This window comes from Lipophrys pholis (assembly GCF_963383615.2).
Source record: "Lipophrys pholis genome assembly, chromosome: 22".
NCBI lineage: Eukaryota > Metazoa > Chordata > Actinopteri > Blenniiformes > Blenniidae > Lipophrys > Lipophrys pholis.
In genome coordinates, this window is record NC_137644.1 from 3466913 (window position 1) to 3610494 (window position 143582).

At 43.2% G+C, this 143582-nt stretch overlaps 8 protein-coding genes and 1 long non-coding RNA gene across 14 annotated transcripts in view; 6 read left to right on the top strand and 3 right to left on the bottom strand.

Annotated features, from left to right (window-relative positions):
- LOC308127396 overlaps positions 1-912 on the bottom strand; it is a 3913-nt gene extending 3001 nt beyond the window's left edge. Inside the window, exon 1 of the long non-coding RNA XR_013936504.1 lies at positions 1-912. This exon is cut by the window's left edge and continues 1687 nt beyond it. This is a non-coding gene — a long non-coding RNA (uncharacterized lncRNA).
- Positions 913-33697: 32785 nt separating this feature from the next.
- ttll12 (tubulin tyrosine ligase-like family, member 12) lies at positions 33698-54243 on the bottom strand. Its single transcript, XM_080491603.1, has 14 exons — positions 53647-54243; positions 50523-50683; positions 49940-50138; positions 48552-48711; positions 47919-48052; positions 47704-47780; positions 44959-45075; positions 42816-43010; positions 42574-42685; positions 36864-37015; positions 35330-35411; positions 35174-35242; positions 34906-35044; positions 33698-34043 (listed from the first exon to the last, which is right to left on the bottom strand). The coding sequence occupies exons 1-14, from the start codon at positions 53785-53787 to the stop codon at positions 33892-33894; spliced, it is 1890 nt and encodes a 629-aa protein (XP_080347729.1). The 5' UTR covers positions 53788-54243; the 3' UTR covers positions 33698-33891.
- A 1822-nt stretch (positions 54244-56065) lies between these two features.
- Positions 56066-76168, top strand: rint1 (RAD50 interactor 1). The gene is made up of 15 exons (XM_080491826.1): positions 56066-56282; positions 60077-60202; positions 61310-61425; positions 63035-63208; positions 63308-63448; positions 64589-64775; positions 65834-65944; positions 66196-66421; positions 69001-69138; positions 69431-69525; positions 69828-69932; positions 71113-71333; positions 73138-73318; positions 73797-73915; positions 75460-76168. Exons 1-15 carry the CDS (start codon positions 56103-56105, stop codon positions 75671-75673), a joined length of 2334 nt encoding a protein of 777 aa, XP_080347952.1. The 5' UTR covers positions 56066-56102; the 3' UTR covers positions 75674-76168.
- Positions 76169-84652: 8484 nt separating this feature from the next.
- On the top strand, positions 84653-90951 carry prl2 (prolactin 2; the record flags this gene model as incomplete). Its single annotated transcript, XM_080491566.1, has 6 exons — positions 84653-84676; positions 85879-86008; positions 88290-88477; positions 88980-89087; positions 90019-90198; positions 90757-90951. 6 exons carry the CDS (start codon positions 84653-84655, stop codon positions 90949-90951), a joined length of 825 nt encoding a protein of 274 aa, XP_080347692.1.
- Positions 90952-93266: 2315 nt separating this feature from the next.
- hspa14 (heat shock protein 14) lies at positions 93267-105665 on the bottom strand. The gene is made up of 14 exons (XM_080491748.1): positions 105512-105665; positions 105073-105153; positions 103075-103157; positions 100593-100641; positions 100021-100126; positions 99138-99228; positions 97773-97877; positions 96064-96225; positions 94880-95035; positions 94571-94673; positions 94242-94457; positions 93971-94135; positions 93481-93548; positions 93267-93412 (listed from the first exon to the last, which is right to left on the bottom strand). The coding sequence occupies exons 1-14, from the start codon at positions 105566-105568 to the stop codon at positions 93325-93327; spliced, it is 1530 nt and encodes a 509-aa protein (XP_080347874.1). The 5' UTR covers positions 105569-105665; the 3' UTR covers positions 93267-93324.
- Positions 105666-109782: 4117 nt separating this feature from the next.
- Positions 109783-113979, top strand: b2m (beta-2-microglobulin). The gene is made up of 6 exons (XM_080491778.1): positions 109783-109852; positions 110326-110572; positions 111437-111602; positions 112956-113228; positions 113446-113479; positions 113582-113979. Exons 3-5 carry the CDS (start codon positions 111539-111541, stop codon positions 113457-113459), a joined length of 351 nt encoding a protein of 116 aa, XP_080347904.1. The 5' UTR covers positions 109783-109852; positions 110326-110572; positions 111437-111538; the 3' UTR covers positions 113460-113479; positions 113582-113979.
- Positions 113980-115860: 1881 nt separating this feature from the next.
- On the top strand, positions 115861-120476 carry LOC308127033 (beta-2-microglobulin-like). 5 transcript variants are annotated; one of them, XR_013936477.1, is made up of 5 exons: positions 115861-116710; positions 117863-118135; positions 118593-118628; positions 118751-119181; positions 120349-120476. XR_013936477.1 is itself a non-coding variant. In XM_080491779.1 (4 exons), the coding sequence occupies exons 1-3, from the start codon at positions 116641-116643 to the stop codon at positions 118604-118606; spliced, it is 357 nt and encodes a 118-aa protein (XP_080347905.1). In that variant the 5' UTR covers positions 116458-116640; the 3' UTR covers positions 118607-118628; positions 118751-120476. The 5 variants fall into 5 exon arrangements, 1 of the variants encoding a protein (XP_080347905.1); XR_013936478.1 differs by having other exon boundaries at positions 116480-116710; positions 118751-119242; positions 120304-120476; XR_013936479.1 differs by having other exon boundaries at positions 116487-116710; positions 118751-119361; positions 120194-120476.
- A 3512-nt stretch (positions 120477-123988) lies between these two features.
- tmbim4 (transmembrane BAX inhibitor motif containing 4) lies at positions 123989-135002 on the top strand. The gene is made up of 8 exons (XM_080492399.1): positions 123989-124229; positions 127703-127825; positions 129688-129796; positions 130819-130924; positions 131016-131049; positions 131119-131236; positions 132700-132745; positions 133011-135002. The coding sequence occupies exons 2-8, from the start codon at positions 127735-127737 to the stop codon at positions 133215-133217; spliced, it is 711 nt and encodes a 236-aa protein (XP_080348525.1). The 5' UTR covers positions 123989-124229; positions 127703-127734; the 3' UTR covers positions 133218-135002.
- Positions 135003-136475: 1473 nt separating this feature from the next.
- lemd3 (LEM domain containing 3) overlaps positions 136476-143582 on the top strand; it is an 18887-nt gene continuing 11780 nt past the window's right edge. The window contains exons 1-3 of one of the 2 annotated variants that reach the window (XM_080492293.1): positions 136476-137776; positions 141118-141158; positions 141492-141561. In XM_080492293.1, coding sequence (XP_080348419.1) covers positions 136495-137776; positions 141118-141158; positions 141492-141561 — 1393 coding nt within the window. In that variant the 5' untranslated portion in view covers positions 136476-136494. The remainder of the gene's footprint in view (positions 137777-141117; positions 141159-141491; positions 141562-143582) is intronic. The other variant, XM_080492294.1, reaches the window with a different exon arrangement.

Here is a 143582-nt window from a genome sequence, read left to right on the forward strand (position 1 = left end):
CCTCCTCCACTTTTGATGTACGTGAAAACGTGTTCTCTTGTCTTCATGCTCAGAAGGTAAAAGAGCTGGCAGGTTCTTCCAAGCCTGCTGTGACACCGTCAAATAATTCCGTCCTTGAATAGGCATGTAATCACAGCTGTCTTCCGTTTCACAGCTATCAGACTCACAGCTGGGATTTCTGCTGCTGTGCAGAATATCAATTTCCAAATCAAGCATGCCCTCTGGTGGTGGAATGCAATAACCGTTACCAGGCTGTTCAGTCTGCACTTGTGTGCTTGAGCTCTTAGTAGTGTCCAACACTGCCAGGGGAGACGCCGCACCTGGAACTGGGTTTGGAATTCCAATTTGTTCTCCATGATTGGCATCACCTGGCGCAACCTGGTCATGCTCTGTAATGTCATCCACTTTTAAGGGTATCACAAGCCAATCATCCACTTCATCATCGCTCTCGTCTTCCTTTTTCAAAACAATGGAAGGACTCTGTGATCCATATGTCTGCACTCGAATCAGTCTCTCACCATCACATTTAGGACAAAGCACATGTTCAAAACCAGTCACAGTTTCAATATAATATGGACAACAGCAATTCTGTGGAGGCTCTGGAATCAGTTTGTCATATGATATTGATTCCATCTGTTCATGTGACTTAATTTTAGATAGAGAGCCTTCTGATTGATGTATAGCTGTTTCCACAACTGTATTTGCAGTCTGCAGATTTTCATCATCACTGATATTTTCAAAGAATACAGCAAATTGTGACTCCTTGTGCCTCCCGTGTTGCTGCACTGGACCTTCAGCATCTGAAACATCGTCATATTGTGGAACTTTTAGAACACTCACAGAGAAAATTTTTTTACCCAAGGAGGGGGCTCCATGGTTGTTTGTTACAGTCTCTCCAACACTATGCGAACTTGAATGAGAAAGCAGCTGCTCTTCTCGGTTATCATCCCTCAGTGGTACATTCTCATGCATTGATGAACTTTGTTTAATATTCGAGTGCACCTCTTTGCTTGTAGTCTTGTAACTTTGCATACCTTTTGCGTTTTTCTGCTTGTTTGCATCCATGCCTTGCTGTCTGGGCAGTTGTGGATAAATTGACAAATTTGTTACATTTTGAACACTGCCAATGTCCTCTGGTTTTAGGCTGGTATTCCCTTGGTCTTTTGCTGCTGTGTGTTTGGTGATAGAGGAAACCTCACACACTGGCTCTCTACCAGGCAATTTATTCTCAATACTTGTCCAAGAAGTCCGGTCTTCCTGTGTCAAAGAGCTGCATAGCGATGACCTAGGTGAAAGCACTTGAATGACCGTAGGACTCTCTTCTTCATGCCTTGTGCAGGTAGCAGCCACTTCTAACATTATTTGGGGATATTCGGTGGATGCAAAGACATGAATGTTGTCTCTATCACCATCCCAATCCTGCTGCAGTAGAACTTCAGAAACATTGTCCATCTCTGCATTGGTGACCACACCATCCAAACTTACTACCAGTTCTTTCAGTGCATATAGAGAATGGGTAGCAGGATTCATATTTACAATGTTTGTCACATGTTTCTTATTGACTTTCTCTGAACTTAATGTTTGAACATCACAATCTTCTGCGCAAACAAATTTCCTGCCATCACTTGCTTGTTCAGGCAAATCTACACCTGCAGTGATGCATTTGTCAAAGGCTTCATTGTGAACGAGTTCTACCGAAGTGGTGGTTGTACCTTCTGAATGTTCATGACTGATATCTCCAGAGATTGCAGCAACTTGTGACTCCTTGTGCTCTCGGTGTTGCTGCACTGGCTCTTCGGTCTCTGAAACATCTTCATATTGTTGAAATTTAACAACATTCAAAGATACATTTTCTTTATCCCAAGAGGTGTCTCCTTGGTTCTTTGTTACAGTCTCTAGTCCTACAGTGATGCACTTGTCAACGACTTCATTAGGACCAACTTTAACAGAAGAGGTCTCCATACCTTTAGAATGTTTGAATGCAGGTATGTTGTCATTCTTGTCAGAAGTAGAAGTGAACTTTGGATTTGCATGTGTGCCTTTCAACCTATCCACTTCACATGCTTGTCCAGCCACTATGGGGCTCTGTTTTGTAGGAGAACAGCTGAAGTCATGCATTGTTACATCTTTCTTGTCAGAGGAAAAAGTAGTTGAATGACGAGGAATGCCGGTGAAATTTGGCCAGTTGTGGTCTGGCTTGTGACGTCGTGCCCTAAATAATGCAACCCTCTCATTGATAAGTTCCAGTATTTCAGCATTTGTGCGGTACATAGGTATATTTGAAGATAATCTGTCCACATCCGCTGCCGAATAATTGTATGCGGATGGATCAGTGCTGAGTGAAGAATGGAGAACATTTGGCTGAAAGTGGCCAGAATGAGTGGTTGCAGGATCTTGTGCCATTGTTCTAGTCTGCCCACATCTTGATGGAACCATGACAGTTGTCCCTTTCTGACTCATTTGTCCTTTTACAGAAGGATTTTTGCTTTGGAGTCCAATGGTATCCGCTTTCTTCGCTGAAGAAGTTGAGGGGCTAGCCAAGTCTTTAAAAGCAAGTTCATTACCTTCCAATAATCCCATTAGTAACGGGCTGGTTTGACAAATCCGTTGAAATAAAGGACTCTTCATTCTATGAAATGATGGCATAGAATCAGCTTTTCTTTTCACTTGAGAGTGATCATTCTGCAAAGTACATGAGCCATCCTTAGGTTTTGGGCGTTGGCATTTATTGCTTGACGTCATGATCTCCTGGAGGTGGTTGTGTTGTCTTGGGAAAATTTGCTGTAATTGTACATATCCTGGCTGGGATTGAACTGGACAATGAGCTCCTCTCATCTCAGGATGCTGAATGATTATCTCTGCCCTCAGAGGGTCTGAAATCACCGACAACGTGGCGTAGAAGAACATTCCCTTCCTTGGCTCTGGAGATGTCTCGGTTCCATTGCATGAAGCGCAGTCTTTCAAATGACGACTTCTGCCAAACACATCCATTCACTGAGAAACAAAAGAAAAGACAAATGTCACATTTTAAACATGCCAACATCTCAAAATTAATAATTTTCACTTCATTTGCAACCTATCCCAGACTCCGCTTCTGTTTTTACTAAATCATTTAAGCTTTAGTGTTGTGGTCGTAAAACCATGTTTAGACATTGGAAAGCAAGTTGTGGCAATTCCGTGTTCTGGGCAATCCAAGTCTACAACTGTAACTCTGTAAAACAAAAATGTTCCCCAATCAATATAGGTCCAATTTTGATCTTATATATATATCATATAATCAAATATTACTATTGACTGAAGCAGGGCAAAGGTAATGTCCACCCACTAAGTAAAATAAGAATGTCTTGAGAGTGCAGGCTGTTGGTGAGAACATATTTTAGCAATCATTGTGGTCAGTGAAAGAGTTAAAATCAAAAAGAGGGACATGAGAAAACTCAGTAGGCTGAGCTACAGAGTCTGGTTGCCCATCTTTTATCTGAGATGGCAGTCACAGTCTGTTGTTGTGGCTTAAAATCATACTTTTGAGCTTTTGTTTTGAAAGCCAGCTCACCCCTACACCAAGCTAAACACTTAATATCCATTTTGAAGTCAACATTTAAATTTTTGATAAACAAGGACTTTTATTTTGAAGGCATTTGGGACTTTTATTTGGAAGGCATTTGGGACTTTTATTTGGAAAGTCAGGACATGTAGGTCAAGTGGTCACTGACTGACATGGTATTGCGTAATTCTTGGTGTGAATGATGCAAAAGTGATGGACACAGCTGCAGTTAGTGATGTCATAGTGGGGGAGAGATTTTATCAACTTTTTTGGAAACAACTCCTCAGAATCCAGAGTTATCGGGCAAATATTTTAAAAAAATGATCATTTCTTGAGAGGAAAATGTATTGTCTTTCAGTCTGTGTGGGTTTGGAAGCAGTCAGATGTACCCTTTAGACACTAGAAGGTTCAGTTTGACACAGACGCACAATTTTAACATTGTTTTTCTTTCTCGTTGAAAAGCTCATGTTTTATGGAATTTTCCCCACATGTGTTACATCGTCTTGTTCGGCAGGTTCTTGTCGCACTTCTGATCTGCTCGCTTTATTGATCAGAGTCATGGTTTAACCAGTCGCAACTTGTTCGAGGTGTTCTATCAGGGGAGATTTAAGAATTTTTTTCTTTTTCCCCATGTATTTGAATGAGAGGAGGCAGGCGGCGGGTTTCGGCGTTCGGAGCTTTGAAGGCTAATAAAATCGAAATCTCTCTATGACATTCCTACAGGCCATGGTGGCCATGTAACCTACATAGACGGGTCTGGGCCAGATCCGTGATCAGTCCGGCACTGCTGGCTGACTGGCATGGCAAGCTGTATGTCAACCGGATGTGGGCCAGGTCTGACAATGATTGCATCGTTTATATGATGGCATGCCGCATGTTGATGTTGAGGAACGGATACAGGGGATGCAGCAGCAACCACATGTGACTACGATTCCTAAAAACACAGCTATTGCAGTAAGGATAGAGCGAGCAAGGGAACGCCATTTCCTGAACCACTTGTCCATAAGGTCATCGAACCATGGATCTACTCCGGAATGTTCCTTCATTTCCGCAGAAAGTGAACGCGAGTGAGACTGCCATCGGGCGCAGTATTATTGGGGATAAAGGTACAACATTGTTCCTCAAACATAGCACACACACCACCTTTTTCAGCCAACATGTCCACTGCCACACGATTTTGGAACGCCATGAGGGAGGTAGCAGACAGTTGTTCATGGACTGCCATTCCCAGATCCCTGGTGTAGTTGGCCAAACGTTGAACATTGTAATGAATGTAATTAATTCGTTCTGTGTTTTGTAAGGGAACTACGAAGGCACCAGAGAACCCAGCTGCAACTTCATCTGCTAGTTTGTATTCAGGTGGAATGTTTCTGGGTTGTCCTATTGCATCAAAATAGACTGGGGAGGTGCCAGTGAATGACATGACCTCTCTTTTGTGTCGTTTCAGTTCTGTTGGAAAGAGGGCCTTCAAAGATGACATAGTGGCATCCTTTAATGGAACAACCTGTACTGGAGCAAGAAGTGAGATCAAGGTGCATCTACCAGACCACTTTGTGGGTAACCATCCATACAGTTGGCGGCCGCCACAGTACCACCCCACATCTGCCCTGGAAACGGTCAATTGTGGAGCGGGATTAATATCTGACACATTAACAAGTGTGTGACATTGGGTTAATGGAATCTTTCCAATTTTAGTCTTTTTCCGCATTGTGGTTATTTTGATGATAGCAAGTAACATTTGGAGAATAGACGTGAATCGAAAAGAGGAGGAATAGCGTTCGAGGGCGTTACGGGAATTATCTTATCTAATGTGGCGCACGGCGATTCAGGAACAGTTTTGGAGCATATCGAGCAGGCAGTTCATTTTCAGCCGGGGTGGAGGAGTGATGGCGAGTGACTGCCAATCACCAAGGCTGGTAAGAATGTCATTGATGTTAACCGGGATCATTTTGAGAAGGGGGGCGGGGTCTGGCGCAAACAATACAATTAGAGTGAGCTCGCCCCGCAGCCTGTTGTGCCGTGAGCAGCCGATTATTGCCTGTGGCTGTTATTTCCCGCTCTGTTCGCACGGTTATGGGTATTGTAGGATTACTAATAACAGCTGTTATAGTTCCCCTCATCCTGCTATGGGATGACGTTCTACTCACATTCATTGAATTATCAATGGACATTTTTGAGGTGTCCATTACGAGCTCTGTGGATATGCTTTTTGTGAACTGGTACTTGGGGGGCTGTGTAGGCTTGGTTGACTGTTTACAAATTTGCAGGGTCATGGAGTTATAGGGTGAAGCATACTGGACGAGTTTCAGAAGGACGCAACGTTTGTACATTTCCCCAACATCCACAATGTTTGAGGACATTTGAACTGGAACATCGCCTGTTCTGGTTCTGCTAGAGAGTGTGTGATGCCACAGTATGTCCAGCTGATGTGAGAAGTTCCACTGGACAGACAGCACCAAGCGCCCCTGCGAGGCCTTGGTCAGTTTCACATGTTTCCTTAGCTGGGACTACGCCTGATAAAATATGCTCGAGGATTCGGGGCCAGTGGGAGCCCAGGCTGTGGTGATCGCGACAGTCCCATCCCATCCAGTGGAATACACAGCACTGAGGTAATAATCTGTAGCTTGAGTCTCGAAATATTGTTGGGGGTTGAGTACTACAGTGGTGTCATTCTAGGGAATTGGGATGCAGAACAGGCGATGTTCCAGTTCAAATGTCATCAAACATTGTGGATGTTGGGGAAATGTACAAACGTTGCGTCCTTCTGAAATTCGTCCAGTATGCTTCACCCTATAACTCCATGACCCTGCAAATTTGTAAACAGCCAACCAAGCCTACACAGCCTCCCAAGTACCAGTTCACAAAAAGCATATCCACAGAGCTCGTAATGGACGCCTCAAAAATGTCCATTGATAATTCAATGAATGTGAGTAGAACGTCGTCCCATAGCAGGATGAGGGGAACTATAACAGCTGTTATTAGTAATCCTACAATACCCATAACCGTGCGAACAGAGCACCATGGTTTATTTTTCTTTGCTATGTCCACCAACACTGCCCCTTCGTCTCCGCGGGACCACAGGGCCCTTAAACCAGTAGTGCCACCCAACCTGTGGTTTCCACCCCCTGGCCCAGTGTATGCAGGCTTCATCCTGATCTGGATAATAGGGTTTACTAGTAAATATGGTCAACTGTGCCAGTTTAATTTCACACCACCAGATCCATGCATGTACTACTTCCGCCACGAGATCTACCACTACAGAATCTATTCCTACCCTCAAATAAAATGGATGTATGAATACTTTGCTTGTAACCGAGTTGACTTCAGTCACGTATTCTGCTACACTCCCCAAGGAGTATGATTCTTCTAAACTGTATGAGTCTGTTTGTGTTACTTGTGCCACCCAGCGGTCCTCTACCACAGCAGTCATGATAGTTTTTTGTCGAGCCAGCCACAGAGCTGCAGTCCTATAGTCTAGTGTGAACACAAAACCTGAGGGTATAGTGTTAGCGCGGAAGCGAGGCATGTAATAACAACAGAATTCGTGTGACTGTCTTTTGTTGGTGGCTTGGCATGCCACGTGACGGGGAGGAGCACTTCTTCTCTCTCCCTTGGGTTGGGGGGGAGGTCTTTCACCTTTTCCCTCTTTCCTCTGAGTTGGGTGGGCCAGGGTAGACTACCTGACGGCCAGGGGTGACTCAGAGATTATTCTGCCCTGGGGTTGAGAGTACCCCTTTTTAGGTGTCACGCACAGGTGCGCAAGAAGACAGGTGGAACCATGTGTCTCCTTTTCCAGCCAGACGTAAGGCATGGGACGTTCTTTCCAGGACACGGAATGGTCCTGTCCACCGTGGTTCCGTCCACTTTCTCTTGATCGCCTTCAACCAGACCTGCGCTGTATGATGGACGTCTGCCTGGTCTTCTGGCTGCATCTGCCGGTCTCCGATCTGCCTAGCGAACCTGGAGTGCATACACTGTACAAGTTTATAGTATTGTCGATGGGCGATTTTAACTGTAGGTTGTAGGTGTGGTGGGATGCTTGCAGGTCCTGGGAACGGCCTTCCTGTTTGCAACTCGAAAGGAGTGAACCCTGTATGTGAGTTGATGGCCATCCTGACAGTCATTAGTGCGACGGGAACGGCGTCCGTCCACACCAGGTTTGAGTCGTTACACATTTTGGCGATTTTTTCTTTTATTGTACGGTTCATCCTTTCCACTTTCCCATGGGACTGTGAGTGATACACCGTTCCGAACCTATGTTTCAATCCTAGTAGCTTTTCAACCTCCTGCAAGTCTCTGTTTTTGAAATGCGTGCCATTGTTGGACCTGATAGCCCTTGGGAAACCATGATGTGGGATGTAGTGGTTTACCAATGCCTTGATTACTGACCGGGAGTCCTCTTTTCTGCAGGGATAAGCCTCCGGCCATCCGGTGTATGCATCCACCAGGACGAGCAGGTACCTATATCCCCCAGCCCTGACTCCCATGTCAGTAAAGTCCATTTCCACATCCTGTCCTGGGAGCAGAGGAAATCTCTGCTTTCCCTGACCCACCTTGATGGTGGTTCTGGTGTTGAACTGTTGACAGGTTTCACATTGTCCCACTTGCTCTTCCACCATCCCATTCAGGTAGGGATGCCACCAGTTTTGCAACAACCTCTGGACCTCACCCTGGCCAACATGGCACGGCCCATGTGCTTCACTTATGAGTTCTTTCAATAACCTAGCAGTTGGGACTGGACGTCCGTCTGGCCCTTGCCACATACCTTGGTCCTTCACTGCACCTGCTTCTATCTGTCTTCTCTTCTGGGGACGCTAGTTCCTGTTCTGTCTCTATCATACATCTTTCCAACACTTCCACTCCCTTCTCACCTTCCTGGTTCACCATCATCATCTCACATTTGTTTCCTCCTGCTTCCTTCGCTGCCCTGTCTGCTGCCTCGTTGCCTTCAGCCACTGAGGTGTGGGTTTTGTCATGGCCTTTACATTTTAGCACTGCTACCTGTCGTGGAGCATGGAGTGCCTCCATTAATTCTCTAACTTTGTCTGCATGTTTGATGTCTTTCCCTGCTGTTGTTTTAAACCCAGCTCTTAACCATTCAGTTAGATGCACATGAATGGTGTTGTGCACGTACGCCAAGTCGGTGTATATGTTTACTGTCTTGCCCTGTGCCCTCACCACAGCGTGCAGTTCTGCTATCTGGGCAGATGGTTTGTCTTCGTCTGGTATTGTAGCGGCCTCTTCTACTACAAATGTGTCTCGAGTTGCTTCCCAATCATATAACCTTACCACTGCGTTTGATGCTATGAGTCCTTTATCAGGATGTCTATAACAGCACCCGTCAGTAAACAATGTCAGGTCTGGGTCAGTCAGTGATGTGTCTGAAAGTTCCTGTCTGAACTTGGTTTCGATCTCTGCTCGGTCCTCACATCGATGGGGTTCAGCTGTTCTCATATCTTCTGCCATGTTTATCCCATCATGTGTGTATGTTATATGTGGTTGGAGTAGAACTTTTTCTACTCTTGTTTGTCTTTGCACAGTCATGGTGAAGGCTGTGCTTGATATGTAGGTTACCAGGTCGTGGGGCGTTAGAATGGTGAGTGGGTGTTTCAGTACTATGTGTGCAGTTTTTTGAATCAGTTTAGTTGGTCCTGATGCATCTTTTGCACAAGGTGCTGCTCGTTTTTCTGTTTGAGCCAATAGTACTGAAAAATACATTAGCACTCTTCTACCATCTCCCCTTTTCTGGAAAAGTACAGCTGAAATGGACTGCTTTTTCAGAAACATCCATAAAAAATGGTTCCAGATTATAAAGCTCCGCCATGTCTGCAGCCTGAGAGAGCAACTGCTTTAAAAGAATAAATGCCTGAGAAGCAGCTGGAGTCCAATCTAGCGGGGCATTTAAGTTTCTCATGCCTTCCTCTTTTACCATGTCTCGCAAGGGGGCAGTGTATTCAGCAAAGTCTGGCACAAAATTACGACTGTAATTGGCCAGGCCCAGGAATGACAACATATCCTCAGCAGTGTGAGGAAGAGGGTGATGGAGAATGGTGTCTCTGTGCGCAGAGAACAAACCCGTGCCCCTGTTGGAGATAAGATGGCCGAGAAAGGAGACCTGGGCACGTGTACACTGTAATTTCTGTTGTGACACTTTGAACCCTGAAGAGTGTAGATGTAGAAGTGTAGAGCGTTTGAATGATAAGCAGAGCTCAGCAGTGGGGGCACCAACACAACGGAGTCCGGGACTGGGAGAGTGGAAAGAATGTCTTTTAAGGCTGCATTGAAAAGTCCTGGCGAAAGAACAAAACCTTGGGGAAGTCTGGAGTAAGTGTACTGCTGTCCCTGAAAAGTAAATGCAAAAATGGGTTGCAACTGCTCCTGCAGTGGAACTGCCAACTGCAGAAAAAGGCATTGGCTAGATCAATACAGGTGAAGTAATGATGGTGCGGGCCCAGTAATTCCAAAGGAGAAAGGGGGTTTGGCACCGGAACTGAGGCGGTAGAGACGAGTTTGTTTATACCTCGTAGGTCATGTACATGCAGAACTTTCCTGCCTTTCTTTTCCACTGGAAGGATGGGAGTATTCCAGGGGGAGTGGGAGATGGGATGCAACACGCCGGTGACCACCAGACCTTCGATGGTCTCCGCGATTCCGGCCTGGCCTGCTGGGGAGGTGGGATACTGGCGAATGCGCAGGGGTGATGCGGTAACAATAGAAAATGAAATTGGCGGTGTGTAGACCAGAGATTAATAGGGAGGGAGTCAAGCATAGGTTTAGCCAGGTCATGACAAAACCAGTGACAATCCATCAGCAGTACAACGGATGAGTGGTTTTGTGAGCAACAACAAGTCTCTTCCCAGTAAGGACACTGGGCAATGTGGAGCAAAAACAAACTGGTGCAGATGAACTTGTCCAGCAATGGTGACAGAGAGAGGTTCAGTGAATGGCAAGGTGGTTGGTTGTCCCGAGAAACCAGTGAGAGCGATGGATTTGGAAGACAGTTTCACTCCAGGAGGAAGAGTGGAGAGAGAGGAGTAGCGCACTCCTGTGTCTACCATGAGTTCAGTCTTTGTGCCGTTCACTAGTATTGGGAGGATGGGGTCGGTGAACATGTCCTCCTCCCGGCCTCTCGGGCCCGGTCAGTACAGGCGGTAATTTCCCCAGCTCGGGCCGGGAGCTTGGCCTGGCTTTGGCGCTTGGTGCGGAGGAGGCTGCTGTGGGGGTCGAGGGGTCGGCTGGGCAGGTGGTGCGGCCTGAGGATACCCTTGTGGGGGTCCCCACTGAGCTTGTGGATTCTTGCGGTAGCCTCGTGAAAAATTGCCAACTTGTCCGCAAGTGTAGCAGGCATTGTTTGGTTGCGGCATGGGGCGGGGTCCGAAACGACCTCCCCCTCCCCTCTGACCTGTGTTAAAACGGCCTCTGCCCCTGTTGGGGAGGCGTTGATTGGGCATTGGCATCTGCGGAACCACGTATACAGCTGGTGGAGGAGGTACAGGCGGAGCTGCAGTGACCGGAGCCTGAACCTGGGTATGTTTTTTACCAGTGTTTAATCTACTCTGGGCTTCTTGCAGCTGTAATTTGAGGAGGTGGACCTCACGACTTTTGTCAGCTTCCCGTTCTTTTTTCTGTTGTGCTTGGTACACCTGCATGTGACTGGACAGGTGGGAGTCCCATCGAGACTGAATAGCATCTGCTAAATCAGGATTAGTTTTCATAGCATTTTTAACTGTGTCTGGGAGGTTTGCTAATATGACAAGACTAGACCTTCTTAGTTGATGTTGAATTATCTCCCATCCCAGACCCAGTCCTCCATCCACCCTCCCATGAAGAGGTTCCTCTGAGGAATCTTCAGTGGACTGTAATTCAACTGTGGTGCGTCCTTTCCTGCCTCCGTCTGTATTTCTTTCCCAATCACAGTCCAGTGTACCGCTTTTATTGAGAAGAGTAGGCAGTTGTAGTTGTGGTTCAGGGGGCCCTGTAAGGCCTGTCCCTGAATAAGGAGGTGGCGCAGTAGGTAATTGAGGGTACAATGAGGGGATCTGGCCACCAGATGGCATACTCAGAAAAGGGTTGGTCGAGTTGTTGCAGTCTGAGTGATCCTTTTCCTGTTTGTCAGCAGTACCGCCCTCCTGTTCGTCAGTCGTACCGCCCCCGAGTCTGGTCTCCTGTCGCTTCCCGTTTTCTCATTCTGTTCACATGAGCCAAGGAGGCAGCTTGTCCAACCACGCGAACACACCATCTCCAATTTTTATACTGTTCGATGTATTTGTCTCGGTCTCGTCTGCGTCAGGTCAGTGCCAAACAAATCGTGTTTTTCTTTATCTCGCGGAAGGAGATTGTTTTTTAGCATTTCTCCCCAGTGTTTTTGAAGTTTCTTCTTTTCTGATTCCTGTTTATCTTTCGTGGGTTGACCAGCTATGGCCACATTTACTGCTTTTAAAAATTGTTGTCCAACAGTCTGGTCTTGCGGACCTTTTAATTGTAAATCAAACCATTCTGTCTCTCTGTCAAACTCCCCATCCATTTTGTCTCAATGTTGTAGTTCCAAATTCTAATTTCTAAATATTGTATTCAAGCTGACTCCGTTACTGTCCGCCCTCCTGGACAGATTCTCCACACGTACTATTCCGTAAAGGAATGTCTCAAGGATGAATATGGTCTCAGAGGGACAAGCTTCTACGTATGACCTAACGTCACACGCGGTCCCTCACTGATTCCAAAGGAAGGCAAAGATATAGAACAATGCAATAATTATAGACCAATCTCAATCCTAAATGTCGACTATAAAAATTTATACCTCAATACTCTGCAGAAGATTCGAGACCTTCATGTCAGAAATCATTGATGAGGACCAAACTGGGTTTATTAAAGGGCGTCAAACACAAGACAATATCAGGAGAACACTACACATCATAGATCAAATACAAAAAATCGGGACGAAAGCTACAATAATAAGTTTCGATGCAGAAAAAGCTTTAGACAGTGTCAGTTGGGAATGTCTATACTTCGTACTAAAAGAATTTGGCTTAAATGAAAAATCAATCCAGAATATTAAAACTATCTATCGAGAACCAAAAGCAAGGATTAAGGTAAATGGACAAATATCAAAAAGGATAACATTAGAACGAGGCACCAGACAAGGCTGTTGCTTGAATCCCACACTCTTTGCCCTTTATATTGAACCTTTAGCACAGGCAGTTCGTCAAAACACCAACCTGGAAGGACTAGAGACTAAAAACAAAGAGCATGTGATTGGCCTCTTCGCGAATGATGTGGTGGTGTTCTTGCAAAACCCAGACAAAGGGTTTCCCCTGCTGATGAAATTTCTCAATACCTATGGTCACTATTCAGGATATAAAGTTAACATTGCAAAAACTCAGGTTCTCACATTCAACTACTTTCCATTGCAAAACATTCGGGACACATATAGCCTAAATTGGAACTGTAAAACCATGAAATATCTTGGGAGTCACAATAACAAAATCACTAGACAAATTATACGAAGCCAATTACAACATTATTGACCTAAACATTCAAAAAGACCTACAGAGATGGTCGACTTATCCCCTGGATCTTAGCTCCAGGATTAAGGTGGTCAAGATGAATATTTTACCAAGGTTGCTGTACTTCTTTCAATCCTTACTAATATCAATAACTCAAAACAAATTTACTTCCTGGGACAAGAGCTTATCACGGTTTATTTGGAATGGCAAAAAAAACCCAGAACTAGATACAAAACTCTTCAACTTGCAAGGAGTAGGGGTGGAATGTCTTTGCCAGGTTTGCAGGAATATTTTTATGCGGCACAGCTGAGGCCTGTGGTATGTTGGTGCATGTCCGAGTATGAAGCAAGGTGGAAAGATATCGACATTGATGTCGCAGGCATACAAATTTTGTTGGGTATGAAATAATAAACCGAAATCATAAAGAAGACAATAGATCCAATAACAAAATTTACATTGGAAATTTGGGAAAAGGTAGTGAGGAGATATGGATTGCAAGGAGAGAGAAAAATATTGAGTTGGGTGGCCTATGATCCAAAGTTTTTACCAGGTTTGGATGACTCAAGGTTTAAACAATGGACCGAAAAGGGCATTACCGCTCTCTGCACAATCTGTAAACAGGGGTAGTGTATGAGCTTTCAAGAAATTAAACAGAAATTTGGATTACGACAAGATTTTTTCAGATATCTACAAATTCAGGATTATATTAGGAAAGAGACTACAATCGATTCTAAAACAGAACTTGATGGGATTATTCAAATTATAGAAGATACATATAATCAGGGTAAATCTGGCGGTATCTCAGCTTTTTATAAAGCATTTGAAGAGAATAGAGAAAGCTCAACACTTTACCTTAAAAATAAACGGGAATCAGAGCTAAAGATTGACATTTCAGATGACGATTGGGACAAAATGTGCATGACTCAATGTTGTACCACCAGCTCACCAATATGGAGGGAGTTTACTTGGAAGAATCTCACTAGATTCTTTATAACACCCCAAATTAAGAGTAGACAATTAAAAACCCAACAACCATGCTGGAGACTCTGTGGTGATCAAGAGGGACATCATTCACATGTTTTTTGGTGCTGTTCTAAAATAAGACCGTTTTGGAATATTGTAAATACAACTGTTAACATATTGGCCTACGACATACCAAACAGCTGTGTTGTCATGTTACCCACGTAAACTTGATGAAGCCATGCAGAAGGAAGACCGAGATCTGGTGAAGGTTTTGCTTATTGCCAGTAAAAAGGCTATCACTAGGAACTGGCACAGAGTGGAGGCGCCGAGCGTGGAACAATGGTTCGAGATCATCAGGGGTATCTATTCAATGGAACAGATGACCCATCACTTAAGACTCAAGAGACACATATTTGAGAGGAACTGGAAGAAATGGAACGCCGACAAAGAACGTGACACCAACAACTAAATGGACTAATCAAACGGACCGAGAGAGAAACAGACTGGAGATGGCCCACTGTATTTTTGTTCATTATTGTTTGTGATTGTTTAAAAATTAAAAGAAAAAGAAAGTTTAAAAAAAAAAAAAAAGAAAAAAAGAACTACCGAGTGCAGCAAAAATTACTAATCCATTTGGTCCTGATCCCCAAGGGAACAATTCTGCAGAGGAAGACTTCTCAGCGGGGAAACCACGGTAAAAGCCTTCTGTCAATTTGAATTTGAGCTATAATATAGACGACACATTTAATCTGAAACATTTCTGGACTGCTCTGTTTTTTGTGAACAAGATGAACTGCCTAATAAAATAGAATTCTTTATTCCAAATCCCAGAAAAAATAATTTATTCCACTGAAAATAAAAACACTCTCCTTGCAAAATCCCTTTAAAATCTAATGCTGATCTAATTAGAGGGTGCACCATCTTCCTGAGCCAGACAATGGATCCCCCGGTCTGCGCCAGAGAGACCGTGGATCCCCTCGGCCTATGCCAGAGAGACCGTGGATCCCCCCGGCATACGCCAGAGAGACCGTGGAGACCGTGGATCCCCCGGCATACGCCAGAGAGACCGTGGATCCCCCGGCCTGCGCCAGAGAGAGCTAATAAGGAGACCACAAACCAGTCTTCATACAGGTGAGTGTTTTATTATATTAATGGGTTGTGATCTGCTGTTGATCGAAAACATATTTACTGGACCTTTTTCAGTTTGCCTTTAAGGCAAAATGCAGAGTATAGGATGCACGTCTCACACTTTTAGACACTGTCAAACAACTGGACTCTGCAAAAACCTCACACCAAATTTTTATTTGTACTGAAAATGATTCCAAACTCAACATAATCAATTTTAATGAAACATTCTGGAGTAAAATACAATGAAAAGCCCCCAAAAAACTTATAAATCTTCTAGAACCTCCTTGCTTGGTGGGACCAGATTGGAGCTTCTTGCGATCGGTTTTGCCCCCCGGGCCTTATGTTCCCTGCTTTCGTGTTCGAGTACCCGTGACGTCGAAACCGTCATCCACCCTGTGCGCTAGGGTCTGCAGACTGCGCATGCACCAGAACCAAGTGGACGCTTGTGTGAGGAGATCCTTCGTCTCCCCGTCTGAACAATCACAATTTAAAAGCAAATAAAGATCAAGAGGCTCAGAACTCCTGAAGTGAAACATAAACAACTTGAGGAAAGGTGGAGAACGCCGAGCAGCAGAAGTGGAGATATTTTCGGGATCGTTACGTTACGGAACGTGCGCAGAAGTGAATCCAGAGTGTATTATGGATGCAATTGTGGAATTTGCCTGGAAGCCTGGAATTTGCCAGGAAACCTGTCCATTGTCCACGTTCGGCAGGTTGTATGCTCATTAAGGTGTGTTAATAGTTAAATATGTGTCCGCCCAGTACAGGGTGTCCGCTCTTCCCCGATGCGTTCCTCACAGGTTCTACTGTATATGAGAAAAACTGTACTGTTTACAGTGAGTTAGTCGTAACCTATGTGACGATGTGTTGCGACTGCATAAGATAAGATTACAGGTTACAGAACCACCGTTTACATTAGCATGACTGCGTGACTGTGTTCTTTCTTTGAGCACGAATGTGTGGGGACTGGGTTTGAAAAACTCAAAAATATAAAATAATGGATATTTTATGTATATATGCCAGGTATTTCACAAATGCAGAAAACCTGGGACATGCAAAAAAAAAAAAGCGGCATTGAAGGCAGCGGTGTGTAAAGTAGAAGAAGAGCTGAAGACCACACCTCCATCTGACGAAACTGCGTCTGAGCCAGTGAACAAGACTCCATGGATGGAGGGTGCAAGCAGCAGGTCCTTCTGAGCAGATCACCCCAAGGGTAATCTGTGAAATGGAGATCTACTTATGTGAGACTTCTATTGAACGTAAGAATCCTTTACATTACTAGAAAGACTAGAAAGCTCGACTCCCCACCAGGGCAGCAACAGCAGCTGAGTACCTCTGCGCTCCCTGCACGAGCGTCGAGAGCGAGAGGCTCTTTAATCACAGTGTCAGTTATCACTGAGGAGCAGAGAAGCAGGCCGACAGCAGAGCGTGTCGAAATGCTTATCTTCTTAAAAATAAATCTCCACATTGTGCTCGAATTACAGAAAGTGGAGATGGAGGAGGTCAGCAGTTCAATTAACTGGACAATATTGTGGTGCTGTTTTTGTCCCCACCCTCAGTTGTTCCCACATATACTGACAGTAAAAAATAACTGAAGTGAACTCAAATTGTTTGCACTTTAAAAGTAAAATGAGTTTTTATTGGATTTATTTAGGTTATTTTTCAGGGTCTTCCAATTTATTTTATTCCATTGTGGAATACTGTAGATATTATGTTGAAGGTTAAAATTTATGTAGCCAATTGGTTAATAATAAATGAGTCCGTTTTATTCATACCAAGACCAGAGACGCTCAAGGACGAGAGAACGCTGAAGTCGTCCCGACCGAAAACAAATCTTATCTACATTCAGATTCCCTCAGACGTCCAGAGGCGAAGGCTGGATTGTTTTTCTATTTCTCCTGGATGTGATTGTTAAAACGGAGGCTCTGTTCTTCCCTGATGTCTCCTCACACCCGCCCCACTGGGAACTTGTCTCTGACCAGGACTATCAAGGCCGTCTCACAACATCAGACGCAGGACTGACACTGCAGAGATAAGCAAACAGTACTGCTTCACCGCCTCCGATTGACTGTTAATGTGTAATTAAATTAAATGTGTAAATGAACTCTGATAGGCTAAATGCCTAAATGTTTCAGTACTATGTCACTATCTGCACGGAAAGAAGTGTAAATGGTAAAAATTTGTCAAATATACCTCAAGTTTATTCAAAAAACAATTACAGAAACATATTACAATGGATTTAATGGTCGAATTCATACATTACCCAAGCTTAAAAATTTCCATTAAACTTTGGGCAAGTAAAAAGTTGTCAAAATCCTTAATGTCAAGCCCTGGAAACACTGAATAATGAATATATTGTAGTGAACAGGCATTACAGGCAGCGGGGGACTACATTCTGAGCTGTTTTTCTAGTTTTTTGCCACAAGGGAAGAAAACTCTAAGATGATGTACCTGCAACACAAAATGGAACATTGAAAAAAAAATCAAATGTTATTTCTATGATCATGATTTTAATATAACATGAAACTGTTTTTGTTTAACAAAATATATTTCACTGGGTGCAGGACTAGTGCAACCCGTGGCTCACTAGTCCGCTCTACTAGTGGAAAAAAAAAATTAAGATCACACACACACACACACACACACACACACACACACACACACACACACACACACACACACACACACACACACACACACACACACACACACACACACACACACACACACACACACACACACACACACACACACACACACACACACACACACACACACACACACACACACACACACACAATTATAGTGTTGTCAAAAATAACACGTTTAGTTAATTGAGTTAAATCTATTAATACGTTAAAAATATTTAACTTAACGTTGTTCTGTTTGCTTCCGTTTTTTTTTTTTTTTAACTCCTTTACCGGAGCAGCTGCATGTGCAGCGTTTCTGGGCGCAGCACTGTGACTACAGAGCAGCACAATACAGTGTGTGTGTGTGTGTGTGTGTGTGTGTGTGTGTGTGTGTGTGTGTGTGTATCATAGTATATTATTACCACTTTGTTAATGTAATAAGTAGGGATGTCCCTAGATATCTGATCGGGGCCGATATTGGTGATTTGTGAGTGGTCGGGAATCGGCAAATCCAGCCGATCCAGCTGAACTAAAAAAAAAACAAAAACAAAAAAAAAACCTTTTCCCGTCAGCTGCCGTAAAGCGAGCCCCGTTAGCGACCTGCCGTAAACTGAGGTTATCAGCCTGAAGCCATTGAGTGGATGAAATGTCAGCAGTCTGGAGGGATTTTAAGGTTGATAACCAAACCAGTCCAGCGGCCAGTTGTACTATTTGCTTCACCAGAGTCCCGAGAGGTGGAGCACCAGAGCTTCACCACAGTCCCGAGAGGTGGAGCACCAGAGCTTCACCACAGTCCCGAGAGGTGGAGCACCAGAGCTTCACCACAGTCCCGAGAGGTGGAGCTCCAGAGCTTCGTTTAACACAACTCATTTGATAAGACATCTAAAAAGTAAACATGCGACGGAGTATGCTCAACAAAGACGATCATCCGTGGAAAGAAGATGACGTAATCGCCCCCCCCACCGCGGTCCACAACGTCACCTACTAACCACAACAATCAGGGACTACAAGCTCCGGTCGAGCTGCAGAAGCAGGTGGAGCGGGGCCATAGACCTATAAAACTAGAGTTATATATAGTGGTTTATGTGTTTATGTTCAGGAGTCTACTTCTAAATTTCTATGTGGTCTGTCTTCTTCTACGTTTTTGTTGTTTGGTGAGTCACAGCGCCCCTAAAGGCCTGGCATGTGTACTACATGCCCTGAAGCCTCGTGTTGAGCCGTGTGGATGGAAGTTTTTTGGGAGAAGGTGTTGAATAATTATTCAGATATCTCTGTGTGAACACAAACATATTATGCGTGCCAACTGAGTTAAAACAATGTATTAAACTCCTAAATGTTTTTTTAAAAATTGGAATGCAGCTTTGGGCAATTCTAACTGTGTCCACTGTAAACACTAAACGTCGCCCCACATAGACCAGGCAGACCCAAAAAAGGAGACACCAGTTGCTTCGTCACCCAAAAAGGAGACACCAGTAGCTTCGTCAAAAGGACGAAGTGACGATGGGAGGGGCATCCCAAACATGCCCTAATAAGACACGGTTATGTCCGCACAAATTATGATTTTACAAAACAGAAAAGAGGGCCGCACCTAATAAGGGAAGGTGGACCTTCTTCACTGTATATAAGGAGGGAGTCTAAAAGACTCAACTTGTGTTCGATCCTGCCTAGCAATCGTGTCTGTCCATTGTGTCTGCCTGGATCTGATCTGAGCACCGGGTTTTAACAATAAAACTCTACTTTGCATCCAGCTCCACTCTCTCAGTCTCTTTTGTACCATTAGGATAGCTGAGTATCAGTATAGCTATAACAAGTAGTGTTAAATGTTCGTATGGTCTTCCGACGACGCATCTGGCCCAGGACAACTTCCTACAACAAGACCACGATAAAGGCCAGGGAGAACAAAGATAGTTTTTTCATCATTTGGATGTACCCTCAGTTTACAACAACAACTAAAGAAAAAGCCGCACCGAAGCAGCAAACTTTAGGCTTTAAAATAAAGGATTTTAAAATAAAGGATAAGTACCCACAGGGGAGCGATATTGTGAAAAAAATAAGCCAGAAGGTTACGCTAGTTTGAAGGGAGACTGAGATATTCTGAATAAGTTTTTGAGAGAACTATGTTCAGAGTACTTTTGTCAAACAGGTTTTACCACTTTGAAGTGGAATTAAGTGTTTATAATTCACATTGAAATGTAAATGTTTTGTGACAATTCAGGTCAAACCTCTCATAAACCTCTCTTAAAGGTCAACCTTTAAGGTAAACTGAAATTTAATACACAAAAGTTAGATTGGAGCCTAAGAGCTTTTATGTTTAAGATTTTCTTTTTTTTTTTTTTTATTGTATTTGCATTTATTTAGGACTTATTTTCAACCCAACCAGCCAAAGACACTTTGAAGTGGAATTGGGTTCTTCTGATTGGTTTGACTGAATACTGTTTATGTTGTAGTTTTTTATAGTTTATATGTTAGTCAAACTGATTCACTGGGTTTCATTTTTTTTTAAAAATTGATTTGCCACAAAATCAGGTGAAGCTGTTTAAGTTAACATAAATAAGAGATACAAGACTGCAGATTGTATTTGGGTTTTTGTTGTTATGACTGAATAAAGTTTAAATAAGTTTGTAAGTCATTCTGAGAAGAATTTTGATTCAATAAGTGAGTTTTACAATAATTTCTAGCTAAACAAAGCTTCTGCCAATAGTGCTTTTAGCTTCAGACATCTTAGTTACTCCAAAAATAGACTATTGAGTATATTTGCAATAGCAATGTACGTATCGGAATCGGCCGATACTCAATTCTGAAAAATCGGATCTGTGGCAAAAAAGTATGATAAGTAGTAATAAGTTTACAACTTTGTTTCTAGAAATATTCAAATTCTCAAAGTGGTGGACCTGTACTCTAACAAAACCCAGACTTATGTTAGATGTTTAATTAACCAATTTATGTTTTTATTATTTTGCTAATCTTGGAGAGAAACAGTTTCACGCAAAGCTAAAAGGACATTATTAAAAAATAGTCTTTGGATTTAAATATAGTCTGTGTTGAGTCGACATTAATTTCGTGGTTTTCCCTCAATAAATATCCATTACAAGCTTCAGGCTTCAGTAGAAAAACAATTACAGAAAATTGTGCAATTAATTTGTTAATTTTTTTAACCGATTGACAGCACTAATTTATTATGATTAGAAAATGTGGATTGTTACGATAACGAGTCACTGTCTGGTGTTTAGGGTTTCACTGGTGCCCGTGTTAAGTAGTGAATTCTGCCACCAGCTGTTTGTAGCAGCCGATGTTAAAATAAGAAAAACAAACTTTAAGGTGCCTATGACACCATATCGCATGTTAATTTAATAATTTTTCCCTTAAAAAAATAACAGTCAAAGGTGTATTTGCTTTCATTGGACGCCCCCTGGAATTTTCACTTTTTCGAATTTTGTACTGTTGACAAGCTACCGGAGAGGAATGCGGAAGTGACGTAGCAGGAGGGACGCTTTCTCTCAGTCCGCAGGGAAACGCTCCATTTTCATATTGTGTTGGTGCATTTTTTTTTTTTTCCCCAGGGGATTTTCAAGTTCGGCATCTTCTCTTCCCAGATCAACACGATACAACCAAATTTGTCGAAAACATACCGAGATAACGTTGGGGTAATCCGCCACATGGCAGAAGACATGGTGCCACATGGCAGAATGAAAAGTCTTGATTCAGAAAACTAATCAACTCACCTGACCCCAAACACAACCTGCCTGGTCACAAACATTTTGAGGAGAAAGCCCTACCTGCGTTGTATATTCAAGTGAGAAAAGAAAAAAAAACTTAAACTTCATGATTGTGCCGATTCAAAAAATACTGTTTTGGCAAGATTCACACTCTGAATACCCCCTTATTGGACCGCAAGTTAAATATTATCATATATTAATGTAGTATGAAAAGAATGTTTTAATGCAGACATAGAATCATAATAGTGTGATTGCATGCATCAAAAGAGTTGATTTGAGGCCAAGGCAAAATATCATGATATACAGTAGAACCTGCAAGGAGCGGACCCTGTAAAAGTGGACACTCTGTACTGGGCGGAGACGTCACTGTGCACGGACACATATTTAACTGTTAACATGCCGTAATGAGAGGACAACCTGCTGAACACGGACAAGTTTTCCTGGCAAATTTAAAGCTGAGCGGACACTAAGACGGCAAAAATACTTGGGCTGGAGCCGATCATTAGAATATTCAGGCCGTGGGTGCTACACGATTGCATCCATACTCCACTCTGGGTTCACTTCCTTAACGTTCCATCACGCAACGATCCTGAAAATATTTCCCCTTCTGCTGCCCGGCGGGGTTCATCTTTCCTCAAGTAGTTTATGTTTCACTTCAGGAGTTCTGAGCCTCTGGATCTTTATTTGCTTTTAAATTGTGATTGTTCAGACGGGGAGACGGAGGATCTCCTCACACAAGCGTCCAGTAGCTCTGGAGCATGAGCAGTCTGCGCGCACAGATCACGCATTCGACCACAGAGGGTCAGAGCGGACCCTGGCGCACAGGGTGGATGACGATTTTGATGTCACGCGTACTCTGCACACACGAATGTTTCACTTTCCCTTAACAGCAGAGAACATAAGGCCCGTGGGCCAAAGCCAACCGCAAGGGGCTCCAATCTGGTCCCACCAAGCCGGGAGGTTATAAAGGATTTATACAAGTTTTTTTTTTTACATTTCATTGTATTTTGCACCAGAAGGTTTCATTAAAATTTACTTTAGGTTGAAATTATAATCAATTTCAGTACTAACTGTTTGATCTTGCAAAAATATAGACAATTTCGTTACATACAATGTGACCACAACGAAGAAAAACTTTGAAGTGTGAATTTAAAGGTTATTGTAGTAATATTTTACAGGTCTGGTTCACTCAAGATGACTGTATGTGGTGCCCGAAGTACATTAAATCATATTTAATTATTTTATATACGTCATATACATATATGGTATACATTTTTGCTTTGGTTCCATAATGTGCTGTTAAATAACCATAACATATTTGGTGTTTGGTTCCTTAAATATCAACTGGTCTTACAATTTGATTTTTTTTTTTTTTATGCGATTCATCGAAAGAATAATCGACCAATTAATCGATAAATCAAAAATAATCATTAGTTGCAGCCCGAGTTGACCAGCAAAGTGGTATAGATCGTGATAGTCAAACTGGGGGGGGGGGGGGGGGGGGGGGGGGAGGGGGACACTTGCCAAATCACATTTCACAACATTAAACATACCAGGAAGGAACAGATATGGGTCATCTATAGATCGTTTGCAACTGACGTCACATTTCCCATGATACTCTCCGATTCGCTTGGGTCCATCTTTTATGCATACAGCTGCATAGCAACATACTGGCAGATTCATGAGATTTTCCCCAAATTTATCGAGGATTAAATATTCCTGATAAAGCTCGGTATCGCGATAAGATGGAGGAATGCGGTGGGGTTGACCCCTACAGCAATTTGATCAGATTTGAGGACGATGTAGGCATGTGGCCGAGTGTAAACTATATTACACATCGTGAAATACTTGGTACTCACTAAAAGTTTTGTAACAGGGAGCCAGATGAAGACGTACAAAAGCCTGTCCTCGTACAACTTTTTTGTGTCAGGATGGGTGAGGAATATTGTAATGAAAGACTCACAACGGAAAATAATAATGGCCAGCGTAAATAAATGACTTTATTTCCTTCGTAATTTTCTTAAAACAGTTGAGCCAGACAGAGTATGATAAGGATAAAGACATGATGCCTGTACAGAAACTTGTGATGAAATTGTCATCAAAACCCATAAGTCAGGTGTTGAATAATTATCTATATTATCTCTGGGACTGTATTAAGAAAACCTGTGTAAGCAAACATACTATGCATGCGAGTTATACCAAAGCAATGTATTAAACTCTTAAATGTTTTTTAAAAATTGGAATGCAACCCTGGGCGATTATAACTGTGTCCGCTGTAGAAGCTGGAAGAAGCCCAAAATAGACCAAAGAGAGGACACCATTAGGATCGCCTAAGAAATTAAATAATGATAGGAGGGGCTTTCCAAACATGCCCTAATGAGACACGGTTATTTCCGCACAAGTGTTGTAATGGTAAAAAGAATAATGGGCAGCACCTGTGAAGGAAGGAGGACCCTCAGCAGTGTATATAATAAAATGAGCTCGGAGTACTTATGCGTCTGATCGTTTGTGTCTGTCTGGGGATCGATCTGAGCACCGGGTTTTAGCAATAAAACTCTACTTTGCATCCAGCTCCTCTCTCCCAGTCTGTAAGCTAGCTGAGTACCAGTATAGTTAGTACAATTACTAATATATGTTCGTGTAGTCTTCCGACGTCTTCCAACAAGACCACGACACAGGGTAGTAATGGACAAAAAAAAAAAAAAGTCTCCTTCACAAAATGCTCTTCACATACTCGTGTGTATTTGTAGCTTGTAGGTTTTATGTCCGATCTGTACAGATTTGCGAGTCTTTGACGTTTGCGAGTTAATTCTTCGACTTCTGGCCCTTCACGCCGTTTAACAGAAGGTAAACTAAAAAACCAGACATTATTGCGAGCAGAATTGTTAGGACAACTCCGCACATAACTCCCATTTTTGCACCTTCAATGGTTACCGCCGTGTTGTGGTCATAAAAAATGGCGGACACTAGCGAATCAGAGAGGATCATGGGAAAATTGTGACGTCAGTGCAAACGGTCCATCTGTCACACAGTTGTCCAGTAAATAGCCTTTAAAGTCTGCCGTCCATCAGTTTACAAGGAGAAACGTTAAAGTGTTAATAGAAGTCGTAGCATTATTGACAATTAAACCATGACGAGGTAAATGATGCAGCAAAGCGGGAAAACCAAGTTAAGGTCTTCTCGTGCTCTCCGCAAAGCTCGTCTGCAAACGGTCCGCACGTGATTGTTCCAATCTACACTCTAGTTTCACTTCCGTAACGTAACGATCCCGAAAATGCCGGGCGTTCTCCACCTTTCCTAAAGTAGTTTATGTTTCACTTCGGGAGTTCTGAGCCTCTGGCTCTTTATTTGCTTTTAAATTGTGGTTGTTCAGACGGGGAGACGGAGGATCACAACAACAACACAAGCAAGTTGTAGGCTCCGACGCATGCGCAGTTGGCGCGCGGTCACAAAGTTTGGGCTGCGCGCGTTCGACCGCACAGGGGTCGGTGCGCAACAGAGACGCACGGCAGCGGTGACGATTTTGACGACACTGCGCACACGCGCCTCGCGGAGAGTATAGAATGCCCCTTACTCACCGAAATTCCGCATTTCCGCGTCGTGAGTTTCCAAAGTATCACCGGGAATTAGTCCAGTGGACGTCGTCCTCGGGAGAATGAGAGCCCGTCCGGAGGTCCTCCTCCGCTGGTCCGTCGACACTCTCTCCCTCTCCCTCTCAGACCAGTTTGCAGCTTTCCACCGCGAGCGAACTGGTTGCTGCGCGGAAGCAACAGCAGACTTTATGCCTTCTAACGTGCCCTCTGATTGGCTGGATCGTCTTTAAAGTTCTTCTTTAAAGCTTATCTCTGATTGGAGACAATAACAGGAACACAAATCTACTATACCATTGATCAGTAACCAGGACTTGCCGGTTGTTGTTGCTTAATTTAATTGATTACTACTACTACTACTACTACAAGTACTAGTACTACTACCATAGGTGCAGTGGTGTAAAGGAACGATGTAAAAATAGTTCGTTACACTACTTAAGTAGTTTTTTGGGGAGTATCTATACTTTACTTGAGTTTTTATATTTATTGCGACTTTCACTTTTACTTCGCTACATTAAGAATAAAAAGGAAAATATATCCTCAGAATCACAATCAGCAAATACTTTATGAGCAGAGATAAAACCCTCAGTGTTTGTGTATTTTTGCAGTAATTTACTTGCCCTCTCTTCCTCTCTCTTCCTCTCTCTCTCTCTCTCTCTTTCCCTCCAGTCCAGTCCAGGCTCCACCACGGAGTGTTTAAAACTCCTTTTTTTCTTCAAAAAAACAAAAAAACAAAAAACAAACCGCAATCCCACAGAGGAATTCACGCCCCGTTACAACGTGGACACACGTGCTTATAGACAAGTGCGGCCTATACTGTAAATGTACAAATACATTTTTTCTTTGTAAATATGGTGGGTGCAGTTTATGTTCATTTTTAAAAGATAGTTTCCACTGTACTGCCTGTGGCCCATATTGAGAAAAATATATATTTCTGGCTATTTTGTCTCTTTGTACTTTTTTTTTTTTTTTAAATATGTTTATTGATTTTTAATAATACAATACAATCAACAATCTGGTTACATCAACCTGTACCAGAGGACATGAGCAAAACAACACGAGACGCACATTCATACATCCATCCACACACACACTTGGTGAAGTTTGCACACGAAAATATATAAAAAAATTTTAATAGACCGTTGTACAGTACAACATAATGGTTTGGATACAGAAATATTAATGAGGAAGAACAAGAAACATCAACAAAAACAACAAAAAAAAATCAAATAAAAAAAATAACTAATTAGTTATGATGGTCATGTAAGGTTCCCATAACCTCTCAAAGTCTCTTTGTTTTCCTTTTGCAATATAAGTTAGTCTTTTGTTGAATAATTATTCATGTATCTCGAGAAGCACTAACACATATTATGTATGAAAACTATACCAGAGCAATGTACTGAACTCATAAAGGTTTTTTAAAAATTGGAATGCAAACATGGGCGATTATAACCGTGTCCGCTAAAAGGTGCTAGACGAAGCCCAAAATAGACCAGACAGGGCCAGACGGAAAACACCCTTAGTGTCAACAAGAGAATGAATTTATGACGGGAGGGGTCCCAAAACATGCCCGAGTGAAATACGGTTATTTCCGCACCAATGCTGAAATGGCAAAAAGAGATATGGGCGGCACCTGATGTGCAAGGGGGGACCCCCCCTTCGATGAAAATGGGAAGTACATGTTTGGAAGGAGGACCCTCTGCAGTGTATATAAAGACTAAGCCCAAGCAAGTTATTTTTGTGTTCGATCGTGCCTAGCGAAGTGTCTGATCGTTGGCATCTGTCTGGGGACTGATCTGACCACCGGGTTTTAGCAATAAAACTCTATTTTTGCATCCTGCTCCGCTCTCCCTGTCTGTTTTGTACGAGTAGACTAGCTGAGTACCAGTATAGTTACAACCATTAGTGTTACTATGTTCGATTGGTCTTCCACCCACGCATCTGGCCCAGGACAGCGTTCCACCAAGAAGACCACGACACTTTCTAGTCCAATGCATTCTGAGAGTTCTTTGATCCATTGTTGTGTAGAAGGAACCTCCATCCTCTTCCAGTTTAACGCTATAGCTCTCCTGGCGTGTAGCAGCCCAAAATCCAGTAGTTTCTTTTGCTTCCTTGTTCTTGAAAAGTTTTCTGAGTATATGCCCAATATACAAAGTTTGGCAGAAAGGGGAATCTTCACTTCAAAAATTTCTGATAAGCATTTAAGCACATCCTTCCAAAATTGTAATATATCTTTACACTCCCACATACAATGTATTAGTGTCCCTTTGTGATCACGACATTTGGTGCATGTGTCTGGATTATTGCTGGATATGTGATGAAGTATTTCAGGTGTTATATATGTCCTTGTCAGCCACTTGTATTGAAGTAACTTTAGTCGTGTATTATTTGTTTCTTTTTGAGCTCGCAAACAAGCTTCATTCCAATCTGCTTCATCTATATGTTCATGTATGTCATTTCTCCAAGCATTTAGTTTATCTATCGCAGAATCCGGTGAATTCGACCTGAATAGATTATAATATTTTGACATCAAACCTTTTTGTTCCCGCTTTTTGAGAGAGATTTCTTCTACTAGTGATAAACTAGGAATGTGTATCATGTCTTCATACGTTGATGAAAGAAAACGTTTTAGTTGTAGGTATTTGAAGAAATGCTTTGTAGGGATTTGGAATTTATGGCACAGTTCACTAAATGTAAGTAATATCCCATCTTCATATAAATCTTTTACTGTTTGGACACCCCTTTCTTTCCATAGTTTAAATCCTCCATCCTGTTTTCCAGGTGTGAAGTGTTCATTATTACACAGGGGAGTGAATTGGGATAAAGATAAAGGATTACCAATTTGTTTATGTGCACTGTGCCACACTTGTCTCTTTGTACTTTTACTTTTGACACTTAAGTATGTTTCATATGACCGACTTTAAGACTTTTACTCAAGTGATTATTTTACGGGTGACTTTTACTTTGACTTAAGTAGATTTCAAGCAAAGTATTTGTACTTTAACTCAAGTCCTTTATTTAACTCCTAACTTTGTCAGTGTTCCTGAGTATCATCAACACTGGACAAAATAGTTTGTCATCTTATTCCAGTGCAGCACAGAAGTAAAGTCTGAAACTCCAGCAAGACTTGTTAATCAGGAACTTACTCTTAGTACTAAAATAAAAAAAGTAACATACCAGAGTACTTTTAATTACTTTTGGATTACTTCACCAGCAAACATAAAAAACAAAGCCAAGAAAGAATAGAACGTGTCGTCTGCTCAGTGTGTTGACAAATCTTATACACAGAATACACAAATTGCTGTGTACAAGATTTCTCTCTCTCTCTCATTGGTTTTAATGTCGTTTTTTTTTTCCTGGCTAAATATGAATGTTTGAGAGGTTTGAGAGGCTGAATCTGGCAGCGTAAATCACTGATTGATAACAAGTGAACAACCTGTAGATGTTTCTTCAGGTTAGACGTTAAGCAGCACTTTCACGGCTGGGAGGCATAATTTGCATTGTGCAGAGAGGTGAAGAGCCTTCCCCCACTTCAAAACGAAATGATGTCGGAGTTTCCAGACAGAAAATGCGTTTCTTTCCCCGGGAGCAGCCATGATGAGAGAGAGCAGCTGCCGGCAGTATCCATGGCAACGCCTCGTTTCAGGTGTGGGTTTGTTGTTGCGGTCTGCCTGAAAGCGTCCCGGTGCCACTGGACGGCGCATGTGTCCGCTGCATTTCTAGTTTATGCAATCTGATTTTCTTTTGTAATCCCGCTAAGTAATCCCAGCTTTTATCTAATATACCCGTAACGAGATTACACTTTTTTTTTTATGTACTGTAACGGACTACAGTTAAAAAAAAAAAAATGGATCCTATATATTGTTAAGATATTAATTCTTAAAATAACTGCTCTGCTTAAAAACTGTGAAATATACTAACTTGCTATGAGGAGATTTGCTAAGCGCATGACTAACAATCTGCTGAGGTCGGCTCTAATGATAAACACCTTTAGATGCAGTGATCATGGTTGCAGGATGCTGCCTGTAAAACCTGCTTATCTCAGTGTTTGTAGGAGACATAGCGTATGAAACAGGAACTTGAGTGGGGAGATCGAACCCTAGACTACAATCTGAGGATGTAGTAGGAGATGAAGCAATGGAAGGTGGAGCGACTGAGGAAGCTTACGCCGATGCGTCCTCGTAAATTTGCATTTCCGCACTTCCGAGGACGCCCTGCAAGTAGTTACTCACGACGTAGGCGAGTACACACTGGAGCTCTAAGAATTGGAAAAAGGCAGGAGGTTTGGAGAAGCCCCTCCCCTCTAACTCGTGTAATCCTCCTGATTGGCTGTTCGCCATCCAATGAGCGTACAGAGTACTGAGATTGACCTGCAGGCTGAAACAAGCTTGACTGCCCACCACAACATTGGCTCTTGCGCGAGTTCTAGAATTATAAACATAAATTTGTAGACCAATAAATGTAGAGTACCTAAATTAACTGTAAATATGACATTTCAACACATTTAAATGACATTTAAAAAAACATTTCAATACATACACAACAAAAGGAGCAAAATGATTTCAACCAGGGCTACGTATATATATATTTTTTATTTCTTTCCTCCTCTATGGTCACTCCAGGGTGATACACCACTCATGGTACACCCTATCCTTCTTTTGTTGACCTGGCATCATGAACGCAGCGCTGCATGTGAACGGCATAGTGAGAGTAAACCACTGTTAGAAAGTTAGCTGAGGTCCGGAGGTGTGTTAACTTTAACATCAAGATAACACCCGGTTATCTTTTGAACAAGACAACAGTGCTGTTAAGGTTAACGGTCGGTTAAAAGTATTTAATGGTTGGTTAAACGATAACCAAGTTCTGAACAACCGGGCCCTGGTGTCTTGTCCATTTTGGATAAGTTTAGCTCATTTTCGGGATACAAGTTAAATCTCGATAAAAGTGAATGTTTTCCCGTCAATGCAGCTCGTTCACTACGCCAACAAGTTGACTTATAATAATTTATTTATAACAGGAGCATTTATAAAGTGCTTTTTTCAAGGTGTCTCAGGCCACGAATTAGAGTGTATCCGCAAAACTTTCTTCCCTTTTGGGGGGTCCGTTTACACGACACCAGTTTGCGGATGCACAGTATCCGCAAAGTTTTTAATCCGGCTCCCAAGGTGGAAAGATTCTTTCATGACGCAAATCCCTCCTGCAGAGCCTGATGGAGGCTACAGAGCCTGTTACTGCTCATCTCTCCCCCTCCTGGTCATTCAGTTGTAAACAAACATGGCGGCCGCGTAGCGGTACGACCCGTAGCGGTACGACCCGTAGCGGTACGACCCGTAGTGGTACGACCCGTAGCGGTACGACCCGTAGCGGTACGACCCGTAGCGGTACGACCCGTAGCGGTACGACCCGCGGTCCCTATTCTAGTTTTATCCTCCAGATCAGTAGTTTAATAGTTGAGACTCTCCCTGATATCATCCGATGTGTCATCAGTCCATACGGATGTCAGGTTCTCTCCATTTTCTTCACCTTTATAGTGTTTTTGTTCTCTGCACACGTCTGTGTAGTTTCATAATAAAATCAAGCAACAGCGCCCTCCAGTGGCCCGGCAGACTAACTACATCGTTGTCTCTGTGTCCGCTGCTGCAGTGTAAACGCACTCCTTTTATTTAGCGGATTAGGTTTTTGTCACGTGAAACATTGTCGTGTAAACGGGGCCTCAAAGTGCATACAGAAACCATTATTCATTCACGCCAGTCACATCGGGGTGGTAAGCCACATTGCAGCCACATTTGCCCTGGGGCATGCTGACAGAAGCGTGGCTGCCATTTCGCCCCTATGGCCCCTCCGACCACCACCAACATTCATACGAGGCAATGTGGGTAAAGTGCCTTGCCCAAGGACACAACGACATGTGACTGGTACTTTTTCTGCTACTTTTACTCCATCCAAAGCCCAAGTAAAATCTGATTTTCAGAAATGGAATAGTCTGCTTCTCTCCTTGACTGGAAGGATTAATGTTATTAAAATGAACATCCTACCTATCCTCTCTATCTGTTCCAATCAATTCCTTTATTTTTACCTAAACATTTCTTTGACGTTTTAGATCAAATGTTTGGTTCTTTTATTCGGGGTGCAGGGTCTCCGAGGGTCCGGAGATCATTAATGCAAAGATGCAAGTTTAGTGGTGGACTTGCCCTACCACACTTTGAATTTCATTATTGGGCAACACACATTCATGAAATATGTTGTTGAATTGACTCGTCCTCATTTAATTTGGTGCAAACTGGATCTTCTCTGCCTGCTCTTATATACTCCTCTCTTCCAGCTAAAGTCTCAAAATACGTTAAAAGCCCTGTTGTGCTCAGTACCTTAAAAATTTGGTTTCAGTTCAGGAAATATTTCACATTTCTAGTTGCATCTCCTCTGGGTCCATTGTGTAGTAATCACCTGATTTTCGCCTCACAAACGGATTCCACTTTATCAACATGGCGTAACAAAGGTATACATTGTTTCCTTGATATGTATTCACATAGTACTTTCAAAAGTTTTGCCAATTTGTCATCACTATATGATTTGCCCGCAAAACATCTGTTTAGGTACTTCCAAGTCAGACATTTATTTATTTCTAAATCTTTTCCTGCTTCTCCGGCTGTACCCCCTCGTCAGTTATGAGAAGATTTGTTCACATTTAAAGCACAAGCAGAGGGGTTATCGCAGTAATGTATAACTGCATACTCAATCTCAGGGATCACTAAAAGTAAAAAAGGAGGGCTGCATGGGAGGAGATTGGTCTTCAAATTGATGTAAAATTGGTGGGATGGGGTGGTGAGTAGGTCAGGCACGGTCTCATCTAGTGCTCGGCTGGCACTTATCCAGTTTAAGGTGACACACAGGGTTCATTTTCCAAATTAAAGTTGTCTTTTTAGTCCTATGTTTTTCTTTTGCCCACGCCTGCATAACTATTGCTCCAGTTATTTTCATACAATGTCCACCGTAACGGGGAGTGATTTACAACCCTGCCCATTTATTGCCATCTTTGGTCCTGTAAAGCCAACACAACTAAATTTGGCCCAAAGAGAAATTATAAATTTGACTTCTTTAATTCCAAACGCCGCCCCCTCCTTCAGTGGAAATCCGCTAACCCTCCCTCCGTATCACGGTGGGTTTAATTATTGTTTGTTTGTTGTTCGTTTTTTTTTTTTTGTGTTTAAAAAGAAAAAAGTAAAGAAACTGGAAAACTGTAATGCATTGTCAATTGATATATTTTCCAATCAATATATTTAGCAAAAAAAAAGAAGAAAATTAAAGCAATTGCCCTCGTGGATAAATAGCCATAATTAAAATATGTTCCGCTATTCATTTCAAAATATAATTTTTTATATTGTTTATTACATATGATGGGCATTGAAGAGAACATTGATTGATTGATTGATTGATTGATTGATTGATTGGTTGGTTGATTGGTTGGTTGGTCACTTACTGGATTGGGGCAAAAGGGGCCTCAAGCAAAATTCTTCCACAAAAGAGGGGTCGCCATGGTAACCTGCTGAAAATCTGATGGTTCCCGAAGAAACAGGAAGTGACGTATAATTCTGCTCTACATGCTGCAATGGGACTACTTTACATGCTTGATTAAAGACCTGCCCTGATCAATCCAATACGCCAATATTCATTCAAAGACATAGCGCCACCTGCTGGCAACAGGAAAGATCATGCTTTACGCTTTTATGTGCTATTTTTAGCCACTTGACCGTATTAACCAGAAATCCGGTGATGTTTGTCTCAAGATATTGATGATGACTCATGGTGAAGCTCGTGAATTCACCGTCAAACGATCTTTTCTCCCCGGTCTCAAAAGATATTAAAAATAAATAAATCAGTCCACACATCACTATGGACACGACTCAACGCGATGCCTAAGGGGATGTAGTACATACTATGCCAGGCCTTTAGGGATACTCGGACTCTCCAAATACACCACAAAATGCAGAACATAGAAATAATGAAGTTGGCTCCTGCTCATAGACCTATATAACTCAAGAGTTATATAGGTCTATGCTCCTCCTGCTCCTCCTGCTCCTGCTAGTATCAGTAGCTTCTGGATTAGTCCACAACTGTTGTGGTTATTAGGCGACATTGCAGACATAAATCGTCTTTAAAACAGGATCTCGATCAGATTCATTTTTCTATTGAATAATTGTATTATTGAATTAATAAGACAAAATATTTCATACTCAGTTAATGTGGCACAGTTAACTATTAGTTATATTTAGTCTGGACTTGATCTTTGTGCCTGTAATAATAGAGAGGGAGAAAATTACTGTGTTGGGGGGCAGTATAAGACAGGGTGTGTTTATTCATTTGTATGTGTGATAAAATTAATTTGGCTTACAAATTGTACAGATTTTCATTTTATGCTGTTTTTGTGTTTGTTTGTAAGCCCACATGGGTATGGTGTGGCTCTTTGTAGGATCACAATAATTTTTGTGGCTCTTGGTCTCTGACTGGTTGGCACACCCCCGCTTTAGTCTCGCAGTACATAAAAAGAACCAACCAAACAAGCAACCATTAGATCCTCTTGCTTCATGTCTCTCCTTCATAAAAACAATCAGAAGCATGAGGAGCAACAATGATTTGTCCAACGTTTTTATTGCTTTCCATTTGTACAAAAAACGTTTCCATTTGATCAGCTGTGGGAAGTGTTTTTAATTATTTCTTTTGTTTTGGTAAACAAAAAAAAAAAGAATTGAAATGAGTTGGTCAAAAATGACAGGCTTCCCAGACAGCAGGTGGAGCCACATGAATCAGGTGAGTATGGTTTCCTTATGCAATCTGTGTGACGGGGCAGTCCTCGGGCTGGTCCAGGAACAGGGTCTGGAACATGTGGTTGTAGAAAGAGGGGTGGTAGAGGCAGGCCCGGGTACAGTCCGGGCAGAAGTTCAACTCCAAGATCTGGGGCTGCATGATGCGCTCCCCTGAAGGATCAGATGGGAAACAGGACGGTGAGGGCCATCGCACATGGACACTTGTGGATGTTGGCGTGGGCTTAGTCTGTGGTTTCTTAAACATGCTCCAAACATTGTAGGGAAACTCGCAAAATGGTGAAGATTGGAAATATTTTGGGAGTCAAGAATTTGATCAATGGTAATATCAAAGGTCACAAATCTCTCAAAGGGAGAGGCTGCCAGTGGGGAATCCAATATGGCGGCGTCACAGGCGCCATTATCAGTGCACCCATATGATAAAACTATTAATGGTTATGAGAGAGATTTAAAATCAAATATATAACATACTGAAATGAATCATTTAGATGTTTGTCATTAAAGTTCAATGTTTATGTTTGTTCGTACCACATATATAGAGAACTGAAATATTCTTCTCTCCTTTTCATCCATCCATCCATCCATTTTCTTCCGCTTATCCGTTTCCGGGTGGTGGGGGTGTCAGTCTGAGCACCGTCACCCAGATCACATTGCACCCATTAAGAACCTTCCTGCAGGTGGAGAGCCCACAGGAAGGTGGCGCCCGGCGTGGGGCATGAACCCTCTAACTTGAGATTGAGAGTCTCATGCTCTACCTACTGAGCTCGCCGGGGAAATTCAGTGTGTCCTGTTAATATACCAGCTTCCTCTTGAGGGTGTAACATCAAATAACACCTGTTGTTATAGATTAGATTAGAGTAACTCTACATCGTAAATAGTAGTCCTGGTAATCACCTGGTATTCTTTAGCCAGTTAAACCTTTTGATACCATAACATGGCAAACAGGAGAAGTCACCGCAGAAGCTCAAATAATTCCACAACTTTGACAAATTAAGCACTGAGAGTGTCGGCCTACCATTCTGCCCTGTGCTCCACTTCAGCATGAGATCTACAGCGTAGATGGCCCGGGATGAAGGGTACGCACAAATCCCATATGGCGCTGGTCGAGAGGAGGCAGCATGGAAGAGTTCCTTGAATGCTTTAAACAAGTCAGCCTGGAAAAGAAAAACACGAAGAAGAGGCTTCGATTGGTTTTTCCAGTAAGGGCTTTAGAGAGTACAGAAATACTGAATCCACGTGTGGAAGAGCGTGGAGAAGAGTTACAGAGTAGTATTCACACTCACCTCCACTTCTTTCCATGGGTACTGTGGGTACTGCTTCTCAAACATGGGTATAAACTCGTCATAGTGCACCTGAAGATAGTGGGACCACAGGAACCAACGAGTTCAAGTCAAATGACATTAAAGAGAAAAACTCCTCAAACAGTAAAGTAAAGTTACCTGTTTGAGTTCCACTCCGTCTGCGTAGTTCATAACTGTGAAGTGCTTCTGGTAGTCATCAAAGTGGTCCAAGGAGAAAGGTCTGGGTACAGGAAACAAAAGATCAGAACTACAAAACAACCGAAACCGTTTGGAGTAACACGTTTAAGTGGTTTTCTGACGCATCCAGCTGAGTGCTTGAACCCAAACCATGACATTATTATGCGTTTCCCTTTCTCCGCTTAAACATAAAGCTTCTATGCGAAGCACGATTATGTATGGAATGGTACTTGCATAGAAGATTGTTGTAAAACTCTGGGAGTCAGATACTAAACCTCAATTTAAGAACTGGTTGCGTGAGCTTGTTTAGCATATTGCAAGTGGAAAACACCCGATATGCCACGATGGACAATCTTAGTAAATTTTCGGATATTTGGGAGCCATTTCTGGTTCACCTTGATAACTACACAAAACTTAACCCAACAAGGGACCTCATGACTGCCATCCACCTTTACCATCACTGTTTAATACTTCTGCTGAGATTTCTGTGTCAGTGATGCAGCGCGATGCAATTTTATTTGCTTGTTTTTCTTGTAATATTTGCTTTTTCTACGTTTTTTTTATTGTATAACTTGCACAACATTCCCATAAAAAAATTATTTTAAACAAATGGAAGTTTTACGTATTATGTTGTTCAAAACACACACTTATTTGTTATAAGTGTAATGAGACAAAGGAAGATTAGAACTTTGGTCCAAATCCATTGCCCACTTTATAAAAATGCTTACAAATGTACTAATTAATGTATTTTTAAATAAAAGTATCATACTTGACAAAAAAAAAAAAAAAAAAAAACCCTACAAACAAGACCCTGGTGTAAGGGAAATAATGCGTACGTGCAGATTTGACCTGGTTAGTCAAACACATGACAAAACGTTCCAGAAGTGTCTAAAGGCGCTTTTCAAACATTCCGTTTTGCTTTTGACATGTATATTATTATTATATTAGGATCGATAACTAGTTCTCCCGTCCTTGATTCTTTTGTGAACGACTGTACAAGCTTGCAAGCGTCTATGAGGCTTATCCCTTAACTCCAAATGCTTCTGTCTGATCTTAAACAGCTGATCACATAACTGACCGGATAGTACAGTGTTATATTCATATTTGAGTTTAAGAATGTTTTACAGACTATTTTTGTTCCATGTGGACAATGTGGGGGGTCTGCGTGACGTCATCATCTCATAATAAACTTGTTCTATCTTGAAAACCTCAGAATCACTTCATTAATTTGGTGGCAGTACAATGTTTAAAGCACTTTTGTTAAATGCCAGTACTCCGTATATGTCAATGTTTTATTGAAATCTTACAGTACGTGTGGCAGTGCCATGTTTATAAAAGCACTATTGCTGAATGTCAGTACATGACAATTGTATTAAATTTCTGTTTGTACTGCAGTGAAACTTGTGACAGTCACCCGTGTACAGGATTGGTGCATCCCTGGTTTATTTATGCCAACTTTAAAATGTTAGAAAATAACTAAATATTCATGTATTACCTGTTAGCAAATCGCAGCCAGAAGACATTGTAGGCGTAGAGACGCAGTGGTTGCACGGAGCGAAGCATCAACATGTAGCGAATATCAAACTTCACCAGTCCAACCTCCTCCCGCTTAAACAGTACCGGATCCTCAAGGTACTTACACACGACCTGGAAAATAAAATCACCGCCAGTAATTCTGAAAAGACTTAAAGGGGTTGTATTACCCAGCTTTCATATGGGTCTTGTTGGTCCCAAAATGTTGTATTCAAAGTTTATTGTCCCAAATCCAGCTTCTCCTTGATTTTCATCCATTTGAATATTGGATCATAGGAGCTGCATTCAGTGTCTGTGTGAGCTGGACTGGCTCCGCCCACACATGCCCATCTTGGGAAAATGAGGAAGTACTTCCTCTCGTGGTGCCATGTGCCAGAGCAGAGCTGCCTAATTGTGGGAGGAGTCAAAGGGAGGGCCTTTAGGATTGGGACTGGCTAAACTCCTAATGACACTATAGAGGGTTTGATTTCCGATTGGCTCGTTGGAGCAACACACTTTTTAATAAACGATTGAGGAGTGAGAGTGATTTTCTTCATTCCTGGAGCATCATTTCCAGGTTTGCTTTTCCCCACTCAGCGCCAAGCTCACTGAGGAAGAGCCTCTGGTTGTCAGCAGCTCCATAGTCCGAAACATGAACATAAGAGACCCCAGGGACCAGAGTTTAGTGTATCCCAGGGACCAGAGCGGTCCCTGGAACCACTGGATAAGCTGCTGGAACAAAGTAAACGTAATGACATTTTATTATGCCAATTGGAAGTAACAAAAAAAAAAAGTTATATGTAAATGAGCTAACAAGGTAATGTTTACTATATGACCTAAAGTGCTGTGTGAACTAGCCAACATGTGCAATGTGAACTAGCTAACATGTGCTGTGTGAACTAGCCAACATGTGCTATGTGAACTAGCCAACATGTGCTATGTGAACTAGCCAACATGTGCTATGTGAACTAGCCAACATGTGCTATGTGAACTAGCCAACATGTGCTATGTGAACTAGCTAACATGTGCTGTGTGAACTAGCCAACATGTGCTATGTGAACTAGCCAACATGTGCTATGTGAACTAGCCAACATGTGCTATGTGAACTAGCTAACATGTGCTGTGTGAACTAGCCAACATGTGCTATGTGAACTAGCTAACATGTGCTGTGTGAACTAGCTAACATGTGCTATGTGAACTAGCTAACATGTGCTGTGTGAACTAGCCAACATGTGCTATGTGAACTAGCTAACATGTGCTACGTGAACTAGCTAACATGTGCTATGTGAACTAGCTAACATTTGCTATGTGAACTAGCTAACATGTGCTATGTGAACTAGCTAACATGTGCTATGTGAACTAGCCAACATGTGCTATGTGAACTAGCTAACATGTGCTATGTGAATGAGCCAACATGTGCTATGTGAACTAGCTAACATGTGCTATGTGAACTAGCTAACATGTGCTATGTGAACTAGCCAACATGTGCTATGTGAACTAGCTAACATGTGCTATGTGAATGAGCCAACATGCTCACGAGTTTCATGCGAGCTTCAGATATTGATAGAATATCCATTTTGAAGGTTTTATCAAACAAGGACTTTTATTTTGAAGCAGTGGGAGGTTTTTATAGTGAAAGCCAGGACATGCAGGTGACCCGGTCAAAGTGTTCTCCCAAGCTTCACTGGTTGTTTAGTTTACTCAGGGTCACATGAGTGTGTGACCCTGAGTAAACTAAACAACCAGATTGCACAAAGTGGCATATGCAAACAACAACGGGAGGGTTTATACGGCCGATGAGCTATTTACAGATTGTGGGCTTGTTGAGAGTGACGATCAATGAGCCATTGTTACATATCAGTAACAGTCCTCCTCAGTTTCTTATTGATTTCCTCTGAAAGGCATGTTAAACATTAAAATAAGATAATAAGGATGATGTGTGTTTTCAACATACATTTTTGAAAAATAAATTTTGTAGTTTGAATTCTATAAAAGTGGGTCGCAACCTAATGACCATGGGAAAATGTGGGTCCAGGGTGAGACCAGTAGAGAACCCCTGAGTTAGGCCATTCAGAACTAAGGGAGGCTAATTGTACCACTGGCAGAGAGGACAAACAAGAAGTAGTCCCAAAACTAGGACAGAAAAACATAAGAAATTTCAACAAACTCCTTCAAGATAACACCAGGTGGAAAAACTCTTGATTGGGGACTCCATGACCAGGGTCCTGTACTACGATTCTGGATTTTATCTTATCGAGATAACTTCAAGGATTAACCCTGGGTGTTCCATACTGCAATGCCTGTTCACTTCTTACCGGGATAATTCACCCCGGTAACTTACTCTGAATGTCTATCCTGCTCTGAAGCAGGTTATGTTCTGGATAAGATCACAGTGAGCGTAACAGCTCCGCCTCCTGACCAATCAGATCGCCTGGAAAATGGCCTGCCCATTCTTAAATGATGGTGACTGGTGCGCAGGGTCAGCGCTGAGCTCAGCGGACAGGAGATGAGAAGGAGTATTTAGAAAAATGATCTTGACATAAACCATATCCTGGCCACCGAGCTTTTGTTCTTGTTCTTGACTTGTTCCCAAGTCTGTTTAGCTCAACGAGTGTTGACCTGAAATAATGAGGTGAACAATAATGGTCACGGCTGACAGAACTGCAGAAACATGAAATTATGCCGTCGCGGTGATGAATTAATATTCCAACTAAAAACAACTCGATGGAAAATAGAAACTAAAATGAGGACACTGAAGAAGTTCTGACCGACATGTTTCTGCTGTGAAAAAGTAAAACTGAGTGATGACAGTACAGTGCCGTCCATGTATATTGTTTGATGAATTCATTTTGTATAATCTCACAAAGTCACACATTAACAAGCCGGTCTGGCTTTGGACGTGGCACCAGTGTTGCTTTTAGTCTGGTGGATGCGTTTTTATCGTTTATATTCTCAGAGGATAATAAAAACTCTGCCCCGTTCATGTGAATGTGCACTGATCCTGAAGGGGAAACAGAGATATCCTGGATGTTTATCATGGGCAGTAGTACGGGCCCCAAGCAAGTCAGAATGGGGAGAACAGTGCAGGAGCTGACAGTGGTGTGACCCACGGGTTTGTCTTCACACCCCAGGAATATCAACATTGTCGTTCACGCTGGCTCCTTTGACACAATGCGGAGCCAGACTGGTTCTGAGGCCTTAAAGAAGGACTTTTCCCTCCTAGTGGAGAAAAGGAAGGACTCCCAAGTCACCAAATGTTTTCATTTCAGACCCCCTTCCAACCCTGGGAAAAGACGTTAAACCTTTCTCTAGCTGTTCAGCCCTGAATATGTGGCTGACTTCAAACCGGATGGGGTTCACCTAAATAATACTGGATCCAGACTTCTCTCTGCCAATATATGTCACGGATTTGAGATAAGTCGCCCAAACAGGAACATGATGATAGGCACCAAGGACAACTGTGCAAACAGAGAGACGGCTTCCTCCTCTCCCCCTTCCTGTAATCCTTTACTCCAGATTACCCAGGGAATGAGAAGGCAACGTGTAACAACTTCCACACACAACAAGGCACACATTGCCAACTTGGTTATTTCTCAAGATCTAAATATTTCTGAGGTTGTGCTGAAGGATATTGCCGTTGCCGTTAGTGACCTTGTAGATCACTTCAGCTTCAAAGTTAGAAACATCATGGATGCCATAGTTCCAGTCAGAGCTAAAGTTGTCTGAGGATAAACACCCCATGAAGGAATGGTACTTTGGTCAAAGCAAAAGAAAGAACGAGTGCAGACAGGCAGAGCGCCGGTGGAGAAAATCTAAGCTCCATGTTCATTATGACATCTATAAAGAAACACTTCGAATATAAAACTCAGAACTAAAAGTGGCCAGGCAGTCCTTTTTCTCTGAGATTATCACCAACCACAGGAATAATGCACACATTGTCTTTGGTTTTGCGGACAGACTGCCGAATCCCTTCCTAACTGCCATCTGCAGCAGCATTCAACAATTTGGATCCTATTTCATCCAAGAAATTCCACAGATAAGAATGACAGTCTGTAACATCTGAGCCACCATACGAAGATATTCTGTCTCATCTGGAACGTTTTCACCTCCTTAGACGAACGGACATTGTTCAGCACCTCAAGCCAACAACACGCAGCCTCGACAAGATGTTCCTAACTGTTCATCTCCAGATGTACTACAGAGTCAGCAGCTCTCTTTATAAAGGCATTTTCCCCAAAACTCTAAAGGCAGCAGTTATCAAAACCTCTCCAAAAAAAAAAAAAAAAAAAAGTAATCTGGATCCATCAGTAACTAATTATTACCGGTCAGATCCAACTTGTCTTTCTTCGGTAAGGTTATTGAAAAAGCGGTTTTTACACAACTTAATGCTTTCTGGCACCAAAAAAATCACTTCCATGTTTTTCATTCTGGATTTAGGTCAAACCAAAGCATCAAAAGTGCTTATTAAAGTAGTGAAGGACATGTACGTGAGCGGCGGCACATCAAGAGTCTCAGTTTTAGTGTTCGTGCTGCTTTCCATACAGTGGACCACATTATACTGCTGGACAGACTAGAAAACCACCTGCACTGCATTGAATTACTTTAAATAATACTTGCAAGCGGTGGTGGTGATAAATGTCTTAGGAGGGGCGCTTCATTATTATTTGATTTCAGCCAATGGTAACTTAATTTAAATACAGTGCGTTTATAAACCACATTAGAACAATCTTGCCTTTTTTTTTTTTTTTTAGATGAAAATGATTGTACTTTTGAACAGCAAGTGAATTGAGTGCATTTATTAAGATGACTCTTATTAACATACTGGTAAACAAATACAAGCAGATGCTTAATTAGTCCATTTTAGAAAATGTATTTTGGTTCTGGTTGACTTGAAAGGATAGTTTTTCCTAAACTCAAGACTAAGGTATGACAAGTTTATATTCAAACAACACATCAGTCCATCTTTCAAAGCATTTTAGAACGCTTTGAAAGAAACCTCAAAAAAGAATTGCAAAATAAACTGCTTTTTTAAACTCTTAGATTTTCAGTCATTAATAAATATGAGGAGATCTTAACATTTATAAACATTAACAAACCTGGACATATATGCAAATTTCTCAACACATTTCTATTTTTGGAAGAAAGAGGAATGTTTTGTTGTTGTTTTTTAATTATAAAATACGTGAATAAACTGTAATACTATCAAAATTTGTTTATGCCAACAAACTAACAATAACTAATATTTTGTCAGTCTCCGTCTTCATGTCTGACTTTTTATTTAGTTTTTATTAAGTCTTTGACTGTGAAAATGTTTCGGTGACTAATATCTTTCGTCGTAGTTTTAGCCAACGAAATTAACACCGCCCTGAACACATCCATATGCTAATGTCCATTCACAGTCATAGCGCCACCTATTGGTAAGAGGAAGTTTAAAGAATTCTATTTTCACAACCATGGCCTCAAACCTTGTGGGATCATCCTGAGGTTCTTTAATTTCTAATCTCCATACAGTGACGTTTTGTCATTCCATGTCAGTTATCATTCTGTATAGCTCCTCTTTGTGTACCTCCCTGCAGGATCTCTGGAGAACTCAGTTCAAGTAAATTCCTTATCCGAGACACTTGAGAAAGTTTAAACAAAGTCTTTGACTAACTGGTTTCAAACTGTTTCTTTGAATGTATGTGTGTTGGCACCTTGGGTGAACTCTCCCTCTGTCTGATTATGTAGTCCAGGTTGTTGGTAATGTGTGTGTCCAGGCCACGAGCCAGGTTCCAGGGCTTACAGATCCAATGGTTATCTTCTCCCCTGAAAGAATAAAAGACCTCCTTCGTGACCTTTCTAATGAAAGTCCTGAGACAGAACACAAGACCGTTTCACCATTACGATCGACTGCGTCGATAAATGAAATTCAGTAAGAACACAACTCCGTTCCAACCTCTGCTGCCTCGTCTGGTAGTGCTTGACGAACTGAGGCAGCTCTGAATGCAGGTTGAAGGTCTCAGGTAGCCAATCAGGAGCCGGGCCCCCCTTCACCCGGCGGGCCACGGCAGCAAGGCAGTCCTTCACAGTGACGACGCTCTCGCAGGGGAATTGGTTGATCATGACGTGAGGTCGTTCCACGCTCAGTTTGCTGCCGGACAGAGAGACAGTTCTCAGCCTTTCTGAAACGGTGGGAGTAGTTTAGTTTCCCATAAACGTGTAAAAGTCAGCAGTAGTGCCAAACAGCGGTTTGTTAAATGTGCTCAGAAATAATTAGAATGTGATGTTTAAGATACAGGAGAGGAGCTGTGGTGTTTAAAAGAAACAAATGATAAAGAATACAAAGAAAAATCCATTTCTTTACAGTGAGGTGACCGCTGTGCCGAGTGGCCCTATGGAACCTAAACGGGCTGTTATAGCCTGTTTAGGTTCCATAGGGTGGCTCCTGGACCTCACAGGGAGCTACAGGCAGGGTGTGTCAGCAGGCAGCTGATCATAACCACATGTTTTCCTGCCGTGTGCCGATAAAGATGTACAAGTTGATCGGTAAAGAAACGGGAGAGAGGAAGCGGAGTGCCAATTTCCAACACTATCCGTAGACACAATAACGACCAGGACATGACGTGGGGAAGACCTGAAAAAAAAGCTTTAAGTTAAACAACTTTTAAAAAGCTGTAAAGGTCCTGGAACAGGTACGACGGCGGTCGAACGCACAGCGTCATCCTGTATAAGTTGGTAGGAGGTGCAACAGCAGCCTGCAAAGGGGCTTTCCACTTTGCGTGTGTGTGTGTGTGTGTGTGTGTGTGTGTGTGTGTGTGTGTGTGTGTGTGTGTGTGTGTGTGTGTGTGTGTGTGTGTCTCCTGCAGAGGGCAATAGCAGAAATGCTGGAAACACAGTTATCATGCCAGGAAGTGGTACAGTTGCTTGTTTTTGTAATGAAACCACACAGACATGAGGACAATATGCTAGAATACGGACGGGGAGTCATGGCTCTCCGGAGGCTGGTATGTTTGTGAGTCGCGTATGAACCTCAGTAAAAAGTATAAAGGAAGGTCTTCTCAATAAGACGCGTTCAAATTATGATGTTTCTGAAGCAACGCTCACCTCTTCCTTGGTTTTGCAATAGTCATTTATACAGTATATGAAGAAACTGCTGCTCTACAGAGTCACTAACACCGAGCACTGGATAGGAAACTGTCATATTTGAAAAAAGGGAGTTTGAGGAAGAATCTGAGTCATCATCACTCTGAGAATTTGTCTTCCTTCTCCTTTTACTTCCTGTTGTTGCCGAGTTCATGAATCTGTGTCAGAGGTTAGAAGATCAAATAAACAACCTAGTTTTATATTTATTTTTTACATGGTTTAACTCAAATGCACCAGGTACCTGATCTCTCAGCAGAAAAGCTCTGCAGGTAAATAAATACATGTATCTAGTGCTTTTTGCACCACGTGAGCAGTCCCTAGAGCACGTTACACTGCTCATCACGTTCACACACCAACGGCGGTAGCTGCTGTGCAAGGTGCTCCATCCCTCCATTGGGTGCAATTTGGGGTTCAGTGTCTTGCTTAAGTACAATTTGACATGTTTACCGGGGGGAGATGGGGAATAAAACCTGCAAACTTCAGAGACTCCTGCAGGGAGTCCTGCAGGGAGTCCTGCAGGGACTCCAGCAGAGACTCCAGCAGAGACTCCAGCAGGAAGTCCAGCAGAGACCCCAGCAGAGACTCCAGCAGAGACTCCAGCAGGAAGTCCAGCAGAGACCCCAGCAGAGACTCCAGCAGAGACTCCAGCAGAGACTCCAGCAGGAAGTCCAGCAGAGACCCCAGCAGAGACTCCAGCAGAGACTCCAGCAGAGACTCCAGCAGAGACTCCAGCAGGAAGTCCAGCAGAGACACCAGCAGAGACTCCAGCAGAGACTCCAGCAGAGACTCCAGCAGGAAGTCCAGCAGAGACCCCAGCAGAGACACCAGCAGAGACTCCAGCAGAGACTCCAGCAGAGACTCCAGCAGGAAGTCCAGCAGAGACCCCAGCGGAGACTCCAGCGGAGACCCCAGCAGAGACTCCAGCAGGAAGTCCAGCAGAGACTCCACGTTCTTACTTGTAGTCCTTAATGTGCTGGAATGCCCAGATGATGTCTGCCTCCTCCTCGTCCTCAGTCAGCTGGAATCGAGGGTGTGTCAGGTTATCTCGGACCTGAGACATCACCGAGTGGACCCTGGAGACCCGGAGAGACGTGAGGATGGATCCTGCACAAGTTCATTATCACGCAAACGTTTGCACGAGGTGAGATACTCGTTTTAGAGATGGCAGTTAAAAGCTCGTCTTCAAATCAACAGTTTAAATGTCGCATCTCGTTTTTCCTTCAACTCCACAAGTTTATTTTTGCACTTTTTAACTCATCGATCAAATTGTACAAGTGCTTGTAGTTTACGAAACTGTAAAAATCAATCAGAAATTCAACCTTTCAACACTTAACAACCTTCTGTTTCCTTAATATTCAGAATTCTGCATCACTGACGAAGGATTCTGCTTCAGTGTTTTAAAATAACATAAAAGTGTGTTTTACGTAGTAATCATGCTTATTTCTGGACAAATACGTTTCAATATCAAGACGACAAAATGATCCAAACAAACCAGTTTGTCAGTTGTTTAGTTTTAAATTTTATTTACTCTTTTTGCCATTCTATATCTAGCTAAGTTAAGGTTAGTTAAGAGTCTATATTATTCTATATTGTTTGTACTAAATTTTGCTAGGAGTCTAAGAGTTATATTATTTTATATTTTGTGTACTATTCTTTGTACTTTTTGTGCCACTTCTATATTTAGTTAAGTTAAGGTGAATTACCTTTTTTTCCTGTAACTCATCTTTGTTATCCTCTGTGTGCTGCTTCTCTTCTATTAAGCTGCTGGAACTCAAATTTCCCTGACAGAGTAATCCCGAGGGATTAATAAAGCAAAGTCTAAAGTCTAAAGTCTAAAAGTCTAAAGTGGACCAAGTCTTTTTTCTAAATGGAAACCTTTGTTAAAGGTGTGAAAATGCTCTTGTACACAAAAGGCCTATTTCTGTCAAATCTTGACCACAGATTTGTCTAAATCTGCATTTGAAAGCACTTCTGCTTTGCAGAGATAATCCCTTCCCCTCACAGGCGGCATATCAAGATGCTGATTAGACAAACCGAGCGGATTCTGTGGGACCAGACAGGACCGACTGAGCCACGGGTATCAGCTTTATGCGTAGTCATGTGATTGTGTGTGTTGCTCATATTGATCATTGAGTTAATAATGTGGCCTGTTGGTCGACTCCCCATCAAAGTGGTTGGTTGTTGGCAGAACTCGAACATGCCGTCATATATGTTGCTCCAGAGCATTCCAAACATGCTCAATGAATGACATGTAAGTACATGCAAGTACTGGGATGTTTTCAACTACAGGGAAGTGTTTACACGCCATGCCATGGCATCACTGTGCATTCAAAATGCCATCAATAAAATGTTTGTTGTCCATAAAGTACACCTGAACACTCCGCTCTCCACTCATTCTGGGCCGGCGTGGTTCCACCTGCTCTGCGGTTTGTGATGTTCTGCCAAACTCTCTGCAGGCAACAGCTCCAGTGGACGTTCCAGCCGTCGGCATGCCAGTTGCACCAGTGGCATCACGCTGTGTGATAAAACTGCACATTTTAGAGCGTCCTTCCTTTTATTGTGGTCAGCCCGTGAAATAATCCTGCTGTCTGATCAGCATTTTGATGTGACACCTGTGAGGCGGATGGATTACCTCGGCAAAGGAGACGCGTTCACTTACGGCACATTCACACTGCTGGGAAATGCGACCCAATTCAGACTTTTTTCGTCACAAGTGACCCATACCTCGCCTGTTTTGTGGCCGTGTGAAAGCTCCGATTCCGATTGTTCCACACCAGACCCAGGCCTCCATCCTATGTGGTACCAATCTGGATATTTTTTTATATGCGACTGCCTCATCATTGACGTGTGAATGACGTCATGGATATGGCGGTATCCCCCCAATTGGGAAGTCAAGTTCTTTTACTATTTAACTTTGTTTATTTCGTGCATTTGTGTGCTTACGGCGTATTTTTAAGACACACATAATAGTTTTTAGCAGTTTTAACTTGATTTCTACGCAGGCTGCGATTTGGGCTGGTTTTTATTGCGGTTGTGTGGGTTTTTACGTTGTTTGGGCTGGAAACAGTGAGTCAAATCTGGCAACCCTGATGCTGACCGGTGTGTCATCCATATTTACTTCTGTCGACAGTGTCTTCTGCGCTCCGGGGCCCGAAAACGTCGGGGCTGATGGAGGTTGCCTTTAAAATGTATTGTGAGTGATCATGCAAAAGAAATGTCGGATACCAGCTAAAAATAGGAATTGAGCATCAAGAATGCAGAGTGAACGGAGCCTTACACAGATTTAAACACATGTGTGAACAGTATTTGAATGAAATGGGCTGTTTGTGTACATAGAAAGAGTCTTAGATCTTTGAGTTCAGCTCACGAAAACGGTTAAAATATTGGTGTGCACATACTGCCACCTACAGGTTCACCCTGGTAATGCAGGTTCAGCATTTTCACATGAAGCGTTGTAAAATTGGATTGAAACAATATTTCAGCTATATTTCGCCATGCTGTTTCCATTTATGTGTAATTTTGCAGTAAATCTGACTTTTCTTTTCTTCTTCTGTGAAATGTTTCTGTTTTTTGCCCCCTGGTAACACAAAACTAGAAGAATGATCCCTGAGAGGAAGGAGTGGGAGTCAAAGATGGTCTGATCTGGAGTCAGAGACCCAGTTTCAGGGTGTTTCAGCTCTTCAGCTCTCTGGGACACTTACTTGAGGACTTTGTCCTGGGGGACAGAGCTGGAGGGAATTTCCACAGGAAGGAGCTCCCTGTTGGTTTGTAGAATATCCTGAAAAATGAAAACGGCACACTTTGAATCGAGGCTGGATTAAATTAAAACATTCATAAACTTTGTTTGATTTGCTGTATATTAAAGCTTCTTTTTCATGAAGAAGAAAATGATTCCTGGGGGTTTTCCAGTCTTCACCTCATAGTATGAGTCGGGGGGCTCGGCTGTAGTGCTGCTGACCCCTTCCAGGTTGTCAGGTTTCCATGGTAACAAGCGGCACCTCCTCACCAGCGGTTTGGTCTCTCCGTAAGTGTAATCCCGGGTCACTTCATCTGTGGAAACAACACTACCTCTTAACTTAAAACTACCTGGGAATTTAATATGAACGAAATTTACCAAGGAAATGCACATTAATATGCAAATTCTTCTTTTCTTTCATATTTAAAAAAACCCATGTTGAATTTACAGAGCATTAATGCACAGAGGAAATATAATTCATATATGCTGTTGATATTCACAGGATTACGTTTCTTTTTTCTGCAGCTTTAATACATTCCCACTCGGGCAGCTGTGGCTACATACGTAGTTTACCACCATTGAGTACGGAGTGAATGAATAATGCAATGTAAAGTGCTTTGAGTCTCAAAGAAATAAAGTGCTCTATAAAACCCAGGCATTATTATATTATTATTACCAACTTTGAAGTTAATTCAGCTTTAAAGCAGTGAGCTGAGTTGCACCGATTAGCGCAATATCCATAATACAGATCCAATAATGATCTCTGTTGAACTAGAGAGTTGTGTACGATCAGTGGTGTCGCCTCGCTCTCACCTCCTCCCTGCAGGTCCTGCAGTGGCCACAGCACGCTGTAGGCACACTGAGACTGCATGGAAAAGAACGGCGCCATGGCGCAGCTGGGCTGGTCACTGTGCTGGATCCGAGAGCCGAACTCATCCATGATGTACCACACCGGGACCCTCTCCTCCGCTGACTGATGGGGGGGGGGGTCTACATCAACTTTATTTGTATAAAACCATGAGTCATTAAGAATCAGCGACTGAAAATGAAGGTTTTCAAGCAATTTCTACCCATTTTAGCCTGGAAGACCTGGAATAACATATTTAATGAAAATCATTTTACAGTTTGATATTTGCTGATCAGTCAGATTACGAAGGTTTAAATTAAGTCGCTGTCTTTCTTTGTCGAGTCCACACTTCTTCACATTATGAAGTTAATGTTTCACTTTCACAATCCAACATGTTTATCTTCAAGGATGAATGCAGATTTTCATAGGAATTCTGGTGAGTTGTCAGCACTAGTCTAAATGATAATAGTTCATTCCTATCTCAAGAACAAGTGATGATCGGGTCAATATTTTACAGTTACTGTACATAATATTCAATTAATGTAATGGAAATCATATTGGTAATCAATAAGATTAATATATTCATGTTTATTTTCTCGTTTCAAAATATACATTAATTAATTTCTTTGTTCAATTCTAGAGCATAAATGAACAATTGAGCTGTAAAGCTCCTTGATTCGTTCGCTTCAAATTCAGTTTATTTTTATATATTATCTATGTTGCACTCAAACCTAATGAGCCACACACAATATTTCTGAGTAAGAATGAAATGAAACAGGCATTCTCATTGGTCGAAATGGTCCATCCTCAGCCAATCACTGATCTATGTCTTGATTGTAGCGGAACTTTTGGTTTCGATGCGATTAGACGTTGATTTAACTTTAACCTTAATGAGAGTAATGAAATGTAGGTAACCCCCCCCCCCCCCACACACACCCAAACAAAAACAATGTTCAATAAATATCGATGTTTCACTAAAAATGACTAATTAGAATTTCATATTCAAATCGACATCCTGGAACCAGACGACGATTTATGACGAACACTGACGAGCTTATTAGTTAATGAGTTTCAGAAGCAGCACGACTTCTTTACTTTGCGGTGCCATTTTCCCTTGATTTTTGAGCTTTAGCGAGTCGTTTGTAATTATGTCACTTAATTTTGTGAAGCCTCAGTCCAGTCTATTGCGTTTGCTCCGGGTTGCCGTGGAAACGCAGTGTCGCTGCCTAGGTAAGGTCGTGTATTGTCCGGGTTGCCGTGGAAACGCAGCGTCGCTGTCTTGGTAAGGTCGTGTATTGTCTGGGTTACAGTGGCAATGCGGTGACGTCGGGACTCCCGGCGTCTCCCCTCGTACCCCTTGGGAGAGTTGATATGTCTGGTTGTACTTCCACAGGCACTCCATCACCACCTCCACCGTGTCTGGGTCTGGGGCTTCCCCGTGGAAATCTACCCCCACCAGGGCGGCCATGCGGGGCAGCAGGCCGGGGATCTGCCCCAGCTGCTGCCGGGCATGCTCTGCTCGGTAGGTCCAAGCATGGTCCACCAGGAAGACGCTGCAGGGAGACGGAGATGCTCAGAGCGGAATGAAAAAGCTGCATCCACAGACATTAGAGTTGAATGATGGAATAACTAAACAAAGTCTTTGTTCATAAACATCTAGACACACTTTAATAATCTAATGGGAATGATACACCTCAAATTATTTTTAAAAAAATTGATAAAAATGGGCATGTTAGCTATTAGTTAATCCTCTCTGTGGGGGTTTTATCATTTAAGGCCGTTTTCTACGTTACATTTTATTAAAGCATCCGGATCTGGACCTCCTTCTTAGAATCTGTTTTTCTTTAACTGCTTGAAACGGCTAAAACCAACATATATAAGCTTGAGGAAGGTACAACCTGTTTCTCATGACATCCATCCATCCATGACGCCCTCACCTGGTGGAGTCTGAGGTCTGCAGTCCACTGTCCCGGGTCACAACCACTTTACATCTGAAAGCTGCTCCAGAATGACCCTTTTCTTCTTCTTCTTCTTCCTTCTTCTCCTCCTCTTCCTCTTGGAACTGCATAATCCCGAAAACCTCACCAGCATCATAAATCTACAACACATCAGATGCAAAAGCTTTTCAGAATAGAATAGAAAATACTCCATTGATCCCCGATGTAAATTCTTTACGATGTCCTTCCAACACAACAGAATATAATAAATAGAATAAGAAGCTAAAATATCAAATAAATCAGAATAAATATTAAAGGTGCAGGATGGACCTGAGCTTGGATCAGACCTTCAAAATTGGTCCTGCTTGTCGAGGGCTTCAGTGCTCCTCACCCAGTCCATTTTATTGTCAATATGTATAAAAGATATTTGTACTCCATAATGTTCACTCTGGGCCTCTAGATTGAAACCGGGGACACGAGTACCCAGTTCCTCCTCAGGTCCACCACCAGCTCCTTGGTCTTCGTCACATTGACTTGCAAATAGATGTGCTGACACCAAAAGACAGAGTTGTCCACAGTCGTTCTGTACTCAGTCCCGTCACCCTGCTGACACATGCAACTGCTGCAGAGTCGTCAGAATACTTCTGGAGGAGGTCCCAGTCCAGGAGCTGAAGTCCGTGGTGTCGAGCAGAGATTCCCAACCTTTTGTCGATGGACCCAAATCTGAACTAATGTGATGCTGGGTGACCCCACCACATCCTGTGCAATTACAAGAAAAGGTTTAAGGTATGATATGGAGGACGGGCAGGATGGCTGCCGGGGTGCAGACACACAGTGTGGCTGGTCCTGTGGGTTTCCTGAAAAAGTCCTCCAAAGAGCACAAATAGACCACGGATTGTGCCATCAACACTTTGCTCTCTATGGATAACTCTCTATCTTCTGCCGAGTTCAACATGTCCAAGAAAAAGGGACACTCAAACCCTGTACCCAGCCAGATGGAGTCAGCACATGCTGTTCTCAAGAGTCCTGGACTATGATCCAGCCAGGCCACCCTCAGGTCAACAGGAACAGGCTGTCACAGGTAGACCTCATGTCCCTCCCCCGCATGTCTTCAGTCGTTTGCTGATACTTCTCTTGGCCGGTGTGGTTGAACTAAATCCTGGGCCTCAATCTGTAACTGGATAAGCCACACAGCGAGCTGCATCACCTCCAGTGCTAACTGGGCCTCCACCGCTGCTCGTGGGGCGAACACCACTACCAGCTGGGGTTGCCAACTCCCTGAAAAAAATTAAAAAAGAAGGGCCACCTCACTGGCAGAGCCGGCCGGCGCGTTTGCGTTCACCGTTCCTGGTGTGGTGACATTTTTTTAGCTCTTTTTTTTTTCTGTGGATGAAACACTTTTTTTACTATCTGACTTGAACCTGAATTTTACTAGATGCATATTATTTGTGATATGAACACATTGAAAACAAGTTATTTAGCAATTTCTTTTTAATGCAAAATACCAACATTAACAGAATAAAATCAGTATTTTTCTTAAATAGAAACCTTTCTTCTTGCTCTTATGGAGTAAAGGCCTCTTCATCCTCCATAGGAACAAGACGAAAGTTGGGCAGTGCAGGTCCTGCCGAACAAAATGACGTCATTTCCTTCTTCCAGCTCCCTCTGGCCGAAGAAATTAGTTTAGGCTGTTCCAACCGTGCTGGCCGAACTATGTAGGAGCCTCACTGCCGAGACTTCTGCACTGCCGTGTGCTGCACATGCGTGTTCCAGTTCGCTCATGACTATCAGTCATATTTAGCTTGTAACATCGCTACTGTACGAGCGCCGCAGCTCGTTAAAATGTCGGAGGGCAGGCTTTTACATGATGCACCTGAACGCATCACGAACAGCTGTCAGCTCCTGCAGTTAAAACCGGACCAACATGGCGCTCGGACAAAATCTCTCTTTTATTACTGAAACAGTTCAAAAAGGGAGTATGCATACTGCATACTCCCTTTTTGAACCCATAAGAACAAGAAGAAAGTTTGGCAGTGACTCTGATAAGAAGCTGCCGAACTCGTAGGCCACGCCCCCTCGTAGCAGGCCACGCCCCCTCACAGCAGCCACACGTCTGTGACGCAGTGTTTAAACTTTTCAACCGCACAGTTTATTTCTGTCCTCCAGAGCTTTCAGAAACACATTTCTCTGAACTGTTTCAGTAATAAAAGAGTTTGTGTCTGAGCGCCATGTTGGTCTGGTTTTAACTCCAGGAGCTGACAGCTGTTCGTGATGCGTTCAGGTGCATCACGTACGTCTGCCCTCCGACATTTTAATGAGCTGCAGCGCTCGTACAGTAGCGATGTTACAAGCTAAATATGATTAAAAATATGACTGATAGTCATGAGCGAACTGGAACACGCAGGCGCAGCACATGGCAGTGCAGAATTTCGGCAGTACGGCTCCTACATAGTTCAGCAGGGCGGTTGGCACAGCCCAAACTAATTTCTTCGGCCAGAGGGAGCTGGACGAAGGAAATTAGGTCATTTTGTTGGGCCGGACCTGCACTGCAGAACTTTCGTCTTGTTCTTATGGAGTACGAAGAGGCCTTAAGAATCTGTGTCTAGGTCTATTATACTATCTATTGTTTTACTTAAGGTTTTAGTAAGAGGCTTAACATTAAGAAGTATAATTATATAATGTTAAAACTCGTAATTTTTGCATTTTAATCATCTGATATTCAAAAGTGATTAACTTTTGTCATATTATTCATCTTGTTTTTTTTCATGTCAGAAAGTTGTTATTGGAAGAACCAGTTCAACTTCCAGACAACCTCAGTAAATCCATTTTTAACCACAATCAAATAGATTTTCACCAATATAAACATATTAAAACGTGCACCTGTGTGTTCTACTGAGTTTATCTTTGTTCTACTGAGTTTCTAGTGAGTGTACAGTCCTGTGATGACACAATCATGACTCTTTAAGTCTCAAATCATTTTATTGTGGAGAAAGAGGGAGAGGCAGTTTATCTGAGTGGTTTGCGATGTAGTTCATTTTTAACATTTCTGCTTTAACTATTCACGGAGCTGTCAAGTTTCCAAACACCGGGACGCTGCGAGGCGGTGCGCCGGCAGAAGGCTCACCTCTCGGCTGATCTTGTGATGGAGGCTCCGCCAGTAGGTCGGAGGCAGTCCGGTGGACTGGAGAGCCTCGGCGTGGACAGAAACGAACACCCGGTACGTCTCCTCCTCCTCCTCCCCGGTCAGGACCGGGTCTGTTGACATGACTGCAGATACAGACAAAACTCACGTGCGAAACACGGAAGTCAAGATGTGACGCTGGTCAGCGGTGCATTGTGGGTAAACAAGATCAGCCCCGCCCACTTTTAATGTTCCTCCGTCACATCTTTAGTTTGTCTCTCGTCGTCCGCTAAAATAAAAAATGGCTTCTGTTAAACGGCAGTTCGCTGTTTGTTTCTTACGGAAGAGTTTTAGGGCCACTGAAGAAAAAAAAAATTCGGAGACTAAAAAAAAAAAAAAAAACCTTTGTGGCTCCAGAAAAAGTCTGTCCATCCACACGCCAGCGCGTGACTGCTTCCTCAAAGTGCATCAGGCGGTTTAATGAAGTGATGAAAAGAAGCTTCAGGACAGAATGTAGCTCATAAACACGGTCAGTTATCATCAGTATCAGGACCAGAAGAGACGGAGCAGCTGCTGCCTGGTTCTGTAGAGGAAGTTTGTAGAGTACGAAGGACAAAGACACGGATCCCGGCTGCTTATTTAAATGTTCTTATTAATCAAGGAAATCCTGTGTAAAATCACATGTTCATCAGCAGTAAGCAACACTATACAGTCAGAATTACGTGATTTAATGTGAATTCACATCTACGGGCAAATGATGAGATGGATAGAAGGTCTCTCCGTGGAAAAAAAAATCTCGAATTTGATTTTCGACTTTTTCTGAGGCCATGAAGGGTTTTTTAGTTTTTTTTAGAATCCGAATTTTTTTTTCCTAAGTGGCCCTAAAACTCTCCCGTAGTTTCTCGTCTATAAAGCTACTATAAAATATAACAAACAACGCTACTGCAAGTATTTTAAAGTGGGAACAAACGAAAACTGACTGAGATGATCAGACTGCATCAAATTTGCCTCATCCTTTCTTAACGTTGAGGAAGTGGACTGTGGTCGAAGAAAAAATAATTCAGAAGCTAAAAAAAAACAAAAAACCTTCATGGGCTTCAGAAAAAGTCGAAAAGCAAAGTCGAGATATTTTTTTTTTGTCTGTCCATCCCTCATCATTTGCCCGTCGATGTGAATTCACATTAAATCACTTAATTGTGACTATATAGGGTTGCTTACTGCTTAAGGACGTGATTTTACACAGGATTTCCTTGATTAATAAGAACACATTTAAATAAGCAGCCCGGCGCAGCAGCGACTATATATAAAAAATTGTTATTTATTTATTTATTTATTTTAGTTGTATGTAGAAACTGCTGTTTCCTGTATTCTTACCGGATTGCCTGTTGTGATCGGCTGTGGAATGACGGGGATGCAGAGAAATCTTGGTCCAAAACGAAAGCCAGACCTTTTCACACCACTGATGTGCTGCTGATGCCTGAGGAAATGCTCTGGCTCCAACTCCATCGTTCAAAGCGCATTCACCTTCCTGTGTCAGGCCTCCTGCACAAGTGTATAAATGCTGGGGGGCTTCATCCTCACTACATGCCACCCATGCAGGCACCAACATCTACCAGAAGCGTGTGTCGTTTTCTCTTGACTTGAAGCCTTTTATTTCAAGCACATTCTTCCTCAGGTGTCACATGAGTTTCAGGCATGCCGTCTTTTGCTTTCCTCAACATTTGTGCAGCTTTGTAGAAGAAGAATAAGCTGCAAATGTAGTTCAGAAGTTGTTCAAGAGGATTTTACAGCAAAAAGGAACAAGTTCCTTAATAAATAAAACAGACATTGGTTGTGAATAATCTAATGTATTTAATTCTAGTGCTTGGGACAACATGGAAGTTATGTTATTTAGTTTTAATTTTGAGGAAAAGCCTTATTATCTAAATTGTTGGTGCTGCTACATGAGTTAATATTCTGTATATTTTGAAATATTGACCAATGTATGACAGCTAATTTCTTCGCTTGTAAATAAAACATGCAAACCAAGAAGACAAATGATCACCATTTAATTCAAATTCTATGAAATAAACCAAAATGAATTCCAGAAATGCTTTCAAAGATGGATAGATGTGTTGGGTGAGGTTATACCTGAGGTTGGCTTTAGTTTTCCCTGAACTCAGGCTGTCAGCCTCCCCTGTCATTCCAAGTAGAATGGCGAGTACTTGTTGTAATGTGGTTTATAAACACACTGTATTAAACTTAAGCTAATTCTCAGAATAATGACCGAAAGTGAAGAATGATGAAGAGTCCTACTTTAGAAACTGACCACCAGCAGCTACTGGTGTGACGGGGAAACTATGGACTGGTGGAAATAACGTAGAAAGGTAGAGCCAGCAGGTGGCGGTAGTGGGTAGATGGTTGCAAACTGCCGTTGAACCGCGAAGAAGTAGAATCAGCAGACGAAGAAGAAAGGAAAGATGGCGCTGCCTGCAGCAGTTTTGCCAGAACAAGCGAAGCCTAACCAAAGTTTGGAAAGACCTTTAGAGGATGTAGCGGATTTTCTTGAGAAAGAGGTGGGCAGCGACCTTCACTTCTTGAAGAATGTTGGCGACCTGCTGGAGAAGCTGAAAGAAGAGACTGATGTACTTCAGGAGCAGGTGATGGCTGGGATTTATGTTCGCTGCAGCGCGTCATTGCGCATGAAACCCCCTCTCTCTCTCTCTCTCACACAGACACACTCGTCCGAGACATGCATGTAGAAATCACAGACATATTTGTGGAATTCTATACATATATTTAGGCTTTGACTCCCGTTGTCAGTAACTGACGTGTCACCGCGGCCGCCATCTTGGATGAGGATCCTCTACTCCAGGAGGTCTTTCCACAATTAAAATAATCAGAACTCACTGATTTCATCTCGCTTGGTACATTACAAACATCAGGCATGTAGCTATGGGAGATTCTGAAAGATTTTGTATAATACAAACGTAGTCTTTCATACTAAAACATTTTTTTTTTTTTAAAGATAATCTCAGTATTTTAGCTACACAGATCGCAAGTGTATTAACAGACAGTTGTCACTGAGGTGCTATACTCAGTATAAAGCTGATGAAGACCCTCTGGGTGTTTGTTGACAATTGTTCGTGTCACTTGAAAGATCTCGGTTTCGTTAACTGTTGAGTTCTGTTGGTAAAGGTCGATAGTGAAATGAGTTGAATCATAATCTTCAACCACGCTGTTGAAGCACAAGATACTTTGCCCAATGCAGTATTTTGGAGGTCAGCGAGCATTGTGGTGCAGTATTAATTTTGACAACAAATTCTGATTTAGTGTTAGTCTTTTGAGTAACACACCACCTAGTTTTAGTCTTAGTTTAGTCATCTGAGACCTCTTTAGTCTTATTCTAGTTTAGTCGACTAAATAACAGAAGAGTTTTAGTTGAATATATCCACAGTGGACTTGGTTGATTAAATGTTCCTCCAGAATATCCAGTCATTGGAAATCAGTCTGTTATAGAATGATATTCAAGTTTCAATTTGCAACACAGATTAAGGCCCTGTTTACACGACAACGTTTCACGTGACAACACCTAATCCGATAAAAAACAGGAGTGTGTTTCCACTGCAGCAGCGGACACAGAGACAACGATGTAGTTAGTCTGCCGGGCCACTGGAGGGCGTTGTTGCTTGATTTTGTAATGAAACTACACAGACGTGTGTGCAGAGAACAAAACACTATAAACGTGAAGAAAATGGAGAGAACCTGACATCCGTATGGACTGATGACACATCGGATGATATCAGGGAGAGTCTCAACTATTAAACTACTGATCTGGAAGATAAAACTAGAATATGGACCGCGGGTCGTACCACTACGGGTCGTACCACTACGGGTCGTACCACTACGGGTCGTACCACTACGGGTCGTACCACTACGGGTCGTACCACTACGGGTCGTACCACTACGGGTCGTACCACTACGGGTCGTACCACTACGGGTCGTACCACTACGGGTCGTACCACTACGGGTCGTACCACTACGGGTCGTACCACTACGGGTCGTACCACTACGGGTCGTACCACTACGGGTCGTACCACTACGGGTCGTACCACTACGGGTCGTACCACTACGGGGCCGCCATGTTTGTTTACAACTGAATGAGCAGGACAGAGGGGGAGAGATGTGCAGTAACAGGCTCTGTCGCCTCCATCAGTCTCTGCAGGAGTGATTAGAGACCGTGAAAGAACGAATTCGAGTTTATCCGCAAAACTTCCTTCAGTTTTGGGGGGTCCGTTTACACGACACCAGTTTGCGGATGTACTGTATCCGCAAAGTTTTTAATCCGGCTCTCAAGGTGGAAAGATTCTTTCACTGTTGCTCTTCCCTCCTGCAGAGACTGTCGGAGGCTACAGAGTCTGTTACTGCTCATGCACATCTCTCCCCCTCCTTTCCCTTCCTTCTGCTCATCCAGTCGTAAACAAACATGGCGGACCCGTAGTGGTATTACTCGCGGCCTGTATTCTAGTTTCATCCTCTATAGCAGTAGTTTAATAGTTGAGACTCTCCCCTGATCATCAGTCTATACGGTTATCGGGTTCTCTCCATTTTCTTCACGTTTGTAGCATATTGTTCTCTGCACACGTCTGTGTGGTTTCATTACAGAATCAAGCAACAGCGCCCTCCAGTGGCCCGGCAGACTAACTACATTGTTGTCTCTGTGTCCGCTGCTGCAGTGGAAACGCACTCCTTTTATTTATCGGATTAGGTGTCGTCACGTGAAACGTTGTCGTGTAAACGGAGCCTTAGATTTAACTTGTATTACAAAACACGTATTATATTCTTGATGTCAAAAACACGAGCAAGGCATTTTCACTAAAGATGTGAAAACAAGCATCCCGATCCTCCGGAAAACACACAAACACACTGTCTAGTCATATACTACATCTACTATAATAAAACACATTTGATTCATTTTGAGCACGCCGACTATTTCTACTCATTAGTTAAGAGAGTCAATCTTCTAATTAATACAGTTTAGAGGTAGTTTCTTTCAGCTTCTTTTTTTTATTCCAAATTTAGCAGAAACACTGGTTTATTTGATAAAATAACTTCAGCGTGTACGTTTACCTTCACGTGTTTCTGGGTGGGAAGTCTGTTGGTGTTGCTTCAGGTTTCTGCTCCACACAGTTTACAGATCGTCGTCTGGTCCTTGTTTTTATCACATGTGACGTGTGACCAGATGTCATTTCTGTATTTTGTGACCTGCTGCTGCTGCTGCAGGCCAGTGCACTCAGACCGGCTGCACAGCAACACACGCTCTTCTAGCGCTGAAGGAGCGAACGTGAAGTGAAACTGAAAAGTGAACAGGAATCGAGCAGAACTGTGTAACTAAGACTGCAACTTTACACAACTCAATGTGATTTAAACGATTTAACTGATCTGGAAACGTCCTGCAAAATGTGTAAAGTTTTGAAAAAGTCTCTGCTGCTATCAGAGATCAACCTCCCCTCTAGGATTCACTATGATTGGCCGTCTTCACAACTTGTCCTGCAATGAGAGCAGCTCTGATTGGATCTCTTGTCCATTTGTCCTGTCCTAACGTGTTCGTCTTGTTTTTATAGGTTGACTAAAGTGTCACTTATATTTCATCACAGTCTTCGTTTTCATATCTGCTTTGAGATCTGTATAAGGCCTCGTTCACACTGCAGGGAAATGCGAACCAGTTCAGGTGTTTTTTTGCTCAGTGACACATGTCCGACCTGTCCGTGGCCGTGTGAAAACTCTAATTCAGATATTCTTCACAGCAGAACCAGGCCTCGTTCATATGTGGTACCAATTCGGATGTTTGTTTTTTACATGCGACTGCTTCGTTACTCACGTGTGAATATATACAAAGACTTAGACAAAATAAATACTAACCTTTAAATTACACTTTAAAGTTTTGCTCGGTTGTGGTGCACAGTGTACGCGATTAAACTGTAATTTTGCAAGATCACACAATTACTACTGGAAATGACTACAATCTTAACATAGTCATTTTTAATGAAACATTCCATGACCATACCATTTGTCCGCCCCTACCGGGTCCCCTCGTCCGAGGTTCGGCTGTACAGTGTACACATTTTTTAGACGGCTAGTCTTTTTTGAATGTTGACCGTCCAAATGACGGCTGGAGGCTCGCTGCCTTAAACTGTGCACTGAAATGGAGCTGCCGCTGCTAAAACTGGCTTTAGCAGCCACAATACTGTCCTTGCGTCTCGCGGTTACCCGACCCAGTGAGTGTAGGACTCTGCTGTGAAGGTAAAGACTCGCTGCGCTGCGACTACTGAATGAATGTGGAGGAAACACTGGGTCTCTGGAGGGTATGTACAGGTGGTGTTATGGAGTGTCCACAGTGGTGGTGTCAGCGTGTGCTGCTATGTATATCATGAATGCTTGCTCTCTCTTTCAGGTTGTGAATGCTTCCAGTTCTGTGCCTCCCAAAGTCTCCGAAGCTCTTTCAGTGGCACATGAAGCCAAATGTTCCCTGGACGACCTGCTGCAGAAGGAGCAACTTCTTTCCAACACTGTGGATCAGGTGGAGGCTCTTCTAAGAGAGTAACGTTAAATCACTACAGGAGAGTTACAATAGATTAGAGTACCACTTTATTTACTGAGAAAACAGCCATATCCACAACAAACACACACTAATCAATAGTTCTTCACGGCCCCTTAACATTCCAATCTCACTTCAATAATATCACTCGCTCAGCTTTCTTCCACCTGCGAAACCTCCACCTCCTCCGTCCCTCCCTCACACCCAACAGGACCTCCACCCTGGTTCATGCCCTCGTCACCTCCCACCTGGACTGTTGTAACTCCCTTTTCTACGGGCTTCTTCAAAAAAACCTCCATAAACTCCAATTCATCAAAACGTTCAGCTGCCCGGCTCATCACTCAAACCCCTCCACCCACCACTTCCCCACCACACCCCCCTCTACTCCTCACCTTCCCACCTTCAAATCGGCACTTAGAAAACATCTATTTGGCTTAACACACACACTGTTGTTTTGCCCTATTTATACTGTTTCTGATTTGTTCCGCTCTGTATTGGTTTGTATGTTTTAAACATTTGTGAAGTAATCTTGGATGTTATGAAAGGCACCTATAAATAAAATACATTATTATTAATAACAATATAAAGTTAAATATTTAAATGATAGATTCAGGAAACACGTGAACAGATTACCCCCGGACTTCCTTCAAAGGGCCAAATCTATATCACTCCTTGTGACAAACGCACAAGGCTTCAGCCACGACTTTTCAGCAGTTCAGTCCGTTTTTTTTAAAATCTTGGACACTTAAAGCCAGTATACTAAACTCTGTGATTCGTGTCAAAGTATATAGTATACCTCCTAACACAGAAGACAGACCAGTTATTCTCTTCAAAGCACAAACATGCTTCCCAACTTTCAGTAAGCGTCCTTGCCACTGCAGCAATCGGTCTTTTTGTACCTTTTTGGGAAAATGTGCAGAATATTTTAAATACTCGTTGAGAAACAAGTTTGCATTAGTGATGTCGCAATCCTGCGATTTACCTGAATTCTAGAAGGTGTACAGGATATACTTCTATTTCAGAACAGTTGTCGTTCTCCAGCCCAGAGAGTTCTAAATAATGATCTTGGTTAATCGTTTTCCTGTCCAGCACTTAACAGAGGTCCAGCCTTGGATGGATAATCTTGGTGAGACACACGACCAACTCGACACCATAGAGCGACACATGAAGTACCTCCGCTGTCTTCAACATATGGAAGAACTCAGGTAATGTAAATGGAGTATTGGAGTGCCGATAGTTTCCAAAGACAAAGGGGGGAGTGGCATGTTCAAGACGCAAGAGGCCAAATTCATTTGGGGTAAAATCGGTAAACAAAGCTCCTTTTGGTCATAAGTGTTGCAGAACTCTGTGTTGGAGTCTGTTGATTACTCACATGTAGAGTACACAACATGAACACACTGTACAGGTGTGTCTCAATGAATCCAAAAATAAACAGACGTTTGATTTATTTCAATGATACAATTCAAAAATGTAAACTTACACCATCCTGTGTGGAATAGATTATGTCAACATTTAATTGTTTCAAATCTTGATGATTATTGCTTTACAGCTAAATATCTTATTGCTCACCTAAATCCATAGTCTCAGAAAACGACTTTACTTTGAAGTGTTCAAGGTTCTAAACTCACGGTGTCACACTCAAACCAGCTCATTTCCTCCAAACCCCTGCAGAGTGTTTGAGTTTTGGAAACCTGCATGTGCAGTTGGATGTCCCAGCATTGAAAACCTGACAAAGATGAAATAACTTTGTATGTATAGATTCTTTTTAAACGTTTTTTACCAGGCTGACATGTTTCAGCTGCGACTGCAGCCTTCCTCAGTCGCAGGTTTTCTGCACTATGTCAGTAAAAGCTGTTTTCATTGCAAATGCTTTTGCTGATGTTGCCATTATTATTATTATTATTATTATTATTATTATTATAGTCAAGGTGGTTGTAGTAATAATTGAACCCTGGGATTTTCAAAGCTTTGTGTTGAGGGTCACACAAAAAAAAGTAAAACCAAAAACGTGTCAATGCAGCAAGTCGACTGCAATTCTTAACTGGATTCAATCTGATCCGTCCCCTCGCCTCCTCTCTATGTGTCGTTTTCCCTGACTACCCACAATGCTCTGCGGTCAGCATGGGGAAACGTCATTGATGACGACAGATGAGCAATGGCTTGGTTGACCTTAACTCTACACGCTCAGAGCAGGGTGCCTTGAGGAGCAGCAGGGTGCAGGGTGCCTTGAGGAGGAGCAGCAGGGTGCCTTGAGGAGGAGCAGCAGGGTGCCTTGAGGAGGAGCAGCAGGGTGCCTTGAGGAGCAGCAGCAGGGTGCCTTGAGGAGCAGCAGCAGGGTGCCTTGAGGAGCAGCAGGTGCCTTGAGGAGCAGCAGGGTGCCTTGAGGAGGAGCAGGGTGCCTTGAGGAGCAGCAGGGTGCCTTGAGGAGCATCAGCAGGGTGCCTTGAGGAGCAGCAGGGTGCCTTGAGGAGCAGCAGGGTGCCTTGAGGAGCATCAGCAGGGTGCCTTGAGGAGCAGCAGGGTGCCTTGAGGAGCAGCAGGGTCAAAGATCACGCTCATGGTTAGCGGTGGTCATCCAACCTGCAGGCGTCCATTTCAAATCCGCTCTTCCAATCCCTCGGCCGCCACTACCCCTAAAATATGCAAATGTGATGCAAATCAAAAATCACTTTTGCAAACTGATCTTATTTCATCAGGCGTCATTGAGGCTTCAATACACCGTCTAATTTCCAAGCTTGATTGGGGAAAATACTTTTTACTACGAGGTTTATTATGACTCTTGCTGTAGTATTTTTCCATGTATTTTGTGTGCAGCGCTGCAGTCCAACAGTGTCTGATGACCAGCAGCGTGTCTGAGGCCATCAGGGCTGTAGATGCTTTGGCAGCACTGGAATGTGGCCTGAACCCGTCTGCATGTTCTCACCTCAAAGACTTCCTTCGCAAAACACTTCGCTTCTGGCACAAGATCATCAAGGACCGACTGTCCAGGTACGTTCCTATCCTCTCTCTTCATCGTGCACAGCTGAGGAGTTCATTTCGACATGCTGTGTTTACAACCTCTTCTTTCCTTGGGGGGTTTTCTCACAGTGATTTCGAGAACATTTTGACTCAACTTCACTGGCCTATCCTGTCCCCTCCTACTCAGTCCCTGACACCGACGGTCAACTGTCAGGAGATCAGCAGCCAGCTGGAGCTGATCGTCACTCAGCTGCTCGCCCTGCAGGCCTCGTATCCTTCCGTTCAGTGGGGCACATTGTTTAATACCCCTCATACCAAGGACATAACACCTGACAAAGAACAGAGCACCCTCATTATATATTGGAGGATTGTACAAGTCCATTTTGAATAACCCGAACCCTTTTCCCCACAGCCTCAAGCCAATTGTAAAAAATGACCCTACATTCAAAGATACAGTTAAGTTGTCCTCCACAGAATTCCTCCAGCCAGATTATTTTGCCACCACATGAATGCATTATTTAATATTCCGCCCTCATAGTGGCCAAGCTGTTTGATTTACTGCTGTATCACTGACGTCTCAGCTGCCACATTTATTCTGATTATACAATATATACACATTTGAAACACTGGTCACAATAATTGTACAATTTTATTGAGCTTTCTTTGTATTTTTCACAATTTTCAATGTCATCACGTTAAAATTCACAGCCCTGGTACAGAGTTTCTGACTTTATCTTTATTATTATTATTATTATTATGGATGGTTATGACACATGATCAGTATGTCAGTATCCTGCAGTCGTTTGTACAAATATATTTTTGTCATTGCTCCATTTTGTATGGCTTCTGTTTTGTTCATGCAAAGTGTTGAGGTTTGATAAGAGGCGTTGCTTTATCAGTGGCTCAACGTATCCGGTGCAGCTTGCCATAAGAGAAATCACTGGTCATGTTCAGAGACACTGCAACCGACTCGACCTTTTTGAAATGTCTTTTCTTGTTTAGGTTTTTTTTTTTTTGTATGCGTGCTTATTTTCAGTTTTTAACGTTCTACACGTTTCCTGCCTTTGAGAGATTTTGGTTGTCGACACATCACCTCAGACACAAGATCATGACTTAAAATATGATGCTTATACAAAAATGACCATTTTTAATTAGGACAAATAAGCTCATGCATTAGGTAAGGATGGCGACAGTTCTAATGAATACAACTTTGATTTATGTAAGTTTCAGTGTCATTGTCTTTAACAATTATATTAAGTTGCAGATTGAAATGAGATTATGAAGCAGTTATCTTATTAGAGCTATAGTTGTTTTTAATTTAGAATATTTTGTTGTCCTCTTGAATGATGTCATCCTGCAGAATTGTGTCAAAGAATTGCATTTGAAAGTGTCCTTAACTGTCTCGGTCAGTGATGACATCATTTGCCAGGCTTTTGCCTCCTCCCAGGGGCAACCGTCCGGTCAGCCTGTGTCTTCTGCCCCCCCACCACCACACTCCCTGCCCCTCTGTCTACCCATCCAGATCATGCTGCTGCCACTCAGCAAGAGGTTCAAGTTCCACTTCTCTGGGAACCGACAAACCAACTCCCTCGGCAAGGTTTGTCACAGCCACTCCAAAGACGCAAACAGAATACGTTTCGGTTATATTATCAATCATCATAGAGTGACAATAATGTTCACTGCAAATGTTTTGCTCCCAAGGAGGGAAAGTTTTTGACTCATTTAAATAGGTTTTTGTTGTGCATATTAATATATATATTTGTTTTTAACAATAGTGTGTGTTTGTGTGTGTGTGTGTGTAGCTCGAGAAGAGCTCACTTACAATTTTCTTTCTTGGTCACATGAACTGTACAAGTGTCTTCAAAGGGCCTTTTAGAACTGTATGAATGGAACTGCTCCCTAATATGAAGTTAAATAACTGCGTTTAGAACCTTTTGATTATTGCATATTGTACATCCATTTAGGTAAACATGTGTAAGTCAGTTTCTCGTAGCCTGGTTGGACTTTGGAAGTGACCCGATAGTGGACTATGGGGATGTGCCTTAGGCGGCGTGGCTCGGTTGGTTCCAATCGGAAGGTTGCAGGTTCGATTTCCGTCTCCACCTGTTCACGCGCAGAAGTGTCCTTGGGCAAGACACTGAACCCCCGGTGGGGTTACGGCGCCTTGCATTGCCACAGCCTCCATTGGTGTGTGAGTGGGTGAATGTGATTAACAATGTAAAGTGATTTGTGACGGCTCACCAAGCACGATATAAGTGAAGTCCGTTTACCTGGTGAATTATTTATGTTGACCAAAATGAGTATTTTGATTGTGACTAGTCTAAAAAGTAGTCAAGTCCTTTAAACATTGTCTCTGAAATATATAGTGTATATTCTTGTTTTTTTTTGACACTTCCCTTGTATTCAGAATCAACATTTTCCAGTAACTTCCTAAAGCCTTTTGATTTAGTTGTACTTGTACAATGACTGGAAACTATTCTATTCTAAGCTTTGAGAAGGGAAGGTTTAAAGTGAGACCAATAGAATCTGATATATCGGCACCAAGTGTCCAACAAACTTAAGCAAAGTCGAGACTCACGTGGCATTTAAAGTCACTGGCTGTTGACGACTGTTGACAATAAACATCCATCTTTTCCTGGACGTGTGCCCTTTCAGCCGGAGTGGTACCTCACACAGGCTCTGCTGTGGATGGGCAACAGCTCAGCCTTCATGGAGGAAAAGATTCAGCCTATTTTGGACCGATATGGCACCGCCATCAATGCCAGGGTATGTTCTGTGTTAACTGTATTTCAGATGGGTTTTGTTATTTTATCCAGATCCAACTTCTTTTTATCTGACTCTTCCTTGTGGAGGGTTGGGACAAACCTGAATATCATACACACATTTTTAGTGGAGGACTTTAATGTGAAAAATACATTAATATGACATAATGTCAGTCGTACAAGTTTAACTTAAAATCTGCTTCAAAAAGGACCAAACTGATTCATGAGTTAACCTTCAACATTGTGTGCGTGCAGGTGGAGTTATGTCGAGGTCTGTTGTCTCTAGTCCAGGATAAAGTTGCCTTCGACGCCTCCCGGCTGCTATATGACGACGTCCTCTTCTGTCACCTGGTGGAAGAGGTGCTGCAGTTTGAGAAGGAGCTGCGAAGTAGCTACTCGTACCCGAAGGTGTTTCCGGGTCTGCTTCACCTGCTGCTCGAGGAAGCAATCCTGCAGAAGTGGCTGACCGTGGAAAAGAAGAGTAAGTTGCACAGTTTCAGGATCTCAAGCTGCACGTCTGTCTTTACTTTGGTTAAATGTTTCCCCATCAAACCGCTTGGGTGGAGGTCTTCCATGATCCCAGAGGAATAACGATTTGGCATACCTCTGGTTCTGTTAACACAGCAGTTACTGTGATAAGTAGTTTTTTAAATAGTACTATAGCTATGCATCCACTCACCAGCCATGTTATAGGCTTTTTTACTGTTTTAGTTTAAAATGTGGAGTACCAATATTTAATAACGAGGTTTAGATTTCCAACAAAATATAGTGAATTCTACTCAGCTGTCATTTGGTTTTAACACCAAGTACTTATGTGAAATTTGACCAACATATCTAGTCTATTGTCTTTTTTTTAGCACTTAAAATGTACTCGTGATATGAATTGTCACTTTTTAATCTATATTTCTTTAATGTGACCATTAATCTTCTTTTAGATGGAGGAAATGTTGATGGCATGCCGATTTATGGCCTTTAAAGCAAACGGCTTTCATAAATCTCTCCAGGACTTTAGATTTGTTTGCTCAACGGGAAAAGCTCAGTTCATGAAGAAAATACTGAATTTTACCATAAGAAGCAATTATGAGTCCTGCTCACACACAGCTGTGCTCAAAACGGTTGTAAGAGTCCGATATGTAACAACGACCCACATTTTTTATTTTTTTTAAAAATGTAATAAAACCCCAAATTGAATAAGTGGCCAATAATTTAACAAAAGTGTGAAATGTAATAAAATAAATGTAATAAATCCCAAAATGTAATAACTGGTCAATAATGTAACAAGATGCTCAAAATATAGAAACTTGTAAGAACTTATTACATCTTTGGTCCAATATTAGGCAAATTATCGTTCCCCTCATAGTATAATAACTTTATTACAACATAGCGAGTCGAGGATTTATGGATTAAAGGTCAGAATGCTTCAATGTACATTGTACTTTCATACACAAATATCCCCGTTCCACATAAAACCTTGAGGAGAACTTTGACTTTTACATAATCTTGACAGTTTTGGTGACCTCTGACCTTTGATCAGTTTCAGCTCATTCACTGGACTTGAGCTGCTTCAGTTTTAACGACACTGACAGAAGAATGAGTTCTAAAAGTTTGGACCATTAGTTTATATTCTGTCAATATACAGTCTATGGTATTCACGTATGATTGCCGTTCAGTCATTTACTGTATGTTCTCTGAAAGTTCTGAAAGTGAAAATAACACACAAAACATTAAGACTCAAACAATGATAGTAGTGGAAATTTTATGTATTAATTTGAACTTAATCTGAAGGCATTATTTTATACTGAAAATTTAATTCCAGTACTTAAAGAACAGACGTTACAAATTGATAAAAGGGGAGAACATGGGATGTTGAGACCTCAGTACTGTGACATTATAAAGCCAGTCAATTAAATATGGATTAAATTGGTAATTGTTTAAATGTAGAGTTCATTGTGCAATAAAAGCAATCATACAAAATTGACGGTCCAAGCCCAAGCAGAGTTGGGCGTGACCCGAGGAACACAGGGGATTATTATTGTTTTACATTTTTCTTCTGCTGCGCAAACTGCTGCTTAAACGTGCTGAAAACCTTTGTGAACATTTCCGCACAAGTTGAGAGGTGGCGAACCATTTAGAATTTTATGGTCATTGCGCATGTGTCTGGTAAAATAGCATCTAACACGGGCAACACATTTAATACGTTACATCGATGTCCAACAAATTTGGCAGACGCATGGAAGTGAGGTGTATCTCTGATCTACATGCAGCAAACGGCCTGAAACTTCTCGTGTGTCATCATAGTGCTGCCCTGAGCGCATTCATATGTACATTCACAGTCATAGCGCCACCTATTGGTAAGAGGAAGTTTAAGGTTTTAGTTTACTGACCTCAATATTTGAAGCATTTGGGCAAATTTATTTATAGAGAAACTGTCATTCCAAAGAATTCCTCATAATTCGGGAAAGAAAAACAACTGAAATAAAAATCATGTGCAGGGTTCATTCCAAAAGCAAGAAAACAAAAAGTGTTTGTCCACATATCTCATTCTATTGACTGCAACTTCAACTTTACAATTAAAAACTGTTCATGAACATGTGATTTTTGTCAACCCTTCAGAGACTCATCACAGAGGAGCTAACAAGCCACACATGGTTGCGAGAAATGCGGTCCAATGCAGATTGTTTTGCTCCCAAGTGATCCATATCCGACTTATTTGTGGCTGCGTGAAAACTCTGATTCCAATCGCTTCACACCAGACCAAGGCCTCATTCATGTGTGTTCCCAATTCAGATATATTTCCACATGCGACTGCTTTTGTAGAGGTTTGACGTGTGACTGAAGCCACAGATAAGCGCCGTAGGAAGTGTTAAAAGATGTGCTCTTTTTTTTCCCTCATTCTCCTTCTTTCCCTCGTCCTTTTGTCGGTTATTACATTATTAAATATAAGTAAGTTTGTAAAGGGTGGAGGAGCGAATGGTCATCCCCTCAATGACATACTTGGATCTGCAGTTTGAGCAACTTGAATGAAAAACAGTGCATGTGTTTGTTTTTACTGTCACGCAGTGGCCGTGGAGAAGATGGATGCCATGCTTTCAGCAGAAGGAGCTTGGAGCTCTCAATACAAAGATATTAATGACATGGACGAGCTGAAGGCTCCAGACTGTGCGGAGACGTTCATGACTCTGCTGCAGGTCATCACTGGTGAGACTTCTTTCATTGCAGTGTTTCCTCTACATTCATTTAATCTGTGAATTCCCTGCCGTCTGCATTTGCTGGTGGTAATTTTGCCCATATGGTGTCCACTCTGTTGGTCACTTTATTTGGCCAAAATGCAAATCATCCCTCCGTAATTAAAGGTAAACGTCCTATGGAATGGTCTCCTTTGAGCCAGTTGTGGTTAGAATGTGTACAGGGTGCCTCTGAGACACACCTAAATGTCATCACAAGATGTTTTTAATAATCTAAAATGTTTTTGCATCGTTTTGTGACTCAGATCGGTATCGAGCCTTGCCCTGTCCCTCTGCCCAGCTGAAGTTTCTGGGGCTGCAGACAGAGCTCGTGGATGATTTCCGTATACGACTCACTCAGGTACGACCGACAATCAGATTTTAATTGAAAATGTCAAATGTTGAAAATCACATTGGTTTTTTTTCTGGAAAGCATTTTTGTGATCTTTCTTTTGTAGTCGTTCTCCTGGTAGCTCGTACAGCTGTGTTACGTCAGATTTAACACACTCAACTTAAGAAAAAATGCACAAATGACTCTGGTAAACATGAAACATTATTCTTGTTTGTTCACAAAAAACGTGACCAATGGTGACTTTTTCCAGTGGTGACCACAGGTTTCTTTGTTCTCAAAGAAGTTTCATTATTTGTTCTTTTTATTTCTAGGTGATGAAGGAAGAGTCTCGCTGCCCGCTTGGTGTTCGTTATTGTGCCATCCTCAATGCTGTCAACTACATTTCAACCATCTTGGCAGACTGGGGAGACAATGTGGTGTGTGTTTAAAAGAATTATTTTGTCTTGCACACACACACACACACACACACACACACACACACACACACACACACACACACACACACACACACACACACACACAGAATAAATTGCATATTAAACATTGAGCCCCTTGCATGACTGCTGCCATGCAAGGTGCTCAGGAATTCCCAGGTGTCTTTCAGTAGCCAATCAGAGCCCAGACCTGAATCCCACCTTGGGGGATTTGCCCCTGACAACCTGCTGAGGTTATTATATTCTTGAACTGCTCAGCCCCTTGTAGTTCTTTGAACAGTGACGGTGTAGCAGAGCTGGTTAGTGTCCCCCTCCTGAACAGCGCTGAGTGAAGGTATTACTGCTGAAGGACGTCACTGTTTGGTAGCTGCGGTCAATTGAGACCTGGGATCCCAACACAGACTGTAGAAGGCCTGTAGCAGCAAATATAACAATGATGATAATAATAGTAATGATAATAATACATTTTATTTGTAATGCACTTTACATTTCAGCAATCAAGTACTACAGAGGGGAAAATTGTTAAAAGTAAAAAAAAAAAAAAGGATCAGGGTCATCAGGTAAACATCAGTCCCAGCAGCAGTCACGATCACCCCAAATCGATTGCCAGTGTCTGAATATTATTGCAGGTTGTCATTGGTCACCAGACCTTGGCAACGCCCACTCTTGAACCGATGTCACGGTGTCAACTAGGACCATCGATTTTTTATTTTTTTTATTTTTTGCCAAGACCAAAGGTCTCGCCAGGATTCTCCCACGATTACCATCTTTTGTCTGTGACGTACTAAAATTGCATGGCGTGAAGGAGCCTCAATACTGTGGCCAATAAACTTCCAGTCATGTTGTGGTGGTGCAGTGCTTCGCGCTCTCACCTCACAGCGAGAAGGTCCTGGTTCAAATACCAGCAGGAGCCTTTGTTTTCCCCGTGTGTGCGTGGGTTTCCTCTTGGTACTCTGGTTTCCTCCCACAGTCCTAAAACATGCACCGCGGGTCCCTGAGCAAGATTCTGGGCCCAGATCAGCTCACTCCAAGCGCCACTCTGTGACTGGTCATGTAGAAATTGCCTCAAGGAGATTAAAACAATATGATAAATCAGTACATTTGGTCCTTTGAAATATAATAAAGCCAATAATGTGATATTTCTCCTTTGTCGTCATTTCAGTTTTTCCTGCAGCTGCAGCAGGCGGCCATTTCCCTGGGTGAGGATGCCGTGCTGAGAGGTCTGGGCATGATGGAGCTGGGCCGCCTGGCGTCTCTGGAGGGTTCTCTCTTTGATGGCCTCTTGGCGTTACTGGACCGCCTGAAAGGAGACATGTTGGGACGACTTCTGGAATGGACCATGAGAGAAATCACAGAAAAAGCCAAACCTTACTGTCAAGACAGGTGACGCTTCTAACCTGTGTTCATTCTTTTGTTTTTAAGATTGTTTGCCAACAATGTACGAGTCATAGTTGTTCTATCAGATTGATTGTGTGAGAAAGCTCCTGCAAACTGCAATTTCAACCATCGCCATCATACGGCGTGCGACATAAACTAAACCACAACATGAAGTTTGCTGTGTGCGTTCTGTACGACGACGTGAGCTGGAGCGACATAACGCGTCCTAAACATTAATATGAACGGAGCCTCGCCGTTCTGGCATTGATGTGTTTGGAGAGAAATCCAGTACAGAAAGTCCAGTTTAGAAAATAGTTTGATCTTGGAGAAGTCCTCCATAGTGTAAAAAGTGGCAATAGTAAACAGGTTTCTTCCTCTGCCGCTGTAGCACGAGAGTCTGTGGGTGGCCCCTCCCCCCCCTGACGTCGAAGAACTGCCAGCCTCACTTGCTGCCTCTTAACTGGCGATGGACGATCACTGAGAACTCCATAAAACACATAATATACATCAGCTAAACTCTGGAAACTGAAGGGGCAGATATTAGATTTGATTTTGAAATATTTGATTGGAGAGAGTTGGTTGGACGCTCTCATTGAGGGAGCATGCCGGCAGGTTTGTGTAGGGGTGTGTAATCAGAGTGAGGCGGAGTCAATCCATGCCTCCCCACTGCAGGAGAGCTGCAAATTCAGCCAATAATAATTTTTTAATTATCTCCCATACTTTGTAAGCCGCGTCTGCATCTTGATGAAAAGTGGTACAAAACAGACCAAATTCATATTGATATCTCAACCGGACGTTTTCCCCGGCGAGCTCAGCTGGTAGAGCATGAGACTCTCAGTCTCAAGGTAGAGGGTTCATGTCCCACGCCGGGCGCCACCTTCCTGTGGGCTCTCCACCTGCAGGAAGGTTCTTAATGGGTGTAATGTGATCTGGGTGACGGTGCTCAGACTGACACCACCACCACCTGGAAACGGATAAGAGGGAGGAGATGGATGGATGGACGTATGGATGGATGGATGGATGGTTCTCAACCTGTAGAGTTTAGTCATGTGGGAACATCTGGGATCACGCAAATGAAAGTGTTTTTAAATGGTATTTCTTTAGCCCTCTCCGTTCTGTTGAAATAGTAGTATGCTGAGCTGGTAAATGTCTCATTACCAAAGTCTCCAGCTTGTTTACTAGATTTTAGTGTCATGAAATAAAACTAATTGGGACAAAAGCAGTAACTTCAGGTTTGTCTGTGTGAAATTGGAAAAAAATAAGTGTAATTTAATGGAATTCGTTCCCTAACGTGGAGGAAGTCAGTCAGCTGAGGGATTTTCTAAAGTATCTCAGGAGATGTCAGATTAATTTATCAGAGTTCGAAGGAACACAACCAACAGAAGAGGCCCATTCATGTCGCCTTCAGGAACCCCGAATTTGATTTGTGCGACTTTAGAGTAAATTCTACCAGTTGACAAAATTAACAACAAAAAACCTTTTGTTCCTTCCAAATATGGAAAGCCAGTACTGCTCTCTGAACTATGTCGTACCTTTAGAGAGGACGCTTGTGCTCCACCACACACCAAAGTGGACAAACTTTCTCATCATGGAAAGAAGCCAGAATATGTCCCCATAAATCTTCACTGGACTGAATTGAGACATCCATGGGAGGGATGTTCCACAGTCTTGGTACAGCAAATGTCAAATTGGTCCTCGGAAGGAAACTGGCCGATCGAGGGCATCATGAACAGAGCAAATATTCTAATCTGAAGAATGTCCTCACACACAGTGCATCAGTATGATTTTCCTTTTTCCGTTGCTTCTTCAGGTGGCTGTCCCTGCCATCCCAGCATGACCAGTCCACCATGTCCCTCTCCAGTTCAGCATGTCCTATGATGCTGTGTCTGCGAGACAGATTGTTGAATCTTCATCAGGTCCTCAGCTTTTCTCTGTTCCAACTGGCTTGGCAGGGCCTGGCGGAGCGACTCGACAACTTAATCTACCAAGAAGTAAGAGAGGGACGTCTGAAAAGTAACTTGACAGAGACAGGTTCCACCATTTTGGTTTGCAGATGGAGACATAAAAGAAAATGTTCTAATCCAGTGAGCAAAAGTCCTGCGACTTTTCTTTAAACTCGACCAGACACCTCAGCCAGCATGTGGGATGAACCTTGATTATTATTTATTCCCCGTCTGCATGGCAGAAAAAAACTTTTTGCTTATTTTGCAGCTCTTCAAAATCTTCTCTTTAAAATCTATGTAAATAAATAGAAATGTTCTAAGGTTCACTGAGAAACAAAGGGTAGGTTTATATTTACTCCTGGTCAGGCTTGTTTGAGCTGCTTACATGAGCACATTGTGCATTTTTTCATTCATTTGGATTTTCAAGATTCTTCTGTTAATTTAGAGTGAAGCAGAAATAATCCACAAACGAGCTTCTAAGCGTTGAATGAAGGTAACTGACCTCTGAAATCTGCCCGTGTTCCAGGTGATCCTGTCTAATCATTTCAGTGAAGGCGGAGCCGCTCAGCTGCAGTTCGACATGTCGAGAAACCTCTTTCCTTTGTTTGGACATTACTGCAAAAGACCTGAGAACTTCTTCAAACAGTAAGTGTGTGTGTGTGTGTGTGTGTGTGTGTGTGTGTGTGTGTGTGTGTGTGTGTGTGTGTGTGTGTGTGTCTGTGTGTGTGTCTGTGTGTGTCTGTCTGTCTGTCTGTCTGTCTGTCTGTCTGTCTGTCTGTCCCGTGATGGCACTGCCCTCTAGTGGATGCATTGACTAACAACCACACCAACGTGGCAGCATTTTCCATGTGTGACGGACGCTTTAAAGAGCTTGTGACACCAAAACATTTTTTGACAAAAAGCAATACAAAATAAAAGTATTTTCATTATAAAACGTTTTTTTTGTCGTACTGCCGTCATCCGCAAGTAAAATAACTACGAAGAACCAGTGAAATTAAGTCGTGATTCTCGATCTCCGCCCATCGAGCTTTCTCAACCTCCTCCGTCTTGCTGTGACGTAGGAGGCTCCAGCAGCAAGGCTCAACACAGAAAAGTGAAGAAACAGAAGTATTTTCAGACATTTCACACTGTTCAGTGGTAGTTGAAGACTTTTTTTAAAGAAGAAGAGTGTGAGAGAGTGTTAATAGGAGTGTTGGGGGTCAGACGGAACAGATTTTGGGGGAATGTTGACGATCAACCCAGCAACTACGGCAGAGATTCAGACAATCTGAAGACGAGACGCCAACAACAATCTGAAGACGAACGTGACTGAGTTCATATCAGTTGCCGTGGGAGACGATAGAATAAAGACTGTAGATCTGATGTGATGATACATGTTCCACTCACCACATCCTGAAGCCACAGGGAGTCCACAGCCACATGGTCCCAGTTTATATATAAATAAATGAATAAAATGTCCCTGTTCAAATCCAGGCAGGAGCCTTTCTTGTGTATGTTCTATCCTCCAGTACTCCGGTTTATTTCTACGGTGTAAACAACCTACACCGTGACTCCCTGAGCTACACCCTTGGCCTCCGTCACCTCCCCCGAGCGCCGCGCCGTGTGGCTGCTGCCCACGGTCTCTTTGGTGAAGAAATTTCCCTTCGGAGGACTAATGAGGGACGATTAATAAATTAACTCTGCCGTCAATCTGTCCCGTGTAATGGTCTGCTCCAACGAGCCGACAGCGTAGACGTATGCTAGTAGATCCTTCACTACATGTGGAGAGCCTGGAGTCTACACTAGATCGTTCACTATATAGTGCAGATTAGAGGCTCTCCACTCTATATTCTATATGTCATAGTGAAGCAGAATTCACCAAGCATTGGATTGTTCTCCCACTAATAGGGAGCGTGAGCTGGAATTAGATCGTGGTGAGACAGGATAGTTTGACCCTACTGATGATGTATTGCTGTAATGGTGACGCTGTTCTGCCACGGTGATACTACAGGCTGGACTTTCAACGCCGCAAAATTTGAAAAAAGGGTAAATGTGTAAACGTTGAAGGCAGTTATGCCTTTCACTGTTATTTCTGACAGCGGAAATAATTAAGTCAACATGAAATATGGTGTCGTAAGCTCTTTAATACTTGTGATGTCGAGGTTGGATGATGATTTTCTGATGATGATGATGATGTTCTGTCACTGCAGTGTGAAGGAGGCGTGCATCATCCTGTGTCTGAACGTGGGCTCTGCCATTCTGCTGAGGAACCTCCTGAAAGACTCCACAAAGGAGACCAGTGATTGGACGGGTGCAGACGATCCTCCACCCGAATCTGCTCTCAACGAGTTGGGAGTTTATTGCTTGGCAGCATGTGATGTGTTGATTCTCCTCAACCTCAGAGCCTCGTGGCCCGGACAATAACGTCCCCCGTCGTCCTGTACTAGATTGTACTTTACATCTCTTTGACTCTTCTCTCAATGCTTTTCACCGGTATAATGTAGACGTGACATCACATGGTATTCACAGGACTGGTTGTGTACAGGCCAGAGGATCACCCTGTAGAAAATGTACATACAAGATGTTTTTCACCACTTATCACAATTACTCTGTCAAGTATGACGATGTCGTACTACTTCTATGGAAAAGTATTAACTTGAGAATATCTACATTACACTAATGTTTTTGAAAAAGTGCGAATAAAATCTTTTATCTGTACGTCTGCTGTCGGGTTGTCGGTATAAGAATAATTGTTTAATTAAAACACAAAGATCCTCTCGTCTAGAGAACGTGGAATATATGTAGGTGTTTTGCAGTTCCAGCAAACTCTTGATCATCATGAATGATTCAGTAACTCAGAATAAATACCAAGATTACTCTGATACTTTCAATAAAGCTTCACATCTTAAGATATCCTGTAAAACTGCTTTATGATCATTAAGTACCAGATTTGACCTCATTTGAATTCCAGAAAATTACTGTTGCTTTAATGGTTTTGGTGAAGTTGTCCATCAGTATATTTGAAGGAAAACATTGACATTTCATGTAACTTTTGTATAAGGCAGCTTTAACTCTTTGTGCACCCAAGGAACTTCTAATATTTAGAGTATTTATTCTTGCACGCTGTTTCTTAGGGGTTGTTTTTTTTTTCCAGAGAACTACAATCACACATATGAACCAAAAGCAGTTATTAGTGAAGATAATGGACTGAATGAGTCACACATTTCCCATCAAACAGAATCCCTAAACCTAAAAATCTATTAAGATAATAGTAATAAAAATCAATACAACAATCATACACTGCTCAAAAAACAAAGGGAACACCTGAGCAACACAATGTAACTCAGTATATCACACTCATGTGAACTCAACCTGTCCAGGCAGGAAGAAACACTAATTGTGAATCAATGTCACCTGTTGTGCAAATGAAACAAACACGTGGAAATGAGAGGCGATTAGTAAGACATCTCCTATAAAGGAGGTTCTGCAGGTGGTGACCACAAACCGTTACGCTGTTCTCGTCGGTTCTGACTGATGTTTTGGTCACTTTAGAATGTTGTCAGTGTTCTCAGTCCTGGAGGCAGCAGGAGGCGAGTCGACAACCAACACTAGTTGCTCAGGTTGAGCAGCTCATCCAAGATGGTACATCAATGTGAGCTGTGGCAAGAAGGTCTGCTGTGTCTCCCAGCGCAGTGTCCAGAGCATGGAGGACATACCAGGAGACAGGCCAGGACACGTGGACGGGGGCGTAGGAGGGCAACAACAGGACTGCTACCTCCTCCTTTGAGCAAGAAGGAACAGGAGGAGCCCTGCAAGAGTCCTACAAGAAGACCTCCAGCAGGTCACTAATGTGATGTTTCTGCTCAAACTGTCAGGGGCAGCATGGCTTGGTTGGTAGAGCCGGCGTGTCCCAATTGGAAGGTTGCAGGTTTGATTCCCATCTCTGCCTCCCTACATTCCGAAGTATCCTTGGGCAAGACACAACCCCAAACTGCCTGGGCGACTGCAGTGTGAGAGTGAGTGGTTGGTGGTGGTCGGAGGGTGCAGTTTGACAGCCTCACCTCCATCAGTCTGCCCCAGGGCAGCTGAGGCTCCATGTGTAGTCTACCACCATGGAGTGAATGAATTATGCACAGTAAAGCATCTTTGAGTCTCCTGAAAAGCATTAAGTAAAACCCATGCATTATTATTATCATCATCCAGGGTCTGCTGGGTGCAACACTGAGTCTAAGATCCTTCTCACCGAGCCGATCATCCTCTCCTATACACCCCCACGATGGGGTTAAACATCCATTTTACTCCGGCCTGGTCCAGGTATCCTACTATTGCTTCCTGGTCCAATTTGCCAAGAGCTTCTTTTAATTCTCGCTCTGCTCCCACAGCTTGGTGACGAGACGGCTCCAAACAGATGCCTCACCAGTGGCACTGGTTCTTGTGTCTTGTAGGAAGCCCCGATCCCCCTCCAGCACACACTACTGGCTGCTGTCTGAACTTCAGGAGGACACCCAGTAATGTGCTTGTGAGATTGGGACCTTGCAGTGACTCTGTGTTCGGGGACACACCTTTTGAATGTGGCGCCACAGTTGGACACGACACGTAATGTTTCTTTCATTTCAGAAATCCCTCCCCCCTTGCTTACTGCATGTCGATTCACTGAAATAGTTGCAGCTTCTCGCTCACCGTTACCATCCAGCAGGCCATTGGCCACCCAGCCAAGCACCGTTCTGACAGCATATGGGCCAATTTACGTGGCTGGTGATGACTTCCCACTGCTCCAGCAGCCTGGGTGCATTGGTACCAATCAGCAGGTCGACCTTGGCGTGTGAACCTTTGACAAATTTTGTGTTCATCGTCACCCGCTTTTAAGCCCTTCATGTCTATATTGTCCCCAGGGGTGACTGGTCATTAGGGGCAGGTGGGGCTGAGCCCCCCCTGGTGTCATCAGAAAGGACTGCATGCAAAGTATGCTATTAATTCTTTAAGATTATCTACAATATTTTCTTGTCTGTGAATAAAACTTCTAAATAAACCTCCTATATAGCACATAATGACTGTGTGAGGACTGTCCTCCCTGGTTAATGGACTCCTCTTGTGGTTTCAGGTTGTTTCCTCTTGATCTACACTGATGCTGCATTAGTGTAGCTCGCCCCTCTCTCACCATGCAGTGTGTGTTACATTAGTGTGGCTCGCCCCTCTCTCACCATGCAGTGTGTGTTACATTAGTGTGGCTTGCCCCTCTCTCACCATGCAGTGTGTATTACATTAGTGTGGCTCGCCCCTCTCTCACCATGCAGTGTGTGTTACATTAGTGTGGCTCGCCCATCTCTCACCATGCAGTGTGTATTACATTAGTGTCGCTCGCCCATCTCTCACCATGCAGTGTGTGTTACATTAGTGTGGCTCGCCCCTCTCTCACCATGCAGTGTGTGTTACATTAGTGTGGCTCGCCCCTCTCTCACCATGCAGTGTGTATTACATTAGTGTAACTCGCCCCTCTCTCACCATGCAGTGTGTATTGCATTAGTGTGGCTCGCCCCTCTCTCACCATGCAGTGTGTATTGCATTAGTGTGGCTCGCCCCTCTCTCACCATGCAGTGTGTGTTACATTAGTGTAGCTCGCCCCTCTCTCACCATGCAGTGTGTGTTACATTAGTGTGGCTCGCCCCTCTCTCACCATGCAGTGTGTGTTACATTAGTGTGGCTCGCCCCTCTCTCACCATGCAGTGTGTGTTACATTAGTGTGGCTCGCCCCTCTCTCACCATGCAGTGTGTGTTACATTAGTGTGGCTCGCCCCTCTCTCACCATGCAGTGTGTGTTACATTAGTGTAACTCGCCCCTCTCTCACCATGCAGTGTGTGTTACATTAGTGTAGCTCGCCCCTCTCTCACCATGCAGTGTGTATTGCATTAGTGTGGCTCGCCCCTCTCTCACCATGCAGTGTGTATTACATTAGTGTAGCTCGCCCCTCTCTCACCATGCAGTGTGTATTACATTAGTGTAGCTCGCCCCTCTCTCACCATGCAGTGTGTATTGCATGCAGTAAAGTGTAAGTGTTCATGCTCAGACTGTGGCTCCGTTCATTCAGTTCATGTGATTTTGATGCCTGGTGGGGCTTGAAGCCTGAAGCTCCATTAACAACGTAATTTAGAAGCTCAGAGCTGATTGGCCGGTGCTGATTGAGGCGGAGCTTCACAGAATCTTAGCGAGTCGAACAAACACCAGCTTGTTAGCAGCAAAAGCGAACAGACAGTTAAGAATCAAAAGTAATTAGGCCGATTACTTACTAGTACGAGTTTGAATCTCTTACATTAGCAGAGAAACTTAAGGAAACTCATGTGACGCCATGACCAAAATGTTTTAAGAATCTCTTAAATTAGTAGTTTTACCGGTGGTCGAATGGTTGAGCTGCCGTCTGTGGATCAGCCAGACCTCATTTGAATCCTTTCATTGACTTTTGTTGTTTTTTTTTCATCTGCTTTCTCCAAGGCTCCACATTTTCACGGGATCAACGCCTATATTGTTATAGTGTGGCTAAAAGGTCGCGCACCCTCTTTACTTTGGAATTCAGTGGTGTCACGAGACCTGAAGTAAAATCTTACCCCACCAAGTGTTTACATCTAGAAACGATACTGATTGTCCCTAATATCTGACACCAGTGGTTCGATCGCCATTTCAAATAACAATGGAGACAATGGACAGCTGTGTCTAGTCCCTCGAGTTAGTTAGAAATAGTCAGAGCAAGTACCACTAGTTATGACTGCTGCTTTTGGACATGTGTAAACCATTTTAACCCATTCAAGAAAATCATTGCCCGTATTAAATTTATGCAACACAGAGAACAAAAAGCTCCACTGAACGCTGTCAAAAGCCTTCGCCGCATCCAGTGAGAGAAGCAGAGAAGGCTCCTGATGGTTGTTGAGACAGTTTATTACATTTAGGACTCTTCTTATGTTATCAGCGGCGTAGCGTCCTTTTATCGAACCAGATTGATCAGGATTTAGGTTTAGCATCGGGGGCCAGCTGAACCAAGTGGACCCAGCGATATAGTCCAGGGCATTGTCGATGCGGGGGAGGGGATATGAGTCTTTTTTTGTGACGCTATCAAGGCGTCGCTAGTCCACGCAGAACCGGCAATCACCGTTTTTTTGTTTTTGACCAGCCCAGCATGCGCTGCCCACGGGCTGCCAGACGGCTCAATCACTCCCACAGCCGCCACGTCATTGATCATGTCTGCTGTCCTTCAGGGTTTCATCCGCGTTGCAGCGTTAGAGTCTCGGCTCCCAGTGTGACGGTAGCTTGTGCAGCGTGGATGCATGCTCCCCGGCGTGACATGAGGTCTAGGCCAATGATGCACGGCTCACTAATGTCAGTGAGCCAGAACTCGTGCGTCACCCCCTGACGGCCAGCCCGGACTCGCAGCAGCTTCCTCGCCCCCAGGCCCGCCTTTTCCCCCCTGTCACAGTCACAAGCTGTGTCTCGGTGAGAGTCCACGTGGCGGCAAGTGGGTCAGTGGTACCCGGTAATATTCCTGGCTGCACCAGAGAAATGGTGGACCCTGTGTCCTTGAGAGGCTGGCAGACACAGTCCAATACCATATTCTGCTCCTATACCAACAACATGTCTGTTAGATCCAATCCTGATTAAACTGTTTAAAGACATTTTCCCCCCGATTAGTAATCAATACTGGATAAGATCAACTTATCTTCAGTGTCAGGTTATGTACCACGAGTTAAGGTTGCTGTTGTTCAACCTCTTGTGAAAGCCTTCCATTGATCCAGGTGTTCTTAGGGAGGCAGGGCGGGCTGCAGGTTTTAGGGCTGGTTGCCTGTTCCTGCCTGGTGGGGGTGCCTGTTGTGGCATCGGGATCCCCCTTTCTGCCCTCCTGCTCTGTGGGGCGGGGTGAGGTGACTCCTGCTGTGGCATTCCGGTGCTGCCTTGCTCACCTCTCGTTGTCATCCATCACAATCATTTCAATGGTGTTCGTAGTGAGAAAAACCATTAAGCCTTAACTACAGACACAACAGGTCTGACGTAGCTCTCTTTTATTTAATTTGATTTATTCCCCCCAAAAATTGTGTTGATATTTATTGCTTAACTATAATATAACTTCAATGTGATGTTTGTTCACTGTTCTCTTTAATTCTGTGTTTTTTGAAACTATATTAGTTTGTTTACTTGGTGTACTGTCTGACGTGTTCCTTTATACACGAGGCCTTACGTGCCTTTCTTTGCCCTTTTTTCTGACTCATGAGTAAATGGACATTACAGCGATTCTCCCGGAGCAGAGAACCACGTCATCACGGTACAGCCAATTGGAGAGCTGCTAAAAGTTAAATGCCAGCTCGCCTGTTTGTTACAAATCAGGTCGGAGATGAGGTCAAAAAACGAGGAGCTACACATTACAATCATTTTCTTTCCTCCACTCGCTGCAATTCTTTAAAGATCACACAACCCTCTCTGGGGTTCTATCAGCAAATAGTTTAGCAGGAGGTCTTCTCAGTTCTCGGTTATGTCAGTACAAATTGTTTCTTTGTTATACTAAAGTTTAATACAACAAAGAAACTGTATTTATCAGTCATAACTACCCTTGTCACTGATTGCTGTGAATGATGTTTTTGTTCTTGCTCTTGACTTGTTGGCAAATATCTAATTCATACTTTCAATAAACAGATAAAAATTTACTTTATCAGTCTGCTGTCGTCTCCACCAAAATGTCTCCTTCCCTCTCCGACACTCCGTCACAACCATGGGGGCTGTTTTGGTGTCCAGCGGTGAGCCCTGGTGCTGCCTGGTGATGTGCTACTGATCGCTTAGTGAGATCGCTTAATAGTGATTCCACTACCGTGACCACCAAATAATATCATCTTCCTGACCTCCACCTCCTTAAATGACTGTTTCTCTCTCCATAAAATTCCTTTTCTTCGTCTTTTCTGCCAGGATTTTGCATCAAATGCCGGCAATCAGCCGGCTGATTGAGTCTCAAAAATATGGACGAGGCCCTTTGCATTGACGATTTGTGGTAAAAAGTGGGCGTGTTGAGGGCGGGATATGAACGGTCAACCTTCCAGGTGGACTGTGATCTATAAAAGGCGTGTGCCCAAATTTGTTGGCATTTTCAGCTTTTGGGCGCACGTACATTTTTAGTTGGAATCCTACGCAAGGTTTTATAAATGAGGCCCCTGGCGATGACAGGAGAAGGAAAGGGCGAAAACCAAAACAGAGGAAACTGCGCCCCCGTGTGGCAGCCGAGGTACAGAGCATGACACTTCAGGTGCCTTTTGGCAAACTCCAGCCAGGCTGCCATGAGACTTTTACTGAGGAGCGGCTTCTGTCTGGCCACTCGACCATCCAAGCCTGATTGGTGGATTTGCTGTAGAGATGGTCGCCCCTTCTGGAAGGTTCTCCTCTCTCCATATAGGAACTCCGGAGCTCTGGCAGAGTGACCATGGGGTTCTTGGTCACCTCCCTGACTGAGTGCCTTCTCCCCCGATCACCCAGTTTAGATGGTGGCCAGCTCTAGGAAAAGCCCTGCTGGTTCTGAACTTCTTCCACTTGATGACGATTGAGGCTGCTGTACTCATTGGGACCTGCAAAGCAGCAGAAATGTTTTGGGAACCGTCCCCAGATTTGTGTCTCAAGACAATCCCGTCTCTGAGGTCTGCAGACGATGTCTTCGACTTCATGCTTGGTTTGTGCTCTGACATGACGATCAACTGTGGGACCAAATATAGATGGTGTCTGTCTTTCCAATCAATTTAATTGAGCACAGGTGGACTCCAGTTAAGTTTCAGAAACATCTCAAGGATGATCTGTGGAAACAGGAAGTACCTGAGCTCAATTCTGTGCTTCATAGTAAAGGCTGCGAATACTTATGTACAAGGGATTTCTTAGTTTTTTTATTTGTAATAAATTTGCAAAAATCTAAATAAAAGCAAAAAAAGTAACTTTTTTCACATTGTCATTAGGGTTCGAGCGCTGACATAGGACCCTACTGAAACCGTAGGGATTATTATTATCATTATTATTTTCAGCCCAAACTGACGCGTTTTTGAAGCCCTTAGCATTCGTAACCTTTTGTGAAACAGTTGTCAGGCCGGGTAAAAACTTAGATAATTTGTGGGAGTTATACATGTGACTTAAGAATTGGCTCAAAGGCGCCACCTACCAAAGGTAGCCCTAGAATCCTGTTTCATCAAAAGTTATGAAAATAGGCACACATGTGTAACAGGCTAAGACAAACAAAAAATGTACCGAAAACTAAACAGGAAGTGGGATATTTGGAGGAAAATGACAGATTTTGGTCAATTTTTCCCAAACTTTTCGACATTTTCTTGAGGGAGATTGCCCCAGGGGGAAACTCCAATCTTCTTCAACTTGGGCTCCTTTGATTAAAAAAAGGGTTTGAAGAGCAAAATTGATCAGAATCTCAGGTAAAAGTTTTCGGACATGGCCGTGACCACGCCACGAAGTTTGATGTTTCACCATGAAACAGGAAGTGCAGTGTAAATCGGCTGAAATCGGTCTGATCGGCATGTAATTTTGCATGTTGCATCAGAATCTAGCCGTGATCACAAACCATACGAAGATAACGACCATCTGCAATAGCACCACCTGCTGGACACAGGAAGTGCGTGTAACTACCTTGTAATGTTTGAGAGTGACCTAGTCCAAGATAATAATTCCAATTTATCTAAAAATTGGTGTGGTGATAGAAAAGAGATTGATGAGCAGAAGTTATCAAAATCCCTTGGGAAAGTATTTGGGCAACCACATCACAAAATTTAATGTTCGCCACGTGCAGTATAAACAGCTTGAATGCGGTCAGTTTGGCCTCAAAGTTGAAATGGCAATGGTCAAGAACACCATGAAACAGGAAGTGCATTATAAATAGACTGACCGTGATCAGATTGACCTTAAACTTGATAGGTTGCATCAGAGTCCGACCCTCATCACAGCCATACAACAATTAACACCATCAGCCATGACGCCACCTGCTGGAAACAGGAAGTGGAGTGTAAATAACCTGAACATGCTCCGACCGGCCTCAAATTTCACAAGTTGCATCACAGTCCAGTCCTCATCACATGAATCTCAGTCATAATTCCACTTGAGGACATGGACGTGCCCACGCCACAAACCTTAATGTTCGCCATCAAACAGGAAATATACTGTAAATAACCTCAACATTATCCACTCTTGTTCAAACTTTGCACGTTGCATGAGGGTCCCGATCTGATCAGAGTCATATTACCATCGGGCATAGCACCACTTGCTGGTAACAGGAAGTGAGGTGTACATGCTCCGTGATAAAAATGTGGAAAAAGTGAAGCTCTGTGAATACGTTCCAGGTGTCATTAAGCAAGACATTGATCCCCAATTTGTTCCCAGTGGATGGACTGAGCATGGCTGCCACCTGCATCGAGTGTGTGAGTGTGTGACTGACTGAATATGACTAACATTGTAAATCACTAAAGCCCCGTTTCCACAGTGCCCCTTGGTACCGGTGCTGGTCAGGTGGGGGTTGACTATCCGTAACCAGACCCGTATCAGTGCCACGTTTCCATTACACGAGGAACGGTTTGAAATGTAGGCGGGGTTATGAACGGTTGTGTAATCATGCAGGATGTGACGCCATAACGGGAGGACATTTTCAAAAAGGTTTCCTGATTGCTGCAGAAGAACTGATTGGAAATGGCTGCTTGCTGGGAGAACAGTGGTCGTCACGGACCAATGAGCAGACGGCAGTGTTGAAGCTCCTCCCCCTCATATCCGGCACATTGTGCCTGGTACCCCAAGTGGAGGGGTAGCGAGAAATGGTTACCAATGGTACCGGTTGTTAACGGTTCTGAGTCAGTGGAAACGCACGACAACCAGTTCCGACCTGACCCGTACCGGCACCAAGGGGCACTGTGGAAACGAGGCTTTTGAGTACTGCTGAATCAGTGAAAAAGTACGGTTTTGTTCCGCTGTAAGTTTTGTACACCACACACCCTGTGAAGAATGACCGGGATTCGGACCATGGTCTCCCACACTTTCCTGATCCAAGTTTTACCCTCTGGTAGACTGTCTTTGCTCCACAGTTTACACATTTGACATCCCTGCTTCAGATATACAGGATTTTATGGAAGAAAAGCGCAATAATTGTATAATATATTAGTTTAATATTTGATCTGTAAGATTTGTCCGGTCAAGCCCCCAGCTTTATAAAAGATTTGCTGACTTCTGTAGTTGATAACTCCTTTTCTAAAATCTCCAAATCTTCTGTAGTTTCAATCAAAAATGGAAGTTTAAGTGACAGAAATCATAGCTGGAGTTTGGAGGAAATGCTCGATGACCTCCCCATCAAAGCACGATGTCGTGACAGATTGCGAAACGTCTCGATATTAGGAGTGTAAAGTTTGCATTTTATATGACAGTGTCTGATAGGTGCAACTGAAACGCGCAAATCCGTCCTGTTTGTATGCATTTAGAAGTACAGGCCTTCAAAACGAAAGCAAAGTGCAGAAGTTGATTCTCTCAAAACCAGATTTTTACACTCTCAGAGCGCATGCTCCAGGTTTGTACCGTTTACAGTTTGAAAAACAACACAGCCCATGACTCATCTGCCCCAGCCATCGACCTCCAGTAGGACTGGCAGCAAGCAAACGGGCAACGTCACTGTCGAGACAGCTTCAGAGGAGCCGTGCCTGGAGGGATCAGACTTCCAAGAAGTTCACGATACACAAGAGTGCAATCCAGGAACTCATTAGAACAATCAGGTCAGTGAACGTTAGGTCACTGTGAGAATGTCTTTTGCATATTATTGATGATTCAAGTGTGTGACTAGTAATCTATCCTTTTGAATAGGATAGATGACACCATGCATAATGCAGAGCTCCAAGCATTATGACTTTTGAATGAATTAGCCCTACCATTGATTGTTTTGTGGGTCTTCAAATGGAAAACCAGCCCAAATTGGCTCAGTATTATTTATTTCAGCTAATATTCACCTTGAGATCGTCTTGAATCGTGTCAGTCTTCGTGGATAAAAATGTTTAGCAGTATTTTTAATGTGAAAGACCAAATTCTGTAAAGGTGCTGTTGCCTGTGGGGATGTTTGAACGGTCACCCTGTCACTCTGCAGGTCAGTTTGAATATGACAGCAGGAGACCGTCTGCCCAACAACACTATCCCTCTGTGTGTATGAGAGCGTGCAGCGGCGTCACGTGGCTTCATTCATTCTGTTCGTCTGCAGCATGTATGTGTCATCACACCAAAACTAGGTAGTTTATCTTAATGGTCAGAGGGAGTCTTGTTTTAGACACAACTCACTGGAGGTGTACATTTAATTTCACCTCATTAAAACTTTGTTGTGGAGAAAAGATTTGACAGTGTCGATATTAATGTCTGGAATTTGTTGAAAAGCCAGTGACAGAAGTTATCCTGATGTCTTTTGGTTTGGTCCCTGCAAGCTTTGTATTCATCATTCATGGTACTTTTATAGATCTGAGCTCCAACAGATTTAGTTCCAAGCCTTTATGACAGTTGTTCTCCAACTTTTCAGTGTGCGTCAATATGCTGACCTCTCCAACCTGAACACAGTCTGATGATGTGAGGACAGTTCTGAGGAGACGTCTTCCTTCCTGAGTGTGTATGGATGATTGTAACTGGTCAAATCAGAAGCTGTAAAACAGAAACCTCTCAACAAACTGCAGCTCCTCTTTATCTCTCAGAAATACATCCGTTTGGGGGAAACATTTCGACGCGATATCTGAAATCGTAAGCGTTGATATTCCTACATGCCCACATGTAGCAGTATTTGGTAGAACAGCAGAAGGAATTTTGACCAAAAAAAATCAAAGAACTGTTATAGCTTTCATCTCACTGATTGCATCCAGGAAGATCCTCTTTCTCTGGGAGGCGCCTATCCCTCTTTTTAAATTGAAGAAAATAAAAAATTTTCATTGAGAGGGTCTTCCAAAGAATTTCATTCAACTTGGAGAACCACTGATCGATTCTGTCGATGCTGTTCTTCATCGTGCTGCCACTCTTCTGCTTGTCTGCTAAACGGCTGCACTGAGATTCCCTTTGCCAACCAGTTGAACTGTCTCTTTGCTCCCCATCTCGTCTTTGAGCCCTCAAGAAGATTTTAAGGCCTATTGTTCACTTGACTGTATGGGTACATGGCCACGTCGGTCTGCTGTGTACGTGTGCGCATTGTCGCACAGGTGTTACGTAGGTGGATGGATATGTGGAAGTACAACTCATTGATGTTGGAATGTACATATCAAGAAATCTATCTTGTTTATATTTTTGTATTTTATGTGCAAATCTGCAGCTCCTGGCTTTGTTTTTCTTCGGAATGCTTTTTTCTTTTCTTTTTTCAGTTTTATTTTGTTCTATGATCAAACAGAACTTGTAGATATTAGGGGTTGGGAGAACATGGTGCACTATCTGACTGTACTCTTCTATTGTACCTTTTGTTTTCACCCGACAATAAGAAACAGAAAAATGAAGAATTAGTGGTAATACAAGTCCTCCACAAGTGTTTTAACACAAGTCCTTTAATATAAGGGTCAGCGTCTCTCTCTCTCTCTCTCTCTCTCTCTCTCTCTCTCTCTCTCTCTCTCTCTCTCTCTCTCTCTCTCTCTCTCTCTCTCTCTCTCTCTCTCTCCTTCTGTTGGTAATGAGCTGTCAGACAGAGACCCTCATATGAAGCTTCCCAGGACGTGGAAACACAGTTTGACTCTGAGCTCTGAAGCAGGAGCTTCTCTCTCTCTCTTTCTTGCGCTCTCTCTCTCTCTCTCTCTCTCTCTTTTGCTCTCTTCAGCAGCATGTCTGGAAAAATCAGATCAGGCAGGTATTTCATGATTGGAGCTCTGCGATATGCATTGTGTGGACTTCCACCTTCACTCTGCGATGTCTTTACAGTCTTACATTATTTATTTCTTGATATTTAATCTTGTATGAGGCATAAGTAGATTTTCTAAGATTTAATTCATCTTTTTTTGTCTTTTGAATTTGTCTGTTTCACGTATTTCTTTTCTGTGCCTTTCTCAGTCTGTGCTGTGTGGGTGCTGTCGGTGTGTGTGTGGTTGTGCTGCAGGTGCACGGCGGTCCGTGCGGCACCTATTTGCACCGATGCTCAGGCCCGGTGTCACGTCCTGCCCCTGGCCAACCTCTTTGACCGGGTCATCCAGCACTCAGCTCGGATGCACGGCATCTCAAACGACCTTCACTCACAGTTTGTAAGTCAATACTTTTCTCACAGTTTAAATCGAGGGGCTTTTTTCAAGTGAAGTTGTTTTGTGCACACTATACACCCTAAACATGGCGTACAGACGACACAGACGACACAGACGACACAGACGACACAGACGACACAGACGACACGGCTGTATCACTCAGTTTGTTGCACTTTTTGTTCGTTTTCATTCCTGCTCCTTTTCTCCTTCTTTCATTGATATCTCTGGTTGTTGTTAGGGTCTTTGTTGTACATCGTATGAGGTTTTTCCTGCTGTTCATCGGTGAACAGAGTAAAGTGAAATCTTAGCAACAGCTCAGCGATGAATAAAAGTCCATTTATCTTTAAACGTTACATTCTGATCTGTTGGACTGACTCAGTTTTCGCTTTATGCACTTAAAAGTCACCGGAAGTCTTTTTACTACCGTTCTCATTATACTGTAGTCATCGCTGACATTAACGTGACCCCTGACCCCCGACATTTCATTCATGTTTTGTTTTGTCAGGAGCTTTATTTCTGGCCTCCCAGAAACCAGGTTGGCCGGGTCAGCCGCAACTGTCACACCTCTACAATCCTCACCCCGAATGGCAAGGAAAATGCCCAGAGAATGGCGGTAAATGTATTTCTATAAACGTGGTTCTTGTCATCGGCATCAGCTGTCTACATGTGTACATCGACCGTAGATTTGTTTCTTTCTTTCTTTCCCCTTTTAGATGATGATAACTTTCACATTCTTTCTCATTTCTTTCAAACTCACATTTGAGTTCATCAAAAGCTGTGGTTACATGTGCCACATGAACTCAGATTGAATTGAAATCATGTTAGGTAAACGACATAATCTGAGTAGATTGATCTCTATCCAGTTTGATAGTCCAGTTATGCAGTTATGCAGCGTCACCGTGGAACAATTCACGATGCTGTTTAGAGAAAAATCTGCCTGTCAAAGCTGAACTGGAGGATTCAGAAGAAACAATGCTTCCACACAGAGAACTCCTCTTGTCCTGATCAGACTCTGAACAAGGAGGGAGATTCTTTCTGTTTCATCTTCAAATGAAACACAACCAGCTAACAAATAATCTTCAATACTTCCTGCTAAAGCTGGATGTGTCCCAAAGCATCATGGGATGGATTCACTGACCGAATAGCTGCATCATCAAGCTGATGACTTTCTTTTAAGTTTTCATGTAAACGGGATAATCTGATCTCTCCAACTGAAACTTGTCAATCAGATTAAACTGCTTAAATAAACTATTCTATTCTATGGAAACACAGCTCCAGAATACACAAGGAAAAGGGAAATACAATGTGTGTGACTTCTTGAACTGAATTGTCATAAACAACCTCCTGGGAATGGAAGTGGTTTTTTTCTAGGTTGCATAGGAAAAACGAGCTTGTTTCTAAAACTGAAAACGAGCTTGAGCGTAAACATCTTTACTAGGGTCTCAACATGTGCTCCAAAAGTTAAATGCTCATCAATTCAAATACCTAAATGCTTGTCGTGTGCCGAGTTGAGCTTGTGTTGTCTGTCCTGTTGTGCTTTGCAGCGGGAGGAGCTCACCGAGGTGATTCTGAAGCTTCTGCAGGCATGGAGAGATCCTCTGCTGCATTTCCACCAAAGAATGGCCCACCACCACGAATTCAACCAGTTCAGCTTCAATAAGTCTCTTGAAATGAGCAACATGGTCCACGAGCTTCGCAAAGGAGTGCAGAAAGTGGTGGAGAAGGTACCGTTTGTGTTGTCTAATCAGCGTCACATCTCACACAGCACAAGTAGAGGAGTACTCACTTTAGGCACGATACTTTTTGGGGTGAAGGTTGTTTTAGGGATCCGAAGATGTTCATGCGTTTCATAAAAGTTGGGACAGGAGTCGCCTTTTTATTGCCGCAGCTGCTTCACAACATTCGGCAGTTATGAAATAGATACTTGTGCAGCAATGCAGAAAGATTAGAGAAAGGCCTTTTCCCCCACAGTATACTTGAATAATTGCAGCTTGTCTTAATATTTCAATAAATCTTACCGGTGACATCGTCATGAATGCAGAATGTGGTTTGGCACAAGCCTTCCCTGGAAAAAGACACAACCGTCTTTAAAGAAGAGGAATTAGTAAATGTGGATAATCTGTTTTTATTATTCTAAATAAATGAAAGAACAAACACAATAAATATGGACACAAAGTGTGAAAATAAATGTCAGGTTTCTCCTGGGTGTGTGTGTGTGTGTGTGTGTCGTTGCTGGTGTGTTTGACTGTCGGAGGCTGATGTCTTTGTCCTCTCTGCTGCAGATGCAGATGCTGGGAATGATGAGTAACTCCATTAGCGGCTTAGTATCTCCTGAGGCTTTGCTGCCGTCTGACAGCGCTGAATGGCGCCTCATGAAAGACTATGACCTCCTCTACTGCTTTCGCCGAGATTCTAATAAGGTCCAGAACTACCTGAAGATCCTGAAGTGTCGCATTGTTCCACAGCATGGATGCTGAAGGCCGGCCGGCAGCGGCCATTGTGTGCCACCTTCAGAGACACCGTCATTGGAATGGAAATGCTTTTGGTTAAAAGACGACATGGATTTACTTGTAGTCTTGTTTTGTTTTTGTTTTTTGTAAATTCTACCTGCAAAGTATGGGATGTAAAGTCATTCATCTTCAGTCCTGTCAAGGCTGAAGGAGCTCCTGGAACAAAAAAAAAGACACTGCCTATCCTGCAATTCAGCCTTGACATAAGTGATGATGGACAGGATGGAATAAGTGTGACCGTGTTATGAAAGACATGAAATGAATACATATCATACTGGAATATAGTAATAATCTATAAATATTTGAAAAAAATATATATATTGTATGTTCTTTGTTCTTTCTCCCGACAACCACAGTGAAAAGATGAAGCTGCAGTCATGTGTCTCATGTCTGAAGAGCTGCTGGAGTTGAGGAAGGTCAAAATACCTCAATGAAATAGCATTGGGGTCACTTCAAAATCAGCATTAAACCAAAGGTACCAAACCTATGGTCCACAGGCCAGAACAAGCCCACCACACGGTTGAACCCGACTTGGAGGAGCAAAATTTAATTTCTATTTTCTCTCTAAAAATCTACAGTAAATCTGTCACTGGACAAACAACTCCAACACACCACTGCTGGAAACGAAACAAAAGATAATATAAAGAACTATAGCTCCAATACCTCTCTTGTGTTAATACAGTAAATCCATTAAAAGCCATACTTGTGCAAAAACAATGTCACAATTAACACAACCCTCACAGCACGGTGGGAATCAAATGAATGAGAGCAAGTAACAAAAAACGGCCGCGTAGAAGAACTCTCAGAGACGCCATTCACCCAGACCTCGCTAATATAGTGATAGTTTAGGCCTCGGACTCACTAACCGGAATGGTAATGGAGAACCATCAAGGTGCTGTTACAAGGAGTCGCCGCCAACATGAGTGGGTGAAGAAGTGGCCCGGACACGGTCCAGGCTACGGTTGAGAAGCTGGGCTCTCATATGAGCAAATGAAGGCCGAATGTCAGTCCTGGACGATGGCGGCCAAAGCAGACCAGAGGACAAAGGACAAAGGACAAAGGACCATATCTGCAGGACGCCAGACAGCGCAATGATGTTCGTAAATGTTAGATTAATTTTATCTATCTAACTTCTCTAGATTCTTCATGTTCCACAACTGTGGCTGACTATGGAAACAACAGATCTGAGAGTTACGAATTAACAGAATTATTTATTAAACAAAGACCTTCTCACCACATGGTCAACTGCACAGGTCACGGCCGTGCCCCCCCCCCCCCAGCTGAATGATGGAAAGAGAGAGATTCAACCGAAACATTTACTTTTGAATCAGAGAGGCGGCTCTGTGAACCGCCTCCTGTGTTACACTCTGCACCAATCACAATGGACTCTGTTCTCTCAGGCGGGCTCCAGTTTGCAGTCACTTCCTTGTTTACACATCAACAGGCTGTTGTTCTGGAGTATCAGTGAAACCAACATGGTACAAAATGGAGGTAAAAACACATGGTCGAATGCAAAGCGTTTGTCTCTGTAAGTGACGGGAAAATGGCAGACTGCATAGAAGAATTCAAGTTAAAATAATCTGACATAAAGTTAGAGTGGAAGAGAGAGATATGAACAATTTTATAAACCGGGTTTTTTCACTGGAAATACAGGTGAGACAGGATTTGGGAATTGAATGTGACCGCAGATCCGGCGCCAGATCCCGGCAGGGATCGTCACATTCTGGTGCGGTTCCTGATGTTCAGAGCCCCGGTGGAGGTTCTCCGAGTGGCGAAAGGGAAAGGCAGAGTGGAATAGCAAGGCAAGCAGATTTCACTCTTCCCAGGACGTCATCCAGAGCCGCGACAAGTTCTATGGGGTGACGAAACAGCTGCAGGAGAAGCGGCCGCATTACACAATGTTATGTCCTGCTACGCTGGTCGCCGAGAACATCTGACGCACCTTTACTACGGAGGCAGCAGGAGATTTCCTCTGAGCCGGGCGCTAAATCCTGATCCAGCAGACCGCTGTTGATGTAACACAGAGGACACACTACTCTGAGGATTTGGACTCCTACAATCAGATTCTTCTCCATGACCTTTAATCTTAAAACAACTGATCCAATATTAAATCCTGATAGAACACACCCTTCTCAGTTGATGACTGCCTGAAGTCTGGACAGACCATTTACCTACTGATGGACGGATATATCTAGGACACCAGTACCCTTCAATGTTCACTGAGCTGAAGAACTCTGGATATTGTTCAGTCGGGTTTGACACGAAAGTAAAATAAACCAAACAAAGTTTGAATGCGCTTTATTGTGTGAAAAAGAAAACTTCTGTCCAGCACTGTGTGCTTCAGGAGGCTGCAGCTGCTGTTGCTATGGTGACGACCTCTGACCTCCCCGTGATCTGCTCCACGCAGGAGACATGAACGGAGCCGTCCCTGAAAGACACAGAAAGGTTGGTACGGGGGCCTTCGTCTGAAGCGAGCGACGGCGAAGAGACGCCCACCTTTTCATGGTCACCACGGTGTCAATGAGGTGCTTCTCCTCCGTGGGCTGCAGCTCCTTAAACACCATCTGATCACACGCAAACACAATCTGCTTTCAGTTCTTTTGCATACAGGCTGGTCTACAAAAGCAACATCAGCAGTTCAAATCAAAACGCTGAGGTTGGCTTGTGTTTGTTTCAGAAACTCCACAAAAGCATCTCCGTGCTCTGGATATTTGGGCCCAATTAATGACGACCGTCAGCCAGGCCAACAACCTTTACATCCAATCGGGAGCAGCAGGTCCATTTCAGTGTAAAAGTGAAAGTCAAGGACTGAGAGTAGCGTTGCTGCGCGGTGGCCGATACCACCGAATACCACCGAATACCACCAAATACCACCGAATACCGCCGAATACCGCCGAATACCGCCGAATACCGCCACAGTGACCAAATATTGGGATATTCGGGTCCAGCCCGAGTGAAAGCTGAACTTGCGTAACTCAATGTTTACCTTGGAAAGCTTCTCCGGGTGTTCCGTGACAATTCTCTGATAAATCTCCAAACACAGAGAGGACAAGTGTCCCGGTCCACTCAGGACATGATGCCTGCGTGCGGGGAGAGGCGTTCCTGATGGAAGCAGCACCGTGAAAAGCTCCGCTCCAGATTCATCCACCTCCTGCAACACAATCAACCAAACTAAGTATATTTGCACCCTTTGACCTCCACTGAGTGGGAAAAAATATTAATGTTAATATTAATGAGTTAATGTGAAATCAGAGGACCTTCACTAGTATGTCAGCCGGAGAAACCTCCACCGTCACAGACTCGTCCTCAGGGCCCAGGATGTCTTTCCCAACCAGCAGTCCTGCTTGTATCGCAGCTCCCACAGCGATGATTTCATCAGGAGGAGCAGAGATCAGAAGGTCCACGTCAGGAAACATCTCGCGAATCATGTGCTGGAGACGAGGAATCCTGGCCGAGCCTCCAGAGAGAACCACCTCCAACACAAGAGGAAGCATGTTCCTTTCATTCATGGTTTCAGGAGCTCTACTTCCCTGGGAATAAAAACTATTTAATTCACTTTAAACGCCACGAACAGAGTACTTCTTACCGTGTTTATGCTGCTGGCTAACAGCCCGCTCTCCTCCATTAGAGACCTGATGGGATGGATGCTTTTGTTGAAGAGCGAAGAGCAGAGCAGCTCGAATCGAGCTCTGAAGGAGACGATCACATCAAGTGTGTAAGAACACAAGTCATGAAGTTCGAGCTGAGCTTCTGACAGATACAGGAGACGTGGCTCCATTTTCAAGCGGGAATCGGTTAGAAAAGGCGTGATTAGGATACTGTGATAAGGTTTCTTTAAAGTGTTAAGCCAGAACTTGAAGCAAGTTTCCGGCTGAGCCTCAGCAGGATGACCCACCGGGACACGTTGCATTCGAAGTCGATGCCGTCGTGCAGCGAATCGACAAAACAGTTGGCTGATTCCAGAGAAGATAAAGAGTGTTTGGCCATATCGGCGCCGTTCATCAGCTTCAGCATCGCCCGGACGTTACTGCTCACGTCGTGTTTGAAGGTCCTGGACAAGGAAAGGAAGACAGAGGTGCGTGCGTGCGTTTTAATAACAACCTTCATAGGAGGGAATTCTGTTCAGATTGTCGATCTCTGAATTTTATTAGAATCACACTAATAAAGGTTTGTTAAAATTAAAAATTACTTTACCATTAAAATGTCTATTCAGTTTTTAAATGGGATTAACAAAACTTCATTTGACAACAAAATCTAACTCTTAAAACAAATTCTGATCATGATTATTCCATTAAATTCAGATGAGAAACTCATTTAAATGAGTTTAGTGTCTTTTGCATCACTTTTTACTATTTTGGCTTCAAGCTCATTCAAATCGAAGAATCGAGGTTAAATAAGGACATAATATTATAATATATAATGTAATATTTACTCTTCTTTATTCTACTCATGTGTCAGTGCTGCAGCCCCAGAGTGACCGACATCTCCAGGTTTTCTCTCATATATTTTAACAATCATAATTCTATTTTTCTGTGTTGATCCGTCAAAAAATAATTACTACTCTTCCCCTGTGAGTGAGACGAAATCTGAAGCGAGGATGAACAAAAGCTGAAGCTCATTTAAAATAGCTTGAAAGCCCCGGTTTCCCGTTTAAATCAGGACTAAGATAATCTGGTTTAAATTATTCGGTCTAGAACTGGGCTTAATCCCTGTACGGGAAACCCGGGCCGAGGAGCTTAAGATGAAACTGAACGGACGGAGGTGAAATCGTTTTGGGAATCATGAGACGATTTGGGACGATTTGACCACACGGTAGACACATCAGCTTTTTTCTGTCTTCGGCAGGAATTCAGAGCAGGACACAAACTTAACGGAGTAAGCTGACTCAGCAGAACCGTGTGAGAGACGCAAAGCGCTTCCATCACACAACAACAGCACCACACAGCCACTGATTCAAACTTTTCTGGATCAGAAGTCATGTTTACACTGATATTACATAAAACGGGAAAAAAAAATGTCATGAGCAAGTTACTCACATTTCAGTCAAGCCGTCCTGATGTTGACAAGTAGAGCACCTACCGTTTGAACTCGGAGGCGAGGTGCTGGGCCAGCGCCTGAGTGAAGCTCTCCCCCCCGATGCTGTGGTCAGTCTGAGTGTTGAGGACCCGGTACATCCCCCCACTGACCTGCAGCACCGTCACACTCAGGGACGTCCCCCCAAGCTTATACACCAGCACATGGCTGCAACACAGGGACACACATGTCAGCTTCACGTTATGCTTTACAAAGGTTCAGACGTTTAGGGGTGTGGCCTGCAGGGCTGAACGTCTCTGATTGGCCCACTGCTGTCTGCATGTATGACTTTTGGTGGCAAGGCGTTCTTGTCTCTATGGAGGAGTCTCCTGGAAGCTACTTATTAGGGATGCACCAATACTGATGCCAGTATCCGGCCTGATACTGCACCGAGTACTCCTACTTGAAAAAGCTCACCCAATGCAACCTGTCGAGTATTACGTGACATCACCCATGAGCAACGCCGCCCTCGGCTACGCACGACAGGAGAAATGTCCACGGCTTGGAGATTTATTATTTTTTTTAAATGAATGAGAACGATAAAAGTAAAGCAAACTGTAAATTATGTTCTGGCAAAATATCAAGAGGAGGAGAAAGACAGTTCCTACAACACGAGCAACTTCAGCAGAGACATTTGGACCAGCAGAGTTAAGACCAATGTCACTGCTCAGTGGAATCAGAAGGATTTTGCGCCGAGCAGTGCTACATGCTACATGCTAAACACGATTAAAGCATGACTGACACACTCATTGACAGCGAGCCGGAGCGTGTGCGTGGCACACAGCAAGCTCGGTCCCTCAGTCTACTTTTCAGGGTTCTCACACTTTTTCACCTTGGATTCAAACTCTTCTACCAACTCACACACTGGACACACCAGAATTCATAAACTCGCGGATGTGAACGGCGGCGCTAGCAGCAGCAGCAGCATCGGCGACTTCTTCATGCTTAAAGCTTTTGGAAATGTCAAATGTTTTACAGCACAAGTGTTTCTAAAGTTCTTGTCCTGAAGGCATAACTGGTGTTTTAAAAGCCACTTGTTTCTGAAGCTGCACCTCCCCGGCCTGGCACAGCTATAGCTGCGCCGCCCAGCGTTAGCGTAGCTACGCTGCCGGCGTCATCGCAAATACAGTACGCGTCCAAAATAGGTCCTATTTCAACTACCGCTGTTCATCTAGTATTACATGTCAAACATGAACCTCGTCGAAACTGGGGCCGCAGATACTAGTGAATGTAGGAATAAATACAATACAAAGTAAGAGTTTTTAATCGTATTTATTCTTAGCATCTATATTTCACTTCTATGTTGGCTGCCGCACATGTGCAGAAGTTAAAATGGGACCCATTTTGGACGCAGCCCATATTTGCCACAACACCAGAACCGGAAATCACTGAATGTGCTTCTTGTGAACGACTGAAATGACATTTTTTGTGTTCTCTTTATATTTGGAAAAGTATCGAAAGTATCGAACTACATGGTGGTATCGGTATCGATACCACCATGTTGGTATCGTGACGACACTACTGGGCACATTCTCTTAGTTTGCCACTACCTGCTTCATGTGTCTGATGCCTCTTGAGGTATTACTTGAGGCTGTTCATCCTTAGTACCTTAATATTTGTGGGATAAATGTTGTTGTAGGTTCTGTTGTGTGACGTTTGTATTTGAAATCAATAATTGTAAGAAAAATAAAAAAAGTGCTGCGGAGCTGATTTACCTCTTTCCAGATGAGGATTCCTGCCCGATATTGTAGGACAGCAGAGCGGCAGCAGGCTCATGGATCAGCCTCAACACGTGAAATCCTGCTGCTTCAGCTGCATCCCTGCACCAACCAACACAGCGTCAACACACCAACCAACACAGCGTCAACACACCAACCAACACAGCGTCAACACAACACAACCAACACAGAGTCAACACACCAACCAACACAGCGTCAACACAACACAACCAACACAGCGTCAACACACCAACCAACACAGCGTCAACACACCAACCAACACAGCGTCAACACACCCAACCAACACAGAGTCAACACACCAACCAACACAGCGTCAACACACCAACCAACACAGCGTCAACACACCCAACCAACACAGCGTCAACACACCCAACCAACACAGCGTCAACATACCAACCAACACAGAGTCAACACACCAACCAACACAGCGTCAACACACCAAACAACACAGCGTCAACACACCAACCAACACAGAGTCAACACACCCAACCAACACAGCGTCAACACACCCAACCAACACAGCGTCAACACACCCAACCAACACAGCGTCAACACACCCAACCAACACAGCGTCAACACAACACAACCAACACAGCGTCAACACACCAACCAACACAGCGTCAACACAACACAACCAACACAGCGTCAACACACCAACCATCACAGCGTCAACACACCAACCAACAGAGTCAACACACCAACCAACACAGAGTCAACACACCCAACCAACACAGCGTCAACACACCAACCAACACAGAGTCAACACACCAACCAACACAGAGTCAACACACCCAACCAACACAGAGTCAACACACCCAACCAACACAGCGTCAACACACCCAACCAACACAGCGTCAACACACCCAACCAACACAGCGTCAACACACCCAACCAACACAGCATCAACACACCCAACAAACACAGCGTCAACACACCCAACCAACACAGCGTCAACACACCAACCAACACAGCGTCAACACACCCAACCAACACAGCGTCAACACACCCAACCAACACAGCGTCAACACACCCAACAAACACAGCGTCAACACACCCAACCAACACAGCATCAACACACCCAACAAACACAGCGTCAACACACCCAACCAACACAGCGTCAACACACCAACCAACACAGCGTCAACACACCCAACCAACACAGCGTCAACACAACACAACCAAGACAGCAGCTACACACCAACCATCACACCAACCAGCACAATGTCAACAAACCAACCAACACACAGTTGACACACTAGTCAACACACCAACCAACACACCAGTCACAACACCTTCAGTCTCAGCATGCAACAGGATAACAGGAGCGGTGATGACACCCACCTCAAAGCTTGTTTCTGAGCCTGAGCGAACTCAAAGGGGACGGTAATGACGGCATCTCGGACGTCCGAGCCCAGAGCCGACTGAGCAGTTTCTGTCAAAAAACACAACACAGTCAGCCCGTTTCCACAGCCTGTACAAGTAAATCTCAAAAAATTTGAATATTGTGAAAACGTTCATTTCAGTCATTTCAGAAAATGAAACTCATATTATAGACTCATTACACACAGATTGAAATATTTCAAACCTTTGTTTCTTGTAATTTTGATGGTTATGGCTTACAGATAATGAAAACCCAAAATTCAGTAAGACCAATCAAAAAAGGATCTTTGAAGCACAAACAGTCAGACTTCTGAAACGTATGAAGCAAAAGGAGGCCCAACCAAGTATTCACTGCACGGAAATGAGCATACATTTCAGAAGACTGACATTTTGCTTAAAACATCCTTTTTTAATTGGTCTTATGTGATATTCTTATTTTGTGAGACACTGAATTATAGGTTTTCATTGTCCGGAAGCCATAATCCACAAAGTACAAGAAATAAAAGCTTGAAATATTTCACTCTATGTGTAATGAATCTATATAAAATAACCATTTCACTTTCTGAAATGACTGAAAAGTTTTTTTTTTTTTACTTTTTCACGATATTCACATTTTTTGAGACCTACCTGTATTTTCTTTGAAACCTGTCTTTTCATTACTGGGACTAAGAAGTCAAAATAACAGAGACAAATGGCTTCTTTTTTTTTTTAAATGTTGCTTGATAAGTCAGCTAAACAGTATTAATACTAAAGAGAAGAGTTTGGAGACAATATATAGAGGTGAACATATCACATACTGATAATATAGCTGTCAGTCACAGAGTCATCCATAATGTGTGTGTACCTTTCATTTTGTAGAAAATGAGTTTAGCAACGTCCTCTGGAGCAATAAACTGGCTCTGTTCCCCCGCGGTGATCTCATAATAAGGCTTCTCGTCTCTGTTGACAACCTGCACACAACCACAGTATATATGAATATACTTTACATGTTGAACACAACGAAACAAAGGCTCAGGTTTTAATGCAGCTTATAAATTGGAGTTTTCTACACGCTGTTCTCTTTACTTGTCTTTTCTTACAATGCGAAAGTGTAAATGTAATTTAATTTCAATTAACCCTCTGGTTTGTCCAGTAAGAAGTCAAAAATATAATAAATATGAAGCAACATGGGGTTGGCGGGAGGCGCAATCACAACTCCTGCCACGACAACAACTGCAGGTAACAAATCAACGAAGAGATTATTCAGAGCTTCGACTCTGCATTCATCTGGATTCCAATCACACCTGTGTTCACAGTGAATAACCCCTCTCCAATTGTATTTTTAGAGTAGTAAGCCTGTATAACTACAACACATGAAATCAATGTCATGTAACACTGGGAATCATGGCGTCCATGGTGCCTCCACATCAGACTCACCTTACACTTGGTCTTTGCTGAGTGGCTTTGGGTCTCTGGGTCAGTGAAGCTACAGGACAGACAGAGAAGACCGTCAGAGTCACATTCAGCATGTCTGCTGTTATTTACCACCTTCAGTAGAGAGGAACTAGATCCACAAAACAGAGGAGACGAGTGGAACAGCTCTACCAAAAACTAAAATGAGAAAACTACAGGGTGAAAAAAACTAATATGATGGAGTAGACGGTGAAGTTAATGAAGAAGCACCTCTACTAAATATAAAGCAACACGGTGAGTCAGTGGAGTTCAGCTTCGGAGGAGTGAACAAGTTCTCGCACGCAGCCTGGATCAGCATTAACTCACTGCTCTCAGACGTTATGTTGTGAAACAGCAGCACATCTTATTTCTGATAGCTTTTATCATCAAAACACGTTTCACCAGAAAAGATAAAACATGAAGCTGACACAGCTTTTAAAGCTGCTATTGAGTTTTACTACCTCTAACCAGAACGAAGGTTACGTATGTACCGCAGTTCTATCAATCCCGGATGACCACCAGAGCCGGTGCTTTAAGCACTGGGTGATCATCCTTACGCATACACAGGTTGAGAATATTATAATCACAAAGTCACTTGTGACTCCCGAAGGCTCGTGAGTCTATATAGTCACGTGACACCGGAAGCTCAGTCCCTTTTCACCTTCTCGCTCGCAGGCTTATGTTTGGGGTTTGTCGGCACTACAATTTGCTCATTTCCACTATTGTCGAGTTGGTTGCTGCTTACATAAATGTCTACATATATGCCACATAGAAGAATAAGTTCACACAGGGGGCTTTTCCACCAGAAAGAACCAGGTTCTAGTTCTGGTCCAGGGTCAGACTGAACACCAGGTCTTTGTCTTTCCACTGCCAAAGCCCCGGCCAAACAGGGGCTAAACTGGTGCTACGCTGGCCCCACTTCGTTGCTGGACCAGAGAGGAGCCAGACTGGGGCCCGACGTGTCATCAGCTGGGGGCGGAGTTATCTCTGGAGTTATCTCTGGAGGTATCTCTGGAGGTATCTCTGGAGTTATCTCTGGAGTTATCTCTGGAGTTATCTCTGGAGGTATCTCTGGAGGTATCTCTGGAGGTATCTCTGGAGTTATCTCTGGAGTTATCTCTGGAGTTATCTCTGGAGTTATCTCTGGAGGTATCTCTGGAGTTATCTCTCGAGGTATCACTACCTACAAGGAAGAAGAGACGCTGAACCATCTTTCTGAAAACTACAGCGAACACGGAGCCCCAGAGTGGTTATAGAGAAAAAAATTTAAATAACGCCTGATAATAAGGTTCCCTGAAGTTAATAATACAAGGAAACTGGATTATTTAATCCGCGTTGGCGGAGCTGCGGCTCCAACGAGCGCAGCAGAGCTCCTCCTGTCAGTCAGCTACGTCAGATATAATTTAGAAACAGTCTTCCTTTGTTTTTGTTTTCACACTTTTCATGGTTTTTGTTGAGCTGCAGCCGCTGAGCAAGGCAGTGTGAGGCTGCAGGGGGCGCTCCGCTCCGCTCCAATATTATTTTCTAACCCACAGAACTTCTTTATAAAGAATAGTTCTGGTTCATCAGGAACTAAAAAACAAACTACAAACTACTGGAAATGAAAGCTTGGAGTTTTTAGAGCTAAAATGAGCCTTTTAATGGCTTCATGTGAAAGAGAACTTTAATCAGAGTGTTTACGTAGGTTGCCATGGAAACGGCTGTAGAGCAGCGTTCTATCATTCTACACCTCCATTCCTCCATGTTGAAGCTTTTGATTCAGACACGTCCAGAAATAAAGTGAAAGGAGCAGAAAGTCACTATGGAATGTTGGAATGGTGAAAAATAAGACCCAAACTCATTCACACGTTATTTTTCCCCTCTATGTCCACTCTGGAGCTCTGGACTAAAGCAAGACGAACGTGAAAAAACACCAATAGAGAGGTTCAGGTCAGACTAGATGGAGTGACCCGGACCAAACCACTGTTACAGTCCGTCTCCTGGTTCCTGGATGAGCACTGTCAGCGTGAAATTGGTGAAATCAGTGACGTTTCACGTTTTGGAGTGACGCAGTGACGAGGCTCTCACTGGCTCCGTTAACGGTGGAAAAAGAACCGGTTCTTTGGCGGCGCTCATTTAAGAACTGGTCCTGGCTCCGGCCCTGAACTAGAACCTGGTTCTTGGTGGTGGAAAAGCCCTATCAGGGGAAAGTAAATCAAGCTCCTCTCGGCCTGATGGAGCTCATGACTGCTTCTGCTGGAGCTGCAGTCAGCTGGTTGAAGGTTGGACTGTTTAAACACTGCCACCAAGAAGCAAGTGAAAATATAGACGCATGTGAATAAATAAAAAAAAGAGGAACAAAGACACAGTGCTGCTGCTGCTTCATGCACCGTTTCCTTTTTCTATCTGTAATCCATTACTTGGGCTTTGCAGTGTTTTAGTAAGAGCAGTGATCACAACAGAGATCAGTGATCTTTTGATAATTCACCTTCTTCCCAGCACTTGCTTCACTTTGACCACGGTGTTGGCAGCATTGCGGACCTGCCCTTGCTTTGCAGCAATGCCAACAATCTGCAGGAGAAAAAGAGAAGTCAATCAGAAGAATACACACATTCTGACATCATCAACATGATGCAGCCGATTCAAACATACGATACGTCCTTAAAACGTTGACATGTTTCTGTGACAGAACGAATGACGGCTGAATCGATAGTAAACGTAGTCTGCTGCTGTAAAGATGCAAATATCAACATGTCAAATTTGAAGAAAAGATCATTCCTAATGTCTAAAAGGTTTTACGGAGGCACAAAGTGATAAAAGTTATCTTTAGATTTTCTCAATGAATTAAACCCTTCGATGCACAACAGGGGTCCAAATCTTTACCTTTTCTTGTGCTCGATCTTAGAATGAAAAGAATTGGTTTCTTGATTTAGGTTTCCTGGTATGCCTCAATTAACTTCTTTATTTACTTGGATTTGAACAAGTTTTACAAAATACACATTCATCTACAATCTAATTTGTTTGTGCGAATGGTTCAAAACACCTGAGGGGGAGAGGGGGCCGCCCCGTCTACACCCACGTTCAGGGCCAAATCAGTTTGAAAGAAAACCATTTGCTTTGACTGCAGCTTGTGGGTTTGAGAACAGGGTCTTGATCCATTTTATGAAATGAGGCAGAAATTAAACCGTTTCAGTTCTTGAAATAAGAATTTCTGATCCAATGTAATCTTTTTAATAAAAACACTTTTTGCAACATGGGTCAAAAATGACCCATATCAGTTTTCTATGTTATTCTAGGTACATCTGTTTATACACTATATCTTTGAAATGAACATATTTTATCACTTACTATTCCAACTATTCAGTAAATATGGTTAAGTACAAATAATCACTTCTTACTTTATGAACTAGCATAGAATGTTCTATGTCTAAATCAACTTTACACACAGGAATGAGAAGTGACACAAGAATTGAATGTGCTATTTAATGGGAACTAAAGAATTCTGAATAAGATTGGAAATGTTAACGTCTTTCCTGTGGACAGCTTAATGTCTGTGACACATTTCACAGCTCAGCACGGCTGAAGGCAAGCCTTTTATTACAATTACTCTTATGTTACCCAGGAACATATTTGATGATATGTGAAAGGTAACTCTGCCCGGTATAATAATTGATTAAGTTTAAGTGAAGTTGAGAATAAGTACACCACTTGTCGGAAAGGGAAACTTCTTCAAGACAATTAAGTTAGTTTACGTGTAGTTGTCTGAACTTGCTCGGGCCTCGTTTACGCGACAACGTTCCAAGTGACAATGCCAACCTTTCTTTAGGCAGAAGAAGAAGCCGGAACGTTTCGAGAAGCTGCCGAGGAACTAAACCTGCATCAGCAGCTGCTTCAACAAAAGATGCCTGTTCACCAGTGAGGACATTGAGGAGATTCTAAAATGCAAAAACTTAGAGGGACTGAGAAGAACCTGACCATTGTGGGAACCTTTAGCCAGAACACAACGGACATGCCACCTGTCGTGAATCCAAATCACAGGAGATTCAAAGGTCTGAATTCTGATTCAATGGTAGCAGGACTATGGTGAGCTACTGTATGCGCAGAAGAAGGAAACGTCTGTTTCCCTCCTGAGTACTAGTAATGCGATCTGTTGTGGTTTAATAGGTCCCATTCACCCAATCACAATACCTACACCACTGATACAGGTCGCTTCATTTGTCATGTTATACGCCATCAGAGGTATTTGTATGTGTGATATAATAACATATAAACATGTTTGAAATATTAAATGTGGATTTTTTTGGCACAAAAGCACAGCTAAAGTGATTTTTTTAATCAGATTGTTGATTATTTTTGATGCAATAATACAAAACGTATTTTTTAACCCGTGTTGTGCAGTAGAAGGGGTGTTGATATGTTAGTTTTCAGTCACTGTAACTCATTCACAATGATTATCAGGATCAACAGAGGAGCGCTCATGTTGTACCTGCTCAGTGTCTCTGTAGCCCACCACAGCAGGGGTCACTCTGTCTCCAGCATCATTAGCCACGACATCTGCCCGCCCATCCTGAGAGAGAGAGAGAGAGAGAGAGAGAGAGAGAGAGAGAGAGAGAGAGAGAGAGACGGAGAGAGAGAGAGAGAGAGAGAGAGAGAGAGGAGAGAGAGAGAGAGAGAGAGAGAGAGAGAGAGAGAGAGAGAGAGAGAGAGAGAGAGAGAGAGAGAGAGAGAGAGAGAGAGAGAGAGAGAGAGAGAGAGAGAGAGAGAGAGAGAGAGAGCTCAGTCTATCAATGTATCGTCTTCTGCGGAGCTGTGGATTAAATACTCTCAGGTCGGTCAACGTGACGCAAATCAGGTTTCTTATTGACCCACAGAATAAATATGTATATATATTTACATGTATGTATTTCAAATATAGATGATTTTACCTTGAATATCGCCACACAGGCGCATGTATAACCGAAATGCACTCCGATCGCGGCCATGCTGCTGCAGGATGGGTGTTCGGGGGCGGGGCCTGTGTGACGTCAGTTCCGCTCAGTGAAGTCCGGTTTCCGGTGGAAGTTTTCTGGTTCCGTCCGAAAAGTACCTCCGATCTCCTTATCTATCGACTTTACCTTAACCCTGTGGATGACGTCACGGGGTTAAGGAAAGGTGTTAGGAGGCTTCCTAAAGGAGTCAAGGAAAGGGGTTAGGAGGCTTCCTAAAGGAGTTAGTGAAAGGTGTTAGGAGGCTTCCTAAAGGAGTCAAGAAAAGGGGTTAGGAGGCTTCCTAAAGGAGTTAGTGAAAGGTGTTAGAAGGCTTCCTAAAGGAGTTAGTGAAAGGTGTTAGGAGGCTTCCTAAAGGAGTCAAGAAAAGGGGTTAGGAGGCTTTCTAAAGGAGTTAGTGAAAGGTGTTAGGAGGCTTCCTAAAGGTGTTAGGAGGCTTCCTAAAGGAGTCAAGGAAAGGTGTTTGGAGGCTTCCTAAAGGAGTTAGTGAAAGGTGTTAGGAGGCTTCCTAAAGGAGTTAGGAAAGGTGTTAGGAAGCTTCCTAAAGGAGTTAGTGAAAGGAGATGACGGTGGCGTGGCAGTCAGACAGCACTTTCACTGAGTGACGTCATAATAATGCAACGGCTGCGCAAGTTAGGGACGACTGCGGTAGTGGGGAAAGAACTACAAGTTTCCGAAAATGGACTACAAAAAGTTAATTTGGGTTCTAGATGATTTGAAGTTGTTCTAGGCAGATTATTGCTTTGGTAACTTACATGATCTGCTCCCTTTTTCCGACATCATGAGTTTAACGCTCGGATAATTGGGTCCCTTTGAGAATGTCCTTTGAGAAAGGAAGCATCAGTGGTTCCTAGGCTAAAGGAGGTTCTAAAGGAAACATCAGTGGTTCCTAGGCTAAAGGAGGTTCTAAAGGAAGCAATGAGCCTCCTTTCCTTTGCTTATTGAGAATTCGGACAGTCCTCATCATGGCCGCCACACAAAACACTTCCGAGGTTTAGGAAAACTCGATAGTTAAGGGGTTAGGAGTAACAATTCGGACATACCTAACATCTGGCTGCATGAGTCCCGTTAGTGACACCTTGCACCGCGTGTCAGACAGCAGGCCAGAGACTCCGGTAACCAATCAGCAGTCAAAGGAAGACCTGAAATCACGGCCAACAACACGGAAGGGAGAATGCTGGTATTGGGCCAAATAGCGATTCCCTGCCAAAAACTGATTCCCGTTCATGGCAGCGCACACAAATTAGCTGTCGCTGGAGATGTCCGCTCTGTTCCAGCTGCTTTTATTAGGATTTACAGTCATAACGTACAAATATATTAAACTGAATGAACACAGTAACAACTAAGGTGTGTCTCTGGGAACGGCTCATGTTTCTTGTATGCAAGAAAAGACAATTTAACAAGGGAGGATTTGTAGGTCATAGCATCGTCTTGCATTTCTTTTACATGTCAATAACTATTGTTTACAGTGTTTATGTGTTTGAGTTGTCTGTTTTCCTTCTTTGCACTTGTAAACCAAGCTGCAATTGAGATGATTTACCAATAGGTTACATGTAAAACAAAGAAATTATAGGTTTAATATGTCTTATATTATTATTATACATACGTGACATGTAATACAGTTCAGTATATTTTTACATTTTGGGCTGTTAACCCTGGGAGGGAAATCACTTTTTGGCACAACACCGGCAGGACGCTGGAGCAGAGAGCGCTGGAGGGACGGCGGGCCCTGGAGGGATGGGCCCTGGAGGGACGGGCACTGGAGGGACGACGGGTCCTGGAGGGACGACGGGCCCTGGTGGGACGACGGGTCCTGGAGGGACGACGGGCCCTGGAGGGACGATGGGCACTGGAGGGACGACGGGCCCTGGTGGGACGACGGGTCCTGGAGGGACGACGGGCCCTGGAGGGACGACGGGCCCTGGTGGGACGACGGGTCCTGGTGGGATGACGGGCACTGGAGGGACGACGGGCCCTGGTGGGACGACGGGTCCTGGTGGGACGACGGGCACTGGAGGGACGACGGGCCCTGGAGGGACGACGGGCCCTGGAGGGACGACGGGCACTGAAGGGACGACGGGCCCTGGTGGGACGACGGGTCCTGGAGGGACGACGGGCACTGGAGGGACGACGGGCCCTGGTGGGACGACGGGTCCTGGAGGGACGACGGGCCCTGGTGGGACGACGGGTCCTGGTGGGACGACGGGCACTGGAGGGACGACGGGCCCTGGTGGGACGACGGGCCCTGGAGGGACGACGGGCACTGGAGGGACGACGGGCACTGGAGGGACGACGGGCCCTGGTGGGACGACGGGTCCTGGAGGGACGACGGGCCCTGGTGGGATGACGGGTCCTGGTGGGACGACGGGTCCTGGAGGGACGGACACTGGGAGTCTGACGACGGTGATCGTGGGTGAGAAGCACCACCTCAGTGGCAGAGTGGGATGCCCTGCCTGAGGTGTGTGTGGCTGCATGGAGTGAACTGACCGGACTGAGAAAATAAATGCCGAAGACCTCGAAAGGATCGCTCCAGTGAGAAAAAGGACTCGTATCCGGACCATCTAATCCTCTTTTAATATGCTTATTTGGTTTTTTTAAATTGTTTTTAGGCCCTTTTGAACTGTGTGTGAGGACACATTTTAGATAGTTAAGACCTATTAAATTAAGATAGTACCTTTAATGATGCATCCTCCTCTGTATGTTTTTATAAACCCTGGGCTGAATTTAAATGGCTGTGGGAACTGAAGTTGGGCATGTTTGTTTCATTATTAATGGTTTTTGTTTACTATACCGATCATGTTGAAGTGTGGATTCTATTGAGTTGCGTTGCTGTGGGTTAGTGTGCCATCTACTGGCAGCGACATGCCATTACTCCTTTCTCTTCTCGTGCTGCGCTGTTCAGTTGACCATGGCTGCCATGTGGGTGTGGAGCAGAGTTCAGCTCAGGGAAGTTTCTAGACCCCCTGGGGGCCCTAGACAAGGAGGACTGTGGGGCCCCCCCGCCCCCAGAATGATGAAGAATAAAGTACAGACAGATTAGTAAAGAAATACGGAATTAAATAATTAACATATAAAATAAATAATAAATAACATAATTATCTCAAATGAAAGCAAACTTTACACACAATATATATAAATACCAGAAAAACAAACTGAACTGAAATTTTAAGTGCGATAAAAATGCAACCAAGCAAAAGAAAACACAAATACTCAGCATTCGAGATATGTATGGAATGCTTGATGAACATTCGTTTGCAGTAACTACTTTAATGCTTCATGTTAACATTTTATTTAATGTAACATTTAGGCTATAGCAGAAAGTGTATGGATATATTACTATATTACTATATTATCGTTCAATTCTAAATACCAATGAGTCACAGTCTAGACTAAACTGACAGCAGCATTAATGCTGGTATTAGTTTTAGCATTTGACAACAAATACTTTATTCTGGGAGAAAATATCATTGTCAGCAAAGGACCAACTTATTGTGTGGCTATGAATGTATGTACACAAGACTTCTGACAAACTGTGTAAGCAATGCTGGAGTTCTTAAATAAAGCTGTTAATATTGGTGTAAAGTAAGAAAACATATGTGCTCTGAGTGTGTCATACCAGAGAAGTGTGCTGTTAACCACACTGTCAAATATATACATATATACACACTTTATGAATGTGTTTAGAAGAAAATGGCTGAATTCACTTTACACAGACCAGTTAACTTTTCTGGTGATGATGGTGGATGACTGGGAGTTTAGGACAAAGTGTCTGGGACTAACTGGGACTAACTTTTTTATTTTATTTTAATTTAACACACACAGCTTACACACTCTCACCTATCTCAATCACGTTTTTTCTTTTCATCCTCTTCTTGTTTTTTCCTTTTCATTTCATGTGCCCTGAAGGATTTGTCCGTTTCATTTATTCAGTGTGTTTGACAACAAGGACTCCACGTTGATGCAGGGTAGTAGTGGGGCCCAATTAGGGAGGTTCCCGGTGTGTCATTGTAACGTGTCCTGGGGGTTTCATGTTGTGTCGCTGATATCTGCCCCCTGTCGGGGGCCCCCCCCACTAGCACCAAAAGAAAGGGCCCCTTGCGGGGGATTTTTGATGCGCTGTCCTTGCAGCGTCTCAAAGCAGTTACATTATTTTGTCATTGAAATGAATTAATGTCAGCCGTCCCTCGGGGCCCCCTTCAGCTCGGGGCCCTAGGCAGTTACCTGTGTTGCCTACCCCGTTGCAGCGCCTCTGGTTCAGCTATTGCGCGTTCTTGTGTAATTGTAAGTATTTCTGAGTACTTACTTTGATTACTAGTCCATGTGTTGTGTACAGAGTGTTCATTGCGTGTTGGATGTTGTTGCAGTATTTTGTATACTAATAGCCATGTGGATACTTGTTTGTAATAACTGATATTACTTCATCTTTGGGACATTTTCCTAATATAGTTTTGGGTTCTCTGTTAAGCATATCGTCTGCCAGTCCTTTAAGGTCTGTGTGTGTTATTGTTCCAAACGTGTAAATTGCTGTAGTTTCTGTAAATATCTGTTAATTGACACCCATCTGAGGGATTTGTGGGTTTGTACCTTTTAAGTCCAGTAGGTGTCATTGTTAATCTTCATATGTTCTGGTTACTTCAGTTAGTGTTTCCTTTGTATCCTGTTTGATTTTAGTTGTTCTGAAGGCAGTTTGTTATGATTCTGTGGTCCATTAATCCAATGATTGTTATTTGTTGTTGTTGTTGTTGTTGTTGTAGGACCACTCACACACACCATATACCCACTGAAGCCTGCCTGCACTTTCAGGCATTTCCCTTTAATAAAAGAGGAAGTAATCCAAGAATCCACAGGGTCATTTGTGTGTCCTGACCGACACCCAGAAGCGAACGTCAACAATCCACCAGCCATAATCTCTGTGGGTCCTCACCTACAGAATCAGTGTAACGACAGCATTCATATCTGCTAGTTACCATCGGCCCGGTGGGTCTTCTTGATCAACTGTTGGTGGGTATTTTCTTCAGCAGTAAAAGTGAAGTTTTTTGTTGAAGTTACTATCTCAGTAGCACAATCACATCAGGCTGAAGTAGAGTCATCGCCACACTCGGATAAAGCAGCGTAGTTTATTTCCAGGGGTTCATCATTCTGCTTCTCTCTACTACAACACATTTAATAATGAATATATTACTGAAATGTTTTTGTGGCCCGTGTTGTATAGTAAAGATTATGATCAGATTATGACGATGAAATTGAACTGGAGACGTACATTGCACCTGATTCATCTTCTCGGCTGAACCCTGCCTCACCTGACAGCTGATATGAATGTGTGATCTGCTTTTTCATACCAGAAACTGTTGACACCCATGTTAACTTATGTAATGTATTGTTTGTCTAATCCGACATTAACAGCATTGGCAGCAGCAGCAGCCTATTTTGTTGAATTTGTCTGTGTGCTGCAGTTTGGCCAATGTGTGCTGTTTTAAAGTACTCTATAAATAAAGCTGAGTAGAGCTGAGTAGAGTGGGAACCATCAGGGGAGGGCTGAAGCCCACCACTGACAATAAAACATCCGAGTGGAAAATTGTTGACGGGAATGAAAACAAAATCAAAATCTGAATTTCTGCCGTTTCCTTTGTTGCTTATTAATATTCTACAAAACTGGAAAAAGGACAAATAAAAATACAAACACGCTTTTGATTGTGTTGATGTGTTTTACAAATGTTGGGTGCCAATTGTGTTTGCGCTCAGCAAAAATGAAAATGAAAATGATTTCTGGGAATCTTGGGGGATTTCCACTAACCTGAATTGAGCACAACCTGTCTCTGAGCATTCTACCTAGCAACAGGGTGATTCTAATTTATGATTGGCCAGTGGCGGCCCAGTGGGCGGGGCCAGTGGGAGGTGAGCTGGTGTATACTGAGAGTCTCGCGCTGTGTCCTCATTGTATTGCGGGGCGAAGACAACCTTGGAACCATGAACTTCGCGCTGCTTGTGGCTGCTCTGGCAGCTCTATACTGCGCTGTGGACTCCAAATACTGTAAGTACTTCCTACTGCAGCTACACTTCTTTTCTAAACTACCAGAAATTCTCAAACTGCATCACTCTTTCTTTATCCTGGGTGGACGAACCAAACTATATATTCATGCTGGTTTTAATAAAATGAGTTTCAGTAGGATCTTGATGACGACATGGAATCGGTAAACACGGTATAAGCGCAATGATAATGGGTAATTATGTGTTATTGAAGCAAACAATGGATCATATAACAACGTTTTTGTTAAAGTCACATATAAAAGAGAAACTATAGAAAATAAAATGTGTGTCGTGTTGGGTTTTTAGTTCGGTAGAATTCCTCTCAGCACCCGGACTTTACTTTCGATTTCTCCGAAGAGCCTCTCCCTTTGAGGCACACACACACACACACACACACACACACACACACACACACACACACACACACACACACACACACACACACACACACACACACACACACACACACACACTAAGGATTTCCAACACTTCCGTTTGGATCATGATTGTGTGTTTTTTTGTCTCACCCTCCACTCTACATTAATTGAACTCCAGCTCAGTGTATATGGATATATATGAATACTTTAAAATAAAGTCTGCTGAGAGTGAAAACCCTCATGTAAACAGGTCTCTCTTTAGATCCTGAGCTGATCAGGTCCATTCAGGAGGAACCAGAGAGCTGACTGTTGTCCACACTGGTTCCGATCCGTTTGGAGTCCGATTCTCCTCAGTGCGCATGTCTGGATGTCCCAGGATGCTGTTCAGAGAAAAACGTGTCTTGTCAAAGCTGAACCGGAGGTCCTGATCAGACTCTGGACATTTCTTTGTGTTTTATGAGCAAAAGAAATTCAACCAGCAAACAAATCATCATCGGTTCTTGTATAGTGTCGTTTCTTTTTTACCCACAAATCAGTGTTTAACCGTACTGACATGTTTTGACTCCTCTGACGCGTGATGACGTGTCGGCTCTATCAGGTGACCGGCCTGACCGATCATGTCAACAAGGGTATAAACATCTTTCCCTTCTGATTTGCTGGTTAAAAAGAAACGATACCATAAAGTTAAAATGACAAAATGAACATAATTCAGCTTTTCAAAACTTCTTGCTAAAGATGGATGTTGGGCGGTCATGTGATCACGTCCCAAAGTATTATGGGATGGATCCACTGACGGTAAATGGGCCGATCGGATCCCTCAGACTGACTCTATTCTGTCAGATTAAAGTGTAAACGGCGACCGACGATAGTTTGTGGCCTCACTGAAGAAAAACTGTATTTTTAGTGCGTTTCGATGTGTGACGGTCCTCGTGTGTCGTTGTTCTTAATGTGGCCTGACCGACGCTCTCGCTCCTCCGCAGCTCCACCGAAGGTTCAGGTGTACAGCCACAACCCCGGAGAGTTTGGAAAGGAAAACACCTTCATCTGCCATGTGAGCGGCTTCCACCCTCCGGACATCAGCATCCAGCTGCTGAAGAACAAGGTGGAACTTCCCAACTCCCAGCAGACTGACCTGGCCTTCAAAGCAGATTGGCACTTCCACCTGACAAAGAGTGCCTCCTTCACTCCCTTGGAGGGAGAGGAGGTCCTCTGCAGGGTGACCCATGGAGTCAAGGTCACCGACTATGCCTGGGGTGAGTTCCTGTCAGACAAAAAAAAACCTTCATCAGTTGTCAGAACCTGAAAATAAAAAGGAGATGAGCCGACCACCAGCTTTTTTTATTACAAGAAAACATCACAGTACAAGCACAGTCATGTTGTGGCTTACTGATATTTTAAAAAGATGTATATAATGCGCTCTGAAACAGGCTCAGTGTTACAAACGTTTCACCTCTGCTTTGTTTTTTACAGATCCAAGCATGTAATTGATTGAAGGCTCGTCTTGGTGAGTGTCCTGCTTTGTTGACCGACCTCTAATAGAATTCCCTCTTCACTCGTATCACAGTCTGCTTCGTGGTACCCATTGTGTATCTTTCTCTGTCCACAGCGATCCTAGAAGTCTTCGTACGCGGCTACCAGCAGTAGTCGTCCTTCAATAATTCACCATACATTCAATAAACAGTTCCTCCAGGCTTCCTCGCTTTTCTTCTCGCGACAACAAATGACAGCATGCTATAACGGGATGTGAGTGCAGTGCTCTGTGTGGGGTCAAGTCCTTTGTAAAGTCACTGTATACTTTCCTTGATATTAGAATCACAACTTTGTGGTTACCTTTGGGGATTCACACATTTTCTTTTTCTACTCTTATTGTTTTTATCTTTCTACGAGAATCAGAAGTCAATTAGAATTCCTGGTATGTTTGTTTTTTTAAAATGGGTGAAAGTGTGCTGGATAATGTAATTATTGAAAATGTTTGAGTGTTGAATAAATACTCCTGAAAATGTCTACAGGTCTTATTTTTTTTAACCAATACGATTCGTAATGCATTCTTTAATAAGAGGTATTTTTAAAACAAATGTGTGTACCCATTAAAATCAGGTACACCGAGTACAAGAGTACCCAACATTCATAGAGACACATTACGAACTCGATGCTGTTAGAGGTGAATTTTAACTATAATACTACCAACGTGGACAATAAAACTAGAATACATACTGGTAGTCATGCTGCTGCAGAGGCTGCGGTGTTTTTTTACTCACTTATGAGTAGAACTATTTAGATTAGATGAGACTTTGACCCCACATGAGGGAATCTGTTCATCACAGCAGCAGTTTCACTTTTGCACAAAATTATTTAAGGTCAGGGTAGTTACACACAGACAATAGACTAGATATAAATGGATAATTAAATATGTGTAGTGGCTATCTTTATCATACATACATCCATACAAACAAAACCAATGAATAGATAAATACCTGCAAACAAAAACAACCTTCGCCCCAACCTTCGTTGGCGAATGTGTCTTGTGACCAATGCACACGGGATTTCATCTACAAAAAAAATCTCCAGATTCAATATTCAATTTATACTACACACACTGTGAATTTATTGGTAAAGAAATCATGTGACAAAAATCTCCACACCTACATCAGTCAGAAACAAATCTCGGCCAATCGTAACATACTTCCAATATACACTCAGGTCTGAGGATCAATGGGGAAGAAGTAGAGCGGGTCAAAAACTTCAAGTTCCTCGGACTGCACATCTCAGAGGACCTGGGTTGGACTGTGAACACCACCCACATCATTAAAAAGGCCCAGCAGCGACTCTTTTTCCTGAGAACGCTGAGGGGCAACAAACTCCCTCTACCTCTGCTGAAAAACCTTTATCACTGCTCAATAGAGAGTGTCCTCACCTACGGTTCTACGGTGTGGTACGCCAGCTGCACTGCAAATGAAAAAAAACAACTGCAGCGGGTCATCAAGACTGCTCAGTGGATCACTGGATCCCCATTACCACGCCTAGAGGAGATCTACTCCAGCCGGCTCCTCCGACGGGCCACAGAGATCCGAAATGACCCCCGCCCATCCAGGACACACTCTGTTCTCCACCCTCCCCTCTGGAAGACTCCAGACACCAACAGACTGAAGAATAGCTTCTTCCCCATGGCTGTGAAGAGACTGCTGCAGGGATCATGACCCCCCCCCAAAAGAACTTGCACTTCAATACCGCACCTTACCAAAGACTATTTTTTTATTTAAATGTGAATGTGACATGCTGCTGCTGCTATTAGTGATGCAACAAACGGAATTTCGTTGTACTTGAACAATGACAATAAAGCTTCTTAAATCTTAAATATAGCAGCACAACCAAAGTGAAGCTTGTACAACGCAGCATATTTTAAATGCTGGCGAGGCCAAATGATGAGAAGGCACCAGTGTGTGTGTCTGTTGCCCCACTAAAAAACAGACATAACCCCACTTGGAGCTCATGAGTTTACCGTCCCAGGAGTTAACATTGTTGTGCTCGTTCTGTTCAACCCAGCCACAGTGGGGTTGTCTGAGGGGAAGAGAGTTTCAGGCTTCACCTTCGGTGAGAAGTCACAGTCACAGCTTCCAATCTGGAGCAGTTTAGTGTATTGAACCTGTCATTGCTTCGAGAGCCCAGGTTTAAATCACTCGGGTTAAGTAGTTTCTCCGTCGATAGGCTGAAATCCTGAATGTGCACTGGATCTGGACTCTGGACCTCCTTCACAACAATTATCAACACGAGCTTCATGTATGTTATTCCACTTTATCGGTTTTTTTGTGCATCGGTTTGCTTGCAAATCATGTACTGATTTGTATTTAATGGCAAAAACTAAAATGCCAATTTGTTGTTTTGCAGATAACCTGTGGCACCAGCTGGACAAGGAAGTTGGCAGGCAGAACACCAACAGCACAATTATTGAGGTCCAGAGGGAGCTGGCAGAGAGCCGTATTTCAAGATTCCAGGAACCTTTAAAGGAGAAAGTACTTTTCTTTCTCCTGAAATTATTAACTTTTTACAAGCATTCAGTTCCCACTGTTGGTACCTGTCAAGCAAGAAACCCTCCATCTCCAACTTCAGGTTCTTACTCACCCGTTTGACCTGTTGAGTACTTTTTATTGAAGCTGAAAATAAACTTCAAATTTACACATTTACCGAAGATAAACGGCATGAAGTAATAAGCATAAGTCACAGAATGTAAACACACACACACGAAAGTGAAAGTACTATTCTACTTCTTGTAAATCGACGGTGACTCTATCGACATTGTTGATGTTTTCTATCCAGAAACTCGCAATGTTTTAAGTTATTTTTGTTCTCAAGTATTCATTTTAACAGTGCGCTCGTGGAGGGTTTGAGTTTGAAGCGCAACATGTCGAAGCACTTTTTACCTAGCAACAGCTCGTCTGGATTTTCCTATTGGTCAAGTAGAGGAAACGTCACAGGGACGCTTGTTTATTGGTCAAACGTTTCCCAACGAGGGCGGGGTTGATCCGTTTCCGAAGATCGTGTGACGCAGCGCCCGCTCAGACAAAACAAGGTCTCCAAACATCCTGTCCGTCCAGTTGGTTTCGGTTTGTGTCGCTGATAAAAAAAAAACAGTCCAGCCAGATCGTGAGTCCGAACAACAGCCAGAAGATGTGGCGGCGGCTTGTCGGCGCTCTGGTGCTGCTTCTCTGCCTGGTCGGCCTGGCGACGGCGAAAGACAGTGAGTGAAACTCCGGAAGTCCGTTTAACATCCAGACGTATTAATCAAACACGGCATTTCAATACTCAGTAAGGTTTACTTGATGGTTGTTTTGTTTGTTTCGTTTTGTGATTATATAAGTTTATGAGTACGTGGTGGTCAAAGTACAAAGAACACAACCTGACTAGAGGTGGGGTAGGGTTTAATTAAAAACGACAGTCCTGCTGGCTCGCACTGTTTCCGCCGACTGATTATAAAATAAAAGCTCATATGATATCGAAATGAATCCTTGAGAACTCTTTTAAAGACTGATTTATTCAAGCTAACAAAATACTTATTAAAATATAATTCAAATAGTGTACCAATGGAATCAAACTATTGTTTTCAAAATATTAAGTCAAACTTATATTTTTACAGTATGATGTTGCATTTCAAAATAAAGTCTATTTGGAAATTAGAATACAATCAAACACTCTTATTTCAACTAGGATTAACTCACTAAAACAACTTTGAAAATTCAATAAGACCCCTTATTTCATCACCACCCCAAGATGTCACTCAGTCAGTATGAAGGAATTCTGATGTATCGTTTCAAAATAAAACGACTTTGAAAATTGGAATATGACACCTGATTTTGACATGGAATAACTCAAGAATTCCTAGTTGTCCCGGGGTCATTCCACCTCACAGTGATAGTACACCACCCAAGATGTCACTCAGTCAGTATGAAGGAATTCTGATGTATCGTAGTTTTATTTTGAAACGATGGTGTCCTACTGCATGGCTGGCTCACTTGACTTTGTTTCTGAAAGATAAATCCTTATCTAAAATGACTCAGGTTCCTCACAGTGGTACTGGAGGACAAAGTACCACCATCCACCCAGTGGTACTACATGTTTAGGTCATTTCTCTGTCTGATGTTTTGGGCCAAATATAATAACTTTTGTTTTATCTGAGTTCAGAAGCAGAACATTACAGCTCATCCAGGATTGTGTGTCTTTAAGACAAGCGCCTCGTTAAACAAGTTGTTAGGTAGTATCTGGTTTCATAGTAAAATAGATTTATGTATCATCTGCATAGGAATGGAAGTTAATGGAAGAGGAAACAAATCAAAGGTCTTTGTTTACAGTCAGAATCAATAAAAAATGTCACTGTTGTTCTTCCTCTCCTCAGCTTCGCCGAAGGTCCAGGTGTACAGCCGGGATCCCAGAGTCTTTGGGAAGAACAACACATTAATCTGCCATGTGAGCGGCTTCCACCCACCGGAGATCACCATCGAGCTGCTGAGGAACGGGCAGAAGATCGAACACAGCCAACAGACCGACCTGGCCTTCGAGGAGAGCTGGCAGTACCACCTGACCACACACGTGTCTTTCACCCCCACCAAAGACAACGAGTACTCCTGCAGAGTGACCCACTTGAAACACACCAACGTACACATCTGGGGTTTGTGTCTCTTCTTTCTCCCGATTCCTTCCAGTGACTATTTCCTTTATAAGTGTTCAAGGTCTAAAATCATCCCCTGCCACAGCTGCACTCCCCTTAATATTTATTTCTTTTCATTGGCTGCTCCGCAACGTTGACGTCAGGCCGACTCTTATGTTGAAAATCCAACCCCAAGAGCAGAGATGGTACCAGTACAGAACAGGTTTAGTTATTTCAGTCGCACCTCTCGGCATTTGTTGTTCCTGTATCGTTGTTAAAGTAAGGAGAGAGCTATGACGTACTCGTCCAGATGACTCAACAAATAAATATGGCAGGCAGATCCATTCCCAAACCTTTTTGCTTCCTTCTAACGACAACAGAAGTGTTTACCGCAGCACGCCTGTGGACTTTTTGTCCAAAGTATGTCCTGAAAATGAACCAGTAATAATCCAGCTGTTTCATTTATATTCCCTTTCAGATCCAGACATGTAGGTGCGACGCAGTCTTTTTCCAGGTCGGTACATTTCTTATTACACATCGAAGATTATTTCCAATGCTATTGATACTTAAATCAATGCTTTTATTTGTTTGCAATGATCTGAGTGACAGTTTCTAACCTGTATTGGATCCTTCCAGGTATCCTCTGTGCTCGGAGGCTTTGGTCAAGAGGAGTTTTTAACAGCGCATTTAATGTCCTATTGTGACCACCATGAGAAATCTGTCAGTTTAATGGCCTTATGGAAAATATTCCTTCATTCGCGCCTTTAAGGAGCATGTGACTTATTTCCACAGAGTCATATTTATACTCTAAATGAGATGATCTGCCTTTCATTTTGGTCACTTTAATCCTTTTGAACAGATTCCATTTTATAGAAATGTCAATGTTTGGGATTGAAGTGTCCAGTTTTAAAAATATGCATTTTAATGACAGTTGAATCTTGTTTTAAACTACATGATTATGCCACAAAAAGCCATCATTTCATAAGAATGAAGCAGGTTTGATTTTAAACAAAATTTTACAACCTATGAAAGGCAAAAGTGCTAAAATTAAATAAAAATACAAAAATGTCTCCATCCATCCATCCATCCATCCATTTTCTCCGGCTTATATGTTTCCGGGTGGTGGGGGTGTCATTCTGAGCACCGTCACCCAGATCACATTACACCAGTTAAGAACCTTTCCTGCAGGTGGAGAGCCCACGGGACGGTGGCGCCGGCGTGGGACATGAACCCACAACCTTGAGATTGTGAGTCTCATGCTCTACCAGCTGAACTCGCCGGGGGCCTCAAAATACTCATTAAATGTTATTAATTCATTATTGAAGTTACCAATTCATTTTATGTAAAAATAAAAAGTAAGATTTCACTATTTAATTAATAATGTATTTCATGGTCTGGTGTTGCAGAACTTCATGGGTCTATTTTATCTGTCAAACTGGTCCATCAAAGTCAGTGGGCGGGTCCTCACACCTGATTGGCTCCCCTGCACATCAAGTCAATGCAGATCGATCCCAGATAATGGATTAATGCAGCGCGAGTGAACATATTCCTCTACACTGGGTGGCGCTATATGTTAAATTGTGCTCATTACTCGAGAGTAAAACTCCAGACTCGTCTTGACAAGGCGTCGCATGATAACACGTCCCAGTAGCAACACATAACTAAACAATAGATCCTATTATACTGTGCACCTCGGCATTGGTTTGGATATTTTATTGAAGAAATCTTTATTTGCAACCGACAAAAACCAAGCTGGGTCCTGCTCGTTATGCGTCTCAGTGGTGAGAGATTATTCAGATTAAAACATCTCTCAGCAACCGACAGATTAGTAAGTAAATGTATGAAGCGCTGCAACACTGGACCATGACATAAATAAACAGTTAAATAATAATTTTTTTTGCATGAAATGAATTGTCACATTTATATGTGTAATTACAATTTTAAGTCATCGCTGACACATTTAAGTAATTATATAAGTATTTGATTTGGTCACCTTTGGTTCTCAATAAAAATGTGCTTTGTCATTGAATACCATTAAAAACAATTTGCCCCCGGCGAGCTCAGTAGGTAGAGCATGAGACTCTCAATCTCAGCGTGGTGGGTTCACTATCCACGCCGGGTGCCACCTTCCTGTGGGCTCCACCTGCAGCAAGGTTCTTAATGGGTGTGATGTGTTCTGGGTGACGGAGCTCAGGCTGACACCCCCCTGCGACCCGGAAATGGAGAAGCGGGAGAAAATGGCTGGATGGATGGAAAATCGTTAACCGTCTGAGCCTGAACATTACTTCATGCCGCTGTGCGTGAACTATACAACTGACCTGTTGATTCCCTTTTGTAGTTGGTCAATAAAGCTTTGATTAAAGATTTTATTTGTTTTCATTTCCTTGTTTAAGAAAATGTATCTTGAAACGTCAGAAGAAAACTTCTTGTTGCCTCCACTTAATAACAAATGGATTGAAATGTTTGATGTGGCGGCGCACTAAACTGTTTAAAGTGCTTCTCTGGTGAGGCGGGGTAACTGGTGTCGACACGTGTACTGGGGAAACAATAATCAGGGTCCAAAATCGTCAACTGCACAGCAAATTTGAAATTGTAAGTTTAACACGGTCAGAGTTGAAGTTAACACTTTTTCAGGGTTTATATGGGAACCACCCACTTTATAAAGTGTTCAAGTTATTAACGGTTTTGCGGCGTCGATAACAAACACCAATAGATCGTTTGCACTGACGTCACAAATTTCCCATGAACCTCTCTGACTCGCTAGGATCCGCCATCTTTTATGACCACGTTTATTTACAACACGCCGGTAACTGTTGAGGAAGGCGCAAAATGGGAGTTATGTGTGCAGTTGTCGGGTGTTCTAACAATTCTGCTCGCATAAATGTTTCGTTTCATATCGCGTTGCTTTTTTTGAGGGGATTTTCAACACAGAATGATCTAATACATAGACATACAGTAGTAGACCTCTACTAGATTGTGTATGTCTACACAGTAGATAGTTTGCTATATGGTGTAGACTGGAGGCTCTCGACACCTATAGAACGATCTACTAGCATATGTCTACGCTGTCGGCTCGTTGGGGCTGAGGTTCACTGCATGGGACAGATTGACGTCAGAGTTGAGCCCCGTTTACACAACATTTCACGTGACGCCTTATCCATTAAAAAAAAAAGGAGTTGGTTTCCACAGCAGCAGCGGACACAGAGACAACGATGTAGTTAGTCTGCCGGGCCACTGGAGGGCGCTGTTGCTTGATTTTGTAATGAAACAACACAGACGTGTGCAGAGAACAAAACACTATAAATTTGAAGAAAATGGAGAGAACCTGACATCCGTATGGACTGATGACACATCGGATGATATCAGGGAGAGTCTCAACTATTAAACTACTGATCTGGACCATAAAACTAGAATATGGACCGCGGGTCGTGCCACCACGACGGGTCGTGCCACCACGACGGGTCGTGCCACCACGACGGGTCGTGCCACCACGACGGGTCGTGCCACCACGACGGGTCGTGCCACCACGACGGGTCGTGCCACCACGACGGGTCGTGCCACCACGACGGGTCGTGCCACCACGACGGGTCGTGCCACCACGACGGGTCGTGCCACCACGACGCTGCCATGTTTGGTTACAACTGGAGAGCAGGAGGGAGGGGGAGAGATGAGCAGTAACAGGCTCTGTAGCCTCCATCAGTCTCTGCAGGAGGGATTTGCCCCATGAAAGAATCTTTCCACTTTGGGAGCCGGATTAAAAACTTTTAGGATACAGTGGATCCCCAAACTGGTGTCGTGTAAACGGACCCCCCAAAAGTGAAGAAAGTTTTGCGGATACACTCGAATTCGTTGTCGTGTAAACGAGGCCTTAATTTATCAACAGTCCCTCATTCGTCCTCCGACGGGACATTTCTTCACCAAATGGACCGTCTCCAGCAGCCACACAGCGCAGCACTCTGGGGAGGTGATGGAGGCCGGGGGTGTAGCTCAGGGAGTCGAGGTGCAGATTGTATTTACTATCGCAGTACCGGAGGAAAACCGGCCACATGGAGAGAACATGAAAACCACACAGAAAGGCTCCTGCTGGGATTTGCACTTGGACCCCCTTTTCTTTATTTTCTTTTAAACTGGGACCTTCTGGCTGTGAGGGACAGGCTCTGGACATCATGCCTACAGTTTAACAAACTGCTGTAGGGGTCAACTTCTCCACACTCCTATGGTACCGCGACACTGAGCTTTATCTGGAATATTCAATCCTTGAAATTTGGGAAAAATCACATGAATCCGATATTGAAGATTTGTTCTTATGGCCGACCGAAGCGAATCGCAGAGGATCATGGGAAATCTGACGCCAGTTGCAAACGATCCATACATTTATTTAACACTTTAACATTGTTAAAAACAAACACTTATAGTGATTTTTAAAGTGTTTTCAACAGACATTTATGGTGTTAAAATACCAACAATAACCGACACCATTTTAGTGTTCCCAAACAAACTGTCCCCGTGTTAAGTTTGATCAGTATTGATGAAAATACACTAAATCACTCACTAGATACTGATGGAGTAACTAATCAACACTGCCCAGTTGTTTAAGTCACACTTAATGGTGTACATTCTACACTTGAGGAGTGTATATTATAATACTAATACAGTGTGCAATGCCTTATGGAATAAAACACATTTAACAGACTGGACCCACATGCAATGACGACTCCAAAAATAACCGCAGTGGAAAACAGCCTTTATTTTTCCATTGAAGCGAGGGCCTCTCACCCTGTACAACAGTTTGCGTAACCCGAGGTAGTTTAAACTCCTTACCTCACACAAAGCAGCTCTTCAAGTATCTTAAGTCATTAGGTGATATGACTGAAACATCACCAGCATTTTCAACTCCACAAAAAGCAAGCATGCTCTACAAATGTGGTCTTGTTTCTGAGACAAGAAAATAAATTTCCCTTCTGAGACAAATGTTTAATCTTATTGAACACTGGCATATCATCCACAACGTCACTGTTAACGAGAGCTGTTGGGAACAAGGTGATAATTCCCAGAGCATATTTCTCCTTTCGTAATGCGCTGAGGAACTCTCCTGCAAAAACAAGAAACAGAAATGATTGCTTACATAGAAAGGCATCAAGGCTTTAACAGGCTGGATTATTATGACTTTTTTTTTTTGGGGGGGGGGTCTCTTATATCTTTTAAAGGGCACTCTCTCCTTTTTGGCTCGCGTCTCCCCTCTGAGACGCACTAACTCGTACTAACTTATCAATGTACTACCTCCTCTCCTGTTACGGAGAAAACCTAGGAACCTCCAGGGGGCGGCACTGAGAACCAGGTGCTCTGTAGAAAACCAAGGAACCTCCAGGGGGCAGTACTGAGAACCAGGTGTTTTGGTAGATCATATCAGAATAAAGAGAGCTGAGAGGTTCAACCAGAGGTGGAAGAATGTTCTGGGTCTGGGTTGCTATGTTCCTCTCAGATACTGGCTTTGTTTGTTGTTTATGTACTTTATTTGGGCTAGAGTGACATTTCAAATGTTTAATGGTACATTTAAATGCATCATGAAGTCATTTTATTTACGCTAATAGTAGTTTAATGTGCTGACCCTGAATGCATCATGGAGTCATTTTATTTACGCTAATAGTAGTTTAATGTGCTGACCCTGAATGCATCATGGAGTCATTTTATTTAATGTTAAATTTCAATAATTCAAAACAATGAATAAACTTTACATCGGACCCTCTGTCACACTGACAAGATCACAGCTCTGTCTGCTCTCTGTCCTCACCTGACCTCATTACCTGGAGCTTGATCTCCTCATTACATTGACTCGAGCTCCATCTAGTGGCTGAACATAAGAACTGCTTATCTGGCCAGTTTATTTATTTATAGCGGCCATGATAAGGACGGTCTTTATTCCGAATAAGCAAAGGAAAGGAGGCTCGTTACTTCCTTTAGAGCCTCTTTTAGCCTAGGAACCACTGATGCATCCTTTCGCAAAGGAGACCAGCTCATGTTCCCCCACAATTCCTTGCAGCGACAACATTTAAAGGAACCCACACATCGGAGCGTTCGGGGAAACTCACGATGTCAGAAAAAGGGAGCAGATCATGTAAGTTACCAAAGCAATAATCTGCCTTGAACAACTTTAAATCGTATAAAACACAAATGCGCCTTTTGTAGTCCATTTTCAGAAACTTGTAGTTCTTTCCCCACCATGGCTGACGTCACTAACTTGCGCCGCCGTCGCATTATTATGATATTATTTGTAGCTATCTCCAGTATTATAATATTGTGTGTGTGTTTGGTAATGTAATGAAAACAGTGACACATCTCGACATTATATCTGTACATTTCTTTTTAACATGTTACTTTTTCTAAATAGATTGTTATTTTCACTCTCTTACTTGTCAAAATATATTTCAAACATATCAGCCACAAGTTATCCTGATATATTACAAACAAACCGGGATTCGTGGCCATTTGACACCATAATTGTCATAATATGACATCATAAAGCTTCATCAGTAAGGCCACAATATTTATCTTCAGTCTTGGAAACCACTCAGGTTATCAGGTTTCACCTGCTTGAGGTATGAGAAATAGACTGAATGTCACTTTCAACCATCACATGTCTTTACAGCATTAAGTGAATACTGGTAGCTGCTAATTATTGCTTGTTGTGTACAAGTAGTGCGGCCATTTAGATTTCAGAGATTTCATACACAGGGCAATTAATAATGACTTGGATGTATATAGTGCTTTTTTCGAGCTGACTCAAAGCGCATACAGAGACCATTATTCATTCACCACTGACCCACGATCGCCCCAATTGAAAGCCCTTTACACAGAACCCCCCCCAAAATCCAATATTATATAATCAATTACATAATCATATAGGTTATGTTGAGGAAATGTGGTTGATGCTCAAAAAACACTTGGAAAGTACTTGGAAGGGAAATGTAAAAGGAAGAGGGGCAAAAAAAAAAAAAAAAAAAAAAGGCACGTCATGAAAATCAGACGAAGCTCCACCAGACACCTTCGGTTTCTACACTCTCCTGAAGTTAAACCAGACACCTTCAGTCCCCCCTGAAGTTAAACCAGACACCTTCAGTCCCCCCTGAAGTTAAACCAGACACCTTCAGTCTCTCCTGAAGTTAAACCAGACACCTTCAGTCTCTCCTGAAGTTAAACCAGACACCTTCAGTCCCCCCTGAAGTTAAACCAGACACTTTCAGTCCCCCCTGAAGTTAAACCAGACACCTTCAGTCCCCCCTGAAGTTAAACCAGACACCTTCAGTTTCTACACTCTCCTGAAGTTAAACCAGACACCTTCAGTCCCCCCTGAAGTTAAACCAGACACCTTCAGTCCCTCCTGAAGTTAAACCAGACACTTTCAGTCCCCCCTGAAGTTAAACCAGACACCTTCAGTCCCCCCTGAAGTTAAACCAGACACCTTCAGTCCCTCCTGAAGTTAAACCAGACACTTTCAGTCCCCCCTGAAGTTAAACCAGACACCTTCAGTCCCCCCTGAAGTTAAACCAGACACCTTCAGTCCCCCCTGAAGTTAAACCAGACACCTTCAGTCCCTCCTGAAGTTAAACCAGACACTTTCAGTCCCCCCTGAAGTTAAACCAGACACCTTCAGTCCCCCCTGAAGTTAAACCAGACACCTTCAGTCCCTCCTGAAGTTAAACCAGACACCTTCAGTTTCTACACTCTCCTGAAGTTAAACCAGACACCTTCAGTCCCCCCTGAAGTTAAACCAGACACCTTCAGTCCCTCCTGAAGTTAAACCAGACACTTTCAGTCCCCCCTGAAGTTAAACCAGACACCTTCAGTCCCCCCTGAAGTTAAACCAGACACTTTCAGTCCCCCCTGAAGTTAAACCAGACACTTTCAGTCCCCCCTGAAGTTAAACCAGACACCTTCAGTCCCCCCTGAAGTTAAACCAGACACCTTCAGTCCCTCCTGAAGTTAAACCAAACACCTTCAGTGTCTCCTGAAGTTAAACCAGACACCTTCAGTTTCTACACTCTCCTGAAGTTAAACCAGACACCTTCAGTCCCTCCTGAAGTTAAACCAGACACCTTCAGTTTCTACACTCTCCTGAAGTTAAACCAGACACCTTCAGTCCCTCCTGAAGTTAAACCAAACACCTTCAGTCCCCCCTGAAGTTAAACCAGACACCTTCAGTCCCTCCTGAAGTTAAACCAGACACCTTCAGTTTCTACACTCTCCTGAAGTTAAACCAGACACCTTCAGTCCCTCCTGAAGTTAAACCAGACACCTTCAGTTTCTACACTCTCCTGAAGTTAAACCAAACACCTTCAGTCCCCCCTGAAGTTAAACCAGACACCTTCAGTCCCTCCTGAAGTTAAACCAGACACTTTCAGTCCCCCCTGAAGTTAAACCAGACACCTTCAGTCCCTCCTGAAGTTAAACCAGACACCTTCAGTTTCTACACTCTCCTGAAGTTAAACCAGACACCTTCAGTCCCTCCTGAAGTTAAACCAGACACCTTCAGTCCCTCCTGAAGTTAAACCAGACACCTTCAGTCCCTCCTGAAGTTAAACCAGACACTTTCAGTCCCCCCTGAAGTTAAACCAGACACCTTCAGTCCCCCCTGAAGTTAAACCAGACACCTTCAGTCCCTCCTGAAGTTAAACCAGACACCTTCAGTTTCTACACTCTCCTGAAGTTAAACCAGACACCTTCAGTCCCCCCTGAAGTTAAACCAGACACCTTCAGTCCCTCCTGAAGTTAAACCAGACACTTTCAGTCCCCCCTGAAGTTAAACCAGACACCTTCAGTCCCCCCTGAAGTTAAACCAGACACCTTCAGTCCCTCCTGAAGTTAAACCAGACACCTTCAGTTTCTACACTCTCCTGAAGTTAAACCAGACACATTCAGTCCCCCCTGAAGTTAAACCAGACACCTTCAGTCCCTCCTGAAGTTAAACCAAACACCTTCAGTCCCCCCTGAAGTTAAACCAGACACCTTCAGTCCCTCCTGAAGTTAAACCAGACACTTTCAGTCCCCCCTGAAGTTAAACCAGACACCTTCAGTCCCCCCTGAAGTTAAACCAGACACCTTCAGTCCCTCCTGAAGTTAAACCAAACACCTTCAGTGTCTCCTGAAGTTAAACCAGACACCTTCAGTTTCTACACTCTCCTGAAGTTAAACCAGACACCTTCAGTCCCTCCTGAAGTTAAACCAGACACCTTCAGTTTCTACACTCTCCTGAAGTTAAACCAGACACCTTCAGTCCCTCCTGAAGTTAAACCAGACACCTTCAGTCCCTCCTGAAGTTAAACCAGACAGGGCCCTGCCGCTTCGGGGCATAAAACTACTCGTTGCGTCACACATTAGCTTCCAACGAAGCTAAGACGCTAACTGTAAAAGCTAACGATAGCTAACACGTCATCACAGCCAATCATAATGTCAAACGTCATCAGAAGGCGCGAGTACAAGTCCCGCCCCGGACAGAACTGGTACCTCACAGGCGCATGCGCACGCCCCGCCCCGGACAGATTGTGTAGCCCTGACAGATCTGGTATTTACACCGGCGCTGCTCCTTTTCAGAAAAATAAACACCAAAACATCCGATCGGCACCATGAGCACCGAGAAGTACCCCAGGTCCTCGATTGAAGACGACTTTAACTATGGAACCAACGTGGCGACAGCCAGCATCCAGATCCGGATGGGTGAGTTCCAGAACCAGACGAGACGGTGTCGTGCCAAAAACAGCCCGGCTGCCAGAATCCGCACGGCCTGCGTTGTTGATCACGTCATCCTTCTGTTTTTATGGCATCCACACTGTCAATGCTCAATATAAGCGTCGCACGAAGTGAAGGATTTTCTCCTTAGTCAGTGTTTCGGTAGTTTGTTCTGCTGTGTGTGGAGATGAGACGATTGCAAAACGTAGCTTACAGTGCTTTCATGTTATCGTTGATACCCAGTATTTTCAAAATAAATCGGTCATCGTGAAAATTTTCACGGAGTTTGTTTATAACAAGAGTCAGACATGATATATATATATATATATATATATATGTGAGATCAGGTTTTTATTGACATTATTGCTTATGGCTATACATTGCATTTGACAATTATTATTGTATGATTGTACTACTACAGTATTATTGTTATTGCTATTCTTACAATTATTATATTGTCATATTATTATTTTATATTTACTGGTATTCTCATTGTACTATTATTATTGCTATATTATTAGATTATATTACCTTATTATAATTATCTGATGCTGTTTATTATTATTATAGTTTTTATTATTGTATTATATTTACTGGATTCTTATATTATTATTATAACCATTACTATGGCTGAGTATAGCCAGTAACATATTTGCCCACAGTAACAGTATTATCACAATACAGCGATTCTGCTCGTATATCGCTGGAAATTACATCCACGAGACATTACAATATCTGTCTCGCTGAAGAAATTCAGAATTTACTGACTGCACCCATTTCACAGGAATTATAAAACACTGTCAATCAATTTCACATGAAAGATAGCCCAGTAAAACACATGAACACATCTAAACAAAGTGTATACTGCACATTAACACACCTAAACAAAGTGTATACTGCACATTAACACACCTAAACAAAGTGTATACTGCACATTAACACACCTAAACAAAGTGTATACTGCACATAAATGCACACAAAGTGTGTACTGCACATTAACACACACTAAACAGTGTGTATACTGCACATTAACACACACTTAACAAACAAAGTGTGTACTGCACATTAACACACCTAAACAGTGTGTATACTGCACATTAACACACCTAAACAGTGTGTATACTGCACATTAACACACACTTAACAAACAAAGTGTATACTGCACATTAACACACCTAAACAGTGTGTATACTGCACGTTAACACACACTTAACAAACAAAGTGTATACTGCACATTAACACACACTTAACAAACAAAGTGTATACTGCACATTAACACACACTTAACAAACAAAGTGTATACTGCACATTAACACACACTTAACAAACAAAGTGTATACTGCACATTAACACACCTAAACAAAGTGTATACTGCACATTAACACACACTTAACAAACAAAGTGTATACTGCACATTAACACACCTAAACAAAGTGTATACTGCACATTAACACACACTTAACAAACAAAGTGTATACTGCACATTAACACACACTTAACAAACAAAGTGTATACTGCACATTAACACACACTTAACAAACAAAGTGTATACTGCACATTAACACACACAAACAAAGTGTGTACTGCACTGAACTGGGTCGCATTTCCCTGCAGTGTGAATGTGCCCTAAGAAGGACCAGCCAATAAGTTGGTTTTTTTGGTGTTTTTTTTTTGCATTTCACAAGGTTTTGCGAGAATGAACCCTCTCTGGCTGATTGTTGGTCTGTGGCGTCTTGCACATGCTCTTCATATGATGCTGATGGTTGTGGTGGTGTGATGTTTTTATGTTTGTTCACCACATGTGGACACGTCTCGGAGAGTTTCTCACTGCTGCGTCTCTTGCTGATCAGATTTCCTGAGGAAGGTGTACACCCTGCTCAGCCTGCAGATCATCCTAACCACCGCCACCTCTGCTCTCTTCATGTTCTCTCAAACCATCAAGGAATTTGTCCACAACAGGTGAGGATGGAACAACATTCAGACAGTCATGAAATGAGATGATCCCAGCTTTAAGAACAACCTTACACTGAATACTTTTCTTTCTCAACCAGTATTGCCGGTCAAAGGGTTTAGTCTTGACTACAATAAACTTTTATTTACTTAGAATTAGAGTTGATTGTTGGGATTGTACTTTATTCATCCCACAACAGGGAAATTCACATTGATACAGAAGCAGAGAGATAAAAGAAGCAAAAAAATTCAATAGAAAAGATGAACACTCAGCAAGTAAAATGTTTTAAAGCAGCAGGTATATGAAGATAATAACATAAAAATCAGTATGATAATGTTATTACAGGCTATATTTGTGTCACTATAAATTTCAATCAACTTGGTAAAATGTCGGTTTCGGCTGTGCAGTTAAATAAAATAAACTTTTCCAAAACATGTAAGCTGATCCAGTGTACTGTGCTATTAAAGTACTAAAACTGCAATCAGAAACCTGGTGCACAGCAAATGGATGGACGAGTCTCTTTCATTTGAGCTTTGATGTTTTGAAACAGTCCTGGCAACTGATCCTCCCTGCTGGCGGGTGCACTAGAGGACTTCCTGCTGCTACTCTAACTACTTTATTTTTTTTGTACAGTTCATTCTTTCATTATTTCCTGGTCATCGTGAGCTAAACTAAATATTCCATGAATGGACTTTGCTCCGTTCGAAAGCTGTCGCACATAATCAAAGAAGCCATGATATCCATCCCCGGAACCGCTCTGCCACAGGAGGACTAAACCCACCACCATCACCGCTGAAGGACTGGACCAGAACCACCACCAGACAACGGTTCCACCCGAACTTCTCCTCATTCAGATATATAGATCAGAACTTTGATCATATAGATCAAAGGCACCTCTCTGAGCTTTCGGTGATCCATCCACCTTGAGATTGCGAGTCTCATGCTCTACCAGCTGAGCTCGCTGGGGTCTGCTTCCATTGATCCCTCAGCAGCAAAATGTTTCCTGACTGTTCTGTGGTTTCCTCCTCAGTCCTGCGGTGGTTCTGGTCCTGGCCCTGCTCTCTCTGGCAGTTCTGCTGGCCCTGGCGGTGTACAGACACCAACATCCAGTCAACCTGTACCTACTGCTCACATTTGTAAGTTGCTTCTCTTTCCAGGTTGAAGTAATACTTGTAAGGCGTTACTACATTAGTATCTTGACTTCATGTTTTTGGTGTGTCCTTCCAGACTCTGCTGGAATCTGTTTCTGTGGCTACAACCTGTAAGTACTTCACTCAGAGTTTGTGTTCTGGGGCTGTTGGCAGACTATTCTAACCGTCTCTCTCCACAGTGACCTTCTATGAGTACTCCACAATCCTGCAGGCCTTGTTCCTCACCTTTACTGTGTTTGCTGGACTAACCGCCTACACCTTCCAGTCCAAGAGAGACTTCAGTAAAATGGGAGCAGGGTGAGTGTCAGAGATCAGAGGCCTATACTCCGAACCAGGTGTAACATACCCAGGATATCTGTCCGTTACCTGGTTAACTTACCCAGACATTCGAGATCCCGATAAGCGTTACTGCAAAGCGGATTATGAACTCAGTAGTTCAACCCAGGGTTTCCAACTTCAGGATCAGTGAAAATATGAAAGGGGCGGCGTCTGACCAATCACAAGCCCTGCAGAGCAGCTCGTGTAACGGAGGAGCAATTATTCTCAGAAAACACAAAGAATTCAAACACATCCACCAGGGTAAAAGCAGTAGTTCATGTGTGACTTCTTCAGATTAAACAATATTAATTCGTCAAACAAACAGGGACGGCACTCTGATCACTTAATTTCACTTTATAACGACACATACATTTTGGGCGCAGCTTCCCCGGTACTCTTCCTTTAGTTTATATTTTCAATTTAGTTACTTTGAGACTCAGCCCCTCGTTTTGAGGGAGTTTTGTGTTGGAATTCTAATTCCTTACCTTGTCGAGTAGTTGTACATTCCCTAAATTCATGTTTCAGCAGTTTTGTCAGGCGAGACCATTAAGCTCATTATTTCAGATCCACCCTCGTGGAGCTGAATAGACCTGGGAACAAGTCATGAACAAAAACATGCTTTAAAGCCTGAGTGACGAGCCTTTATTTTAATATGGTGAGAGGATTGCATCTCTCCGTAAAAACTCTTCCTCTCCTAAGGTGTTCTCCACTCACAGAGCACCAGTCAGGATCCTCTAAGGATGGGCGGGTCATTTTGCAGGAGATCTGATTGGTTAGGATGCGGAGCTTTTATGTTCTTTGATCTCTGCTCCAGAACATAACCTGCTCCAGAGCAGGACAGAGGTTCAGTATATTTGCCGGGGTGATTTATCCCGGTAAGAAGTGAACCAGCGTCAGAGTATGGAGAAACCCTGGGTTAATCCCTAAATTACCTCGATAAGAGAATATCCTGAGTCGTAGTATTGGCCCACAGATGTTTCTTTTGGGTTTGACCCTGTCAGATCAGGATCTGCTGACAGATGTGTTCTCACTATCTCAGCTTTAATTAACCACAATTTAAAAACTTAGTTTGATCTGTTCAGTACTATTTAATCTCCATTTAAAAGTGGTCGTTTAAAAGAAGAGATACTTAAATATGATCAATAGAAATACACATGTGCAAAAATGTGTGATCATGTTTTAATGCTGCTATAAACAGTTTAAACATGAGCATCCATGGTAGCCGGTAGCATCCAGCTCTCTTAACTTAGCTTTTTTTCACAAAGTGAAGGCGTGTGAAGCCTTAAGAAAACATTTTAATCTCATGTTAAGAGATTAAACTTTGGCCCTGCAGTAAGAATCGAGTTGTGAGTGTTAAACCCGGATAGGTCAGACAGATCACTGTTGTCGCTCGCGTTTCCTCGGGGGGAGAAATCTAAGCTCTGACCTGCTCTATCCCTCAGATTGTTTGCCCTCCTCTGGATCCTCATCGTTACAAGCTTCATGGGGGTAAGTGTAGAGGTGATAAAAAAAACATCAAATGTTTATTTCTCTTGGCCATTTTTTGGGGGGATTTGGTTGCATCATTAAAATAACATAATTTTTAATCCGTTATTATATTGTTGTTTTTTTTTCCGATCGGTGTGCTGTCCTATTATAACTGGAGATCAAGCTGGACTGTGTGTGACAGATTTACAAGATGAATGTTTTCTAATATTGAGACGTGAAAACGGCCCCAAAAAGCTCAGTGTCCCGCCTCCCGTTCTGTCCCCAGTTCTTCTTCCACTCAGACAGTGCCGATCTGCTGGTCGCCGGAGCCGGCGCTTTGGTCTTCTGTGGATTCATCATCTATGACACCCACCTGCTGATGAAGCAGCTCTCCCCCGAGGAACACATCCTGGCTTCCATCAACCTCTACCTGGACATCGTCAACCTCTTCCTGTACGTGCTGCGTATCCTCAACTCCATGAAAAAGCACTGAAAGCTGCAGAGTCGCAGCACATTGTGAGGACGATTCTGCTCCTGTGGGTGTTGGTCCCCAGAATCTTCCGCAAATTAAATTTTAAAAAGGGTTCAATCAAGAGAAAATACAGTACTTCGTGATCCTTTTCCACATTCCTCTAATGGCTTCTGTTGTGCTGCTGTCAATTAAGAACACATATGATTTAACTAATTTTTGCTTTTATGACAAGTTTACATGAATATAAGTGAAGTTTTAATTCTTCTGAAACAAAAACTCATCGAAAGCTCATCTAAGTAAATAAAATGTGAATATTTTCAGATTATACTCGTACTCATTTTGAACTGAAACAAGAGGAAAGTCAGGAGCTGTCTGTAGGATTAAGATCAAACTGAAATAACACCTTTGGCTCAGACGCTGTCGCTACACCTCAGTGAACTGCTGCTCAGTTTGAAGATGTTTTGAATGTAATACTTCCATAGCCCTGATCTGTTCAGCTTGGTTTTATTATGCTGGAGCAGTATGAATTATTTCTGAATAAATATTTTAAAATCTAAATTAAAGTTCATCCACTAAAGTATGTTTCACATGCGAACAGGTAAATGTCCTGGTGGAAGAGCAAAACTGGCTAAAATAGGTGAGAATGGTCTTAAACTAATGGTCAAAGTCCTTAATTAGGTGTAATTTAATTCAAGCTAGATTAAAGAGGTCAAATAAATCGTAGTAGTACGGCGTCACAAAGCGCCGATATGAGAGAGAAAAACGTGATAAATGTTATCAGTCTTTCTATTTAGTTTTTGAAATTCAGAACTCTAACAACTTTATCCACTATAAAAGGTTATTTTGAGAGTTAAACGTGTTTTTTTGATGAATTGATGAGCACAGAAAACTTTTTGATACTCGGCAGTACTCTCGGTGTTCAAATGTTTACTGCAATATGTGTGCTTGTATATAGTATGTTGATGGTGTACATGTAACTGTATATCTATACGATGGAAAGATTTATCTCCTGTTTCAAGATGATTGAGTGAAAAGACATCAGCATGCAGCTTTCACTGTGTTTCACCGGGTTGGGTGCGGAGGGAATCAGGTTCTGACATGTTGCCTTTGCTTTTAGTGCTCGTCATGATTGGTTCGAAATGGTCTGTAACTGCTGTGAAATAAAGATGATCATATTTTGCACAAGAACAAAAACTGTCCCTGCTGGAAACATCGAGAGGGTTTGAAGAGCTGCTCATCACAAACACAAAGTCAAACTGGTGTTGAGAAACTCTGCAAGTACACCTATTAATCTCATTTGATCCTGTTTAGACATAATCAGTTGTGAAAAGAATAAAACCCAGTGTTTTCAGTGCTTCTCAACTCGTTACATCATCAAGGAAAAAACTTAGTGTTTCCTTGATTCCATCAAATTCCTGCAATTTATAACGTGTAATTTCTGAATGCAAAATAAAGAAATATGTAATAGATTGTTTCCAAAACGCTTTAAAGAAAACGTGTCAAAAGTTAATTCCTTATTACCAGGAAGAACAAGACTTTTAAGGTTCAGGAATTTTAAAATCCTGTCGTGTGAATCGGGCATTAGGCTAAAACATGATGTAAAGGTAATCCCAATTTAAATTCATATAATAGTGACAGAACATCTTCTGATTCCAGCTCTTGGTGCTCATTGAAACTCTTACTCTAAAACATGATTTTGACAGTATTGCATGTACTGCTTAATATTACACTTTGTGTATCTACTGTGTTCCTTTTGTTTTGTTCTTCATTTTCCCAAAACTACCAAATAAATGCATGTCGAGAACATCTTTTAATGACGGTCTCAGAACCCTAAAGGCGGGCACACACTACAAGATAGTCGGGTTGATTTTCGTCCCGATTTTCGTCCCGATAATCGGGAGCAAAGGCCCGATTGTCGGATGTGTGTGATTTTCCTGTGGTGTGGGGAGTGTTAAGAACGATTTGTCGGGATGCGATCCGCTCGGAAGGGGAGCTCGGCGATAATGAACCTGTTCAATATTCGGGAGGATAAATCCTGTAGCGCTTGCAGGGGGTGTGACGTCACGTGTACCAGTATGAACGCCAACCAGGCAACACTGCTGCTGCAGCTGAAGCCAGAAAGTTCCCGACTTGTTAATGCGTGACTTCATAAGAGTATGCGATATTAATTCATTGGGCAATATAAGCGGACCTGCACGGCACTGTGATCACTCAGTTTCCCTTTATTATTTCTCAATGCACTTCTTTTCCATCAAGTTGTTTTAAAGGCTGTTTCCACCATGTGAATGTATTTTGTGTTGGAATATTAATTCATCACTGTGAAGCCAGAGTAGACTTGCGTTCCATAAATTCATGTTTCTGCAGTTCTGTCAGACATGACCATTGTTATTAACCTCATTACAGATAAAACCCTCATGGAGCGAAACAGACTCGGAACAAGTCAAGAACAAGGACAAAAACATCCTTCAAACTTTGAACAAACAAACAGACAAATTCTCGTCAAAAGAATTCAAGGTTGTTGCCATGTTTTGTGTGAATTTGAAATTGTTGGTGATTGTTAGAGAAAAAAGAAAAACATTATTATTCTACTCCGTCTCCACTCCGCTCTCGTATTCGAAGTGGACGAGACAATCCGTGCACCAATCAGGATATTGCAAAAATAAAAAGGTCTTTTTACAAAAGTTCTGCGTTGCACTGACGACTCTGGAGGCTTGTATCTTGACAAAACATCCACTTCACTCGGCTCGTAACGTTAACATCAGACTGCGTTCACTCAGTGTATTCTTGAACTAACCAACGTAACACTTACGCATTTTGCGTACTCCAACTACGGATGTCCGTGAGGCACAAACATCAATACATTATGGTCAGTGGACGGCGCCTTCCTTCTCTGCTCCGGTGTTTAAACACCAGAGTACCTGGGTGATTTATCCCGGTAAGAAGTGCATCTGAGGCCCGGGGTTGATATGTGGCAACATGTTTGTTTACATCTACATGCCGTGTTTATAAATTAATACATTGAACTTCTGTAACATTGGGGAAAACTATTACTTGATTAAAAGTGGAACAACTGTTCTCTAAACTATGTATTTTTCCCCTCAGAATTCAGGATAAATTTAAAATAAAAGCACTGTTGTGTCACACTGTTGTTTCACACTTTCGTTTAAAACTGCTGTTTGACACTGTTGTTTAATAGTGTTTAACGTTAGTAAACATCAACGTTTTGCTCTTGAACATCGCTGCCACTTTACACCGACGTCACTTCCGTCTCACGGCTTTCTCTCGACGTTTTTTCAAGATGGCGTCGACGCAGTTAACGGATGAGGAGATTTTCTCTGAGTTGAAACGGCTCGGCTTCACTCCTGGACCGGTAACCGAGAACACACGGCCGGTATATCTGAAAAAACTCAAGAAGCTCCGCGAAGAGCAACAACAGCGAGGCTCCAGAGCCGGTAAGACCCGCAGTAGCGGGGCCTCCTCTGGCGGCGCTGCTGGCGGCGGCACGGCGGCATTTAGGCCCGGGAGTCCTGACGTCACGCACCTGGGCACGGGCAGGAGACCCGGGCAGAAGTCCACCGTCCTCGGCTTCAGCTCTGACGAATCTGACGCTGAAACTCCACTGAGAAGAAAAGACCTGGATCACAGCGTCAGGGCGTACCGGAGTTCCGTGGCTCAACAACAAGCCAAGATAAGCCCCGCTGCTTCGCATAGCGCGCCTGTAAAGAGTCCGGGAGGCGTCGGGACTTCATTAAGCCGCAGTTCTTCTCTGGCTTCGGCCGGACAGAGACGCGTCTCCCTGGGCTGGGGAGTGAGTGCCACGTCCGGTTCTGACGCCGGGGGACGGTATTACGATGAATCCGCCGATGAGGACGATTGCGAGCGAGAACCGGGGAAGAACTCTCGCTCGTTAAACGGCCGAGCGACATCCCGCCTCAAGAGCAGCAAACTAGCGGGGGATTACTCCGACTCGGACGAGGAAAACGTCGGGGGCCTCGGCTCTGAAGAGGGGCCCAGGTCGGAGCGTCGCGGAGCTTCTCTGTACGGAAGAGGTCGAGAGAAGAGCGGCGAGGTGCCGCCGTCAGGAGAACTGAATATGTTGGTAAACCGAGGTGAGAACGAGGAGGAAGAGGAGGGAAAGAAAGACGGGGGCTCGCGGTGCCGTAGGTTCTCTAGAAAATCCATCTACTTGTCCCTGGCCGACAACCACGGAGGCAAGGCCGCTAAAAACAACCATGTCGACGGCCATGAGGACGGAACATCGAGGAGCTCCGGCAGGTTCAGCTCTGGGCTCAGACCACGCTTCTGTAATCATAGCAGCCTGTCTCAAACGTACCGGGCCAACCACTCCAATCACACCCCCAACCACTCACACAGCCAGGGCCCCCAGAAGAGGAAGCTGTCTGCCCCGGAGGACGAACTGCTGCAGCAGTTCAAGAGGGAAGAGATGGCCTCTTCCGGGAGCTTCAGTGCACACTACCTGTCCATGGTCCTGCTGTCTGCTGCCTGTCTCTTCTTCCTGCTGCTGGGTCTGGTCTACCTGAGGATGAGGGGCTCTGCATCCTCAGAGGTGGTGGGCGTCGGTAAGTACCCGACTCAAGGTTTGTCATGGTGGGAGGTCCTGAATCTTAATTTTCCCTTTTGATTTGGTGGGATATGAAAGTTACTGAGCTTTATAACATGTTGCTTCAGGGGCCACATGTGGCGAGCAGTTCTGACCCAGTAACATGACAGTAAAATAACCTTTTTTTTTAACAAAGAGCTGAATAGGGGGACATTTTAAAAGTAAAATAGGTGCATTTTCAACATCTTTAATCGCCCCTCTCCCCAGATACAGTGAAATGTTATTTATTTGCTTTGTGTTTGTGCCTGTTCATCACAGTGTTTCTTCAAGGTTCATCCCACTTTATCCACGGCGACTTCAGCCAAGTCTGTGTGGTGTTAAACAGAGAAATCTAACTAAGTTTTCTTTCAGTGAAAATATATATTTTGTTGTTCACAACTTGCAAAGTGATCTTATTGCCGGACTGGACCCTCTGACAAGCTGGTTCTGGTGCGCGGGCTGTGTGTTTGAAACTCTAGAATATTTCTCTCTATTTCTGAGGACCAGTGCCCGTATTCACAAAGCATCCTAAGGCTAAAAGTAGCTCCTGAACCGCGGTTCCACCGCACAGTACGTGCCAGAGCGGGAGGCTACGGTACAGCAAAACGCACCTAGGCCCAACTCTGTGGCGCGGTCCCACCACAGAAAGTACGGTTAAAATGTAGGCGCGGTTGTGAACGACTCGGGGACGCGTCAAGTGAAGAACACACAAGCGGCCAGCGGCGGAAGGTAAGATGTTCTCTGTATGTTTAACGGCAGCGATTAATGACACGCTACCGGCTCCATCTGGCAAGAATATTGTTTGTAGTCGGCCTCATCAGGGATGAGCTGATTTCTCCCACACGGCGAGGCAACGTGATAACGCCCGAGATGAAGGTGATCACAACATTTCGACACCTGGTTACAGGGAAGATGCAGCAGTGTAGCGGTGATGACTGGGGGTCTGTCCCAACCCTCCGTCAGCAGAGTGATCAGTCTGACTGCTACGGGGCTTTCACAGCCCCACATCACAGGAATTACATGAAGTGGTAAAAATACCCAGCATGGACAGAAAAGATAATAATCAAATCAATATAATAATTTGCACATGAACGAGGTAAGTTCAATCTTTTTTAAGCTGTGTACAAATCAAATTGATTTGCGTCTCATCATCATGACATAAAATAATGTTCATGATTACACATTTTTATTACAGCCCATAGTATTTGATCGATTAATTTTGCTCTCCATTCATTACAAAGAGCACAGGTGTTTTTTTCTGTCTTCCTTTCTCTAACAACTAATCACAGCTTTCAGCAGACTGCATCGTACATAGCAAGGGGTCAACCTCTCCTCCTCACTAAGATAAAAGTTGTCGAATCTTTGCTAAGAGTTGCCCATAGAAACTTCCTGAATCACTTTTAAGCTAAGATTCCTTGCTAGGAACTTTTAGGCTAAGTTAGGAGCTCCCTGAGAGATTCTAAAGACCCCTTTCCACCGCACAAAAAGTGCAGGAATGGACTCGTATGGTCCAGTACAGTTCGGGTTTCCACCGCAAGAATTTTGGATTTTCCCGGAAAATACCGCTGGTCCAAGCCGCGAGTCTGTCCTGGCATCGCGTCCGCGATCTCTGCCTCCATGCGGAAGTTGCAGCCATCACAACCAGCGGCGCGACACAGGCACCGACCGGCTTTGTGACACTGGAGCGCACTCAGGTGTCACAAAGCCGGGGCGGCGTTTGCTCTCCCAGAACCAACACGGAAGTTGCAGCTGCAGCTCTGGCTCCAAAAAATTTAAATAAAATAACTAAACTAGTGCAAAGTGGAGGATGTAAACAACAACAGAGGATTCATAAGGTCCAGATCGGTCGCCCCGGCTGAGATTACTGTTGCAACGTCACATATCTGCGGAGCTCTAAACCCCGCCGACATTTTAACCGTACCCTCTGCGGTGGGAACGCCACCCACATTTCAGTCGAGGTCCGCTTTGCCGAACCGCTCCGTTTCCTTCCTTGAACTTTTTGTGCGGTGGAAACGTGGCAGAAGATGCTTTGTGAATACGGGCACAGGAGGTACACTTGCTCTTTCCCACTATATTTTCCTGATTGTGTCCTTTAACATGAACTTCATTTCACATGCTCACTTTGATTAAACATGTGACCCGCTGGCCAAAACCGGCTTGTCTGAGGGTCCATTCTGGCCTGTGGCTTGGCCAGGAAAATTTCCATCATGTTTAATCTTTCCATAAACTTAGCTGCTCTTTCTAATTCATTCACAATGAGAATAGACTCTTATAGACAAGATCAGGGACCAGTGACGCTTCAATCAAAGCTACCCAAAGTAGCATTAGTATCAAATCCAAACTGTGAATGTGAGTTTAAAACATACCGATTGCTGCAGAAATGTTGTCCTGAGAATCAGCAACGTTACAAATGAAAGTAGAATCTGAATTTGTTTTAGTTCCGCATCAAACAAAATAGAAAGTAAAAATACAAGCTGATGATGGACATTTCACTGTCAATTGAAAGTTCAACTTTCAGGTTTTGAAAAGAGATATTTGATTCAACGTATACACATTTCTAATGTTTACTCCGACATCTTTCCCCCCCAAAAAATGGAAAACATTTCCATTTGTCAGAATAAATGTTGAATGTGTCTCGAGATGAATTAGTCTGTTTCCACTGAGCAGAGTCACTCCGGTGGATAAAATTATGGGCCAAATGACACTTTTACTACTAACATGTTAAGGTGCATCACACCTGAAGGAGAAACAAAGAACACAAGGATTTGTTCAATGATTGATCAAATATTATTAAAAGCCTGGTTTTGTCCTTATATTTTTGTTCATATAAGTCTTTTGTAATGATGGAATCGTCTGCCTCCTATCTTTTACAGTGGTCACTATCGGTAGACATGACAAGATGTTTGGCCAGGGATCGTACCTCGGTTCTCCTACAGCCAAAATCCAACTGAATCACGGAAACCAAACAAAAAAAAAAAAATAAAAAATCGGGAACAAAAAGTAAATACGTACTTATGAGCGAGAATGATTGTTTTCATTTGTTTGTCGTAAAATTACACACAAATGCTCAAAGTTCTTGTTCATATCCCAGGATTGTTATTTATTTGTTGTCCTCGTCCTCATGAAGCTGAAAACTTCCCCCGGTGTGGAGCCACATTTGCTATGTGACTTTCCTCTCTTCCTTGACACGTTGTTTACCGAGTTTTGTCGGTTGGTGCCATGAGTGCTGCTGCTCACTATAACACTGTCCTGGTTTTGAGATGTCTTTGGTTTGCTCTGTGAATAGACTGTGTTTCTAACGCTGTATCTCTTCTCTTGTAGTTAAGAGCCACCCCTTCGGTGAAAACTTTGATGCTTCTTATGTAAGTAGATACTGAACTCTGACTCTAACCCAGGGCTCTACAGCCTATGTCTCTACATTCCCTCTGCAGTGACTCTAGAGCCCCTCTATATACATTTCACTCAGTCATAAATAGGGATTTTGTCTTTTTTATGTCCTGGTGTGAGCGCACAATGTTTCTGTGGTGAGTTCTAGTGTGACCGGTCTTTGGTCGGCAGAAACACATCAGTGTAGCCTGATATTCTATTCTATTGTTAAACGTCATCTTTACCTGCATATTGAAGGCTCATGAACTAACCGCTCGGGTGTAATGAGAGTTGTGTTGGTGGTGTGCTCACTGCTTGTTTGTTTCCAGGATAAAACAGAAAAGGACTTGATCTTGACCCTGCTGCTCAACCTCCACGACCACTTGGCCTTCATCGCTGGTAAGTGCTCCGAATCTGCCCCGGCTCCAGTTTTCATTCAGTGTGCTTCATCGGTGGTGTTTGCCGTGCCAACATTTATCCCAGCATGTTATGTAAGCTGACATACTGAGCCTCGACTCCAGGGAGGCACGCGCGTCCTCAGCTGAGCCGGAGATACCACAATAAGCTCTTGATACGGACAAATTTCCATTTTTCTATTGAAGAGCTCTTCAAAACTAATTCTTACTACTTGTATGGTAGATTTGGCTAATCTTCATAGGGCTGCACATATCAATTATTTTTCAAATGATTAATCTAGGTTTTTTTTTTTTTTTTTTAATTAAGCAATTTAATCTATCGATCATGTCTATTAAAATTTTTTAAATTAAAGCTGCAAAGCAGCCTTGAACGGGTCCTTTCTACCGATCAGTCAACATATGTGTACTGCTCTCTCTATAGCCGCGGTCCACCGCAGTACATGTCGGGGAAGGAGGGTACGGTAGAACAAATGCACCCGGACTGTAATCTGGGTGCGGAGTTGCCCACGTCTCACTCTGTAAGCTCATGGTTGTAATAAAGAATAACAAGATTGGAAGGATCTCATCATGGTTTATTTCCTATAATGAGATTTGAACCTTCCACAATATTGAAGCTGCAGGAACAGCTGGTGGCTAACGCGAGCTGACCGGCTGGGACTCGCGTCTGCCTTCAAAAGGTGAATTCTCCGTCTCTGGATGACGGCACACGGGCCACCTTTCCACTATGTAGATACAGGTACACCTCAGATCACATCAGAAGTTACCACAGTCCTTTCTCCTGTTTTCACAGCGCGGGCGGAGTCAACTGAGTTTTTCCCTGTCGTGTACAAGTAATGACCCCGATAATAATGCGGAGCAAACGTGTATTGGATATCAGCTCAAATAATAAATTAAATGGTATATATTTTTATACGTTTATTAATATTCCAAAATGTGGATCGTTACGATCGTGCTGTTTCGGTTTCACTGGTGCCCCTGTTAACTGGTGAATTCTACCACCAGCTGTTAGTAGCAGCTGATGTTAAAATAAGACAAACAAACCGTACAATACTTTAATGGAAATTCGGTTAAACGAGATTCGTCAGGACAGCTACGGATTTTGGTCGGGGTTTTTGTCGGCCAACGTCACATTTTCTACTCTCCTTAGCTCGCTTGGAACCTCGGCTGTGCAGGTACCACAAAAGTACCTGGTAGTGGGGACTAACATGTAGTGGAAAGACTTTAATAGTGAGTAGAGTCAAGTCAACTAAGGCTCTGGAGGAATTAGTGGAAACGCGCCATAAGTCACTGACGGTCAAAGAGTGAAACTAAAACCAAGAGAAGACACCAAATCTCTGTTACACACATACAAAACTCTGGTACACAGGTAAACATCACAATAATACACAAAATGTCATTAAGAACTTGCTGGATATGCTGATAAAGATAGCTAAAGCTAGCACATAGCAACAACTCTGGTGCTATGCCCGGTGGCTGTAACTGCCTTTTGACTGTGATCACATGTGGAGTCTCATGCAACGTGTGACATTTGAGCCAGATGTGAGCATGTACATCCCACTTCCTGTTTCCAGCAGGTGGCGCTATGGCTGATGGTCGTCATTGTGGCGTATCTGTGATGAGGGCCAGTCTCTGATGCAATATGTGAACTTTGATGCTGATCAGACCACGTTCAGGCTATTTACTTTGCACTTCCTGTTTCATAGCGTGATTGGTATTTGCCACAACTCCAAATGGCAGCACGAGTAAAAGTAATTGTATGGTTGTGATGACGGCCGGACGTGAAGTTTGACGTTGATCAACCGACATTAAAAAAAAACACACAAATATTTTCAGCTGAAATACATGACTCTGAAAAATAGTGATGAGGCTTTTTCAAGATCCACTATAAAGAGTCACTTGAAGAAAAATGGGCTGCATGGTGGCGTCACCAGAAAAAAGGCACTGCTACACAAATACCACAAAGCATCCTGCTTACAATTTGCAAAGCACAAAGACAAGCCTCAG

Bases quoted from the DNA above. Each gene is read 5' to 3' on its own strand.
- b2m (XM_080491778.1), top strand. From the start codon at position 111,539: ATGAACTTCGCGCTGCTTGTGGCTGCTCTGGCAGCTCTATACTGCGCT. The intron at 111,603-112,955 runs GTAAGTACTTCC...GCTCCTCCGCAG, and splicing joins CGCTGTGGACTCCAAATACT to CTCCACCGAAGGTTCAGGTG.
- LOC308127033 (XM_080491779.1), top strand. From the start codon at position 116,641: ATGTGGCGGCGGCTTGTCGGCGCTCTGGTGCTGCTTCTCTGCCTGGTC. The intron at 116,711-117,862 runs GTGAGTGAAACT...TCCTCTCCTCAG, and splicing joins CCTGGCGACGGCGAAAGACA to CTTCGCCGAAGGTCCAGGTG.
- ttll12 (XM_080491603.1), bottom strand. From the start codon at position 53,787: ATGTCAACAGACCCGGTCCTGACCGGGGAGGAGGAGGAGGAGACGTAC. The intron at 43,011-44,958 runs GTAAGAACGTGG...TCTGTCCGGCAG, and splicing joins CAGCACATTAAGGACTACAA to CAAACTGAGCGTGGAACGAC. The intron at 34,044-34,905 runs GTAGGCCGACAC...CTGATCCTTCAG, and splicing joins GTGGAGCACAGGGCAGAATG to GGGAGCGCATCATGCAGCCC.
- rint1 (XM_080491826.1), top strand. From the start codon at position 56,103: ATGGCGCTGCCTGCAGCAGTTTTGCCAGAACAAGCGAAGCCTAACCAA. The intron at 63,449-64,588 runs GTATCCTTCCGT...TGTCTCGGTCAG, and splicing joins CTGCTCGCCCTGCAGGCCTC to TGATGACATCATTTGCCAGG. The intron at 64,776-65,833 runs GTTTGTCACAGC...GTGCCCTTTCAG, and splicing joins AAACCAACTCCCTCGGCAAG to CCGGAGTGGTACCTCACACA.
- hspa14 (XM_080491748.1), bottom strand. From the start codon at position 105,568: ATGGCCGCGATCGGAGTGCATTTCGGTTATACATGCGCCTGTGTGGCG. The intron at 100,127-100,592 runs GTGAGTCTGATG...GGTTGTGTGCAG, and splicing joins CAGCAAAGACCAAGTGTAAG to GTTGTCAACAGAGACGAGAA. The intron at 93,413-93,480 runs GTGGGCGTCTCT...TGTGTCTTTCAG, and splicing joins ACCGTGGTGACCATGAAAAG to GGACGGCTCCGTTCATGTCT.
- tmbim4 (XM_080492399.1), top strand. From the start codon at position 127,735: ATGAGCACCGAGAAGTACCCCAGGTCCTCGATTGAAGACGACTTTAAC. The intron at 131,050-131,118 runs GTAAGTACTTCA...CTCTCTCCACAG, and splicing joins TGTTTCTGTGGCTACAACCT to TGACCTTCTATGAGTACTCC. The intron at 131,237-132,699 runs GTGAGTGTCAGA...TCTATCCCTCAG, and splicing joins TTCAGTAAAATGGGAGCAGG to ATTGTTTGCCCTCCTCTGGA.